Source organism: Oncorhynchus clarkii, chromosome 24 (assembly GCF_045791955.1).
Source record: "Oncorhynchus clarkii lewisi isolate Uvic-CL-2024 chromosome 24, UVic_Ocla_1.0, whole genome shotgun sequence".
In the NCBI taxonomy this organism is placed as follows: domain Eukaryota; kingdom Metazoa; phylum Chordata; class Actinopteri; order Salmoniformes; family Salmonidae; genus Oncorhynchus; species Oncorhynchus clarkii.
The window spans coordinates 2,513,639-2,657,817 of record NC_092170.1 but is presented as its reverse complement, the minus strand read 5'-3'; the positions used below and the strand labels follow the sequence as shown (position 1 = coordinate 2,657,817).

The following is a 144,179-nucleotide window of genomic DNA, read 5'->3' as shown; positions in this document are numbered from 1 at the left end:
AAACAGAAAAGTATTTAGAGGCTGTTTCCCTGTTCATTTTGTATGTATTTTCTTTAGCTATTGGTACCTTAAGGGGCTAAGACAAACGGGCTGAAGGACGTTGGTACCCAGGCGCTAATGTGTCTCTCTCCTCGCTGAATGAATGACATCAATGGATGAAATGGTGATAGAAGCTGATAATTGTGCATATGACTTCACAATTTAATTGGAATTAGCGGAATGATGAGGGTGAAGAGCAGTTACGGCTGCTGAGGGGAGGACGGATCATAATAATGGCTGGAACAGAGCAAATTGAATGGCATCAAACATGGAAAAAATGTGGTTGATGCACTGTTTTTGATACCATTCTACAAAATCCGCTCCGGCCATTACCACAAGCCCGTCCTCCCCAATTAAGCAGCCAACAACCTCCTGTGGTGAAGAGGATGATTGAATTTAGAACAATAGTGCTGTTTGAACTGTCTGATTGTGCTGTACTTGTAACTGTCGTTATGGACTTAGATTAGTTGCAGGCCTATTTGTGTAATAGCCCTTAATAACTGAAGGGTGTTTTTAGTAGGAGTGGTCTTGCCTGTCTTTCCTGACTATTTAAGGAGCCTTACTTGGCCCCAGTCTTAGTGTGTCATCTATAGTATGGAAGGGGATCAACTCCTAGAAGAGCAGCAAATATATTTTTGGATTCAATAAGTAGCTGTTGGTATTGTCTTGCTGGGGCAATTAAATTGAAGTGCTGTCTTTTACCTAGTAGCCAAGTTAAATCATTGCTGTTTGAACTGTCTGATTGCTCAGTACTTCTGACTGTCGTTGTGGACTTGGATTAGTTTCAGGACAATTTTCTCTGTCCTGGCACCCCAATGGTGGAACAAGCTTCCCCCTAAAGTCAGGACAGGGGAGTACCTACCCATCTTTTGAAAACGTCTGAAACCCTACCTCTTTGAAGAGTAACTTAAATAACTCTCACGGCGCCCCCGACGCTGAGTACAACACACGTGTGTAGTTCAAAATGGCAATCCAAACCAAACAAATGGACGCACTGACAGCATTGAAAATGCCTGAATGCAGAATTTAGAAGAGCTGGAGTCGGATCGGATATTGAGCTTGAAATCAGTGTTGCCGATGAAGACTCTTCAATTGATTTTGATGTTGACTCCGAGCCTCCGCCTCCGGTGTCTGAGCCTCGCTGCAGAAAAATCAGAACAAGGCCAACTGAGACGGTTATCCCAACTGTCATGGTGAGACAGAAGTCTGGGAGGGATGGAACGGGGTAGAAAAGAGTGACGAGATCGTAACAGGAAGGTGGCCTTTCCAGAATATTCTCACAGAGAGCAGGCCCTATATGTCACGCAAAGAGAAACTGCCACCGCACTCTACAGTTTTCTTTGCTCATGTGACATGCAGATGTTGACGCACAGAGATTGTACTGTCGCTCATGTACACAAAAAAGTAAACAGTATGTGGGTGGGACATGTCTATGGATGAACTCAAAGCATTTATTGCACTTTTGTACTGTATGTCCCGTGGGCATATGGCAGAAAGAGCACGGATGTGGAGTCATTTTGGTCTGATAGGTATGCAACCGCTTCATAAGCCCCTGGTCCTAACATGCGTTCATTGTCCTGTCCACATTCTGATTGTCCCCACATTTTTTCACAGGTGTAGACGATTAAGACACATTTGATCTGATTGTGATTAGATCTTCATTATCACCTTCAGAGGTAGTCAGGGATGCATTGTGTCTGGATATATTACAAGTGTAGATGGTTCTGGACAGTGAAACCATATACAGTGCCTTGCGAAAGTATTCGGCCCCCTTGAACTTTGCGACCTTTTGCAACATTTCAGGCTTCAAACATAAAGATATAAAACTTTATTTTTTGGTGAAGAATCAACAACAAGTGGGACACAATCATGAAGTGGAACGACATTTATTGGATATTTCAAACTTTTTTAACAAATCAAAAACTGAAAAATTGGGCGTGCAAAATTATTCAGCCCCTTTACTTTCAGTGCAGCAAACTCTCTCCAGAAGTTCAGTGAGGATCTCTGAATGATCCAATGTTGACCTAAATGACTAATGATGATAAATACAATCCACCTGTGTGTAATCAAGTCTCCGTATAAATGCACCTGCACTGTGATAGTCTCAGAGGTCCGTTAAAAGCGCAGAGAGCATCATGAAGAACAAGGAACACACCAGGCAGGTCCGAGATACTGTTGTGAAGACGTTTAAAGCCGGATTTGGATACAAAAAGATTTCCCAAGCTTTAAACATCCCAAGGAGCACTGTGCAAGCGATAATATGGAAATGGAAGGAGTATCAGACCACTGCAAATCTACCAAGACCTGGCCGTCCCTCTAAACTTTCAGCTCATACAAGGAGAAGACTGATCAGAGATGCAGCCAAGAGGCCCATGATCACTCTGGATGAACTGCAGAGATCTACAGCTGAGGTGGGAGACTCTGTCCATAGGGCAACAATCAGTCGTATATTGCACAAATCTGGCCTTTATGGAAGAGTGGCAAGAAGAAAGCCATTTCTTAAAGATATCCATAAAAAGTGTTGTTTAAAGTTTGCCACAAGCCACCTGGGAGACACACCAAACATGTGAAGAAGGTGCTCTGGTCAGATGAAACCAAAATTGAAATTTTTGGCAACAATGCAAAACGTTATGTTTGGCATAAAGGCAACACAGCTGAACACACCATCCCCACTGTCAAACATGGTGGTGGCAGCATCATGTTTTGGGCCCTTTTTTTCTTCAGCAGGGACAGGGAAGATGGTTAAAATTGATGGGAAGATGGATGGAGCCAAATACAGGACCATTCTGGAAGAAAACCTGATGGAGTCTGCAAAAGACCTGAGACTGGGACGGAGATTTGTCTTCCAACAAGACAATGATCCAAAACATAAAGAAAAATCTACAATGGAATGGTTCAAAAATAAACATATCCAGGTGTTAGAATGGCCAAGTCAAAGTCCAGACCTGAATCCAATCGAGAATCTGTGGAAAGAACTGAAAACTGCTGTTCACAAATGCTCTCCATACAACCTCACTGAGCTCGAGCTGTTTTGCAAGGAGGAATGGGAAAAAATGTCAGTCTCTCGATGTGCAAAACTGATAGAGACATACCCCAAGCGACTTACAGCTGTAATCGCAGCAAAAGGTGGCGCTACAAAGTATTAACTTAAGGGGGCTGAATAATTTTGCACGCCCAATTTTTCAGTTTTTGATTTGTTAAAAAAGTTTGAAATATCTAATAAATGTCGTTCCACTTCATGATTGTGTCCCACTTGTTGTTGATTCTTCACAAAAAAATACAGTTTTATATCTTTATGTTTGAAGCCTGAAATGTGGCAAAAGGTCGCAAAGTTCAAGGGGGCCGAATACTTTCGCAAGGCACTGTAAATCCTAATTATCCCACCCTCCAAATGAATCATAGGTGGCACCATTGACTTATGGCACCAATATTTTTCCTAAAATAAATTCATGAATATAATTTTGAAAAACAATATCTTTCAAATTATTTGCATACAGGGAAATCTGGTCACAATGCGAACACAGTGGATGGGTAAGAGGCATTTTAATACCATGTGTAGACGCAACGGCTAATATATGGACACAAACAAAATGTGAACAAGATCAAGACAAAGGACGCATGCTAGCACCAGGTATAAACATGGCTGGAGAGATTATGCTACACCTGAGTTTCGATGACAAGGAGACAAGACCAATAAGTGTGCAGACGGACAGGTTTGCTGCACTCAAACACATCAAAAAGTTTTGTGAAGAATTGCATTGCTTGTTACAAGCCAGGAGAGAACATACTGTTAACTGTTGATGAGCAACTGTTTCCAACCAAAGCTTGTGCCGTTTTATCCAATACATGGCCAACAGACCGGACAAATGTCTATTTAAGTTAAGCCAAAACCAAGTACTTGCTCAATGGCTTTCCATATCTGGGGAAAGATTAAACGAGGCCAGTGGTTGAGCAATGGCCCCAGACTGTGGTTTTGAGACTCATGGAGCCTTACATGGGCAAAGGTAGAAATGTGACTATGGACAACTTCTTCACATCAAATTTGAGAGGATTGTCAATACAGTTGTATTGCATTGTTTCCACTGAAACTAGAAATTTAGTTGAGTAAGTACTTCATTTGTCATGTGTTTCATGTCAGTGCCTGGGAATTGAACAGGGTGGAGCTGTTGACTAATTAAAAATGTCCTTTTGCGCATGGCTTTCGACCTTCGTCTCTCCCGAGCCCGTATGGGAGTTGTAGTGATGAGACAAGATAGTAACTACTAACAATTGGATACCACGAAATTGGGAAGAAAAGGGGGTAAAAAAATAATAATAATCATAATAATCATCTTTTTTTTATGTCCTTTTTTTTATTCTGGGAGGAGTCAGTTCTCAGTATGTGGTGGTCAGCCTTTTTTTGGTAAAAAAAAAGTTTGCAGAAAGCAACTAAGCAGTTTGGGAGATTTCAAAATAGATTAAAACAGACCGGCATCCATTCCCACTGAAAAGTCACTTCCGAGCAGTGTGGCTCATCTGTCATTTCCGTGTGTTTGAAGCAAACACTTGCAGCTAGAAGTCATGCAAAATGTAATCAGCTGTTAGAATGTAACTATAATCCTTTTTTATTATATATATATATGTTTAATCTGGGCTGATTACAGTTACATCATTTTTGCAATGTAATTACCTAATCCCTGTGACAGGTTATCCGTTACTACCCAACCCTGTTGATGATACAGTCATAAGTACATTGTCATCTCCAGACAGTATTTCGGAATATGATAGATGCTATGTCTCAAATCCCTCCCTATTTCCTAATATAGTCCACTTCCTTTGACCAGGGCCCATAGGGCTCTAGTCATAGGTAGTGCACTCGGTAGGAAAAAGGTTGCTATCTGGGACGAAGGTGGAGTTTGGCAGCACCTTGAAGAACACCCATTGGAAGACAGGACTGGAGTCAAAGCTCATGTCCCCAACAGCGACTGTGACAGGAGCAGAGAGAATCCTCCCGCTGACTGCGGTCTCTGGCAAAGCACAAACAATGTTTGCTCAGTCTCCTACCAACACACGACATCAGTTAGCAGCAAACAGATGTGGCAAAGATGTTATCACAAATATCAGACACTAAACTCCAAGATTCAGAGCTGTCGTTCAATCCTAAAGGGAAATATTTTAGTGATGTTGATTAGTATGTACTCTGTGCAACATGCATACTGTTCCCCAATGCATATTTTATTCCAAATTAGAAATGTCACCTCTCTCTCATTTATTCATACAAGCACACACACAAACACTTACACACACATGCATGCACGTACACACACACGTACGCACAACAGAAATTGGGACATCATCTGAGAGAAAAAGGAATTCCGGAAGCCGTTGTATTTGTAGTTATTAGATGGAAGACTAGTTGCTATCTGGAGTGACACTGCTGGAGTCTGAGAGGAAAATTATAAGCAATTGGTGCAAAGAGCATTCACTCTGAAAAATATATAAGACTTTATAGACAGTATAGACCACATACAAATTCCTAATTAATCTCCCTTTGACTGGAAAGATGAGCTGAACAATGCTTTGAACTATGACCCATCACTAACCTCTACTATGTGGGAGAGAATGTGAGTGACTAACCAGTTTGAATAGTCCATGGTGGTAGACCAAGAACTCTCTGGGATTAAGACGATCTGGGTCAAGCAGGAGCAGATCTCCTTCACACTCCCACTGTGCATCCAGATAGCCAATAAAAGAGCTTCCTCTGCCTGAAATACAGAAACAATCCATAAAATCCAGTTGGCCATTTCTGTTTGCTGGGCTATCTACAGTGGCAAGAAAAAGTGAGGTGAACCTTTTGGAATTACCTGGATTTCTGCCTAAATTTGGTCATCAAATTTGATCTGATCTTCATCATAAGTCAGAACAATAGACAAACATAGTGTGCTTAAACTAATAACACAAAAATTATTGTATTTTTCTTGTCTATATTGAATACATCACTTAAACATTTGGGGAAAGTATGTGAACCCCTAGACTAATGACTTCTCCAAAAGGTTATTGGAGCCAGGAGTCAGCTAACCTGGAGTCCAATCAATGAGACAAGATTGGAGATGTTGGTTAGACCCGCCTTGTCCTATTAAAAAAAAACTCACAAAATTTAAGTTTGCTATTCACAAGAAGCATTGCCTGATGTGACCCATGCCTCGAACAAAAGAGATCTCAGAAGACCTAAGATGAAGAATTGTTGACTTGCATAAAGCTGGAAAAGGTTTCAAAAGTATCTCTAAAAGCCTTGATGTTCATCAGTCCACGGTAAGACAAGTTGTCTATAAATGGAGAAAGTTCAGCACTGTTGCTTGAATATTCAATGAGGTTAAGAAGAATCCTAGAGTGTCAGCTAAAGACTTACAGAAATCTCTGGAACGTGCAAACATCTCCGTTGACGAGTCTACGATACGTAAAACCCTAAACAAGAATGGTGTTCATGGTGTTCATGGAAGTTTACAAAAGTGCAATTGGATGTTCCACAGCGTTTCTGGCAAAATATTATGTGGACAGATGAAACTAAAGTTGAGTGGTCCGGTTTGGCCTTTTGGTTGCATTTTTGTTGTGTAATTTCGTCATTCACTTCATAGTCCGCCTGAAAAAAATCCTATTATTTTGGTTCTATGTATTTTTTATGGTTGTCTCACCTTGTCTCACCTAGCTACCTTAAGATGAATGCACCAACTGTAAGTCGCTCTGGAAAAGGTTGTCTGCTAAATGATTTAAATGTAAATGTAAAATGTAAGCAACGACCGCCAAAGGGAGGGGAATAATGTCTCACGGTGTTGAGAAACCTCGAAGGATAAGAAGCATCTGTGGCGTTATGTCGCTATGTCAGACACTTTCGCTGCTTTTTTCCCGTGGTGGTGGGGTGATTTGATTATGATGGATGGTCAGTGTTGAGGAAGCTACTCTGAAAATATAGTTTACCAAGCTACCAATTACTTCACACTGGAAGAAGTTAGGCTGCACTAATGCTACCCTTAAGAAAAATATAGTTTACTTAACTAAAGTTACTTCGAAAAAAGTAGTTCACTTCATAAACTACTTAGTGAACAATTATCATATGTAAATCGAAAATGTCACTACAAATTGCAAGAACAGATCACTTTGGGGTCATATGGTAAAACACTGTAATGTGTCATTTAGCCTATTAAACATAAAAACAATGATAATAAGTGAGAATTATGCAGTCCTGATGCCGAAAAATACAAAAAAGACATGAACTACTAAAAACACTACCTATATTTGAATTCAGTTCAACTGAATTCAGTTCAAATTCAGTTCAACTACTACCAAGATACTGCAAAATGTCATCACTAGTTGTACTGTATTTCACTACTTCCCAACACTGTGGATGGTAATCCTTATCTAAGAATTTGTTTGTTTCAAAGTGCTTCACACAAAAACTACATCTAATCTCACCTCAACTTGATTAATAAAGCTTCTTGCCCATCCTGTCATCAGTCCCATGATGAAGCTTCCCATCTGTCTACCCTCCTGTCCCAGTTTTCTGTTTAGACTTTTACTGTTTCTGAAATAGTCTTCTTCTTATTGAACGCCGGAGTTGGCCTCAAATATGAACTGCTACCGTGTCAAATTACATTTGTGTTGCACAAGGACTGACTGAAAGTGTCCCTCACAAAGTTTAATGAGGTGGTACAGTATGTTTTGTTTGTTATTGTTCATTGTTTGGTTATTATATGTTGTGGTATGTGGTGGAGCAATCGCGTGTGTGTGTGTGTGCGGGTCCTCTTTCATTTCTACAATTCTTCGGCCCAAACACATCACAGGACGTCAGTGATGTGCGTTTGATTATACAAACTATTGTGTAACCCACTTTTGAGGTCCCCCCCCCCCCAGAAGTCCTGCATCTCGCGCCAGGCCACTCAGCTTCCTCTCCACACCCTTTCACCCAGGTGAAAGAGTTGGGAAAGCTCCAGCAGTTTATCCCACTCCTCCTCTGTATGGGAAACATCACAGACACATGCAGTACACACATAGCAGGTCACACAAACATTTACATGCCATTAATGAGACACTCATAACTTATCTCAGGGCTACATTTACAACAAGTCATCCTTGTGATCTTGTCGGGGAACTTCTGGTGTTCAAATACTATATGCAGTTAATGTGTTCCCCACAAGGTAGAGACAAAGTCAAAGCACTTGTGTAGAATTGAATTTCTAGTGGATGCAAAATACTGTTCATAATAAATCTTTAGTTTGTAATAAACAGCACATTTCAATGTTGTTCTTTACCTGACAGTGTGGGGACACAGACATGTGACGGCTGAACAGATTATTTCATAGGCTCGCCCTCTGTGAAGGAATGGGACATCATTAGGACTCTTCATAAATATGATCAGCAGAGCCTCTGATGGAGTAAAAGTAATTCATGAATCAATTAATCTTACCATGTGAGTGTATGTCAGAGATTGTAGTGTTTCTGTGAGATGTCTGTGAGTGAGGAGGACTGGGCTGGGGGACACTGGGGCCCTTAGAATCCTGGTCCTGAGGCAGAGCCTTCATTGGGACTCTCAGAGACTGGGTGGAGATTCCTGCATAGATATCTCTCACTGTTAACGACATTGACTCATCAAAATAGATAAGACAAGATAAGGCAGTGTCATGAACAACGAGCAACCGCAGTTAAATGGTTCTATCACATAGAATAGTGTGATTATTTAGCAGACCCTTTTTAAGTCTATCTGTGACAACCCAAAACACCAGTACCACGCTCCAACAAACTGAGCCATCTGAACCATTAGGGCCACCGTCTATTGTGCCTACCTTTAAAAAAAAAAAAAATGTTACCCCCTTTTTCTCCCCAATTTCATAGTATCCTATTATTAGTAGTTACTATCTTGTCTCATCGCTACAACTCCCGTACGGGCTCGGGAGAGACGAAGGTCGAAAGTCATGCGTCCTGCAAAACACAACCCAACCAAGCCGCATTGCTTCTTAACACAGCGAGCATCCAACCCGGAAGCCAGCCGCACCAATGTGTCGGAGGAAACACCGTGCACCTGGCGACCTTGGTTAGCGCGCACTGCTCCCGGCCCGCCACAAGAGTCGCTGGTGCGCGATGAGACAAGGATATCCCTACCGCCCAAACCCTCCCTAACCCGGACGACGCTAGGCCAATTGTGCGTCGCCCCACGGACCTCCCAGTCGTGGCCGGCTGTGACAGAGCCTGGGCGCAAACCCAGAGCCTCTGGTGGCACAGCTAGCGCTGCGATGCAGTGCCCTAGACCACTGCGCCACCTGGGAGGCCTTACCTTTAAACACAGGCACTGACTTGGTCCATGCACGAGAATATATTTCCAATCCAAAAGTCTGTTTTGTTGACACATTTTACAAAAAAAGCTAAGGATACAATATCCTTATCATATCCCCCCCCCCAAAAAAACAGATAAATGCAACTTCACGCATGCTGAGGTACCAGAGATGCGGAGGCAGTAGGTGCTCAGAGAGAGACTTGGCTGTTTGTTCTCCTCCAGTAGCTGAATGAGTCGCTCCAGGAGAAGCATGGCTTTCTGCTGGGTCAACGACAACACCATCGAAGAGTGGATCAAACTCCTTGTACCAGGAGGAACCTGATAACACAGACTGGATAGAAAGACACGCTCAACAGCAACACTAATCAACTATATTAAAGGGATAGTTCATTCAATAACAGATATACAGTAAGCTCCAAAAGTATTGGGACAGTGACACATTTTTTGTGAAATAATACAATGACTATGAGGTTCAAGTTCATCCATATCAGGTGAACCATTTAGAAATTACAGAACACTTTTTGTACAGAGTCCCCCCATTTTAGGGGACCAAAAGTATTGGGACAAATTCCCTTATGTGTATTAACGTAGTAAAAAGTTAAGTATTTGGTCCCATATTCACAGCACACAATGAATACATCAAGCTTGTGGGTCTACAAATTGGTTGGATGCATTTGCTGTTTGTTTTGGTTGCGTTTCAGATGACTTTGTACCTGATCAGAAATGAATGGTAAATAATGCATTATTGTGACATTTTGGAGTCACTTTTATTGTAAATATGAATAGAATGTTTCTAAACACTTCTACATTAATGTGGATGCTACCATGGTTACGGATAATCCTGAATGAATCATGAATAATGATGAGTGAGAAGGTTAGACGCAGAAATATCATACCCCCAAGACATGCTAACCTCTCACCATTACAATAACAATAGATGATTGCATTTTTGGGGGTGGATGATGTTAGTGCTTCTGTAACTTTCTCACTCATCATTATTCATGATTCATTCAGGACAATCTGTTATCATGGTAGCATCCAAATGAATGTACAAATGTTTAGAAACATGTTCTATTCTTACAATAAAAGTGACTCCCAAATGACACAATGCAATATTTACCATTCATTTCTATTGGTCCCCTAAAATGGGTGGACAATGTACAAAAATACTAATTTCTAAACGGTTCACCCAATATGGATGAAAATACCATCAAATTAAAACTGACAGTCTGCATTTTAACCTCAAAGTGCTGTGGTACAGAGCCAAAAAACAACAACATATTTGTCACTGTCCCAATACTTTGAGCTCATTGTACATGACTTTCCTCTTATGATACCGTTACACTGGTATCACAAATAAACACAATTGTCTGGGTATTAGTCACAACAGCCAAGTTAAGTGTAAAATGAAGTTAGTACTTTTGCGTAAATCATCTCATTAAAGATTGTTACATTACGCAGCATTAGGTGTATTGCGTTCCTCCTGTGCTTACCTGCGCTATATCTGCATGGACCTGGCTTCTGCTTGGAACTTCTGCTTGGAGTTTAGCTGCTCCCATATTTCTCTGTCTCACTTTCCTTTCCATACAAGAGAGCCTCAAAACAACACACCCTCAGTTGTGAGCCATTCCCATGCATTAATCTGCAGAACACGATCCCACCCCCTTTAATAAATAATACAATCCATCTTCACTGTTATCATAAAGGGATAAACATTCTAGGGCCGGTTACCATAACACAGATTAAGAATAGTCCTGGACTAAAAAAAACATGCCTTTTTAAACTAAGACTAGGCTTAATCTTTGTCCGGGAAACCGGCCCCTTATGTTTACTTGAGCGACATGTTTGCGTAATCGGATTGAACTATGCTAGATCTGGCCGTGACATGGATTGATGGTGTCTGCTCTCCTCTCTGTGCTGTCCATCTGTCCTGGCCCTGCTGCAGTTTCTCCACACACACGTTCACCCTGTCCAGGCCAGCCACAAGCTCTGTCTGCCAGCAGCACTGCTGCTCCCACTCCTTATCATCACCTAAACACAGTAAAACACACACAGACACATGCAGAGTTGTAATTACACAGCATAAGCCACATTTATGATTCCCCACCGGAGACCAGGGCTCAATCCCAGCATTAATCCCTGAATTCCTTATTCTAAATTAAGTGAAAATACAATTTTTTTTAAACATATTTGGAGAAATAAAAGACACACGGAGGTAAGGTATTAATATGCAATAAGTATATTACAATGTATCTTTGAGCTATGGAAAAGCAAATCCACTCTTTAACTGGAGTTATGCCAGACTTGCTATACCTTGAGTGACGATAAGCAGAACATGAGGTGGCAGGAGCAGAGACAGGTCTGAGAGCTGGGACACTCTTCTGGGCTTCTGACTGGCCAGCCTCCTGAAGCTCTGCTGCAGCCACCCTCATCTGCCTTTCGGTGTCCGCCCTGTGGGCCTACAGTGCACACACACAAACTCACACACATACACACATGCAGGCATTCACACGCATACAGGCATGTGCACACACAAACACACAGACACACAAACACAAAGTATAGGGATCTCCATTATACAGTAATGCCACTAGGGAGATTAACATAATCAAAATGACACGTATGCATTCAAACAATTCAGCATAAGAGAAATCCTTTCCTGTTTGTTGAGGACTGTGCAGCCCCATCCATCTGCCTGCCCTGCAGCCTAGTTCAGTTTACCTGCTCAGAGTCCTCTTGGAGGAGCTCCAGATCTCCTAGCAGCACCTCCTCCTTCTGTTTCTCCTGCTTCCAGTACCTGCTCCTTAGACGCCACTCATCTTGCATGACTAGTAAAAAAGAGATACGTGCGATTTATGCTATTGCACTCAATCACCATTACCATGAAACTGAAAAACACTCAAAACACAACATGATGGGGCCACCTTGTGTGCTTAACCTGTGATTTTGGCAACATGTATATTGACCATGGCAAAGTTAAACATGTTGAAAAGAAAAGTAACCTGTGTAAGTTATCTTCCTTAACAGCACACTGTCAGGATTATCTCCCGGAGTTAGGCAGTATGAAGCAGTAACAGGCACAGCAGTCTGTCTGGACACATCCAGGAAAACCTCCACAACAGGAGCCAGCACCCCTGTCACAGGGTCCACTGTCAGGGCCCCGAAACTAACAAAAAAAATCACACGTTTTCATCCGTCACTGTCTTCCCACAGCCTAAACTTGGCCTTCCATTCTCTCTATTTCTAAACAGCTGGATTGGGTGTAAGGCCAGGATTCAATCAGATCAGCTTTAACCCGTAGTAACTGAAAAATGCATAGCTTATAATTGCTCTTGTTAAGGCAATGGCGGAGGTGTAACTGTTGGGATGCAGCATTCCACCCTGCATACCACTGCTGCCTTGTTTCTGAAGCTAAGCAGAGTTGGTCCTGGATGGGAGACCAGATGCTGCTGGAAGTGGTGTTGGAGGGCTAGTAGGAGGCACTCGTTCCACTGGTCTAAAAAAAAAAATGCCCCAGAGTTGTGATTGGGGACATTGCCCTGTGTAGGGTGCCGTCTTTCGGATGGGACGTTAGACGGGTATCCTGACTCTCTGTGGCCACTAAAGATCTCATGGCACTAATCGTAAGAGTTGGGATGTTAACCCCGGTGTCCTGGCAAAATTCTCAATCTGGCCCTCATACCATCATGGCCACGTAATCATCCCCAGCTTCTAATTGGCTCATTCATCCTTGTGACCATTCCCCAGGTTGTTGCTGTAAATGAAAATGTGTTCTCAGTCAACTTTCCCGGAAAATAAGACTGAAATAAAATAAATAAAAAATAAAAAGCTGTCACATCCGTCAGCGACTACTCTTGTGGTCATTGTCACGAAACCACAACCATCCCGACTCTTTAATTCTCACCCGCGTTAGAAGTTCAGAACGAGAAAGTGTAGGCTATATAGAAATAATGACGCTCAAATGGAAAACCAATGAACAAAATAATAAGGATTAATATCAGCCTAATTCAGGCTAAAGTTACATCACACATCCCAGTGTTCGAACTGCATGGGATTTTTACTAATGCGATGGAAATGTCTGCAATAGGCATAACGCTGGGATTAATCTTGTGGATTAATCTTGTGGATTAGAATGTTTCAACGCATTTACACCTCCGACACGCCTAAACAAAAGCAATGATAAGCTATGTGTTTGTTGGTTACCGTGGGTTAAGGCTGATCTGATTGAATCCTGGCCGAAAAGACCTGGCAATGTACACAAGCAGGTGTGAAAGCAACCTACCTTGGACGCTACCATCCTGGGCAACGCCCCAGGCCCAGTCCAGCAGGGTCTCCAGCCAGCTCAGCAGCTGCAGGTGACAGTGTAGCACTTTTCCCCAGGCCTGCTCCTTCTCCTTGGCTGCAGCCTGGATCCGTCCCAGCTCAGTCTCCTTCCTCTGGGCCTGCAAACCCTGCAAACCCATCTCCCCAGAGCCCCAGTCCTCTCTGAGCCCACGCAGAAGCTCCACCAGGCGGATACGGGCAACCAGAGTCTGGCTGTCTAGTAGAACCTGAAACCCCCCGGCTTGAGGCACCAGATTCCCAGCCCGGATGCTACCGCCGCCCACCTGGACTACCATGCCGCTCAGGAGCTCGATGAAGGACACAGGAGGAGGCCGTCTACTGGAAGCACCGCTCCTAGAGAGGGACATGACATTATGTGTAGGGCCAGGAGTTTGTCCTTGCCATTTGATCTGACCAAGAGAAACTTAAGGTCCTAGTTACAGGTTATGACTGAGTCTGGAGTTTTTCCTGGTTCAAGTCAAGTGGTCAGGGAAAACTTTTTAACTTTGCTTTAGCTAGATCTTAAAACACAAAAGGATTGGTCTAGCATTGTTTAGTATTTCAAACACCAGTACGGTGCCCATATTATGTCTGCATCAAACGTCCATGGAAGTTGGGGAGTTACCCATATAACAAAATATTAAAGTTTACTATAGAATTCTGTAGTAAACTGTAGTATACTACACTGTAGCCTACTAACCCTTGATCAGGTGTAGTACTTACTTTAGAACGTTGTAGTATGCTGTAGAATATACTAGACACTGTAGTATCCCTCGATTATGTAGTGCTTACTTTAGAATTGTGTGGTATACTGGAGAATAATATACTACACACTGTACTATCCCTTGATCATGTAGTGCTTACCAGTGTTGTAGTACTCAAGACCGAGAATTTCAGTCTCAAGACCACATTATTGAGTGTCGTGGTCTTGTCTTGGTGTAAAAAAACTCATAAATTATCAGCTTCCATTCAGTCAGCATATAAAACCGCTTGGCCAGACCGAATATATTCACTTCTTTCTTGAAACATTTGTATCTTAATAAAGGCTATTAAGATACGAATAGCCTTTATATTTATTATACACATGTTTGCGCAGTGATGAACCTATTGGCCTTCAGTTTGTGATTCTGAAAGGACAACAACAGTAATACCAGCGCACTCATGTAGGAGTGTACTTTCTGTAAAACACAAAAGGGCCAGTGGTGTAGTGGAGGGTATACATGCAGGTATAAACCGTATACCCACTTTTTTTTTACAGTGGCATTGCCTATACTCACTACTTTCACTACTTTCACTACTTTCTCACTAATTCCTACTGATGCGTATCAAGGTACTGTAGTGGAGGTATACAACTTATCAACTTATTAGGGTAGGAAAGACATTTCAACGTATGATATCTACTAGGCAACAATGGGTATACAATTTTTTTTTTTTTTAAGTTTAGTATTGGTTGGTAGGCTATTTGTGACACGCAATTGTCATCATGCATGGTTTGCATCAGGGGCATCGACATGGATAACCCTGGGTAGACAGAGGCCCATCCACTGGGGAGCCAGGCCCAGGCAGGCCCACCCAATCACATTGATGTGGTTTAAGCATTGTTGTAGACTTAGACCATCACATTTTGGTATTTTTTACTGTTTTAAAAAGTGTGATTTTGAGAGTGAAAATCAGAAAAATTGAAAGGAAAACTAATTTTTTAAGAATAGGAAAACGTGATTTTTCATACAAGGTTGCCTTTCATTCACTGGGCGGGCCAATCAGAAGAAAACAAAAGCACAACTATTAAGCATTTCCCAATCGAAATGTACAACTATTACTTCCCATTGCAAAAACACATTTTACGTTTAGCAAACAAAGTAACTGGTGACCTAAAGTTTAATGTGAAACTGACAGTTTTACCTACTTTGCAGATATGAAACAAACAGACAATCATAATATCAGTAAAAAATATAAAAATGTCCCTGTTTATGCCACAAAACCAACTTTATAAGAGGTTTTAAAAATAGATTATATTTGACTCAACATTCCATGACGTACAGTACAGTGCATTTGGAAAGTATTCAGACCCCTTGACTTTTCCACATTTTGTTACCTTTACAGCCTTGTTCTAAAATTGAGTGAATAATAGCACAGTACCCCATCATGACAAAGCAAAAACATGTTTTTTTATTTTTATTTTGCAAATGTATAAAAAAAATGGAAACATCACATTTACATAAGTATTCAGACACTTTACTTAGAACTGTTGAACCACCTTTGGCATCGATTACAGCCTAGAGTCTTCTTGGGTACGACATTGCAAGCTTGGCACACCTGTATTTGAGGAGTTTCTCCCATTCTTCTCTGCAGATCCTCTCAAGCTCTGTCAGGTTGGATGGGGAGCGTCGTTGGACAGCTATTTTCATGTCTCTCCAGAGATGTTAGATCGGTTTCAAGTCCGGGCTCTGGCTGGGCCACTCAAGGACATTCAGAGACTTGCCCTGAAGCCACTCCTGCATTGTCTTGGCTGTGCTTAGGGGTTATTGTCCTGTTGGAAGGTGAACCTTCGCCCCAGTCTGAGGTCCTGAGCGCTCTGGAGCAGGTTTTCATCAATGATCTCTCTGTACTTTGCTCTGTTCATCAATCCTGACTAATCTCGCAGTCCCTGCCACTGAAAAACACCCCCACAGCATAATCCTACCACCACCATACTTCACTGTAGGGATGGTGCCAGGTTTGCTCCAGACGTGATGCTTGGCATTCAGGCCAAAAAGTTCAATCTTGGTTTCATCAGAATTAGAGAATCTTGTTTCTCATGGTCTGAGAGCGGGCTGTCATATGCCTTTTACTGAGGAGTGGCTTCTGTCTGGCCACTCTACCATAAAGGCCTGATTGGTGGAGTGCTGCATAGATGGTTGTCCTTCTGGAAGGTTCTCCCATCTCCACATAAGACATCTGGAGCTAGATCTGAGTGAACATTGGGTTCTTGGTCGCCTCCCTGACCAAGGCTCTTTTCCCCGGATTGCTCAGTTTGGCCGGGTGGCCAGCTCTAGGACGAGTCTTGGTGACTCTAATCAAGATGTAGAAACATCTCAAGGATGGTCAATGGAAACAGGATGCTCAATTTTAAGTCTCGTAGCAAAGGGTCTGAATTGTTATGTAAATAAGTATTCCAAAAGGTTCCAAAAACCTGTTTCGCTTTGACGTTATGAGGTATTGTGTGTAGATTGAGGTGGGAAAAAATTAATTGAATCAATTTTAGAATAAGGCTGTAACATAACAAAATGTGGAAAACGTGAAGGCCTCTGAATACTAAGGCATTGTTGGCAGAATAGATGGATGCAGTTCAATGCATGATTAATATCATACAGCAATACAGTTATTGGTAGTCCAAAAAATATTGCTACCAGGTTGTAAATGGTGCATTGTTTGCTGCTATTCGGATTTTTATTTTGTATTTTATTTCACCTTTATTTAACCAGGTAAGCTAGCTGAGTACAAGTTCTCATTCACATCTGCGACCTGGCCAAGATAAAGCAAAGCAGTGCGACACAAACAACTCAGAGTTACACATGGAATAAACAAGCGTACAGTCAATAACGCAATAGAAAATAAAATGCACTGTTTCAGTTCAAATGACTCGATATTCTGAACATAAGCGGATGAATGTAACTAAGGCTGGGAATGCCAATGATCACAATTCAGTCATAAATGTGTCTTATAGGCTAGCGTATCTATTTATGTAGCAAGCTAAAAACATGGAGCCTAACATTAGATAGCTATCTAGCTAGCTGCTAGGAGGATGTAATGTCATGCCATTGGAGGAGTGGGTGAGTGACTGACTTTTTCCCCTTATATTGTTTTTCAGTGGCTATACATAGCAAGAGATGCAGGTGCCATTTGGTTAGCTAGCAAGAACTTGAATAACTGTTATACAGTTAATATATCTATTGCGTTAGCAAATTCACTCTGGATATCTACTTCGATTTCAGAGCACAGAACAACTGATGCATTTTCGAACGTGCAACAACTGCTGGATATGACCGGTGTCAGTAAATGTAGGCAAAAAAATGTCATAGCTAGTCAAAAACGCTCTAGATAACATGTAAACAACCTAACCAGCTCTGCTACCAGCTCTGCTACGGTGAGGAAAGTTCTCTCATTTGTGTCTGGAAGTAGCTTGCTAGCAAGCTAGCCAACTTTAGCCAGTTAGCTTGGGTGATTGATTGGGACAAGCATGCATTGGCAGGCAAGCTGCAGAAGGACGAGGAGGCTACAATTCCCAAAAGTTTATCAGTGCCATTTTTCAGGCCTACCTAGCTGAAAAAGTTTGAGAGGATTTATCTAATGTTCCTTGTTAGATTCTATCTCACCTTGCTCTGGCTAGCATTAGTTGTTGATCTTGTTGTTGTTGATGTGCATACAGTAATTGAGGGAAATAGAGGCTACCTTTTCATGGTTGTTTGATAAATAGGACTGTAAAGTTCCCAAATGTAAGAGGACTCCCGTGGTGTTTACATATTTGCAGAAATCCATTCAGGTGTATTTTGTTGCTGTTGGTGAATGTGTTCTAATGATCTAAATTCACGTTGTTGCAACTGCCTGTAAACACACAATCCAGTTCAAAGTGAATGATGGTAGGCCCGTGTGGCAAATGGCTTGTTCGTATATAGGTCTACTCTAGCTCTGATTAGCTATAGCTCACCGGTCTGTGTAGACTCCAGTTTTTATTTGGTTTTATTTACTGCAGTGTCTATTAATTGTCCAAACGCACGGCCGCTTTCCCCACTCTATATTGCTATAGAATTTCCAAAATAATTGATGAAAATGATCATATCTAAGTGGTCGCTTGTCAGATGTATTTTTTCTTTTTTTAAGCGTCATATTCTTCCTGGGGATATATATGAACAGATTTTAATCAGATTTCATGTTGCTACAATTCTGTCAGTTCCACGTTAAACGCAACAATGTTTCACACACAAGTTATCTTCAAAGAGATGGCTAACAGTAAAAAACACAGATCCACTCACCAGACGATGAAAATATGAAACTTAACTTCTTGTTGAAAGTTATTCTTGAAAATGGAGTAGCTAACAAATTAACAACAACATCCTCTTTGATAGCACCTGCTGCAACCGCTGCAAACTAGCCGCCAACAAAAGCTAGAAACTACTGCTCGCTAGTGGCCTTCAAGAAGCCAGAAGTTTTCATACATTTTTGTACAAATTCATTGTTCCTAGTACAGTTGAATGGCAGTTCCTTTCATCTAGCTTCTGATGGCCTAGTCAATGGCTGACTAGAAGTGGCTAGCTAGATGTTTTTTTCTCTTCGGTTTTAACCCTTCCCTTTCCAACAAAAAATGAGAGATTAAATCAGAACATCATTGAAAATAATAATATAATGATCATTATTTGTATATTATTATAATCATTATTTTGTAAATCCTTAGCCCTTATCTCAGGCCTGGGCAATTATTTTCCATTTAGGGCTACATTAGAATATATTTTTGCCATTTCGGGCAAGAATGCTATTACAGGATTATACATCAAGTGTATGACTGTGTTGACAGTTATGGCTACTGTAAATCACGTCCAGATATGCTACTTAAACTTTTTTAACATGCACAGAAATAAACCACATCCATGTTCTCCTTTTGGTAGGTATTTTCATTATTAAACATGCAATGAACTACATGAAGGGAAAAGTACACTGTGCATTCAGCACCACGGACTGAACTCTTGTTAACTGGGATGGACAAAAACACAAGAAAGAGAGAGAGCTCAGCATTACATTTAAACTAGTCAATCAATGTGAGGAGTGAAGTCTCTGATGGGCATTGTCTAGAGCAGTGAAGTCTCTGATGGGCATTGTCTAGAGCAGTGAACTCTCTGATGGGCATTTTCTAGAGCAGTGAAGTCTGATGGGCATTGTCTAGAGCAGTGAAGTCTCTGATGGGCATTGTCTAGAGCAGTGAACTCTCTGATGGGCATTGTCTAGAGCAGTGAAGTCTCTGATGGGCATTGTCTAGAGCAGTGAAGTCTCTGATGGGCATTGTCTAGAGCAGTGAAGTCAGGTGTAGTTTCTGACGTCGCTATGTGCAGAATTGCTGAGAGGTGAAAGTCAGTAAGAGATGTGTCTTGACTTGTTATATTTCATAACAAATAGTACAAACTTCTTCTGAGCATGACTCCTAATGGTTGGAAAGTTGAGTTCATCGAGAGATGCATAGAACCTTGTCAGTGACATTGTTTTGAATAGTTCTCCAATCACTGCGTCAGACTGAAGATCGATAAGCACAAGTTGCAGGTCAGTGGGAACATTATCCACATTGAAGGTGAAAGCAGAGGAAACCAACAGCATGTCATTTTCCAACACTTTGATATCCTCAAAAGGACGACAATACTCACCTTTCAAAGCACGCAGCAGCGATGTATACTTCTCCCGCTGGTCATCTGATAGGGAACAGACTAGTAGTGTCGGAAGGTGGGTGAGATTGTTGGCTTCTACTTGGTGGGGCAGGAGGAGTAATTTTCCCTTGAAGGCTTTGACAAGGCTGTACATCTGATCTGCAAAAAGGCCCTTCCCTTTTAGTTTGGAATTCAGTTTATGCATGAGGGCCATGACATCCACGGTGAACGCAAAATCAGCCAACCATTCTTGCAGTTGAGGGAAATCCACAAATTTTCCTTTCATTTGCAAAAACTCAGCCATCTCATACTTCAGGTCCCACACCCTTTTAAGCACCTTCTCCAAACTCAGCCATCTCACGTTTGTGTGGTAGGGGAGATCTGCATGACCCGTTTTTCTGGACTCTGTCTTGACTCGGTCTCGAACCAGTCTTCTCCCTATTTTTGTTCATGTGTGTAATGTGTTCACCCAGGCAGTACTGACCTGTTATTAGATCTAGATTGACTCCGGCAGTCAGCACCACATTTCCCATCATGGGGTCCAACATCTGAGAGTCCACCTGGATGGGCTGGGGAAGACGGGTCGGGGGAACACATGCACCCCTCCCAGGGGTTACACCAGCCCAGTCTGAGGGTGGATGGTCACAGCTAAAGTGGGCACCAGGAGACCTGTGTCCAGGTCACACAAGTGTCCCCCTAGCAGCAGTCTTTGTCTGGGGCGGAGGACCCTTAGTCGGGTGGTCACGGGCTGGGCTGAATGGCGAGAGAGGCAGCAGGGGAAACTCCCACTTTCTCATATCCCCTGATAACAAGAAGCAAGACATTTTAAGCATCTACATCCTTATCTAAATCACATATTTGGATTTAAGTGAATATACAGTGCCTTGCAAAAGTATTCGGCCCCCTTGAACTTTGCGACCTTTTGCCACATTTCAGGCTTCAAACATAAAGATATAAAACTGTATTTTTTTGTGAAGAATCAACAACATCAACAACACAATCATGAAATGGAACGACATTTATTGGATATTTCAAACTTTTTTAACAAATCAAAAACTGAAAGATTGGGCGTGCAAAATTATTCAGCCCCCTTAAGTTAATACTTTGTAGCGCCACCTTTTGCTGCGATTACAGCTGTAAGTCGCTTGGGGTATGTCTCTATCAGTTTTGCACATCGAGAGACTGACATTTTTTCCCATTCCTCCTTGCAAAACAGCTCAAGCTCAGTGAGGTTGGATGGAGAGCATTTGTGAACAGCAGTTTTCAGTTCTTTCCACAGATTCTCGATTGGATTCAGGTCTGGACTTTGACTTGGCCATTCTAACACCTGGATATGTTTATTTTTGAACCATTCCATTGTAGATTTTTCTTTATGTTTTGGATCATTGTCTTGTTGGAAGACAAATCTCCGTCCCAGTCTCAGGTCTTTTGCAGACTCCATCAGGTTTTCTTCCAGAATGGTCCTGTATTTGGCTCCATCCATCTTCCCATCAATTTTAACCATCTTCCCTGTCCCTGCTGAAGAAAAGCAGGCCCAAACCATGATGCTGCCACCACCATGTTTGACAGTGGGGATGGTGTGTTCAGGGTGATGAGCTGTGTTGCTTTTACGCCAAACATAACGTTTTGCATTGTTGCCAAAAAGTTCAATTTTGGTTTCATCTGACCAGAGCACCTTCTTCCACATGTTTGGTGTGTCTCCCAGGTGGCTTGTGGCAAACTTTAAACAACACTTTTTATGGATATCTTTAAGAAATGGCATTCTTCTTGCCACTCTTCCATAAAGGCCAGATTTGTGCAATATACGACTGATTGTTGTCCTATGGACAGAGTCTCCCACCTCAGCTGTAGATCTCTGCAGTTCATCCAGAGTGATCATGGGCCTCTTGGCTGCATCTCTGATCAGTCTTCTCCTTGTATGAGCTGAAAGTTTAGAGGGACGGCCAGGTCTTGGTAGATTTGCAGTGGTCTGATACTCCTTCCATTTCAATATTATCGCTTGCACAGTGCTCCTTGGGATGTTTAAAGCTTGGGAAATCTTTTTGTATCCAAATCCGGCTTTAAACTTATTCACAACAGTATCTCGGACCTGCCTGGTGTGTTCCTTGTTCTTCATGATGCTCTCTGCGCTTTTAACGGACCTCTGAGACTATCACAGTGCAGGTGCATTTATACGGAGACTTGATTACACACAGGTGGATTGTATTTATCATCATTAGTCATTTAGGTCAACATTGGATCATTCAGAGATCCTCACTGAACTTCTGGAGAGAGTTTGCTGCACTGAAAGTAAAGGGGCTGAATAATTTTGCACGCCCAATTTTTCAGTTTTTGATTTGTTAAAACAGTTGAAATATCCAATAAATGTCGTTCCACTTCATGATTGTGTCCCACTTGTTGTTGATTCTTCACAAAAAAATACAGTTTTATATCTTTATGTTTGAAGCCTGAAATGTGGCAAAAGGTCGCAAAGTTCAAGGGGGCCGAATACTTTCGCAAGGCACTGTAAATTATTATTTTTCCTTTCAAAAGTGAAATAGTGTAAATTTTGGGATTTGAACTTAAAGTGCAAAGTCGTAATGCATGTACTGTCGATCTCTAGTTGTGGTTACCACACAGCGCTCTTGACTCACCTGAACATGAGTCTGTTGTGAAGACTAGGGTAGAGCTGGCTGGGTCATTGCCCACTTTGCCAGCTACGGGGAGCAGTCTGCCAGTCTGAGGGTAGAAGAAGAAGACAGGGGGCACTGACATACTGTGACTGCTGGCCAGGAGCACGTGAGTGTGGGGTTTGGATAGTATGAGACTGAGTGGACCGCTCCACAGGCACGCACTGACCCGTCAGGGGCTGGAAGAAATTAAGTTAGTGAAGTATTTCATCCACCTCATAGGAAGTGATATGTCAAACTTTATAACAGTATTTCAGTAAATCTGACCTAAGTCTCTTACCCAGCCAATGTGTCTATGAAGCTAAATGTATGTGACTTGAATGTAGACTGGTTTACATTATAAATTGTCCCTTTTGACCCATTGCCAAACACAAAACATCTTTCTACCACAAGGTGGTGTCAATTCACTTGTTATAGCTTTGGAGTGAACACAACACAAAACAGGGTGACTCGTGTGAGTAACCACTGTACTATTTATTTATCTTCATTCATATAAAATGTATATTTCTCTGAACTTCTCAACTTTAGTAGGGACAGATAATATAGCCTAGAATATAACCTTTGATCTGTCTAGGGACTACTGTTGTGTGCCTGTACTGTAAGATACTGTATCCTTAGTTAATGATTAAGCCTTCGGTTTCAAGCCTGGTGCAGAATGGCAAGAGGTCTCACCTATGATGTCCTCCTTGCTAAGGACTGAGCCAGTGTTCAGAAGCTTTGCCCCCTTGCCTTCTTTCAGGGTAGCCCATGCCCCCTGCCGCTGGCACTCCCTCGACACCTGCTCTGCCATCTCAGATACCTGTGACGCCACCCTCTGGACAACACTGCATTAAAGATCATAGGGCCCAAAGTTGTTTTCTGGTCAGGTAAAATTGTCAGGAATGGAGAAAACTCAAGGTCTTAACTATGTACCACAAAGCTCTGATCACAAAGCATAGTAAGATCTATCTAACTTGGGTGCATAGCTCCCGTTTTCAGGGGCTGCTGTATTCCTAATGGTTTTCATTTCTCCATGGTTGTTAATTGATCACATAGTGTGTCTGATTGCATAGAGTCTAGACACTTGGCTTTCCAGGTTTACTGTTACTAATGTAACTTCTGTTAAAGGCAAGGATAAACAATCTCATCACCAAGCTAGGGACCCTGGGACTGAACACCTCCCTCTGCAACCGGATCCTGGACTTCCTGGTGGGCCAGTCCCAGGTAGTGAGGGTAGGCAACAACACCTCTGCCACGCTGACCCTCAACACTGGGGTCCCTTGGGTGTGTGCTTAGTACCCTCCTGTACTCCCTATTCTCCCACGACTGCGTGGCTGTGCACGACTCCAACATCATCATCAAGTTTACTGACGACACAACGGTGGTAGGCCTGATCACAGACGGCGTTAAGTCAGCCTACAGGGAGGAGGTCAGAGACTTAGCAGTGTGGTGCCAGGACAACAACCTCTCCCTCAACATCATTAAGTCCAAGAAGCTGATTGTGGACTTTCAGGAGAAAGGGGGGAGAGCATGCCCCCATCCACATTGACAGGGCTGTTGTGGAGAGGGTCGAAAGCTCACTAAGAACTTAACATGGACCAAACACCCACACAGTCATGAAGAGGGCACAGCAGCGCCTCTTACCCCTCAGAAGGCTGAAAAGATTTGGCATGGGCCCTCAGATCCTCAAAAGGTTCTACAACTGCACCATCAACAGTATCTTGACTGGCTGCATCACTGCTTGGTATGGCAATTGCACCACCCTTGACTGCAAAGCGCTACAAAGGGTGGTGCGGACAGCCCAGTACATCATTGGGACCAAGCTCCCTGCCATCCAGGACCTCTATATCAGGTGGTGTCAGAGGAAGGCCCAAAAAAGACTCCACCCACCCAAGCCATAGACTGTTCACTCTGCTACCATCCGGGAAAACCGGTACCGGAGCATCATCTCTCGGACCAACAGGCACCGAGGCAGCTTCTACCCCCAAGCCATAAGACTGCTAAATAGTCAATTAATGACACACAAACTATTTGCACTGACTCTATCTTGCACTGACCCTACGCACACTCTCTAGACTTTATATACCCAACAAACATACTTACACACACCTTTACACTCATAATTTGCTGCTGCTACTCTGTCCTTTATTTTACTCATATTATCTATCCAGATGCCTAGTCACTTTATCTTGCCTTCATGTACATATCGACCTCAAATACCTTGTACCGCTACACATTAATCTGATACTGGTACTCCCTGTGTATAGCTCAATTCTTGTGTATTTTATTTATCTTGTATTGGTTACTATTTTATGTTTTATTATTATATTTCAACTCTGGGGAAGGTCGGGGAAGGTTCATAAGTCAGCATTTCACTGTCTACAGCAGTTGTATTCAACACAGGTGATAATACAATTGGATTTGATTTGATGTGCTGCTCTCCAGGAGTCAAGCTTGACACCCATGTCCTTAACAGCCAATGAGAGGTGAGTTTGTTTTTCTTCATGAATCTGTGTTGAAACATTTACAGCAGTACAGCAGCAATGATCAAATTCTTAAATACATTTACAGAACTTCAGATCATTTTCTTCCCTTTGTACCCGACTTGCATATCTTATCTTAGGTTCACCAAATATTAACACATATTTTCATCAGAAGAGAAATGTCTTCACTGTTTCCGGCAATCTGTAAATAGTACTGCACAAAATTCTAAATCACACCATCAGTGTCATACCTTCTTCAATATAAGGAAATATCTAGGCAATGGAGACACATTTTTACAATATGCAGAGAATGATGTTGGGTTACTTCTAAGTAACTGTGTTACTCCTAAAAAAATAATATAATAATAATATATGAACAAATGCATTTTAGGCCATATACAGAACAGCTACAGTATGCATGATTTAATGAAAAGCAGCAAACAGACACAACAATGTTTCACATTCTTTAATAAAAGTCAACAGGCAATAGGATATACAGCTGGCTTAACAGTATCCCCGCCAAATAGGCCTACAAGGAAACTTGACACATCTCGACAGACGTTGAGTGTGCGAGGGAATCTGTGTGCTGTGTAGTACCTTCCACAAAAATCTCGGCCTATCTGATGCAGTCTGGTCAAAAAGAGTATGACATTGTTGCCACCATTAAATGCAAGGGAAGCCAGCAAGCATCAAGGCCTCCCTTGATAAAAGAAAGTATAAAATAATAGCCAGTCAGCTAGAGCTAAACTGAGTGAACTCAACTGTGAATTGGACTGGCACACCAAAAAATAGTGTCAAGTTTGGATTTGGCTTCACACCATTCACATCACATCAAAAGCAACACTTCAAAAGACAGAAACAACTTGAATTGTTGCATATCATTGTGTTGTTGTCCTCTGGTGGCTAAAATTGTCCCTTTCATTAATTAACCATGGATGGAGATAGGGATTTTGACTTGTGGGTTTTATTTAATTCTCCGTACTGGCCAATGATTATAACGGTGATTCTGATCCAACCATAAATTCATACTTTCTGCCCCTGGCCTGAGAGGATGGAAGTTCAATATGTAGCTAGATTTAGTAGACTAATGTTAACTAGCTGGGTCATTGTCACCCATTCATGAAAGGAAGTTAGTCTAGCAAGCAAGTATTTTAGCCAGGTAGCATATGACAACAAATACTAAAAGCGAGTCATAGACCGTTTCGTCAATATGGAAGAGAGGAGGATGGCATTGGCGTTTCTCTACATTAGGGTGAATCAACATGTTTTTTTCTACTTGCACTGATGCACCCACAGGAAAAAAAGCAGTACCATGGACAGCCAAATCATATTTAGCTTACGTTGATTCGACTAAATTGTTTTTGGTATCTTCTAGTTGTCAATGTATTAGACTAACCATAGTTGATTTGATGATGTTGAAATATTGAAGTTGAAATGGTGCTGGAATAGTGGAGGCAGCTCCTGTTTTCTTTGCAACTTGCGGTAACTCTCTGTGGTTCTAAATCAATAGTTGTTAATCAGTCCGAAAAGGTCGGAAACATTTTACTTGCTGTAAATTATTTAACTGTTTGTTATGTGCAATATGCTTTGTGGACTTCACCGGACAGAGATTGCTCAACACCTCAACATCAACTGTTCAGAGGAGACTGCGTGAATCAAATCAAATCAAATCACATGTTATTTGTCACATGCTCCGAATACGACAGGTGTAGACTTTACAGTGAAATGCTTACTTACGAGCCCTTAACCAACAATGCAGTTTTAAAAAATGTAATAAAAGTAACAAATAATTAAAGAGCAGCTGTAAAATAAAAATAGCGAGGCTATATACAGGGGGAACCGGTACAGAGTTAATGTGCGGGAGCACCGGTCAGAGAGTAGCAGCTGCGTAAAGGGGGGGGGGCAATGCAAAGAGTCTGGGTAGCCATTTGATTAGATGTTCAGGAGTCTTATGGCTTGGGTGTAGAAGCTGTTAAGAAGCCTCTTGGACCTGGACTTGGCGCTCCGGTACCGCTTGCCATGCGGTAGCAGAGAGAACAGTCTATGACTAGGGTGCGTGGAGTCTTTGACAATTTTTGTACTGGGTCGTACGCACTACCCTCTGTAGTGCTTTGCGGTCAGAAGGCGAGCAGTTGCCATACCAGGCAGTGATGCAACCACCACAGGATGCTCTCGATGATGCAGCTGTAGATCCTTTTGAGGATTTGAGGACCCATGCCAAATCTTTTCAGTCTCCTGAGGGGAATAGGTTTTGTCATGCCATCTTCATGACTGTCTTGGTGTGCTTGGACCATATTAATTTGTTGATGACGTGGACACCAAGCAACTTGAAGCTCTCAACCTGCTCCACTACAGCCCTGTCGATGAGAATGGGAGCATGCTCGGTCCACGTTTTCCTGGAGTCCACAATCATCTCCTTTGTCTTGATGACCTTGATGGAGAGGTTGATGTCCTGGCACCACACGGCCAGGTCTTTGACCTCCTCCCTATAGGCTGTCTCGTCATATTTGGTGATTAGGCCTACCACTGTTTTGTCATCTGCAAACTTAATGATGGTGTTGGAGTTGTGGCTGGCCGTGCAGTCATGAGTGAACAGCGAGTACAAGAGCGGACTGAGCACGCACCCCAGAGGGAACCCGTTTTGAGGATCAGCGTGGCGGATGTATTGCTACCTACCCTTACCACCTGGGGGCGACCCTTCAGGAAGTCCAGGATCCAGATGCAGAGGGAGGTGTTTAGTCCCAGGGTCTTTAGCTTAGTGATGAGCTTTGAGGGCACTATGGTGTTGAACACTGAGCTGTAGACAATGAATAGCATTCTCACATAGGTGTCCCTTTTGTCCAGGTGGGAAAGGGCAGTGTTGAGTGCAATAGAGATTGCATCATCTGTGGATCTGTTAGGGTGGTATGCAAATTAGAGTGGGTCTAGGGTTTCTGTGATAATGGTGTTGATGTGAGCCATGACCAGCCTTTCAAAGCACTTCATGGCTACAGACGTGAGTGTTACGGGTCGGTAGTCATTTAGGCAGGTTTTCTTTGTGTTCTTGGGCACAGGGACTATGGTGGTCTGCTTGAAACATGTTGGTATTACAGACTCAGACAGGGAGAGGTTAAAAATGCCAGTGAAGACACTTGCCAGGTGGTCAGCACATGCTAGGAGTACACGTCCTGGTAATCCGTCTGGTCCTGCGGCCTTGTGAATGATGACCTGTTTAAAGGTCACACGGTCATCCGGAACAGCTGATGCTCTCATGCATGTTTCAGTGTTACTTGCCTCGAAGCAAGCATAGAAGTAATTTAGCTCGTGTCACTGGGAAGCTCTTGGCTGTGCTTCCCTTTGTAGTCTGTAATAGTTTGCAAGCCTTGCCACATCCGATGAGTGTAGTACGATTTGATCTTAGTCCTGTACTGACACTTTGCCTATTTGATGGTTTGTTGGAGGGCATAGCGAGATTTCTTATAAGCTTCCGGGTTAGAGTCCTGCTCCTAGAAAGCAGCAGCGCTACCCTTTAGCTCAGTGCGGATGTTGCCTGTAATCCATGGCTTCTGTGGTTGGGGTATTACATGCAGTCACTGTGGGGACGACGTCATCGATGCACTTATTGATGAAGCCAGTGACTGGACTTCATGGTTGAATTGAAACCACTACTAAAGGACACCAATTAGAAGAAGATACTTGCTTGGGCCAACAAGAAACACGTGCATTAGACTGGTGAAAATCTGTCCTTTGGTTTGAGTCCAAATTTGAGATTTTTGGTTCCAACCGCCGTGCATGTGTGATTCCCACCATGAAGCATGGAGGAGGAGGTGTGATGGTGTGAGGGTGCTTTGCTGGTGACACTTTCAGTGATTTATTTAGAATTCAAGGCACACAACATGCATGGCTACCACAGCATTCTGCAGCGATACGCCATCGCATCTGGTTTGCGCTTAGTGGGACTATCATTTGTTTTTCAACAGGACAATGACCCAAAGCACACCTCCAGGCTTTGGAGGGCTATTTGACCAAGAAGGAGAGTGATGGAGTGCTGCATCGGATGACCTGTCCTCCACAATCACGCAACCGCAACCCAATTGAGATGGTTTGGGATGAGTACCTCATGAAGCTGATTGAGAGAATGCCAAGAGTGTGCAAAGCTGTCATCAAGGCAAAGGGTGGCTACTTTGAATAATCTAAAATCTAAAATATATTTTGATTTGTTGAACACCTTTTTGGTTACTACATGATTCCATGTGTGTTATTTAGTAGTTTTGATGTCTTCACTATTATTCTACAATGTAGAAAATAGTAAAAAATAAAGAAAACCCCTTGAATGAGGAGGTGTGTCCACTCTTTTGACTGGTACTTTAGGTTGTAATATGGCTTTTTCTCTGGCTTCCCCAGTGATTTTACCCACGCACTGCTACTGATATTACTGTAATATAGATTGTGAACCAATGAAATTATAGACAGATTTCCCTGTCTATAATATCATTGGTTCACAATCTATATTATATTCCATTCTATATTATGCTGAATCAGCTACTGAGCACATTTTTCTGTATACTGATCTTATTCTTCCACCACTGCAGTGACTTCATTCTAATGTACATTTGTAAAAATATAAATTTGCAAAATATAAATATAACAGATATAAGCGTATTTGGGCTGATTGTCCAACTTGATCAAGACCGTTTCAGTTGTAGTATTTGTGATTATTTGAATGGTGGAATTTTGCAACCACCACACCAGTGTGATTGGTTGTGGCTTTGGGATGCCTAAGGGTCACGTTCACTGTTATGTGAACAGGGTTGGGTAAGGTAGTAAGTAAAGGGTGCAGGTGTGAGCTGCTATACTATGGTCCGAATGTTGTATAATAGCTTGTTTGCCTATGGGCTACGGTGGGTGAAGAGTGAGTGGGAGTAAGGAGGATATATTCTACTCTACTGGGCTGTACAGAGGCCTCTGTCATCCTGGCTTGGAGGTTTCTGTGGTGCTTATTTAATGTCATCACCCTGGAACCCATGGGGTACTGGAGCTGGAGCGTACAGTACTGGCAATTTTCTCTGGCCAGCCATACTCTCGGAACAAGATCCACACGAGGGAATACAAATCTGCCTGACTTCAAATCAAATCAAATGTATTTATATAGCCCTTCGTACATCAGCTGATATCTCAAAGTACTGTACAGAAACCCAGCCTAAAACCCCAAACAGCAAGCAATGCAGGTGTAGAAGCACGGTGGCTAGGAAAAACTCCCTAGAAAGGCCCAAACCTAGGAAGAAACCTAGAGAGGAACCAGGCTATGTGGGGTGGCCAGTCCTCTTCTGGCTGTGCCGGGTGGAGATTATAACAGAACATGGCCAAGATGTTCAAATGTTCATAAATGACCAGCATGGTCAAATAATAATAAGGCAGAACAGTTTAAACTGGAGCAGCAGCACAGTCAGGTGGACTGGGGACAGCAAGGAGTCATCATGTCAGGTATTCCTGGGGCATGGTCCTAGGGCTCAGGTCCTCCGAGAGAGAGAAAGAAAGAGAGAATTAGAGAGAGCATATGTGGGATGGCCAGTCCTCTTTTGGCTGTGCCGGGTGGAGATTATAACAGAACATGGCCAAGATGTTCAAATGTTCATAAATGACCAGCATGGTTGAATAATAATAAGGCAGAACAGTTGAAACTGGAGCAGCAGCACGGCCAGGTGGACTGGGGACAGCAAGGAGTCATCATGTCAGGTAGTCCTGGGGCATGGTCCTAGGGCTCAGGTCCTCCGAGAGAGAGAAAGAAAGAGAGAAGGAGAGAATTAGAGAACGCACACTTAGATTCACACAGGACACCGAATAGGACAGGAGAAGTACTCCAGATATAACAAACTGACCCTAGCCCCCCGACACATAAACTACTGCAGCATAAATACTGTAGGCTGAGACAGGATGGGTCAGGAGACTTGTGTGTAAAAACATAATTGTGTGTACAATGTGTGTGACCTTTGCTCCACAAGAAGCTAAAAGTTAGTCAACAGCAGACAGAGGAAGTCGAAACAAAAAAGGCAGTGATTGTCAGCTGCTACAGAATCACAGTGTTCACAGAATGTCATCAATACAATAGAATAGTGAATAATCAGTGTGTCCCAGGTCCTTGTACCTCCATTCTGGTGGTAATCAACAGATATGACAATAGTCCAAAACATTCAGTATTCAGGTCTGGTGACCATCAACCTGCACCTTGAGTGTCACAAATAGAACACTTCTGTATTACAGAAAGGAAAAATACAGTGGTGGGAAAAATGCCCAATTGTCATACTTGAGTAAAAGTAAAGATACCTTAATAGAAAATGATTGAGAAACGGTGCCCACAAACTGTTAGGGCCTACATAAAGCTTTCCCATCAGCAGTCCCAACATCTAATACTGCTACGGGCTCCCGAGTGGCGCAGCATCTCAGTGCTAGAGGCATCACGACAGACCCTGGTTCGATTCCAGGCTGTATCACAACCGGCCGTAATTGGGAGTCCTATAGAGCAGCGCACAATTGACCCAGTGTTGTCCGGGTTTTGCCAGGGTAGGCCGATATTGTAAATAAGAATTTGTTCTTAACTGACTTGCCTAGTTAAATAAAAGTTAAATAAAAAATGAACCTGGCTATCAGCAGAGCCTTGTCTGGCAGCGAAACAGTTCATTCAGCCTCATTTACTGCCTTTAAAAAAAACAGCTGCTTAAACAAATGTGGTTTCTAATGACAATTGAGATGTACAGACTATGGCATAAGGGGACGACAAGCGCATAAGAGGCAATCCGTCATTTTGATTAAGACATTAATGAGAGAGCTAGAAAGGACATAGTCAATATAACTATTTGTTTAGCTCTTTTGAAATGTACAGCGACAGAATTCAGAATATGGGCGGTTCTTACAGTGTTCTCCCTGGATACCAAGTCAGAACCATAGGATAGATAAAGGGGGCATATAAGCAGACAATGAAAGCTCTTACAATATTCGATGATTACATTTCTCTAAAACAGGTTATAAGCTACATGTGCACCACCAAGTCAGAACAGTAGGCACAATGAAGAGGGGTAAATAGTACAAATTAGTAGCCCATGTGCCTCACCCTAATAACATCTTACTACACAACACACGTAGTATTACTTTCTTAGCTACAGTTTACATACAGTTGAAGTTGGAAGTTTACATACACTTAGGTTGGAGTCATTAAACTCGTTTATCAACCACTCCACACATTTCTTGTTAACAAACTAGAGTTTTGGCAAGTCGGTTAGGACATCTACTTTGTGCATGACACAAGTAATTTTTCCAACAATTGTTTACAGACTTACTTATAAGTTACTGTATCACAATTCCAGTGGGTCAGAAGTTTACATAATTGACTGTGCCTTCAAACAGCTTAGAAAATTCCAGAAAATTCAATTCAAAATCATGGCTTTAGAAACTTCTATTTGGAGCAATTTCCAAATGCCTGAAGGTACCATGTTCATCTGTACAAACAATAGTACGCAAGCATAAACACCATGGTGTCACGTTCTGACCTCTATTTCCTTTGTTTTGCATTTATTTAGTATGGTCAGGGCGTGAGTTGGGTGGGCAGTCTATGTTTGTTTTTCTATGTTTTGGGGCAGTTCTATGTTTTCGGCCTAGTATGGTTCTCAATCAGAGGCAGGTGTCATTAGTTGTCTCTGATTGAGAATCATACTTAGGTAGCCTGGGTTTCACTGTTTGTTTGTGGGTGATTGTTCCTGTCTTTGTGTTTGCACCAGATAGGGCTGTTTTGAGTTCTCACGTTTCTTGTTTTCGTTAGTTTGTTCATGTATAGTGTCTTCATTAAAATACAATGAACAACCACCACGCTGCGTTTTGGTCCGCCTCTACTTCACAACAAGAGAACCGTTACAGAATCACCCACCACAACAGGACCAAGCGGTGTGGTAATGGGCAACGGAAAAAGCAGCAGCAGGAGCAGCGCGAGGAGGTATGGACATGGGAGGACGAATTAGACGGAAGAGGACCCTGGGCTCAGCCAGGAGAATATCGCCATCCCAAAGAAGAACTGGAGGCGGCGAAAGCGGAGAGGCGCTGGTATGAGGAGGCAGCGCGGCGTTGTGGATGGAAGCCCGGGAGTCAGCCCCAAAAATTTCTTGGGGGGGGGCTAACAGGGAGTATGGCTACGCCAGGTAGGAGACCTGAGCCAACTTCCTGTGGTTACCGGGGGGCTAGAGAGACCGGGCAGGCACCGTGTTATGCTGTGGAGCGCACGGTGTCCCCAGTGCGGGTGCACAGCCCGGTGCGGTACATTCCAGCTCCGCGTATCGGCCGGGCTAGAGTGGGCATCGAGCCAAGTGCCATGAAGCCGGCTCTACGCATCTGGTCTCCAGTGCGTCTCCTTGGGCCGGCTTACATGGCACCAGCCTTGCGCACGGTGTCCCCGGTTCGCCTGCATAGCCCAGTGCGGGCTATTCCACCTCGCCGCACTGGCAGGGCGACCGGGACCATTCAACCGGGTAAGGTTGGGCAGGCTCGGTGCTCAAGAGCTCCAGTGCGCCTATCCGTCACCACCTCCACACCCCAGCCCTCCGGTGGCAGCTCCCCGTACCAGGCTGTCTCTCCGGTCCATCCGTCCAGAGCCTTCCTCCTCTCCAGCGCTGCCGGAGTCTCCCGCCTGTCCGGCGCCTCTGCCGGAGCCTCCCGCCTGTCCGGAGCCTCCCGCCTGTCCGGCGCCTCTGCCGGAGCCTCCCGCCTCTCCGGCGCTACCAGAGCCTTCCTCCTCTCCAGCGCTGCTGGAGTCTCCCGCCTGTTCGGCGCTAGGAGAGCTACTCTGCCCAGCGCCAGCGCCGCCCGTCTGCCCAACGCCGCCAGCGCCGCCCGTCTGCCCAGCGCCGCCAGTGCCGCCCGTCAGCCAGGGGCCGCCAGTGCCGCCCGTCAGCCAGGGGCCGCCAGTGCCGCCAGTCAGCCAGGGGCCGCCAGTGCCGCCAGTCAACCAGGGGCCGCCAGTGCCGCCAGTCAGCCAGGGGCCGCCAGTCAGCCACGGGCCGCCAGTGCCGCCAGTCAGCCAGGGGCCGCTAGAGCCCCTCCACCCGGAGCAGCTGCCCCTCTGTCCCGAGCAGCTGTCCCTCTGTCCCGAGCAGCTGTCCCTCTGTCCCGAGCAGCTGTCCCTCTGTCCCGAGCAGCTGTCCCTCTGTCCCGAGCAGCTGTCCCTCTGTCCCGAGCAGCTGTCCCTCTGTCCCGAGCAGCTGCTTCACCTCTGTCCCGAGCTGCCCCTCTGTCCCAAGCAGCCCCTCTGTCCAGTGGGGTCATTGACAGGGGTGGGCATGGTGAGTAAGCCACGGAGGCGGACAATAAGGCGGACTAAGACAATGGCGAAGTGGGGTCCGCGTCCCGCGCCAGAGCCGCCACCGCGGACAGACGCCCACCCAGACCCTCCCCTATAGGTCAAGGTTTTGCGGCCGGAGTCTGCACCTTTGGGGGGGGGTACTGTCACGTTCTGACCTCTATTTCCTTTGTTTTGCATTTATTTAGTATGGTCAGGGCGTGAGTTGGGTGGGCAGTCTATGTTTGTTTTTCTATGTTTTGGGGCAGTTCTATGTTTTCGGCCTAGTATGGTTCTCAATCAGAGGCAGGTGTCATTAGTTGTCTCTGATTGAGAATCATACTTAGGTAGCCTGGGTTTCACTGTGTGTTTTGTGGGTGATTGTTCCTGTCTTTGTGTTTGCACCAGATAGGGCTGTTTTGAGTTCTCACGTTTCTTGTTTTCGTTAGTTTGTTCATGTATAGTGTCTTAATTAAAATACAATGAACAACCACCACGCTGCGTTTTGGTCCGCCTCTACTTCACAACAAGAGAATCGTTACACATGGGACTGCACAGCCTTCATACCGCTCAGGAAGGAGACGCGTTCTGTCTCCTAGAGATTAACGCACTTTGGTGCGAAAAGTGCAAATCAATCCCAGAACAACAGCAAAGGACCTTGTAAGTATGCTGGAGGAAACAGGTGCAAAAGTATCTATATCCACAGTAAAACGAGTCCAATATCGACATAACCTGAAAGGCCTCACAGCAAGAAAGAAGCCACTGCTCCAAATCCGCCACAAAAAAGCCAGACTGCAGTTTGCAACTGCACAGGGGAACAAACATTTTACTTTTTGGAGAAATGTCCTCTGGTCTGATGAAACAAAAATAGAACTGTTTGACCATAATGACCATCGTTATGTTTGGAGGAAAAAAAGGGAGATTTGCAAGCTGAAGAACACCATCCCAACCATGAAGCACGGGGTTAGCAGCATCATGTTGTGGGGGTGCTTTGCTGCAGGAGGAACTGGTGCACTTCACAAAATAGATGACATGAGGTAGGAAAATTATGTGGATATATTGAAGCAACATCTCAAGACATCAGGTCTTCCAAATGGACAATGACCCCAAGCATACTTACAAAGTTGTGGCAAAATGGCTTCAGGACAACAAAGTCAAGGTATTGGAGTGGCCATCAAAGTCCTGACCTCAATCTTATAGAAAATGTGTGGGCAGAACTGAAAAAGCGTGTGTGAGCAAGGAGGCCGACAAACCTGACTTAGTTATACCAGCTCTGTCAGGAGGAATGGGCTATAATTCACCCAATTTATTGTGTGAAGCTTGTGGAAGGCTACCCGAAACGTTTGACCCAAGTTAAACAATTTAAAGGCAATGCTACCAAATATTAATTGAGTGTATGTCAATTTCTGACCCACTGGGAATGTGATGAAAGAAATAAAAGCTGAAATAAATAATTCTCTCTACTATTATTCTGACATTTCACATTCTTAAAATAAAGTGGTGATCCTAACTGACCTAAGACAGGAATTTTTACTACGATTAAATGTCAGGAGTTGTGAAAAACTGAGTTTAAATGTATTTGCCTAAGGTGTACGTATATAAACGTCCGACTTCACCTGAATCTCCCTGGCATATTGCATCATTTATGCAGCAGCATACAATATATTTTTGGACTCACCTTGGTGTGCTGCGCTCACTTGAACAGGAAGGTGATGCGGCGGTCCTTCGTGGGCAAATTTTGTCATCAAAGTCTGGCATTCTCTAGATTTATGGTGGTTTCAAAACAACTGGGAACTCGGAAAAAAACAGGTCGACTCATGATGATCATGATCTTTGATCTTCAGGTCGTAGCTCTAGAAAGAGGCTGGATTTACAAATCCGAGTTGGCTGACCGTTCGAAGCGTATTTTCCCAGTCGGACCTCGTTTATTCCCGACTTCCCTGTTGTCTTGAACTCACTGATGTCAAGATTTCTGAGTTCCGGTTGTTTTGAGCTCAACACAAATCATGCTTCATTGACAGCATGGCCAATGTTGAATGTTAATCATTTTAAACTTGGATAAGAGCCCCTTAATCCCAGATTTGGGACCACACAGCCACTCCACTGAATAGCAGGCTAGTGATTGCTTTGCAATGCTTGCAGTTTGCCACTGTCACTGATTCCATCCAAACCACTCAGTTGAATTTGCTATTTCCAACTTGTTGTGTAATGTTTATGTCCAATGGCCGAGGAACACCGATTCATTTTATCTATAATTTCTCTAAATTATTTATCTTCATGTGACAAGGATTAAAAAGGATTTGCCAGTAGATTGTCGACTTAATTCATGATGACTGCTAGCTAAGATTTTGAAAGTATGATGTTGACATGATCAGTCCAATCAAAGCTACTGTACATGTAACGTGATTTGACGTAATTTTATCTGGGGCCAATGACCTTTAGCCTTCTTGAATGTAACTCTGTCAGCCCCCAAGGGGCTAGATTTTTCTAGCTCTACCCTTAGACTTGGTTGTGACGTACTGTAGTGTCCCCATGAGTGACAGAACACTGAGCCAATCACGGCGCAACGCTCCGTATTTTCTGATGGCTTGCCCCACCACCACAGAAAGCACTGAGCTAGGCTGAAGCACCTGCATTTTGGAGTTGCCTTACTCAAGAAAACAAAAGAGAACATGCTTGTATTAACTCAATTATATATAGATATTTTTTACATTGTTTGCAAACTAATATGTGACATGTATTAATGCCAAAATAACAAAACAGGCAACCCTTCTCCCCAAATAAAATAAACAAAAGAATTTGCTGCTGAAAATGTGAGGCTCAAAACAGGCTTTGTCCCACCTGCCCTGAATGACGGGTCGCCACTGCTCCTGTCACCAACCAGTAGGAGTCTCTTGTCGATGCCCATCCTTGTCACATGACAGGGGACAGTGGGGAAGAACAGTTCAGCCTCATAGCACTTTCCACCTGCTGGCATTACCCTCACATACTGTAGGAGGAGCACGTGAGCATATGTGCTTTAGATATTGGGAAGGCTTATGGATTTCACTTTTATCTGTTTAAAGTTACTCCATGACGCAATAAAGGAAATCAATAAAGAAGAGCGGGGCATTACTATGCAACGATTGCACCGTTCACCCATTTTGTTCATTACATAAGAACATCTAAGGCCCTGTTCAAGCAGGGTAACTGGGTTACAGGGCTCAGCCAAAATCAAAGAGAAAATCGTTATATTGATTTGCACTTCCAGTAAGTAGATTATGAACAGACTTCAGTTAGAAATGGCTGTAATACCATGTGTTCATATTGATGCCCACTGAGTTTGAAGGCACACAACCCAGGTTGAGTGAAGACCATGGAAAAGAGTGTTGGGGAGTCCTGGCCAGTGTCAGGTCCTCAGTAAGCAGCCTCAGAGGACCCCAGTCAAAGTCACGGTTGGTATTGTACAGGTTCTCTCTGGACAACAAGACAGGAAGCTTGAAACTCAGTAGCAAAAACAGGATAAATAAAATACAGATCATAGACAGATACACACACAAAAAGGCCGAAATAATTGTTGCAAATAGGGGTTTTTCCATACTGTACTATCAGAAGTGCATTTGATTACGCTTGGACTCCCAGGGGATCTTGCAGTGTGCCGGTCGCCACAATGTCTCCCTTCCTGTGTACACAGTGCAGACAAGTGGTGAGCTCCTCGGATACAGAGTGGGCCCAGTAACAGTAGGCCCTTAACCCATAGTTGGACCAATAATAACAATGACTGTCTTTGTGTGTCTGCTTTTTTAAAGATGCAGGGTTCCTTGGTCTCTTCAATGAGATTCAGAAGTTATTTCCAGAGCAAAGCAACTCAACAGATGACCTATTGTCAGATAATGATACAAAACCTACATGTTATTATAATTTTACTGTCCACACACGTTTACTGATAAAACATTATCTCTGAGATGAATGAATGAATTAAATTAATCCATCCATTCCTCCATTTGTTTCTTTGTTGGTTTGTTCATTTGTTCATTCATATTCATCCATCCATCCCTCCCATTGCTATTTGCTACCAGGTGACTCTGGTATCAGAGAGGAAGGAGGGGCTGGTTTGAGTCTGATTGGTCCAGCAGAGACACCATCTGGGGAGGAACTATCAACCCCAGCTCTGTGGGGATTCTGAACCCTACGGCGTGTCCCACAAGCTTTTGAACACTGTCTTCAGCATCACACTCCCTTAAACGTTCACCTGTTAGAGAAAACACCAGGCCGTATACTGATAAAAATGCCAAGGTGTTACTCTACGTGGCTGTCTACGATATCCAAGTATATGATATCCCAAGTTTTTCATTGCATCTTCTGTACATTGTGTGTGACTGTATAAGCTAAGTTGTAACTCAAGCTAGTCGTACTGTATACTTTATCATTAAAATGGTCCTATGGATGTTGGTTGGAGTTAAGGGAACAGGATCAAGTGTTTGTAATTGAAGAGTTTCATTCCAAAATGCTATATATCCATTTTGTTGTTCAATGACAGACATCTTTCACTTGCTGTTTTCATTTCAGAGACACAAATAATCGTGTGTGTGTTTGCATAGTGCCTTGTGTGCATAATGTGTTCGCCATACAACTCTTTCCTAAAGTTATCATGGCTTACCTGGCCTTCAGAGTTGCTATAGACCAGCTGCAAGCTGCCAGTCTACAGCAGCACACACTAAATGCAGTGCCAGCTGGGCCTGCTCCTACACCAGCCCCCACATACTGCTCTCTCTAGGGGTTCCCTGCACAGACACAGGCCCAGAGATCCATCAAAGCCCTGGTAGTCCCCTGAATGAGACACGCCTGGGAGATTAAGAGAGGAACATTTGGGATCTGTTGACCCACAGACTAAAGGAAAGGGCTGGGAATGAGCGGCAGCCAGTCAAGGTAAAAAGGTTTCACATTAAGTTGTACTCGTTGATGTATATAAACCCTGGATTGCTGATGCTATGTATTGGCCAGTGACAGAATAAAATAATAAATGTGGCAAAAACAAATGCAGACATTAATAAATGCATTTCGATAGCTTCCAAAATATTTTTTACAATGGTGGGGGACTGCCCAGATGGAGACGTGGTGCCTTCAAAACAGCGCCCCCCTGTCAGTAATTTAGTGCAGGAGTTCCCAAACGTTTTCACTCAGACCCCCCTTCCAGCATTGGGGAACAATCCTTCACCCCCACTGCGCATGTACGCCATGGACACAAGCGCTGTTCATGACCCAGGCTGTTCACACCCCTCTTGTTGGCGGAGAGAACATTTTGCAGGTTTTAAACAGTTCTATAAATGTTGCGATGTCTATAGGTCTACTCATGTGATATTTGAGTGACTCGAACAAAATCTATGGGCTTAAAAACCGAGCTAAAAACCATTAGCTGACATGGGCTTGTTGATCTGGATATTTCTGACAAGTTATAAGTCGATCTCTAAGGTATGCAATGAATGACATAAGAGGAAAACAGATGATGCACTACAACATTTCAAAAGTGCACCTTGTGCATTCTACTATTACAACTTTCAGGTTTTAAGTAAAAAGCCGGATTGCTTTCCTTGGAAGAAAAAAAAGCCCCCTCGCGACTTATCTAGTGTATATATAAATTATTGGTTGGACAAGTACAGAGTCCATGTTTCATGTTTCTACAGTTCCATCTGTACATTGTCTGTGATTGTACACATAATAGAATCGATCAATGGAAACAGTTCCCATGGTTTTTGTACGCATGTCATGGTAAAGCAAATTGATTTATCAAAAAAATATTAACACACCTGTACTGCACACAGGTAGAGTTTGTGTGTGTGTGTGTGTGTCCATCGCTGGCACTGCCCATTGACGTCCTACATTGGCGCAAGCCCACACGCACAAACACACAATCACCAACACTCTCATACACCCACACATAAACACACACACCAACATACACATACATGCACACATATAGACATTCAATATTTTGCTCTTTTGCTCTTTAGCTCTTTTGACTAAGCACACACCCTGGACTCTCCCCCACACTCACAAACTAACACTGACACTCTCCAACACTCCAACTCCAGCACACACGCACACACAAAACATATACACGCACACAGGCATACTGTCACCACACACACACACTTACACACTCACATATGTTGCATCTACTGTTTATTATCTGTCCTGTTGCCTAGTCACTTTACCTCTACCATATACAGTACCAGTCAAAAGTTTGGACACACCTACTAATATAAGGGTTTTGTAGAATAATAGTGAAGACATCAAAACTATGAAATAACACGTATGGAATCATGTAGTAAGCGTTAAACAAATTTAAATTTATTTTATATTTGAGATTCTTCAAAAAAGCCACCCTTTGCCCTGATGGCTTTTCACACTCTTGACATCCTCTCAACCAGCTTCATGAGGTAGTCATCTGGAATGCATTTCAATTACAGTTTTTTTTCAATTGCTAACATGCATTGGTCAAAACTGAAGTCACACTGTCAAAACTCTTCACACAGTCAGCAAAACAGAAGTGTATGTGGACCAAACTGAATCATTTTTCACTGTTTTCACACAAAATGCATTCAATGACCGTATTCTCCAAAATCCATTAACTCTTCTCATTCATACTCCACCACCTGCAAAACTATATATTTGCAGCACGTTTTCGAATACTAACACACTGTTTCCAAAACTGTTAAAAACACATTCAAAACAGAACGATGGCAGATGTTGTGGATTTATGCAGGAATCAGATAGAAACATATAGAACATCTCAGCAGAATATTTAATCATTCCAAACACAGCTGATTGTAATTTCAGCTGAAAGCCTACCCAAGTGTCCTGTTTCCAGTCTCGTTACCAAACAGACAAAAGAGGACGGCTTCGGAATTATTTAGTTTGGAAACATGGATAAAGGAAGACAGGTTGGTGGGGAAAGAAGAGTGGCAGGGAGAGGGAGAATGCATGGAGGACAAAGGAGAGGAACACCATGAGGAACACCATGGTCTCTGATGAGATAAGGGACACAATTATTGACCATGGTGTAAACAATGGTCTCTTTTGAGAGAGGCCGGTTTAAGGGTGCAACCAAATCTGCAACGTTGCATCAATAGTACAAATTTTCTTGAAAAACAACAGGTGAGATGTGCATTCTTCAATGATAATTGAACTACATATTACAGTACAATACAGTATGTTCACATTTTTACATGTACTGACATTTTGAAATATATTGATTGTTTTGTGTTTTTCAGTAGGATCCAAAGGTTGCCTCCCACAGCAGGGAGAGGCAGAATATTATCAGATGCTCAGGAAATTGCCATTGTTGACATGGTAATTGGCAAAAATGCAATAAAACTGCTGGAAATTCGGGACAGAGTCCTGGCAGATAATATCACTTTTGGAAATGTGAATACGGTCAGCACAACAACAATTGCCAGAGTCCTAGAGAAACATGAAAGAAGGATGAAGCAGTTGTACACTGTACCCTTTGAGAGAAACGGTGAACGTGTGAAAGGTCTCCGGTGTAACGATATTCTTTGTCCTCCTCTGACGAGGAGTATGAAATGTCGGACCAATGCGCAGCGTGGTATGTGTTCATGATGATTTATTATACTGAACACTGAAAATACAAAATAACAATGTGAAAATAAACAAAAACCGAAGCAGTCCTGTAAGTTGCGTAAAACACTAAAACAGAAAACATTTCACCCACAAACACAGGTGGGAAAGGGCTACCTAAGTATGATTCTCAATCAGAGACAACGAACGACACCTGCCTCTGATTGAGAACCATACCAGGCCAAGCACATAAACACAACATAGAAAAAAGAACATAGACTACCCACCCCAACTCACGCCCTGACCAAACTAAAACAAAGACATAACAAAGGAACTAAGGTCAGAACGTGACATCCGGTATCAATATCTCCAGGTAAGATGTCTGTTCAATAACCAAACAGGGTACATACACAGCTATGTACAATGTAAAGTACTGGAAAACTGCACATACATTCATCTTTGTGGATGAAGCTGGATTCAACCTGGCAAAAACATGCCGCAGGGGAAAAATTGTGATTAGACAGAGAGCAACCGTGGATGTCCCAGGCCAGAGAGGAGCTAACATCACAATGTGTGCAGCACTGTCCAATGATGGTTTGCTGTTACACAAACCACTCATTGGCCCCTACAATATAGAGGCTCATTTATTTTCTGGATGACCTGCATAATCGACTTGTGCCAGCAGAGGAGAGAGGGGCATGAAACTCCCCTACCTTCGTTGTTGTGTGGGATAATGTGGCATTTCACCACTCTGCTGCAGTCACCGACTGGTTTGCTGCACATCCCAGGATGTCAGTACTATTCCTGCCTCCGTACTCCCCCTTCCTAAACCCCATAGAGGAGGTTTTCTCTGCATGGAGGTGGAAGGTTTATGACCACCATCCACATGACCAGATGTCCTTACTGGATGCCATGAATGTGGGGTGTGGAGACACTTCTCCTGAAGACTGCCAGGGTGTGGAGACACTTCTCCTGAAGACTGCCAGGGTTGGATTAGACATTCCAGGAGATACTTTCCAAGATGCATCGCCAGAGAAGACATAAGATGTGATGTTGATGAGAACTTGTGGCCAAATGCAGAAGAGAGGGAGAACTAGAACCCTCACAGTACTGTACATATAAGTAAATTACCATATGCAAAATATAGAAAAATAAAGGCTATTGAAGCAAATTGCTGCATTTCTGATTCATTCTTGTTACATATACTTTAGTACAGTTAATAAAGGGAAAAGGTGTTATTCTTATTCTACAATGAAATACAGATTTTTGTGAAAATCCTTCAAACTTCAAAGAGAAGTTCAGTTATGTAATGCTCCCTGTTAGTGTTTTTTAGGTCACTGTGTTAAGAGTGACAATGTGTGCTTTCTGAGTGAAAATTGTTGCCAGTGTTATGGTCGAACGTGCTTATTTTGAGACATGTATGAAGTGATTTGAGTGAGTTTTGGGGGAGAGACTAACTGTTTGGCCAAGATGCATGTTGGTAACGCAGACTGTGAATAGTTTTGAAAAGGTGGCTTTAGTATTGACCGATGCTTGCTAGTAATTGAAAAAAAATGTAACAGGTGTGCCCTGTTAAAAGTAAACATTTTGAATTTCTTTCCTTAATTTGAGCCAATCAGATGTGTTGTGACAAGAAAGGGGTGGGATACAGAAGATAGCCCTATTTGGTAAAAGACCAAGTCCATATTATGGCAAGAACAGCTCAAATATGCAAAGAGAAATGACAGTCCATCATTACTTTAAGACATTAAGGTCAGTCAATGCGGAACATTTCAAGAACTTTGGAAGTTTCTTCAAGTGCAGTTGCAAAGCACTATGATGAAACTGGCTCTCATGAGGACCACCACAGTAAAGGAAGACCCAGACTTACCTCTGCTGCAGAGGATAAGTTCATTAGAGGTAACTGCACCTCAGATTGCAGCCCAAATAACTGCTTCACAGAGTTCAAGTAACAGTCTCATCTCAACATCAACTGTTCAGAGGAAACTGCGTCAGGCCTTCATGGTCGAATTGCTGCAAATAAACCACTACGAAATGACACCAATGATAAGAGACTTGCTTGGGCCAAGAAACACGAGCAATGACAGACTGTTGGAAATCTGTCCATTGGTCTGATGAGTCCAAATTTGAGATTTTTGGTTCCAACCGGAGTGTCTTTGTGTGAACGGATGATCTCTGCATGTCCCCACAGTGAAGCATGGAGTGGGGTGGTGTGGGGGTGCTTTGCTGGTGACACTGTCAGTGATTTATTTAGAATCCAAGGCACACTTAACCAGCATGGCTAACACACCTTTCTGCAGCGATACGCCATCCATCTGGTTTGCGCTTAGTGGGACTATAATTTGTTTTTCAACAAGACAATGACCCAACACACCTCCAGGCTGTGTAAGGGCTATTTGACCAAGAAGGAACGTGATGGAGTCCTGCATCAGATGACCTGGCCACCACAATCACCCGACCTCAACCCAATTGAGATGGTTTGGGATGAGTTGGACCGCAGAGTAAAAGAAAATCAGCCAACAAGTGCCCAGCATATGTGGGAACTCCTTGAAGACTGTTGGATAAGCATTCCAGGTGAAGTTGGTTAAGAGAATGCCAAGTGTGTGAAAAGCTGTCATCAAGGCAAAGGGTGGCTACTTTGATGAACAATCTCAAATATAAAATATATTTTGATTTGTTTAACACTTTTTTGGTTACTACATGATTCCATATGTGTTATTTCATAGTTTGGATGTCTTCACTATTATTCTGTATTATGTAGAAAATAGTCAAAAATTAATTTTTAAAAAACATTGAATGAGTTGTGTCCAAACTTTTGACTGGTACTGTGTATAGTTATGTTAGGAACGACGGTGGAGAAGAGAAGCAGGCACGAGGAGTTTACATTTCATTTGGAATGGACATGCAACAGGACAGGAACGGCATCAGAACTGGGTAACAGAAAGACTGACAACAATCAATGCTGAAGCGGGGAAAGGAGCTGGGGAACAGACAGATATAGGGGAGATAAAAAAAAACAGGTAATTGTGTCCAGGAGAGTCCAATGAATCGCTGATGCGTGTGACGAGGGAAGGCAGGTGTGCGTAATGATGGTGGCAGGAGTGCGTAATGCAGGGCAGCCTGGCGCCCTTGAGTGCCACCGGGGGGAAGAGCGAGAGCAGGAGTGACAATTTACATGTTTACCTCAATTATCTCGTACCCCTGCACATCGTCTCGGTACTGGTACCCCGTGTGTATATAGCCAAGTTATTGTTACTCATTGTGTTTTTATTCCTATTATTTTTCTATTATTTTCCTATGTTTCTTTCTGCATTGTTGGGAAAGTCCAGTTAGTAAGCATTCCACTGTTAGTAAACACCTGTTGTTTACAAAGCATGTGACAAATACAATTGGATTTGTTTTGATTTGACGTCAACAAAATGCTTAGATCGACACTCAATCTCCAATAACTGGAAGTCCTTCAGAGTACCTACAGTCATTTCCCTTTTGAACATCAACTGCTGAGTGGAAGGCTCCTGACTGACATGGATGGGTGACTGACACGGATGGAAATTAGACTCCGGCTATGTTGATTGTACCCATGAATCAAGTGGATACAGCATATTGTGTTAACTGTTCATGCATGAAACCTGTGTGCCTGGTACTACGAAAGACTGATAGGACAGAGTCATTGATACACGATACGAAACATAAATACATCTGTCCTGGCCAGGTAGGGGCTACTGTGCCCAGGCTCCACAGGGCAGGCTGGAGTGCAGAGCAGACCACGGGGCAGTAGTGGTTGGTTGGGCAGCTGAGACAGCTGTCTATGGATCTAGCACCAACCGTCGGCCCAAACGTACCCTTCAGACATTGCACTGGTGTGGGACTTCCCACTGGACAATAGTATCCTGATTGAATAAATAGAGTTTTACCACATGAGATGGTAGTGGTAGTGTACCACCAAGGGTATTGATATATTGTCACAAGGTGGCATAGTCAGCTTTTGTCTCTCATGCCACACACAGTTAAAACACAATAGCCTAACAATGAGATCATAATTATTCTCAATATCCAGGTCTATCTAAGCATGCAGAGACACACAGACAGCCTACCTTGTTCACATGGCTTTTCCATCTCCCTGGATTTCTCCGTTCTGTTGTGGTCATAGACAGTGTGCTCCTTCACACAGACATACAGGCCACCAAAGCAGCAGGGTGGGCCACCTGCAGAACCCTGGCCCTGACTTCCTTAGCATCATCCCAGTCCTGGACAGTCCTGCTACTGCTGTCCCAGACTCAGTGAGAGTCAGTGGGGTACAGGAGACCAGCACTTTCCCTGGCCTACTGAATCATTGATGGGGCCTGAGAGGTAAGGTAACATGGGGGACTGGTGGGTTGAAAGCGGTAACCCAATATATCCAGTTCAGATTACAGGATTTCTTCATATCAATCCTACCATGGTACTGATATTGGACTGATAGGTATTTAGCTCTCGTCACATCATCATCAACTTCGCTTTACGGTTCACTGCAATTCTCCCCAAATTCTAGGAATGTGCTATTTATTTGCATTGGATGTTCAGAATTAGCAGACTGTTCTTAAGCCGGTTTCTGTTTGCCGTTTTGCCAGGTCAAAGAGTGGCTGTGAGAAATGAGTACTATGTTTCGCTGCTTATCCAGTTGCGTCACACTTTGTGCTGTGTACTGAAATGCTGCCAGCTTGTTTTCAAAATCCAAGGTTAATCTTCACCCTTGCTTCCTCATTAAATTAAGCGATAACGGGCGTGTCCTTGCCTTTATCCAGTGGAACACATACGCATACACATACGCATGCCCCAAATCCATACCACTTACCAAATTTAATATCAATGAAAACCAGTAGCATTTTCAATATAGGCTAACCGCCTAGAAACCACAAATACAGAATGGAAGTGTATAATGCAAGTGTGTGTGCGCGTTTGTGTCTGTGTGTGTTTGTATACACTAGTCATGTGCATGGGTATGTGCGTGTGTGTATGTGCGCTTGAGTGTGCAAACGCTTGAGTGTGAATGCACTTGTGTGTGTGCCTGGGATGTGTAATAACCTGCAGTATGTTCAGAAGTCAACCGCCTGCACAAGCAGAAGCAGGTGGCCTTAATCTAGAACTGGATGTCTCCCTTGTCTCTTAATTTGATGCTTCCTCATCAAATTAAGAGATAACAGGACTCTCCCGGCCTTTATCTAGTGGTACACATACCCATACACTAAATCAATGTCACCAACCAAATCAGCATCAATGAAAACAAGGCGCAATACGAACATAGGCTAACTGCCTAGAAACCACAAATATAGAACTAAAGTGTACAATGCTTTAGATGAACATGTCAAAAGTGATGGCATTTTCTTTTTTTTGAATGACAAGAAATTTGCTTTAAAAACTCTAATAAATCTTCTCAACCTCATAGCAAAATGTGAACAATAGCATTAGATTAAAACTGCCCATTTTTTCTCTCTGCTCCATGTCAATGTGAGTAGAATTGCACGAAATGAGCTTTAAAACAGTTAAATGTTTTCATTTCCCCATGGCAAAATGTGTAGAATTGTAGGAAGTTAGCTGTTTCCTTCCTTGCTCAGACCTTGCGGTACGCCACTGTTATCCACTTTCGAGGACGTTCCCTGTAATATATTCTTCCACTTTTTTTGGCTACCTGGAATAGCCTACATAATTCACCACAGAAGCTCTGTCAATGACAACTAGCTAGTTACCTAAGAGAGTTGTGGTGACCTTTCACACACATTCAAGCCGGATGAGATTAGTGAAGGATGTGTCCTGGCTGCAGTCAATGGTTAAACCGTCTGTGTTGGCATGACGACTGCAGATCAATGACATTATGGCTATTTATACTAATTCACATATAAATATGACTCGTATAGAGATATTGGAACAGATGAGCTCATATGAGGTGAGAGTAATATCGATGGGTGGGCTGTTAACCAACAAAACCGATACATGCGCAACTTTGAGGCAAAACAGACAGGGTTGGCTCACAGTCAAAGCAGTACTGACAACATGTAAACTATATTTAGTCTTATAGCACTAGTCTGTGAATGTAGTCGAGTGCCTCCATGGTCCTGAGTATTCCATGAGGTATTCCAGAACTGATTAGAGAACTCTAGTCAGATGGAAACATTCAACCAAGTGCAGCCAGACCCTGATAATATATACTACCATTGTTTTCAGAGGAGGTCTTTAACAGAGGCCTACTTTCCATGTCTGTGTACTCTTCGTTTTAAGCACAGTAGGCATAGTCTCTGCCCCAGACTGAGGGGATTCAGAAGGAACTTGAGTTTTTCCAGGCTCACCCAGTTGTTGACTCATGACAGGGACTGGTGGGAAGCAACCATTGAGCTTTATCCTAGTTGGCTTCAGTGTTCTATATCTGATAGTGCCATTAATTGCCTGTCACATGTTGCCATCCCTTGTTTTTTCCCCCAATTGGAAACCAGCCCTTTTTGTGTATATTTTATATTTATTTAGAGTTTCCAGTGACCTTTATCATAATTTGTGTGCTTTACTCTATGTTACATGATTTTCAATAGTGTGCTGTGCCTCTCCCTCCTTTTCTGTTTTCTGATTTATTTATTGCAGATTCCTCCCCCTTGGCTGGTCTACTTGGAGAGTGAGTTGGCCCAGGTCTGCCACACCTGGGCATGATTGAAATAACGTTCCAGGTCGGAGACTATCCTGCAAAAGGGATTTTACAGACATGCTGGGAACATGAGCGAGGACAGAACACAAGCTTTGGGTGGGGTAATAACCAGACGAGGGAGAAGGGAGTTTAGCCTTAATGTAGCTATTCCTGTGAACCCACTATGGCTACTTCCACCTCCAGTTGTTGATCTAGACGTGTTAGAGAGACTCGGGGAAAGATAGGGAGGGGGTTGATCCATCTAATCTGTTTAATAGATGTCTGTATAATAGATGTCTGTATATCAGGATTCTGTGCCCATATTCACAAATGGTTCAAAACACCCAAGGAGAGGACATACTGGGTCAGCATTTGTAGTGCAGGAATGTGGGGTGGCAGTCAGGAAACGTATTACAGATCACCTGGCTGTTTACACAGTGGAGCTGATGTCCGTACTGTTGGCCTTGCAGTGGGTGGAGGAAATCAAGCCAGACAGAATAGTTATTTGCTCTGACTTATGTGCAGTGTTGATGAGTCTGAAGTTCTTTCGCTCACGTAGCAGACAAGACTTGCCCATGTGGGGGTGGAGGGGAATGAGCCAGCTGATGTACTGGGTAAACAGGCCCTTAGTAGTGGGGAATTGGATGTTGAAGTTTCAATGAGCAAGGCAGAGGAAAAAGGTCTGATATGGACAGTTGTGGTGCAGAGATGGCAGGATCTGTGGAACAGAGCTACTAAGGGCAGGCATTTATTCCAAGTACAGAGGAAAATCGGGGGGGGGGGGGGAGGATACTATTTTTACAAGATTAAGGGTGGGATGCAGCTGGTTGAATAACACATTGAATGTGATAGGAAAGCATCCAACAGGAAAGTGTGATTATTGCCAGGAAACAGCGACAGTGGAACACTATACTGATACAGTGTGGACAGTACGAGAGGGAAAGAGAGGTTGAGATCCAGTATGAGGGAGAAGGAGACACAGAAAATGTGTTTAAAGAGCTTATTAAGTAGACCATCATTGGACATTTTTTAAGAGAAAGTGGGCTGGTAGGATTTAGCTTCTCACTGTCTCTGGCCCACACTCTAGTACATGCACGATAAACCCCACCAAAGAAGAGTTTGGGGACTGCAGCTGGATGGCGAACACACCAAAGCCGGATACTGCTGGAACAGGATTCGGCACCTCTCCATTTTATGGACCGTTTGGTTCCGGAACCCATTTGCCAGGATCCAGGACACATTTTCTTCACTGTTTGCAATGTAAAAATTCTAATAAAAGCAGAGTTAATTCAAGTTGCCTTCTCTGTAGTTCTCATGCCCCCTAAAAAATGTAATGTGAAATGTGGCTAATATTCTAAGAATGGATTCATGTTGGGTTGGCCCGTGCAACATTGCAACATTGTAGCCTATGAAAAACGCGTTGCCACTAATTTCCAGCATTGCACTTAATCTCGCAGCCTAAAAAAGCCTAGCTGTGGATTGTGTGCAGCCCAATCACATGGCATGCCTACAGTTGGGAACACGTGACAAATGTGTCAGTGAAAAGAGAATACTAATCTGTCTGTAGGCTACCAAATATGTTGTCAACTTCCAAATAGGCCTCCTGAGAAAACAGCATTGTTTTACACAAAGTAAAACGAGAGAGATAGTCTTTAGGCAGCGCACATCTGCCATCGATGGCGAGCGAGCATTGGGTGAGTCAGTGAAACTCGAAAGCTGTTTTAGGACTATAATTTCCTCATGTTGTACAATGTGTCTCCACACAAGTAGGCCCAGGCTATTGATGGATTCAAGACAAGGTTGTTTTTATTGATCTCAGATTCTGTTTGTCAGTGTCAAAGTAGCCTGTCATTTTGATCATTTGTGAAGTATTAAAAACGATTCTGCTAAGGTCTCCAATAATCTAAAACTTGCATGAATTGCATGAAATACATTCATAAAAGGCCACATTTTTCCCATATCCCAGGCTTCAATTTCGGGTTCTCCTATGTGTGCAACTTTTGCAAGCGGCTCTACTCTACTGCTCTATGCCAGCACACAAAAGCAATGATGATGCCATGCTTTATTATAAAGGTTATCTTTCTTTCATGCTTTCTCAGGTACCTCATAGCCCCCCATCTTGGCTCACATTTTGTTCCCGCACCTCCCAATTTACAAATGAAGCACTGGCCGAACTGCTGCTGCTTCCACGACCACGACCACCAGTAGTCACCACGTCACATCCAGCCTGCAGCCAGAGGGGGACCTCAGTCGACAACGCTCTATTCTGCAGATAAGGGACGGTCAACCCCATAACATGTGAGTGTGGTCAAATACTTCTGTTCAGAACGGCTCCTATTCATGCATGTCTTCCTCTCCCCCTCTATCGCCAGTGTGGAACAGACCATGGGCTCCGTGCCGCAGACGCCTGATGATAACGGGCGAAGAGGAACAACTGGCAACCAACAACCGATGGACAAATGCTGGACGAGTGACCGACGGTGGTGGCGGAGGCTATCTTGAGGACCTCCAGCAGCGTGGACTGTGTTTTGGGACTGTGTGTGTGAATGGTGTGAACCCTGCTGATGCTTTTGAAATAACGTTTTAAAAACTTGACATACTGTACTTTAAGCCATGTAGTGTATCTAAGCGGATGAATTTAATAGTGCATTTAAATTATAATTCAACGTGGTGTTTTTTTAGGAACACGTGTCCCCATGGTAGTTGCATTGAATCAACTTTGCATGTCCTCTTTTATTGACCTGCAAACTCTTCCTGATATTGACCCAGTCGCCCCACATGACTCATTTTAAGACCACAACGCTTTTACAATCTTGCCCCTTAATACAGGATGACATCATTTGAAATTCTTTAAACCGATGTCGCAAGGAATGTTGGAGCTTGTGCAGTCTGTGACAGGGAGAGTTACTGTGCGTTGTGTTGGGTGCTATTCCTTATCAACATGACCCTCCACGTGTTGTGTGTTGACACAGGCAGAGTTAAGGGCAGCCAATGAAAAGAAGGACCCATCCCTTTATAAGCACGGTCTTGATGAAGAGTCATTCTGCCAATCCTAGTATACAGGTAAGGACAGGCCACTCTCTCACTTATTGATCTTCAGCTACTTCTATTGTTGTTTGGTCTATTTAGTCTGAAGATTCCTGTGAAAAATCAAAAAAATAATTTTCCAATTTTTCTTCAGTGAAAAAAAACCATGCATCTCAAAGTAGTGATCTTCGCCTTGTCATTTTTGACAACCACAGGTTTGTGCTTTCTTCCCTTTCCTTTTCATTAGAAACATAATTGCATCTGCTATCAAATAGTGTTTGTCATAATATAGAGCAGATGTAATGGTGTTTTAAAGAGAATAATAGAATTTAAAAGGAGTTCATGTATCAATGGTGTTAACTTCTCCTATCTTCTACTGTAGCATACCCACTCCACCGTACCAGCAGAGAAACATCCCAGGCACTACGGGACATGATGACAAATCAGGCTCATGAGAAGACAGACCTCAACAAGGATGTCAAGTATGTCCTCATACAATATATGACATAAACAATTGAATCATGAATCAGAAATGCATGTATACAGGTGAGCCTTCTAACAATCCTACACATCCTTATTACAGCCGTATAACAGTCCCATAACAGACTTATAACAGCCTTATAACAGTCATATAATGGTACTATAGCAGTATTTTAACAGCCCTGTACCAGTCCTCCAACAACCCCTTAACAGCCCCATAACAGCGTTATAACAGTGTTTTAACTGATCCTGTATGTGAACAGCGGGCTGTGGAAGAGCCATGTGGAGAACAGCAACCTGTATTTCCAGGACAGCGCCAACCCCATGGTGAGCGAGATCAGGCACAAGCTTACCCTGGAGTCCGAGAGGCTGCGCGCCCGCCTTCGCCAGGAGCTCACTAAGCTGAGGGAGATGCTTGCCCCGTACCCTGCCCACCCCCAGTCCAGCGAGTCCACCCTGGCCAGCATGAGAGATCGCCTAGGCCCCCTGATCAAGCAGCTCCAGAGCGCCTTGGACGGCAACAGCCAGGAGCTGTGTAGCCACCTCAGGCTCTACTTTCAGGGATTGGAGGCCGCAGAACGCCAGGCGGTGGCCGGACCCATCCTATACCTGGAGGCTGTGCAGTGGATCAGCCAGACCTTGGACGACAGCAGTGCCGAAATGACCTTCCTCATCCAGGACTTCAAAACCAAGACGTCCAGCATGATCAGGGAGCTCAATGGTACCATTCAGGGGGACTTCTGGCAGGAGGTGAATGTCCGGCTGGGACAGGAGGTGCAGGCGTTGAGTCTGGAGGTCCAGGGCAGGGTGGGGGTGCTGAAAGCAAAGCTGGCCCATCTCCTGCTGGCTCCACAGCCCCTCAAAGCAGTGGTGTCCACCAGTATGGAGCAGTTCTGCCAGAGTGTCGCCTTACAGGACCAGTTGTTCCATGCCCGAATTGAGAAGCACCTTCTGGGGCAGGAGTCAAAGGCTCAGACCCCCAGCGAGCCGCTCTCTCTACAACCTCTGGGCTTATTGGAGGAGGACTTCTCTGCGAAACTAAGTGCTCTCCTCCAGGATATTCTTCACAATGTCCAGTAAAAGCAGAACAGAACTTTCCTCATAGCAGAATGAGAGAGAGAGAGAGAGAGAGAGAGAGAGAGAGAGAGAGAGAGAGAGAGAGAGAGAGAGAGAGAGAGAGACATTGTGTCCCATTATAGGGAACATTTAAACTATATAATTGTTTCTGCTCCTCGTGCTTATATATATCAACTCCTCTACCATTGTATATAGAGTACAGTAAGTAATCCATGTATATTTATGATTTCATTGTTGTGTTTATTTCATGTGGATGATTATTGTAAAGACATTTTGTCAACTGTAAATAAAGCTTGTGTGAAGTTTACACTGTGTAAATAGTATGTATTGTTACGGCTAGTTCATAAGCAGTACTTTTACTATATTCTCATAAAAACAGACATCATTACAGATACAATTGAATTTGTATTTAACAGAATGTAGTCTTTTTCAGATAATATACAGTACAGAGCAGCAGTAGCAGTAGCAGGTCTGAAATTGGAGCATGATTGACACGAAAACCAGCCATCTTAGGTTAGAAGTCAGCTGTATTGAGTACAGTATATCAAAATAAAATCCCCAAAACCCAATTTCATTTCAGAACATTGTGGATGACTCAGTGCATATATCTATGGAGTCATAGTAGTCGGATAAATGTCATAGGTAAAAAAAGAAGTTTTGATGCTGCCTCATGTTATCTTGTACAGTATTGCTCAAGTGTTTTAACATACACTACATGGCCAAAAGTATTTGTGGACACCCCTTCAAATTAGTGTATTCAGCTATTTCAGCCACACCCATTACTGACAGGTGTATAAAATCGAGCACACAGCCATGCAATCTCCACAGACACACATTGGTAGTTGAATGGCCAGTACTGAAGAGCTCAGTGACTTTCTACGTTGCACCGTCATAGGATGCCATCTTTCCATCAAGTCAGTTCATCAAATTTCTGCCCTGCTATAGAGCTGCCTCGGTCAACTGTAAGTGCTGTTATTGTGAAATGGAAAAGTCTAGGAACAACAACGGCTCAGCCGTGAAGTGTTAGGCCACACAAGCTCACAGAACGGTACCACGGAGTGCTGAAGCGCGTAGGGTGTAAAAATCGCCTGTCCTCTGTTACTACACTCACTACCGAGTTCCAAACTGCCTCTGGAAACAACTTCAGCACAAGAACCGTTCATAGAGAGCTTCATGAAATCGGTCTCTGTGGCCGAACCGCCGCATTTTGAAGGGAAATCATAATGCTACAGCATAAAATTACATTCTAGAAAATTCTGTGCTTCCAACTTTGTGGCAACAGTTTGAGGATGGCCCTTTCCTGTTTCAGCATGAGAGTGCCCACGTGCACAAAGCGAGGTCCATACAGAAAAGGTTTGTTGAGATCGGTGTGGAAGAAATTGATTGGCCTGCACAAAGCCCTGACCTCAACCCCATCGAACACCTTTGGGATGAATTGGAACGCCGACTGTGAGACAGGCCTAATCACACAACATCAGTGCCTGACCTCACTAATGCTCTTGTGGCTGAATGGTCCCCGCAGCAATGTTCCAACATCTACTGGAAAGCTTTCCCAGAAGAAAGTGCCAGAGTGGAGGCTACACCTTGACGAGGTCGCTGTGGTCCTATTAGCCAACTTATAATCAATCAATCAATCGATAAACAAATAGACGAACTACGAGCATGTATATCCTACCAACGGGACATTAAAAACTGTAATAGCTTATGTTTTATAGTCATGGCTGAACGACGACATGATTAGCATACAGCTGGCAGGTCTTAAGATTTTTTGGCATGATAGAACAGCAGCCTCTGGTAAGACAAGTGGAAGAGGCCTATGCATATTTGAAAACAACAGCTGGTATACGAAATTTAAGGAAGTCTCAAGGTTTTGCTCACCTGAGGTAGAGTATCTCATGATAAGCTGTAGACCATACTATTTACCTAGAGAGTTTACATCTATATTTTTTGTAGCTGTCTATACACCACCGCAGACCGATGCTGGCACTAAGACCGCACTCAATGAGCTGTATACAGCCATAGGCAAACAGGAAAACGCTCATCCAGAGGCGGCGCTCCTAGTGGCCGGGGACTTTAATGCAGAGGAACTCAAATCAGTTTTACCTCATTTCTATCAGCATGTTAAATGTGCAACCAGAGGGAAAAAAAACTCTAGACCACCTTTACTCCACACACAGAGACGCATACAAAGCTCTCCCTTACCCTCCATTTGGCAAATCGGACTATAATTGTATCCTCATGATTCCTGCTTACAAGCAAAAACTAAAGTGGGAAGCACCAGTGACTCGGTCAATAAGAAAGTGGTCAGATGAAGCAGATGCTAAGCTACAGGACTGTTTTGCTAAAAAAGACTGGAATGTGTTCCAGGATTCTTCCGAGGGTATTGAGGAGTACACCACATCAGTCACAGACTTCATCAATAACTGCTTCGATGACGTTGTCCCCACAGTGACTGTACGTACATACCACAACCAGAAGCCATGGATTACAGGCAACATCCGCACTGAGCTAAAGGGTAGAGCTGCTGCTTTCTAGGAGCGAGACTCTAACCCGTACGCTTATAAGAAATCCTGCTATGCCCTCCGACGAACCATCAAACAGGCAAAGTGTCAATACAAGACAAAGATTGAAGCGTACTACACCGGCTCCGATGCTCATCGGATGTGGCAGCGCTTGCAAACTATTACAGACTACAAAGGGAAGCACAGCCACAAGCTGCCCAGTGACACAAACCTAATCAAGTTTGCCGATGACACAATGGTGGTAGGCCTGATCACCGACAACAATGAGACAGCCCATAGGGAGGAGGTCAGTGACCTGGTCGTGTGGTGCCATGTCAACAACCTCTCCCTCAACGTGATCAAGACTTTGGAGATGATTGTGGACTACAGGAAAAGGAGGACCGAGCACACCCCCATTCTCATCGACGGGGCTGTAGTGGTAAAGGTTGAGTTGGTGTCCACATCACCAACAAACTATCACGGTCCAACAACACTAAGACAGTCGTGAAGAGTGCACGACAAATACTATTCCCCGCAGGAGACTGAAAAGATTTGGCATGGGTCCTCAAGTCCTCAAAAGGATCTACAGCTGCACCATCGAGAGCATCCTGGCTGGTTGCATCACTGCCTGATATGGCAACTGCTCGGCCTCCGACCGCAAGGCATTACAGAGGGTAGTGCATACAGCCCACCACATCACTGGGGCCAAGCTTCCTGCCATCCAGGACCTCTATTTCAGGCAGTGTCAGAGGAAGATCCTAAACATTGTCAATGACTCCAGACACCCTAGTCATAGACTGTTCTCTCTGCTACTGCACGGCAAGCGGTGCCGGAGCGCCAAGTCGCGATCCAAAAATCCTGAACAGCTAATCAAAGCGCTACCCAGACCACTCTTTTACTCTGTTTATAATCTATGCATAGTCATTTTAACGCAACCTACATGTGCTTCATATTACCTCCATTACCTGAACTAACCGGTGTCTCCACACATTGACGCTGTACCGGTAGCCCCTGTATATAGTCTCGCTTGTTATTTCACTGCTTCTGTTTAATTATTGGTTACTTTTATTTTATACATTTTTTTTATTTTTTTTACTTATCTATTTTTTACTTGACACTTAAAAATAAAAGTTTTATTCTTGTTAACCTACTGTGGCGAGAGGGGATGAGAGACATACTCAGAGGACACTCACATGATCAGAGTGCAGAGGAGATGATAATGCAGAGATGGTTGGGAGATTTGTTATCCCACGTAGGAAATGCACATTTAAATGTACCCACTAAAGAAAATCTGTAACATTTCTAAAATGATAAACTTCCCCCAAAAATGATTCCTTAGACTAAGTAAGTTTGATTGGACCTTTCAAAACTAAAGCAAGGAGAGCTGAGTCTCAAGTCATCCCATCCTACCTGTGAGGTTCCTGAGGAGGTGTTTGTGTGAGCAGGTGGTGGTGGGGTGTGTCTCATATACTGCAGGTGTTAGACCTCCCTGACATCTAATATCAAAAGGGGAGTGAAACACACATCCCTCCCATCAACACACACACACACACACACACATAAGCTTTTTTTTTAAAGCGAAACCATCAAAACCACTGAGAGGACTGTCAGTGGGATTTGACATAGATCTCAAAGGTTAAGCTGCATGAGATATTTCATATTTCTTGGAAACAAATAAGGGATATCTTGAAAATGATTGAGCGTTGTTGCTTTACAGAGACAGATTATACACTGCATTCATGTCTGTTTCAAATATCATGTTAGATTCATTCAATGAAGCATCATGATTTTTTTTGAACATTATAATGAACCCACTTGAATGCAATATTCTTCAGTGATTTGCTAAAAAGTGATTTGGAAAAAATGTATTACAAATATAAACAGTTGAAGTTGGAAGTTTACATACACTTAGGCTGGAGTCATTTAAACTTGTTTTTCAACCACCCCACAAATTTCTTGTTAACAAACTATAGTTTGGGCAAGTTGGTTAGGACATCTACTTTGTGCATGTCATTAGAATTTTTTTCAACAATTGTTTACAGACAGATTATTTCACTTATAATTCACTGTATCACAATTACAGTGGGTCGGAAGTGTACATAGTTGACTGTGCCTTTAAACAGCTTGGACAATTCCAGAAAAGTATGTCATGGCTTTAGAAGCTTCTATAGGCTAATTTACATAATTTGACTCAATTGGAGGTGTACCTGTGAATGTATTTCAAGGCCTACCTTCAAACTCAGTGCCTCTTTGCTAAACATCATGGGAAAAACAAAAGAAATGAGCCAAGACCTAAGAAAAAAAATTGTAGACCTCCACAAGTCTTGTTCATCCTTGGGAGCAATTTCCAAACGCCTGAAGGTACCATGTCCATCTATACAACAATAGTATGCAAGTATAAACACCATGGGACCACGCAGCCGTCATACCGCTCAGGAAGGAGACGCGTTCTGTCTCCTAGAGATTAATGTACTTTGGTGCGAAAAGTGCAAATCAATCCCAGAACAACAGCAAAGGACCTTGTGAAGATGCTGGAGGAAACAGGTACAAAAGTATCTATATCCACAGTAAAACGAGTCCTATATCGACATAACCTGAAAGGCCTCACAGCAAGAAAGAAGCCATTGCTCCAAAACTGCCATAAAAAAGCCAGACTACGGTTTGCAATTGCACAAGATCTTACTTTTTGGAGAAATGTCCTCTGGTCTGATGCAACAAAAATAGAACTGTTTGGCCATAATGACCATCGTTATGTTTGGAGGAAAAAGGGAGAGGCTTGCAAGCCGAAGAACACCATCCCAACCATGAAGCACGGGGGTGGCAGCATCATGTTGTGGGGGTGCTTTGCTGCAGGAGGGACTGGTGCCCTTAACAAAATAGATGGCTTCATGAGGTAGGCAAATTATGTGGTTATATTGAAGCAACATCTCAAGACATCAGTTGCAAATTGGTCTTCCAAATGGACAATGATCCCAAGCATATTTCCAAAGTTGTGGCAAAATGGCTTCAGGACAACAAAGTGGAGTGGCCATCACAAAGCCCTGACCTCAATCCTATAGAAAATTTGTGGAAAGAACTGAATGAGCAAGGAGGCCTACAAACCTGACTCAGTTACACCAGCTCTGTCAGGAGGAATGGACCAAAATTCATTGTGGGAAGCTTGATGAAGGCTACCCGAAACATTTGACCCAAGTTAAACAATTTAAAGGCAATGCTACCAAATTCTAATTGAGTGTATGTACATTTCTGACCCACTGGGAATGTGATGAAATAAAGAAAATCTGAAACAAATAATTCTCTCTTCTATTATTCTGACATTTCACATTCTTAAAATAGAGTGGTGATCCTAACTGACCTAAGACAGGGAATTAAAGGTGTATGTAAACCTTTTTAATCGTTTTTTTTGTTGATAGGTTGAGATAATGTGTAGAATATCCGATAATATAAATTCTGAGCCAATGACATGATACAACAACTCTATACTGAATACTATAGAATGATTCTCCATTGAGCATGGGTTTTAGCCCAGGCTTAACCTCTGTCTAGGATACAGGCCCTTAGAGCTTCACAGGTTTGGCATCCCTGGGGTTCCTTTTGCGTTTCTTATCAAACTTCCATCTAAAAGTGAGATTTTAAATATCCAATAGAGACAAAGCTGTCTTTGGTATGTCCTATGTAGAAGAGTGGATTCATGTCTTAGGAATGAAACACTATGAATTTTGGAAATCGGATAACCCACACCACAAGGTAAGAAACACACAAAACCAAAAATAGGCCTCTATTCCAGTATAGAGGCTCCTTGCAAGTAGCCTTCACTATAGGCTACAACTGCTACTGGTCAAGGCCTATTGTTCAGTGTGAAATATTGAATGAAAAAGACCAGATATGTTTTTGCCAAAATCCGCCTGGTGAGAGAAGAGATTTATTATACTATACGGATGCGTCACTCGGTGATAGTCCCTTCCCTTTTTGTCTCTGCCCAAGATCTCTCCAATGACAACAGTTTAGTGTTCAATAGGGGATGCAATGAGCATTCTTACGCGGGCGAATCATATTATCAGATTCCAATCATCCTAATGGCTGCAGGATTCACTCAATGGGAGAGTTCCAGATTACGCAAAACTCTAGACCCATGCCAGACTAAGATAGCATAGTTTGAAGCTAAGCTGTTTACTATTATTTAAATCAATAGATAATCAAGGTTTATTGATTCTGAAAATGAATGAAAGGGCAGTACGCTACATCTGGAAATACCACAGTAATCAAATGCATGTTGCTTGCCTTACATGTTTTTCTGTTGTTGTTTTTTGACGTTTATTTTTATCAGGGAGTCATACTGAGACCAAGGTCTATTTTACAGATGAGTCCTGAATGACATAAATCACAGGAAATGCACACATCAAAATATAAATACAAAACGCAAGCAGAAAGAAAATTGACGGTCATGAATTGCACTAGAGGCACTGGAACATGGCATTTCAGAACATTTTGAAGATTGTTCCACAAATAAGGTGCCAGAAAACTAAAAGCTGATTTACCCTAACTCGGTAGAGACCAAAGGAATTTCCAGAGTTAGCCATCCCTGAGACCGGGTGTGGTAAAAGAGCTTTATAAATGAAAACAAAGCAATGCATCAACTTACGTGACATCAAAGAGGGCCAAACAACGTTCTGGTAGAGAGTACAAAAACTGCAGCTCGTAAAAAAGACCATTGCTCTTTGATAGGGCGGCAGGGTAGCCTAGTCGTTACAGCGTTGGATTAGTAACCATAAAGGTTGCAAGATCAAATCCCTGAGCTGACAAGGTGCACATCTGTAATTCTGCTCCTGAACAAGGCAGTTTACCCACTGTTCCTAGGCTGTCATTGAAAATAAGAATTTGTTCTTAACTGACTTGCCTAGTTAAATAAATAAACTGCATCTAACAGCTTTAATTAAGTGGTAGCTGTGTTCATATAGATGATGTCGCCATAGTCTAGGACCGATAGGAGTGTTGACTGAATAATCTGTTTTCTACTATTTAGCGAGGGACAGGACCTATTGATATAGAATAGGTCCATTTTAATTCTCAGCTTCTTAACTAACTCATCAATATGTTTTTTACCAGATAGCTTTTCATCTATCCAGATACCCAGATATTTGTAAGCATGACACGATCAGTTTGGAGACCATCCAAAGTACATACGGTATGCTTAAATCATCAGACTTATTTTTATGCGCTCTAGAGAACAACATACAGTGCCTTCAGAATGTAGTTACATCTCTTGACTTTTTCCACATTTTGATAAGTTACAGCCTTATTCTTTGATTAAATAGTTTATTTTCCTCATCAATCTACACACAATTAGATTGACAATGCAAAACAGGATTTTAGACCTTTTTGCTAATTTATTAAAAAATAAACTGATGAAATATCACATTTACAAAAGGATTAAGACCGTTTACTCTGTACTTTGCTGAAGCACATTTGGAGGTGATTGCAGCCTCGAGTCTTCTTGGCTATGACGCTACAAGCTTGGCACAGCTATATCTGTGGAGTTTCTCCAATTATTTTCTGCAGATCCTCTCAAACTCTATCAGGTTGGATGGGGAGCTTTGCTGCATAGCTATTTTCAGGTCTCTCCAGAGATGTTCGATTGGGTTAAAGTCAGGCTCGATCGGGTTACCATCCAGAAGGCGAGGTCAGTAAAGGTGCATCAAAGCTGAGACTGGGAGACTGAAAAACAGCTTCTATCTTAAGGCCATCAGACTGTTAAACAGCCATCACTAACACAGAGAGGCTGCTTCCTACATACAGACTCGAAATCATTGGACTTTAATAAATGGATCACTAGTCACTTTAATAATTCCACTTTAATAATGTTTACATATTTTGCATTACTCATCTCATATGTACAGTATATACTGTATTTTATACCACCTATTGGATCTTGCCTATGCCACTCGGTCATCGCTCATCCATATATTTATATGTACATTTTCTTATTCCATCCCTTTTGATTTGTGTGTATTAGGTAGTTGTTGTGGAATTGTTTGATGACTTGTTAGATATTACTGCTCTGTCGGAACTAGAAGCACAAGCATTTCGCTAAACTCACATTAACATCTGCTAACCATGTGTATGTGACCAATAAAATTTTATTTTCTTTTCTTTTAGTCAGTTTTCCTTGCTTTGGCCTAGGCCTGATTTCTCCTCTGAATTAGCTCAGATAATTCTGCAGAAAACAAAGTGTTCAATCTATCTTTGACTCTAAATTGTTTAAAAGGGGCATGTTTATCTGCCAGATTAATAAATAGGGAGGATACATTTGGAGAGCCAACTCAGGGTCAGGGATACATGAGACAGTGGCTAAATCAGAGGAGAGCAGGTCATGTAAAAACCCTTGATCAGAAAACTTTTTTAAATGCATCTTCTTAATTAAACAAGGATTAGTATTTAGCTGTTTCTCTGTAATACATACTATGGGACAATGATCACTGAAATCACATGCAAATACTCCACTAAACAAATATTTATGTGGGTTATTTATGTGGGCTATCAATCAATGAAGAATTAACAGGGTTTTTCACCTTTAGACATTTGGGTTTTTAGATCATTTGAGTCAGATAAAAATCAATGCATATTCTCTTAAATTGATCTGAGGCCGGAGATAGCCAATCCAGAATCAAATTCCCTAAAATGACCAACTCTGAGGACAGAAAAGGTGTTAAACACTCAGATATAGCACCAATAGCATCCACCATGGCAGCAGGGGGGTGGTAAATCCCAGCAACAAATAAATGTGTATTCTGGTTTATGGACACATCTACAACCAGGAGCTCAAACGTCTTGGGAACAAAAATATTTAAAGATTGGCACGTCATGAAATATGATTTTACATATATGGCCACTCCTCACCCTTTCTGTAATCTGTCACATCTAAATACATTTGAATCACTTACTTTGTCTTTGTCAGAGACAGAACCATTTAACCGTGTTTCTGAGATAACCAGAATGTCAGGACATGATTCCTGTACCCAAATGTCAATAATGTCATTATTTTCACATTTAAGTGCATTAGCCTAAGCCCTCTACAAGATTTAAAGTCAGAGGGGGTATTAAGTTCATTCTCAAAAGAGCTAAGAGGCATAGGGTCATCTGCAGTTACAGTACCAGTAGACACCCTTTGCCTTGATGTCAGCTTTGCACACTCTTGGCATTCTCTCAACCAGCTTCACCTGGAATGATTTTCCAACAGTCTATAAGGAGTTACCATATATGTTGAGCCGTTGTTGGCTACTTTTCCTTCGCTCTGCGGTCCAACTCATCCCACACCATCTCAATTGGGTTGAGTTCAGGTCATCTGATGCAGCACTCCATCACTCTCCTTCTTGGTCAAATAGCCCTTACACATTCTGGAGGTGTGTTGGGTAATTGTCCTGTTGAAAAACAAATGATAGTCGCACTAAACGCAAATCAGAGGGGATGGCGTATCGCTGCAGAATGCTGTTTAAGTGGGCCTTGAATTCTAAATAAATCACTGACCAGCAAAGCACCCCCACACCATCACACCTCCTCCTCCGTGCTTCATGGTGGGAATCACACATGCAGAGATTATCCGTTCACCTACTTAGCGTCTCACAAAGACACGGCGGTTGGAACTGAAAATCGCAAATTTGGACTCATCAGACCAAAGGACAGATTTCCACCGGTCTAATGTTCATTGCTCGTGTTTCTTGGCCCAAGCAAGTCTCTTCTTCTTTTTGGTGTCCTTTAGTAGTGGTTTCTTTGCAGCAATTCTACCATGAAGGCCTGATTCACACAGTCTCCTCTGAATAGTTGATGTTGAGATGTGTCTGTTACTTGAACTCTGTGATGCATTTATTTGGGCTGCAATTTCTGAGGCAGGTAACTCTAATGAACTCTGGGTCTTCCTTTCCTGTGGCGGCCCTCATGAGAGCCAGTTTCATCATAGCACTTGATTGTTTTTGCGACTGCACCTCAAGAAACTTTCAAAGTTCTTGACATTTTCCAGATTGACTGACCTTCATGTATTAAAGTAATGATGGACTGTCCTTTCTCTTTGGTTATTTGAGCTTTTCTTGCCATAATATGGACCATAATTCTTGCCATATGGACTTGGTCTTTTTTCCAAATAGGGTTATCTTCTGTATTCCACCGATACCTTTTTCACAACACAACTGATTGGCTCAAACGCATTAAGAAGGAAAGAAATTCCACAAATCAAATTTTAACAAGACACACCTGTTAGTTGAAGCATTCCAGGTGACTACCTCATGAAGCTGGTTGAGAGAATGCCAAGAGTGTGCTAAGCTGTCATCAAGGCAAAGGGTGGCTACTTTGAAGATTCTCCCTCAAGTAGCTGGATGCAGGGGCGTGAACTGGAAGAGCAGTGTTGGCAGAGCTCAGTCCACCCAGTTGAAGCTCCCGCCAAAGGAGTGGAGCTGCTGCATGGGACCAGAGTCACTGCCACTGCTCAATTCTGGGTGAGCACAGGATGTCTTGGTTTGGCTCCTGTTGCAGGGTTGGGGATGCCATGGGGGGCAGGAGTGTCCCAGGCCTGTCCTTGGGATGGAAGTAGGGAGGGTAACCAAAACCAGCCTGGGAGGTAGGCTGTGGGGGGAATTAAGGATGGTGGTGTGGAGGGCAGTGTGGTTGGCGAAGCTCCAAACTCTCAGCATAATGTAGGCTGAAAATGTGAATGATACAAGGTGTGGACTGCATCATGTGGTGCACTCCCCTCAACAGTGTTTTGGCAGACTCTTTGTTAGCTAAACAATTAAGCATATCTATTTTGTTATATTATTTCTGGTTTGAGAGGGGGACACAAAGGATTTTAGAACAATTAACTCATATGTAAGATGAATGGGTTAATAATAGCTGTTAAATGTGGAATCGTTCTCCATTCAGTCTTTCTAATAAAGGTTTTCATTCATTCAGTCACCAATGCAGGAACCCTCAAATTTCACAAAGTTAAATCCTGCATGAACTGTGAACTTCACCACTGAAAATGAGCCATAAAACAACATGACAAGTGTAATAACGTCAAGACATGTCAGCCAGGATTATGCCGTAGTGACAACATATTGCAACACAGTAATCGCCATTGTGCTTTTTACCGTCTTCATTCTCAGGACTCAACAATGGTGGCAGAAATTCGATCACAGTCATAGCAATAACCAAGGGCAATTAGATTTGATTTGGGAAAGAAGAGATGCTGGGAATGGGTAAGAGAATGATACTGTACACTTTGGAAGGGTATAGTGGATAGATCAAGGAGTCATAATACTACCTGTGTGTCTCCGTGGACAGCTCCTGCATCACACAACTAGCTTATCTCTCCTTTCTCATCATGTCAGCTTGCAAGGTGGAAATAATGTAGAATACCACAGTATGAGTCATAATACCCATAAAACCTAGAGGTGAAACAGGGAAATAGTTCCAATCGTTTTTCCACCATTCATTTTTCCCATGTGTGATTTTAGAATCACTTACAATATGTAGGTTTACTCTGGTGTGACGTTTTCATAACCGTATAAATCTATTTTAAGAGGATCAATATATCAATATATTCACCTGTATTTACAACCCAAAAATGAAACGCTAATTAGCTGCAAATGTGGCTATCATAAACAACTACAAATGCCATGATGATCTGGACGAGACTGCCGAATCGAGGCAAAGGTAAGAATCTAATGTTAGATAAATGTAGTAATGAATAAATTGACTACAGATAGACTACTATCTGTCTTGTGCACGTTTTATCTGTTATAAAAGGTATCTGCTAGAGATGCAGAAGCTTGCAGGGATTTGTAGTTTTACATGATGTGTCTTTCATGTTAATTAGCATTTTCAAATCTGAGAGTAAATAGAACTGAATATATCACCTTGTCCGAGAGAGATTAGCATGGTTATCAAAACATCACACCAGGGTAAACCTAGACAAAACATAGCCCTTATTTTAAGTGTTTCTAAAATCCGCTATGGGAAAAATGAATGGTGGAAAAACAATTAGAACCATTTCCCTGTTTGACCATTTCCCTGTTCTGTGGCCATACAAGGGCCATTGTATGGCTTCATGGTGTGTCCTTGAGATGGCTCTTGTGTGTTAGAAATGTTGGAGTAGAACTAGTGTGAAAGTAGAAATAGTGTGATTATTGGTCACTGCCATTGCTTGGATAAGACAATGCAATGACGGTCAACATATAAGTTAAAAAAAGATTGTTGTGAGAGAAGTAGTCTTTTGCTGTCATCTGCTGGCCAAGTTTGGGTGGTTATCAGTGATTGTGGACTAAAGTATACAAAATATTAGGACCACCTGCTCTTTCCATGACATAGACTTGACCAGGTGAATCCATTTGAAAGCTATGATCCCTTATTCATGTTAAATCCATTTCAATCACTGTAGATGAAGGGGATGAGACAGGTTAAATTAGGATTTTTAAGCCTTGAGACAATTGACATTTGGATTGTGTATGTGTGCCATTCAGACGGTGAATGGACAAGATAAAAGACTGAAGTGCCTTTGAACGGGGTATGTCAGTAGGTGTCAGGTGCAAGAACTGCAACGCAGCTGGGTTTTTCATACTCAACAGTTTCCCTTGTGTATCAAGAATGGTCCACCACCCGAAGGACATCCACCCAACTTGACACCCAACTGTGGGAAGCATTGGAGTCAACATGGGCCAGCATCCCTGTGGAATGCTTTTGACACCTTGTAGAGTCCATGCCCCAATGAATTGAGGTTGGTCTGTGTGCAAACGGGGTGCAACTCAATATTAGGAAGGTGTTCCTAATGTTTTGTGCACTCAGTGGATGTTCCTCTTATTATTTGGAAATACCCAAAAATTCAAATCTGATCATAAAAAAGAAACAAAATGCCTGTTCCAAATCATAGACTTTTGTTACCTTTCAGTAAGACCCTATTTAGTATTTTAAACTGGGTCTTCCGAGCCCTGAATGCTGATTGGCTGACAGCCGTGGTATATCAGACTGTATACCAGAGGTATGACAAAACAAGTATTTTTACTGCTCTAATTACATTGGCTACAGATAGACAGTTTATAATAGCAATAAGGCACCTCTGGGGTTTGTGGTATATGACCAATATACCAAGGCTAAGGACTGTGTCCAGGCATTCCGTGATGCGTTGTGCCTAAGAACAGCCCTTAGCCGTGGTATATTGGTCATATACCACACCCCACCATGTCTTATTGCTTAATTATATAACATACTATATAACCTACTGATGGCTTGAAATCAAAAGGGCCTAGTCCATTCCTGATTTACAGCAGATGGGGAGCCCCTCACAGAGAGACAGTGCATGACACTGCATGACTTGAGTAACACTACCCTGGTCTCACTCAGGTTACGACCCTCTCATGGGGCCAAGACATGTGTCACTAATAAAGGGACATGATAGAGCGTTACATTCCAGGAAGAAGAGTAGTGAACCTCTGGCCCAGAGCCAATCAGACAGCACAAAAGTGCCTCACATAAAATGCCTGTGTTGTGGAACACAGCCCAGCTTGTCTGAGCTCTTCATTTGCTCCCAGAAAACATGTGTTGCAGGGTTACCATCTGCTGATGACTGATAGAAGAGAGGCCAATGAGTCTCGGTCTTGTGGCTGATTTACTTGTGGCTGACTACTACTGTGTGTGCTGGGCCAAATAGGCTAGTCTTTTCTGTTTTCATGCTGTCTGCTTCCTGGAACAATCTTGTATCCATTTTTTTTGCTAATTTATATGTAGATGAAAATATATAGATATTTTTGGGGAGTCTAGGTCATTCAAAAATCTTACATGGAAATATATCTGAACATCAATTGTATTTATTTTTTTAATGAAAAATAAATAGGTTTTTCCAGGACACCGACAATGCTGTTTATGGTAATGAGAAAGCAAGTTCTACCTCTTCGTTCATAGAAGATTGTTGTCGTCCTTTCCTGATTCTGCTTGGGCATGATCGCTCTTTGACAATATTGCATAAAATTAAGTTCCGACTACTTTATGTGTAACTAATATTATTAGTTGAGAGATGAGGGTTCTATTTGCTGCATGTCATGTGTATAATACTGTTATTGATTACTCTGTTTTAAGCCTTTTTAAGCCTCTACATTTTTCTTCATATTCTTCATAATTCATTATTCATAATTTCGTCAAATAATTTCTACAATCCTTTTCACCATAAAACATGTGAAATATACTTATTTACATTTTTCTAGAGAGTAGGGAAAATGAGTGGAAGTGCCTGAAAAACAAACGAGAAGGAACTGGGACAGGAAATATAGTGTTGAAATAACAGCTGTTCCCTTTCCTCCTTTCTGGCTTCCTGTTAGGGGCCAATGCTTTGCACACTCCTCTGAGCCCATGAACTCACCGTGATCAACTCTCCTCAATAGCAATTAAATCTGAGCCTTTTTGAGCCTACTCTAAAACACTTTATGAACGCAGGCCCTGGACTTTTCCGTTTCTGATAGTGGAAGTCAAAACACTAACTGAAAACGGTTCACTATAGGGGTAATTTGGGTTTCCAGTTTTAACATACCTGGCAACCCATTGCTGTTTGTTGCCAAGTTAGGTCACCCCTTCCCATGTAGCTTAGGCCACAGCATACAACCAAATGTGTTATTATGGTAGAGTCTGAGGTGACTGATGTTGGCTCTCTGATGTTGGCTCTCTGAGCATCAGCACTCAATTATATCTCAGATCTGCTCTGGCATAAAACAGGCTTTTTTACTGACTGACCATGTGTAAATTATGTGGATACAGATTTCAGGGCCGTTGTTATCTGGTTATATTTGTCATCACATAGTAACCTCACAACAACAACAAAAAATGCTCACCACCTTTTTGCATTGTCTGGAGTTTGCTGCCTAGAACACTTGAACATTTCCCAAAGTCTCGCCAAAGTTTTCCATGGCTCTGCAACCACTAGAGCAAACGGTAAAGTGAGCAAAAAATATATAGTAGCTACAGTACAATGGATCTTTGCAGAGCAGTCCACAAAGAAAAGTGACTGCAAAGTCCTTGCTAAATACGCACCCGCCACCCGGCTCTAGAATTTCATAATTTCCTCATGTGGATGAACACAATCCTGAGATTACAGTTTTTAACAATCACTTTGGCACTAATTTCAGAACCTTGTGGTCATTTTTCAAAAATCTAGACACAAAACTCAAAACGGTCATCACTTGTAACACAGGCTGTCCAATGCTCAAAACATTGCATTGTGCATTCATATCGTTAAAGAAACTTTGCACTTGCAGAATCATTGGTTCAAATAACTTATTTATCATGGAACATTCATTTAGATCACCCACACACAAGATACCGATAGTTTCACTGTGTAGTTGTTCGTACAATCATTAAATATTGTAGTACAAAATATGTGATACATGTTTCATTATGCTGCTACACGTAAATACATCACTGTAAAAGGACTATCTAGTATCCAGTACTAGATAGGTGTACGTAATAAAGTGGCTGGTGAGGGTACAGTAATGTCAAATCTGAAAACATGGTCTGGAAAAGTGGTACATGGGACCATAGAAACAGTGTTTGATAAAGAATGATGATGAAATATTACATCCATAGATAATGTAGTCCAATTGGTTCATGTTCCACGGTAATTGGTGTCAATGGATCTCGTTATCCTGAAACTTTCATGATCTAAACATGGAATATTGTTTGTCAGTTTCCATGAAACTATGCATTAAGAGTAATGCAACAGTTACTTATCATTTTGATCAGTTGTATCAATTGATAGTTAGATCATTGTAATGAAATGAATAGACAGTCATCTCAGATGTAATGTGTGAATTGTATTTTGAAATGGTAATACTTTGATGTTAAGTTGTGACATTTTGAACAGGTGATTTTAGTTCAATGAACAAATTATCTTAACTTTATGTGTATTGTATCCAAGCAATTGGAAAAAGTGTTAGAGTTTTGAAAAATGTGCATTTTGATCATTGGTTGTGAGTTTTGTGTCGAGAGTTTTGAAAAATGACATCAAGGTTCTGATATTAGTGCCAAAGTGATTGTAAAAAACTGTAATGCTTCACATTTTTTAATGACACATTTTTCTATCAACTATTTCTTATTTCCCACCCCGGTTGTCAGATCTTTCCTCTAGCACACAGTAGATCTAGGCTATAATAACAGGAACATTTGCATATGAATGATTGATATTCAATTTAAGTTGTGTGTGTGTGTGTGTGTGTGTGTGTGTGTGTGTGTGTGTGTGTGTGTGTGTGTGTGTGTGTGTGTGTGTGTGTGTGTGTGTGTGTTTGCATATGTGTGTTTGCGTGTGCACGTGCGTGGGCGCGTGTGTATGAATGTGAAATTGAAAATGTTTACTATACACTTGTTCAAACCTATGTATGTTTCTCTCACTCAGTATAACATACCATACAAAGACATCCATTCATTCTAGTCTCTCTCCCATTCGTATCAAATATATGTGACTTTGATTATTGTGTGGGTACAGCATGGAGTAGCTTAATGTTATTTATTATGCCTTTATATGAGCTCAAAAAAACATAGCAAGATATGAGAAGCATTGCTCCTTTAAACTTTTATCTTGGATGGACTTACACAAAATCAAAGGCCATCCGCCGTAAGAGGGGTTTAAAAACCGGATCCTACAAAAACTCTTCGACCTAATTCTGATGTGACCATATCCGATTGTTTCCCTCTCTCGGGCTTTGACGAGCAGCCACGGATTTGCTCGAATTCACGCGAACGCTTTAGTGAAGATGAAGAAATGGATTTTATTAAACTGCTCGGGATTGTTTTCGCTGTTTTCTGCCAACCAGGATTCACCCAATTTGAACTCAATGGTGAGTGTTTACAGGGAAAAAAATGTCAAACTTGTCAAAGCCCGTTGTCAAAAAAGTAACGGTATGATTAACCAAAGTTATTTAATGCATGAAAATATTGCGCCCTGTTGATTGTGCGGGAAAAACATGTTTCTTTAGTGCCTAACGAAAGAAAGATTTTGGACGACTAAAATGTTTAAATAGAAACTTCGCTCAAAGTCGGGTGCTTTAGTAGGCTACATGGAAAAACAGTAACTGCGAAATTTCACTTCAATAGGCCTTTACATTACCCAGGGCAGGCTTTTTGTTTTGGTTTGTGTGTCGGAAAAAATATGATTCGTTTTGAGATGGGGTATTGTGCTCCCAAGTAGGCTACAGATTTACAAGACCAATGTGGTATTCAATGGCCTAAAGGAGGTGCAAAAATCAACGCGCAAAATCAAGGTGGGCCATATTACTTGAAAGCTTAATCACTGTGGTTCGCAACATTATTAATAAAGGCCCTAATAATAAAGAAAATAAGAGAGTAATAATCAATAAATAATAACATGCAGCCTATTCATAGTGTTACATGCCAGCGCTTATGAAAAACAGTAAAGCATTTCTTAAGCTTATGGCAATAGGCCAACATATAATCAAGAGATCTTGCACATAGGCCTATTATCATGTAATTCATGTAGGCTAATATGTGTGCCATATGTCCTCACATCTTGCATAACAACTTGCAATATTATTCCAATTAATATATATTAATTCATTACCATTCTGATTTGCCAATCTTGATTAGCCATGCTTAGATTTGCAATTTTGCAATTGAATTAGCAATTTGATTTGCATTCTTGATTTGCAATTTCTTATTTTCCAATGCGATGCACTGTAGGCCAGAGGATCTGTCGACGTGGCACAGAGCGACCCTGCTACAGGATCAACTACTTCCAGGACCCACGGCGGAGGGTGACCTTCAATGATGCCAGCCAGGCCTGCAGAACGGATGGGGGGGAGATCCTCAGTATCGAGACTGACAATGAGCAGCACCTGGTAGAGAGGTTCATCCAGCAGTTGCAGGCCACTGATGGGGACTTCTGGATCGGGCTGCACAGAAGCCCACGCCACCGGGTGACTACCATAGGCTGCCCTTCGCAGTACTCCTGGCTGGATGGCAGCAAGGCCAGATTCAGGTGTCCTTGTGTTTTACTTTGGTTTCAAGTCTAGGAGATCCCTGTAGCAAAAAGTCTAGGATATCCCTGCAGCTGTTGCCATGCACACCACAGGAAAATACAGGGCCATAGCGATACCTCACATGACTCACAATAGTCTGAGAGTCATCAAAGAGCATTGTGGATTAACATATGTTGGTGTCTTCATGCTTTGAGGGTCATTGCTATTTTATCTGTAAAATGTTAATAACCATGAATGTTGTGGTATCGGCAGTGTTGAAGGAGCTATTCTGAAAATATAGTTTACCAAGGTACTAATTACTTCACACTGGCAGAAATTAAGCTACACTAAAGCTATCCTTAAAAAAACATAGTTTACTTTGAAAAAGTAGTTCACTACATCCAAACTACTTCGTGAAAAATGATCATATGTAAATCCGAAGTGTCACAAGATGTCAAATTGCAATAACAGATCACTGTAGTCAGATTTGAACAGAATGTGTAATTTCTCCTGTTAATCACAAATTAAATCTTTCAAGTGAGAATTAGGCAGGCCTGAGGCCAAAAAAGAAAGGAAATGATTGCCGATTTCACCCATATATTATTTTATTTAGCAAAAAATAATAGTCTATTGTTCCAGTAGTTAGCTACACCACTACATGGCAAAAAAAAGTAATTAACTACTGAAAACTCTACTTTGATTTGAATTTAGTTCAAATGCCACCATACTACTGCAAAATGTAGTTAAATTACTAGCAGAACTACATGTAGTTCACTACTCCCCAAAACCGGGTATCAGTAGGATGAGCGTCCATTTTTAGAAGCATGATGGTGACTATCAGAGAATTTCTGATAGAGTTGTTGACCTATGGAAAACACGCTTGTTGCAGAAACTGGCATTGGGACGAGCCATCGTGTGGAAAAGAGATGTGTGTGGTGCTGTACCACCAGCCCTCTGCCCCCCCTGACGAAGGCGGGCACTTCATGTTCCAGTGGAACGATGAAAACTGCAACACCAAGAACAATTTCGTCTGCAAGTACTCTGAAGGTGAACTGTACCCTGGACACGTTCTGAGTAGGCAAACGCTGTGGAACATTGCAGATAGAAATGTCATGAATAGAGCTGACATGATTCATTATTCTACATGTCAGAAAGTTATGTTTGTTCTACATCATGTTTTTCTATCTGAACATTCCACAACATTGTGCCCTTCTGAACATGGCCCCGGTGTCCTTGATTGTGTCCATATTTAGACATGAACAGATTAAACCAGGGTTGTATTCAATAGACAGAAAACGGAAGGAAATGTACCGAAAAAGGGAGGGACTACCTGAATTTGTCCAATAATAATCTCTTGTTTCCATTGACAAAATGTTTTGTTACGGTTTGCAACAGTGTGCACTAATGAATATGACCCATGTTACATTACATTTATCCAATCTCAATCCTGTAGTTTATCTCTGCTGAAGGAGATCATATTGTATGGTATGATTTTGATTGAATACCAGCTTATCAACAAGGAACCAGAGAAAAAGATAATTCAGAATCAATATAGTCCATATTAATTTGCAGCTGATGATTGTCTCTTTCTTTCTCTTACAGAAAAGTTGCCTGTGTTTACTGTGGCGTGGAATTCAATATACACAGGTAAACCCACTCCTGCAGCAAACAAAACATTATGACTCTGATATTTTAGAGTCCACTGGACCACAAAACAGATGGTTGGTGCATATGTTACAGTAAATGTGTCAAAAAAAATGTGTCACATTTTTTTTCACACATTTAGCCTACCAGTGTGACGGTCTGATTTGACACATTTACGGTAACACATAGACCAGTGATTGAGTCCATTCAATGTCCATCAATTTAGTGAATTACCTTCTTTAATGTTCAGCAATTAGGCCTGGCTGTGTCCTACAGTATGTGATGATTTCACTAAGTTACGCTTACATAAAAGTGCTATTTATAAACATTGTTTTGACATTTTTAACAGAAACATTTAGATTTTGTTAAGGTCAAATATGTGAATCCTTGGGATGAGTCATTTGTTGATACTGAGATCAACAGCTCGAACATGATTATGACATCAGCAGTCTCAATCACCGAAGTGTCTATGTATAGGATGACATCTAGTGGTCAAGATTTATGAATCACAATATAATAGAATAGAAGAGGGTAAAATAGAAAGACTTTATCAGAGTCCCGTTCAATTCATCCTCTTCCCAGATAATAGAGGCAATGCATTAGGCTACAGTACAGTACTATAGCCTACAGTAGGCTATAGTACAATTATAGATGACCAGTGATGCTGCTTGAAACCGTAGGAGTTTATTTCTAGTATGCTGCTAATTTGCATATTAGTCATACTATACTAGTCTACCCATTTCTGCATCACACATGCTCATTCTTTCATCTCAGATGAAGACAAAAGTTGCTTATTTTTAGTCTACATATTTATTTGGGCTATATGACGTTTTTGGATATCATACGAACTTACAGTGTCTGTCTATTTACACGTTTTGTTCATGATCTGTTTTCCAGTTGCCCCAATTAAATCTCTAATGCCAAACCTCCCGTCAGCTACAGTGAGTGATGAGAAAACAAAAATAGGAATGTCTGAATCATCAGGTAAAAAATCTGCACTCTTCAGGTCTATCGAGTTTGATCCTTGTACATTGTGTCCCAAATGCAATAAGTAATCTCCTCATTTATTTTCCAACGTTTTTTCCAAAAGTGTTCATAGTTGAGGTGCCAACTTACTGCCATTAGCCTGGTCCCAGATCTGTTTGTGCTATCATGTCAGCTCCTTGTCATTGGCAATGAGTGACAAGGAGTTGGCATGATAGCACAAACAGATCTGGGACCAGGCTAGAATACCATTATCTTACCTCTGGTGTTCTTTTTCTCCCTGCAGTAACTCTTTCGGATAATGCCTTATATGTCTCCTACATTCTATTTGCCACTATCCCCGTTCTACTGCTGCTGCTTGTGGCTACAGGAGTCTTCTGCTATAAACGGGCAGCCAAAAGGTAATACTTGTTTGCTTCATTAAATAATAACATGCAATAATACATTTTGTACGATAGGCACCTTTCAAGGGCACCTAACATTATTTTAATGTGTGTAAAACATCTCTAATTTCAAAAAATGACATAAGAGTGGCAAAACGGCCTCCCGGGTGGCGCAGTGGTTAAGGGCGCTGTACTGCAGCGCCAGCTGTGCCATCAGAGTCCCTGGGTTCGCACCCAGGCTCTGTCGTAACCGGCCGCGACCGGGAGGTCCGTGGGGTGACGCACAATTGGCCTAGCGTCGTCCGGGTTAGGGAGGGCTTGGTCGGTAGGGATGTCCTTGTCTCATCGCGCACCAGTGACTCCTGTGGCGGGCCGGGCGCAGTGCGCGCTAACCAAGGTTGCCAGGTGCACGGTGTAGCCTCCGACACATTGGTGCGGCTGGCTTCCGGGTTGGATGCGCGCTGTGTTAAGAAGCAGTGCGGCTGGTTGGGTTGTGTATCGGAGGACGCATGACTTTCAACCTTGGTCTCTCCCGAGCCCGTACGGGAGTTGTAGCGATGAGACAAGATAGTAGCTACTACAACAATTGGATACCACGAAATTGGGGAGAAAAAGGGGTAAAAATAAAAAAAATTCAAAAAAAGAGTGGCAAAACAGAGGAAGCTCACAAGAGGGCTTGCGAAACATATTTAACGTCAGACATCACCGAGCATAAGATGGCTTTAAGATATGTTTTGTTTTGAGGTGGTTTTGAATGCTGTGTTTGAAGTAGGCAATGCTGGACGTGTGTGTGGCTCACTACATGCCTCTGTAAATGATAGTGTGACTGTCTTTACGCAGGAGAAAGTCTCAAACAGACAGCTACCCTAAGCAAGAGCAATGGGGTACAATGTCCACAGCGGCCTGCAACATCCAAGGACCCTATGCCTACCAGGACATCACTAAGCTTCAACCAGCCGATCTGGAGAGCATGGCACCTGAATCAATCAAGAAGATGTCCTTCTGTGACTCCTCTCTTCATACCCAGTGTGATGATTACGAGAATGTTTTAAACAAGGAGACAGTGACAGAGAGTGGCTTTGTGACTAATGGCATCTATGAGGCCTGCCAAGACCAGGGTCGGCACTATCTCAACGAGACTGGATGGGTGGAGAATGAGATCTATGAATAATGTTGCTGTCCTGCAGTGCCTCTCTCTTTACCACATGTCCATTGAGCCATCTGGGCATTTGACTGTTGGTGTCTCCATTCATCTTTCATATATCCTGCTGGTGGGTTGTATGGCATCATGTGACGCGAGACAGGACGGACAGATCCTGTGTGGTATTATAAAGTGTTTGCTTTAGGGTATGCCCATTAACCATACAAAGAAGACCCATTTGAGGCTTCCTGTGTGGAGGCTGATGTCAGTGAAAAGGACAATATCTTCGGAAACTCGGATGACAGAAGTCTGACCCCACGATACCGCTGAGCAATGGTCTGCGAGAGATGACCCTCCCAATGATGTTTACCAAAGCCTCCACTGTTATGACACCAGTTTGAGCTGGCTGGATACAGTCTTTAATGTGCCTTTTCATGGCTACACCAAAGTCCAGGTTGAATAACAGTGTGTAGCATTCGTTTATTTGCCTATTCCTGTGTCTTCATCTTATAAACTTGTATTTATCACAATGTTGTGAAGAAAATCAAGAAAATATATGTTTTGCGTACATTGTATATTCAAGTGGGGCTGACTAGAGTGTTGTGAAAAAGTAGTCTAACTAGCTAAAGCTGAGTGTTCTTGAAGGATGTCTGACAGGAAATTCCGAAAGCACATCTGGAACTCGCACATCCAGGAAATCTAGCAGTGACAGCAGAGGCTTTTGGCTTGCTGCTCTCAACAGTTTTCCATGTAGGCTGTCACGATAGGTTAATTAACAAAACATCCACTTGCTGGACATGTAGGCCTATCAAATATCACACACACTGCTCTGGCTACAAATAAAGCCTATGAATGACCAGCATAAGTGTTTTTATTTTGTTAGTTTTACTTGAATGTGACTTTGTTGTGTTTTTGTGTACAAGAAGACAGAAAAATAGACCATTTCTAAGTCATAAAACCTTTGGTAAAATAGAGCTTACTTCACTGTACTATTGCAAACTTATGACTTCCATATTGTTTGTTTAACCAGAAGGTGGTACTGTTTCATGTCATTTTTTAACTGTCTTTCCATTGGTCTCGAACTCCAGCACCTTAACTCAAATTCTATGTTGATCGTTAGATGTGCAACGGGTATGTTAAAAAAAGGATAATGATTTGCTCATATTCTGTTATATTATTTTATTAGTCTCAAACCAATTGATTCGGTATAATAACCTGTATCCAAAATGTACAAACCTGAATTGCAAAATACACACCATCCAGCATAATCCAAGTGAATGTTTGCCGTTTTATGCATAGCTGGGAAACCTGGCAAGCATCTTTGTTTAACCTTTATTTAACTAGGCAAGTCAGTTTAGAACAAATTCTTATTTACAATGACGGCCTACCCCGGCCAAACCCTAACCCGGACGCTGGACCAATTGTGCGCGGCCCTATGGGACTCCCAATCAATGGTTGTGATACAGCCTGGAATCGAACCAGTGTCTGTGGCGACGCCTCTGGTACTGAGATGTATTTGTGGTTGCATCACTTGCATGCATAATTTGCTTTGTGCATAAACATGCATATGTTTCATAGTAAGAGCCTAGCTGCACACACAACTTTACATAACAACTTGCATGCATAGAGTAATTTGCTAGTATAAATGTACATAAATAATGCCCACAGTCCAGTCCCTGCACTTTGACCATGAGTAACAAAATCTTTATGTGGGCACCTGCAGGCCAAACTTCAAAGTCAACTATCCACTCAGGGCGGCGAGCTAACAGATTTCAGAATAGCAATGTAACCGGTTGACGTTAGAGGTGGGTCCGGTTGCCTTGGAAACGAATTGGCACTGAAGCGTGGAACAGCTTCAGAGGCCCGCCCCCTGTACAAATACCCCCATAGTTCTGACGTCAATGTACGTCAACGAGAGAATATGATGCCTCCTGCAAGTCAACTCGTGTACTTTAGTTAATAGAGGTAGCTAGCTGAAATATTCTAGCCGTGTTGTGTTGGAGAACGTGGCGTGGCAGCCTGTGGCACTCGTACATGTCACCTGTCGTCTCGTTGGTCTGAAGGGTCGTTCACGTTCAAACTGGCAGGGCGACCGAGAATTGTACTTTTTTGTCTATTTTGAATAGACACATTTCAGCGGGCGGTTTGTTTTCCCTTCCTCGATATATTGTAGGCGAAAGTTGCGAGCCCTTACCTCCTCACCCCCCAAAACCACATTTAATACAGCATGGTCATGGCTGACAATCACCAAAAACCGATGTTCCGGGGTCCTGTCCGAGTGGGCTTCTACGATATCGAACGTACTCTGGGAAAGGGTAATTTCGCCGTTGTAAAGCTGGCTAGACATCGTATTACCAAGACCGAGGTGAGTACTGAGCAAACTAGCTAGCTGGCTAGCATGTTAGGTAACCGTGAACTACAGTAAGCCTACTGTAGCCTACTGTACTGTATTCTCTTGTAAAGGATACTAACCTTGCCTTTGAACTAACAAGCTAACGTTAGTTACTTACCCCCTGTTTTGCAGCGATAAATTAGCTTGCTATCTAAAGTTGTATTTGCACATTCTGTAGTTAACTCATTCTGTTCACATTTGACATTGACATGTTTCGACTATTTCACACCTAGGTAACGTTAACGTTAGCTTGCTTTGTTGCAAACACGGTAGTTTTTTTGCAAAGCTTTTGACCCACACATGAAGAAAGCAATAGAGTAGTACCAACTGTTATATAACTTGTTAATCAAAACTGTCCGACTATGGTTAACTAGTAGAATTGGGTGTCACCCAGTTTTAGATGTAGCTAACGTTAGCCTAACCGTGAAGCAGATTCATGAGACACATCATTATCCCATCTCTTTGCAACCTCAATGTTGTGCAATACACTGCCTTTATTTGACCATGGATCATTACATTGCTTCGTTACTCTAAGTAACAATTGTGTGACGTTTGGATAATGTGCTCAACAAGCCACCCCATAGACCAGGGTTTCTCAAACTCGGTCCTGGAGCCCACCTTGAGTGCGCGTTGGTTTTTGCCCTAGTACTAAAAAAATGGATTCAAATGACCAACTCATCATCGAGCTTTGATTATTGGAATTAGACTGGTGTAAACAACCACATAAATGTCTAGGGCATTCAGCATGGCATTAGTGCATTGCATTAGTTACATAACCCAATAATAATGTGATTTTGTTGCCTCTTCTTGGGACAATCACTGTGGAGCTGCTGTGTACATACTCCATTCACAGACGCTAATAGCCCTTGATCATGACTTTCAGTTCCATTACACATAAGAGTCATTGGACGAAGGCGTCTTCCTTACAGGGTGAGTTTTGTTGAGCCACGACGCTTGCTATTAACATGCATCGCTTGCGGTATGGTTTTGGAAACATAAGAATGTATCTTTCATATCAGCAAGAAATAATTTACAAGAAACAAAAGGTTAAACTACTACACACCTTTTTATAGGGTTAGGGTTCCCACACGGCTGTATTTCCATGTTACAGCGCTTGTTTACAGAAACAGATGGAAGACTGGATGGACTAGGGATAGGCTATACGGACACGCCTGGTGCCCAAATTGTAGATGTATGTTGCGCAGTTGTGTCAAGTGGAGATGAATGGATTCGGTTCAGTCAGTCACCCTGATGAGCCCTTCCCAGCTAGTTAGTTTATACTGGCTAGCTGGCAACAATAGCAGCATGGCACTAGTTAAAACTTGTAAAAGAAAGTGATTGTTTCGATGGGTGAAGGAAAAATAATTTGTAGCTAGGGCTGGCACAATTATTGTGTAACCGACAATAACAGTGAACATAATCGTCTTACTACTCTTTTCAGGAGAAGGAGTGATTCAACGTTATATTTAGTATATCTACACTGCTCAAAAAAATAAAGGGAACACTAAAATAACACATCCTACATCTGAATGAATGAAATATTCTTATTAAATACTTTTTTCTTTACATAGTTGAATGTGCTGACGACAAAATCACACACAAATTATCAATAGAAATCTAATTTATCAACCCATGGAGGTCTGGATTTGGAGTCACACTCAAAATTAAAGTGGAAAACCACACTACAGCCTGATCCAACTTTGATGTAATGTCCTTAAAACAAGTCAAAATGTGGCTCAGTAGTGTGTGTGGCCTCCACGTGCCTGTATGACCTCCCTACAACGCCTGGGCATGCTCCTGATGAGGTGGGGGATGGTCTCCTGAGGGATCTCCTCCCAGACCTGGACTAAAGCATCCGCCAACTCCTGGACAGTCTGTGGTGCAACGTGGCGTTGGTGGATGGAGCAAGACATGATGTCCCAGATGTGCTCAATTGGATTCAGGTCTGGGGAACGGGCGGGCCAGTCCATAGCATCAATGCCTTCCTCTTGCAGGAACTGCTGACACACTCGAGCCACATGTGGTCTAGCATTGTCTTGCATTAGGAGGAACCCATGGCCAACCGCACCAGCATATGGTCTCACAAGGGGTCTGAGGATCTCATCTCGGTACCTAATGGCAGTCAGGCTACCTCTGGCGAGCACATGGAGGGCTATGCGGCCCCCCAAAGAAATGCCACCCCACACCATGACTGACCCACCGCCAAACCGGTCATGCTGGAGGATGTTGCAGGCAGCAGAACTTTCTCCACGGCGTCTCCAGACTCTGTCACGTCTGTCACATGTGCTCAGTGTGAACCTGCTTTCATCTGTGAAGAGCACAGGGCGCCAGTGGCGAATTAGCCAATCTTGGTGTTCTCTGGCAAATGCCAAACGTCCTGCACGGTGTTGGGCTGTAAGCACAACCCCCACCTGTGGACGTCGGGCCCTCATACCACCCTCATGGAGTCTGTTTCTGACCGTTTGAGCAGACACATGCACATTTGTGGCCTGCTGGAGGTCATTTTGCAGGGCTCTGGCAGTGCTCCTCCTGCTTCTCCTTGCACAAAGGCGGAGGTAGCGGTCCTGCTGCTAGGTTGTTGCCCTCCTACGGCCTCCTCCACATCTCCTGATGTACTGGCCTGTCTCCTGGTAGCGCCTCTATGCTCTGGACACTACGCTGACAGACACAGCAAACCTTCTTGCCACAGCTCGCATTGATGTGCCATCCTGGATGAGCTGCACTACCTGAGCCACTTGTGTGGGTTGTAGACTCCGTCTCATGCTACCACGAATGAAAGCACAGCCAGCATTCAAAAGTGACCAAAACATCAGCCAGGAAGCATAGGAACTGAGAAGTGGTCTGTGGTCACCACCTGCAGAACCACTCCTTTATTGGGGGTGTCTTGCTAATTGCCTATAATTTCCACCTGTTGTCTATTCCATTTGCACAACAGCATGTGAAATTTATTGTCAATCAGTGTTGCTTCCTAAGTGGACAGTTTGATTTCACAGAAGTGTGATTGACTTGGAGTTACATTGTGTTGTTTAAGTGTTCCCTTTATTTTTTTGAGCAGTGTAGTTTACCCAATAACACTTACTCATTTTTACAAGAAGTGCATAAAGTTGTTAATCATTTTACGAGCAGAATGGCACGGTTGGGAGGAGAAGCATCATTTCGTAATGTTCCAATCGGTCAAAATCATTTGTTTTGGAAACAGCGGTGTCACCAAAGCTGTTATTTATTCATGATATATGTCATAGCAACTTTTCTAAGATGCATTCAAAGCTTAAACACATTTCTCTACTAACATGACAGATATGACAATAACCGTTGCCATTTGCATGACAATTGGGCCTAATCGTTATCCAAAATTTCATAATCGTCACAGCCCTACTTATAGTATTGGTTTCCATCTGGATGTCACCGGGATATGCCAATTGGCTAACGTATCGAGGTGCCTCCCATTGTTTTGCTTCCCCAGGCAGCTGTATCGCATATCGCTTGAGGTAGCTAACGTGACCAACTTGTTCCATCCCACTTGATTATATTTTGAGTAAGATAGCAGCCTACACTAGAAATAACTTGTAATATTGGTAGTCACCTTGATAGTCTACTGCTCAATGGGAGAGTTTGCCCTGCAAGCTGACTTTTTTTCGGACTTTTTCTGTTTTCTTTGAGGATGTGTATGGAGCTGAGTAGAGCTACATAAACATAAATCATAAGATCTTATAGTTTCGTTAAAATTGCATTTGAAGGACATGTTTGGATTGAATCACCTGACTGGCAACATCCTCAATGTCCGGAACACCATGAGCTTTCTATTCTACTGCGATTACACAGGGGGACTAGTAACCATTGTGACTGTGCTTGTTTTTAACACGGACACAGATGGGTCATCTTTCTTCATTAGCTTTGAGCTCACAGAGCTCTCGAAGGTGCAAAATTAAACAATTTCGGAACTGAACCTTGGAGTCCTGTCCTGTGCTATTCCTCTGAATATAGCATATGTATCTATTTAGCTAGTCAGTGGCAATGCTTCTCAGCTAAACAAGCGAGTCACATTGGTCAGTTCAAAGACCAACATAAGCCTGGCTACGTGTTGAAACAAGCGAGGAATAACATACAATGTGACACCCTCTTCCACAGATGAATACAAATTGATGACCATTACGGAATGTAACGTGAGTCATAAGCATGCAGAGACCAGTACAGTACTTAGAATGACCCTCACTGTATTTTATGTTGTGAGGCAGCTGAAGCCACTGAACATGGGTCTACTCTGCTGCTCTCCCTCTGACCATGTTGTCCAGACTCTCCATATCCAGGATGTGTCCCAAATGTCACCCTATTCCCTATGTAGTGCACTACTTTTGGCTAGGGCCCATAGTGTGATACTTTTGAGCAGCGCCCTACTTTGTAAATGGTGTGCCATTTGGGATGAAATCCTAGCCTATCCATGTTGCGTTAAAACAGTCAGTCAGTAGGACAACGATGGGAGAACTAGGGTGTATGAACAAAACGGAAGCCAACAGAAGCAAATGGCAAGGGACCTACATGAATTTGTCCATCATCAACTCTTGTTTTCATTGCAAAACATGTTCTGTTACAAAACGTTTTGCGACTGTTTGCTATGGTGCACAATAATCATTACACCACTATCCATCTCCTGTTGTTCCCTTTTTTCATTGGTCTCTTTCATTTATGATCTTGTGATCAGTCAGACCTCAGTTCACGAATGCCCCCAACCTTACTTGACCTCATTGGATATATTGGGCGTATGCATCAAATTGTGTGTGGATGGCTTGACAGAAATGTTTGCAGAAGGTAAATGTTGAACTTTTGTTGCACAAATATCCAGATGATGCTGCATATCATTTTGCGCTATGACGCGGTAGGTGTGATCGAGGCGTCAATGTATTCTGTTTATAACGAAGAACGAGAGGAGCGTTAGTGTAGTGCTATGTATCTAATCAAGCGTTGTGTTGGGTAAGATTAGAGTGGAATGATTAAAGGCCTCCCCTCGCTTTTGTTTACTCCCTGAGCTTGGCTCGCAGACATTTGGATCTCTTCAAGTCCTGGTGATGAAATGCTGTTTATGAGAGAGAGACTTGGGATATTGCATGTTATCATGACGTGGACACACTGTTAATCAACTCTCGCAAGGATGAAGAAATGGCCTGTTTTCCAGCAGCTTCTGCTAATGTTTGCCGCTCTTGCCTCTCACCCAGTGTGGGTGACGGAATATAAAAGCTGTTTAGGATTACCTCCAGCAAACAGTTTTTTGTACATAGGAGAGCATTTGAGATTTTTTTTGTTTTTGTCTGTGCTTGCCTTGCAAGAACTGAGAGTGCTGTGGAATTATATTATGGAGAGAGAGGCTTACTGCTTACCACTTTTTCCCCCTTTTGTCTTTAGAATTTTCTGCCTCAGTCTAAGCGACACTTAAAAATGTAGGCCTACAAAAAAGTGTTATTTTATTTTCCTACATACAAAGACCTCAAGGGAATCCTTTGAATGTTTTGTCCAGGGACTCATCACTGTGTTCCACAGGTTGCCATTAAAATAATAGACAAGAGCCAACTAGATGCTGTGAACCTGGAGAAGATCTACCGGGAGGTACAGATCATGAAAATGTTGGACCACCCGCACATCATCAAGTTGTACCAGGTAAATCGCTCCTCTTAAAAAAACAGTATACAACATTACATTCCCTTTTTATTTGGTCCTCTGGGTTTTTGTCAGTGGTGGAATTCTGTTCTCATACTTGAGTGAAAGTAAAGATACCTTAATAGAAAATGACTCAAGTAAAAGGGAAAGTCACCCTGTAAAGTACTACTTGAGTGAAATTCTAAATATACTTAAGTATCAAAAGTAAGTGTAGTTGCTAAAATATAGGTAAGTATTAAAAGTAGGAATAATAATTAACCAAACCGTAATTTTAATTTTTTTAAATTATTATTATTTTTTTTTTACAGATAGCCAGGGTCACACTCCAACACTCAGACAACATTTAAAAACAAAGCATTTGTGTTTAGTGAGGACGCCAGGTCAGAGGCAATATGGATGACCAGGGATGTTCTCTTGATAAGTGTGCGAATTGGACCATTTTCTCTCCTGCTAAGCATTAAAAATGTAACAAGTACTTTTGTCAAGGAAAATGTATGGAGTAAAAAGTACCTAATTTTCTTTAGGAATAGAGTGAAGTAAAACTTGTCTAGAAATAGTAAAGTACAGATACCCCAAAAAATGACTTAAAGTATTTTTTCTGAAGTACTTTACACCACTGTTTTTTGTATAAATTTGCACCGCCTACGGTCATTCAGGATATTTTCTAATAGGTGAGCAAACATCTCCAATCTACCTGGCCTTCACAGTCCTAGACCTTCATAGATATCAGAGCTGACGTCTGACGGAGTTAATGACTAAACAACCAACCCTCTGCATCTTCAAGCAACGTGTCAAGGTGCTTGACAGAATTTCACCCAAACTGCACTGTAGGTTTCAGCCTCTCGTGTTAATAGCAGAAGGGGAAAGAAATGTTCAGCTGCCAAGCTCTATCATCAGAGGAGGTCCTACTAGTCAACCTGAAAAGCCCACCCCAGACTTCACTTTATTACATAAGACTTTAGGTCACTTTGGTCATTGGCAATGTGAATAGCAGTTTGTTATTACACAACCAAATGGCTCGGGTCCAGACACTGATGTGTAATCATTGTGTATCATTATTTCCAACAGCTCTTCCATTCAAACGGCTTGGGTCAATTAGTAATTTCCTTTCAGGCCTCATGAACAGAGGGCAGCAGGCTCGGCATCGGCTCTCTTCTCGCTCTCTCATCCCCAAACAACCAACCCCCCCCCCCCCCCCGGGGTCTTTGCTTCACAGGATGCCCCCTCAGTGGACTCAGAGACCCAAGTTTTACACACACACACACACACACAGCTCTTGCTTCGGCCACTTCACTGTTTCAAATAAACTCCTCATCCCCAACTTCATCAATATATTGCCTATTTGTCCCCATCAAGCATTCACAACAACACAGAGAAGTTGTAGGCTATAATGTTGTCCTTTACATGGGACAACAATCCATGTCATTCCCCCATTTGTATCATTGACAGAGTACTCTGGCAGAATTTGGATGATTAGTGCCATGTGGTCGACATGTTATGGAAGGCACTGGGGAAAGTCACATTGGTTATCCCTACAGCGTCTTTGATAAAGTCATGGAGGCAGTGGCATATTGGTCAGAAAGGGTGCAGAGCAACGGGTTAGTGTGCCCAGATGGGAATTTACATGAAAGAACCACTTTGGGGGATGTGAATGTATCTGATTCATTAATGCATCTATTTTCCTCTCTCTCAATTTAGCTCTCTTCATCCCGTTGTTTTCTTTGGCTAATTCTGTACTGATAGTGCCAGCGGTGTGTGTGGGAGGACACCAGGGTATGCGCCCCAAAATGGCACCCTATTCGCTATGTAGTGCACTACTTTCCATAGGGCCCTGGTCAAAAGAAGTGCGCTTCTTAGGGAATAGGGTGCCATTTGGGATGTAGACCCTGGTGTCCTCCCACACACACACCGCTGGCTCTCTACAGGGAATAGAGGAACCGTTCAACCATGGAACAGAACATCGTTCCTGTTCTCTCATATTTGTGTCATTTTTGTAATTCCGAAAAAAATAATGACTTTTTTGTTATTGTTGTGTGCAGCCAGTATAAGCTGTTTACTCTGCTGATCAGTGCAAGTTTGCATTCATTCATTTGTTCTTTATGATCCTTTCATCAAGACTGTTCTGCGGTTCTCAGTAGGCCCACGTCAGCCAGCCTAATACTATTCCAGGAATCCATGCACAAGGATTATCAGATGAATTTACATCTTAACAGCACCGAGGTCATTGCTGAAGTTGGTCTTAATCTGTTTTGCTGTGTGCTTATTGCTTACTCATTGTTTCCTTCCCTCTTTCATAGGTAATGGAGACCAAGAACATGCTCTACTTGGTGACGGAGTATGCCAAGAACGGGGAGATTTTCGGTAAGTGACGCAGACGTACCAAGCAAATTTTTACCCGACAACAATGTCGAACAATTTTTGCATAAATCTCTATATCGCAATCAGTGTAGATGAAGGGGAGGATACAGGTTAAAGAAGCATTTTTCAGCCTTTTAAGCCAATTGAAATATGGATCGTATGTGTGCCATTGAGGGTGAATTGGCAAGACAACATCTTTAAGTGCCTTTGAACGGGGTATGATAGTGGATCCCAAACTGTGGGGCGTGCCTGTGGGGGTGTTTTTAATTTTTTTTAAGGAACTTACAAATTTACAAATTAGGTAGTGCATCATCAGTTCCTCTTGTCATGTTAGTCATGGCATACATTAGAGAGCTATTTATAACTTCTAGATAATGTCCAGATCAACTAGCCCATGTCGGCTAGGTTTTTTTAGCCAATAGATTTTGTAGTAATGTTTTATAACTCAAATATCACATAAATACACATTAGACATGGCAAAATGTATAGAATTGCAAGAACACTTGCTTTAAAACTGCAAAATGTTCTCTGCAGCCAATGACAAAATGTGCTTTAAACCAGCAACATTTTCTCTCTGCCAACAAGAGGGGGGTGAACAGTTTGTGTCATGAACAGTGCTTGTGCCCATATAAATAAATGTGGCGCGCATGAAGGAGGGGTGCGGGATGTTCCCCAATGCTGAATGTGGGGCCTGAGTGAAAAGGTTTGGGAACCCCTGTGGTAGTGGGTGCCAGGCGCATGGGTTTGTGTCAAGAGCTGCAACGCTTCTGGGTTTTTCACGCTCAACAGTTTCCTGTGTGTATCAAGAGTGGTCCATCACCCAAAGGACATCCAACCAACTTGACACAACTATGGGAAGCATTGGAATCAACATGGGCCAGCATTCCTGTGGAATGCTTTTGACACCTTGTAGAGTTCATGCCCCAACAAATTGAGGCTGTTCTGAGGGCCAAAGGGGGTGCAACTCAATATTAGGAAGGTGTTCATAATGTTTAGTGTACTCACTGTATGTTCCTGATAGGCTTTTGCTTAATCAAAAAGGAAGGCTTCTTTCATTGTCTGTCTAAGGACAGGTAGTAGGACAAAGGAATGCCTCCACCTGTTGAGAGACAATGAGATGATTTGATTAAATCTTCCCTTGAGCTCCTCAACATTTGCATATCTTGCCCCTAATCCTACTTTCAGTGAAGATTGATTGTCATAGGTGAGAAGCATTGCGTTAAATCCATAGAATTAGAATTCTGTCATATATGATTATGAACCACGTAGATAGTGAATTTAGAGAGGATTTCCTGGTCTTGTGTTTTGACTAAACAGGGCTGGTAGTTTGTCCAAATACCCTTGTTTATGTTGTTGTGCCACTTGGATGGCACCCACTGGGGGAGGGAGAGGGCAAGGAGGAGGAGTCACAGGTTAATAGAGCTTGTCTAACCTTTCAGTTCAGGGGTCAGTCAAAACAGCCTTTCCTCAAATACCCTTCTGTATCTGTACAGAGTTGTTACAGGCTTACCTGTCTTCTATATACCCACCAAATAAGACCGAATCTAAACCTAAGAGAATATCATATGATGTAGGTAAAGATGCGAAATGTGAATGCTATTTTACCCAAAAGCACATTTCGTTTTTTGTACAGTACATGAACCTCACAGACAGGCCTTCTTCCCAAGGCAAGCCATTTCCCAATGGTTATGTAAAGTGATTTTTGTATTGATGAGTTGTGTTGCATGATGTTTGACACATCATTGTACTGTAGGCAATGCAGAGCTGGGTACAGTGACTCTCCTGTTCTGTGTGCTCGAAGGTGTGCACAAGGTGAGTGGGTTGGTTAACCTTTGCCCCTTAAAAAGTGGAAGACAAACAATTGGTGGGATTCTACTACTGGACTGGAGCGGTTATTGATATGAAAATGCTAGATAGCCTAGCCGTGAAGAATGAATAAGAGTCTGGTCATGAAAGGAGGGCAAAACCAGAAGCCCTAGAAGTAACCTATTAGGACTTATAGAACCAATCTTGACCATCTTGATGTACCATTTGAGGTATGAGGCGTATGAGGCGCATGTTCTATCGCTAACAGACACGCCATGCTCTCTGGTCTGCTCCAATGAAAACCAGCACTGCTGCCACCAGCCATCTTGGTTATACAAGCAGCGTTTTCTGGTTCTCTCATTTATTTATTTGTTTGTATAGAGGGAGGAAAGGGAGTGCTTGCTTGACACATGAAGGATGACAGTTTTTTTTACACGTGGAACAAAGTGAAGTGATGCAGGGCACTCAGCAAAGTTGTCTGCCTTATCCGTGCCAATGTTTATCCTTCTGGAAGGTTCTCCCATCTCCACAGAGGAACTCTGGTGCTCTGTCACCTCCCTGACCAAGGCCCTTCTCCCCAGATTGCTCAGTTTGGGCAGCCAACTCTAGGAGTCTTGGTGTTTCCAAACTTCTTCCATTTAAGAATGATGGAGGCCACTGTGTTCTTGGGGACCTTCAATGCTGCAGATTTTTTTTGGTGCCCTTCCCCAGATCTGTGCCTCGACACAATCCTGTCTCGGAGCTCTACGGACAATTTCTTCGACCTGGCTTGGTCAACTGTGGGACCTTATAGACAGGTGTGTGCCTTTCCAAATCATGTCCAGTCAATTGAATTTACCACAGGTGGACTCCAAGTTGTAGAAACAGCTCAAGAATGATCAATGAAAACAGGATTCACCTGAAATCAATTTCGAGTTTCATAGCAAAGGGTCTGAATGCTTATAAAAACAAGATATTTCAGTTTGATTTTCCGCTTTCTCATTATGGGGTATTGTGTTTAGATTGAGGAAAAACATAAATTTTAATCAATTTTAGAATAAGGCTGTAACGTAACACATTTTGGAAAAAGGGAAGGGGTCTGAACACTTTCCGAATGCACCGTTTCTTGATTACATAAATATTCTACCCCCCGTGGCGGGCCGGGTGCATGCACGCTGACACGGTCGCCAGTTGTACGGTGTTTCCTCCGACACATTGATGCGGCTGGCTTCCGGGTTAAGCGAGCAGTGTGTCAAGAAGCAGGGTCTTATTTCGGAAGACGTTTGGCTCTCGACCTTCGCCTCTCCTGAGTCTGTACGGAAGTTGCAACGATGGGACAAGACTGTAACTAGTGCCAATTGGATATCATGAAATTGGGGACAAAAAGGTGTAAAAAATAAATAAAAATCCATCTAATTTCAATCCATTTGAAATTCATGCGGTAACACAACAAAATGTGGGAAAAGTACATTGGTGTGAATACTTTTTGAAGGCACTGTATGTGACAGGTCTTTTTTGTTCTTACACACTCAGTTCTTAGGTAGTGTGTTTGTGTGATTTTTGCCTAGTCAGAGTAATGCATGTTTACAGAGGGTCGGAGTAGGGAAATGTGGCAATGATTCTCAAGTGATTGATGCCTTATTTTGGATGGTCATCACGTGTTTGTGTGTGTGTGTGCAAAGCAGCGATACTGCACTAAATAAACAAACTGTGTTTGACACTCTTCTTCTCCCTGTGTCTGGGTTATGCCAGGGTCAAGCTCAGACCTGACACTGGTGTTGATTCTAACAACAGCCATCTTGTTTTCACCACGACTGATAAAGAAGGGTGCAGAGTAGTGGCGAGTGAATGGAACAAAGTCGACTGAATTGAGACCGGGTCCACATCCCAAATGACACCTTATTCCCCTTTAGTGCACTTCTTTTGACCAGGGCCCATAGGGAAGTCCATAGGGCTCAGGACTCTTTCTGGGGCTGTATTGACTTATGTGGCGCCTGGAGGACATGTCTTGCAATCAGCCCACGACAAGCCCATTATGATAGAAATAGACTGGGCTTGATAGTTAATCAGCGCAGCACTCCAACTGAAGGGCGGACAGTACATTTGGGTAACCTAATTTCAGAGAATTCTTAGATTGCTCCACTGATCATGTCTAGGTATTACAGAACCATTTGGCCCCACTTATTGTTCTTATTGCACAATGTAAAATGGTTATATAATGCATATTTATATGCTTTTCGCCATCAACATCATCACTGAGATTTTCAGACGCCAGCAAGCAGCACAATAGCTGACGTAGGTAAACAGGATTATGACGTTCTGTTTTCTTCCACTATAAACAGACATTCCTTCCACTTAACATCAATCTAAAGATTCACTAAACCCACCAAGCTACATTTGTGCTACTTGACTTAGTAGCTGGCTGTCAAGTAGTGTCTGTTAGTGGCTTTGTGAAGCCACAGTTCTTTATCCAATCACCAGAAAGCACTTCACCCACCTATCTGTTATCAATGCTTAGAAGTCCTTTTTGTAAGCCTGCTGCTCTCGGTCCGTATCCATCCAGCTTTGTCCCAGACTGTGTCAACTAGCTAGCTGTCTGGGAGGAGATCTAGTCTGTCTGTCCATGTCCAACCCATAGAATTGGAATTACTAAGACGGACGTTCCTATACAAGTCAATGACTTACAGTTCCAGTAGGTCTATTTCTACAATCCATCCATCCCAGCCCTATGGACTTTGAGTCTGGCAGGGTGGTGGGCCAGACACAGTGAAAGCAGCCATGCCAACCTGTCTGCTGGCTTGTCAGCCTCACCCACCCACCAAGCTGCAGGAGTGGATCAAACCTGGAGAAATTGGGTCAACTACAAATAATGAGGAGGAACAGAAACGCCAAGCGGAGGGGGGGCATCAATTTGAATTTGAAAAGGGGGTAAAAAAAAAAACATTTAGGCCATGCATATTAAGAAGAAAACACTACAGGAGAGTAGCTGGGTTTAATTGACTAGGCCTAAACACATCTGTCTTCCTGAGAGTGTGCCACGGTGAGATTCATTTTGGCTGTCAACTTCTATTGTCCGCTGCAGTAGTTGGGTCTATAATTTTTTTAAATTCTGTTACTCAGTAGGTATCGGGTGTTTTTTTGTCTGAGCTGAAAAGGCTTGGCTACACTGTTGACTCACCTAGCTGACACTTAGTAGCATCGTTTTGATGGCTGATTGACCTGGGGCATGCTAGGCAGTGTTGAATTGTACGCATACGCTACACGTCTTTACTTCCGTACTAAATTTCAGGAAAATCAGTTTGGAGCTGAGACATTGCAGGATTGATCGGGAGAGAGTCATTATTTCCCTTGTTCAGTGGGCAGGCTCCCCCTGGCTTTGCTGTCTGGATGCCGGCCAGCTGAGAAATGTACGGACGCCAGGTCCTGCTTTCGCTCGGCTTTCCAATCTCTTCAAAACCTGAGCAGCTGTTAAGAGATTACACATCTACCCAACAGAACTGGAACACGGTGCTCTTCTGAGATTTTCCCTCGTTGTTTTTAACACCCTGTCCTGGACCTGTGATTCATCATTCATCCCCCCCGTCTCTCCCACTTTCTCCCAGAATGCAGCACTTCTTTGACTGAGTACACCTGACTGTGCTGCCATGTTGGTCCTCCTCCTTGCCCCTTCTGACGTTGAAGCAGTGCATTACTCATTCATCCACTGGTGTGATGGTAGCTGCTGTGACAAGCTTGCTTTTTTTGTGTCATTAGCCCTTAGCGAAAGCACTCTGGAGCGCACCAGACTCTGTTGCTCGCGTGTGAATGGAACAGCTTAGCACTGTCAAGGTGTTGGGGATCAAGGCTCTAGAGAGCAATTTAAGTCATGCCATAGATTTTGAAGTAGATTTAAGTCAACTGTAACTTGGCCACTCAGGAACATTCACTGTCTTCTTGGTAAGCCACTCCAGTGTAGATTTGTCTTTTTGTTGTAGGTTATTATTCTGCTGAAAGGTGAATTCCTCTCCCAGTGTCTGGTGTAAAGCGGCTCCGTTCGGAAGGACGACTGTATCTTTGTGTCTGGGTGGTTTAATACATCATCCACAGCATAATTATTAACTTGACCATGCTTAAAGAGATATTCAATGTCTGATTTGTTATTGTTACCCATCGTCCAATCACTGCCCTTCTTTGAGGCTTTCGACAAGCTCTCTGGTCTTTTTTGTTGAATCTGTGCTTGAAATTCAATACTTGACTGATGGACCTTAAAGAGATTGTATCTATGGGGGACAGAGGAAGGCGTGGTCATTCAAAAATCATCTCAACCCCTATATTGTATTTCTCATGTCTATTTCAGTGCAATAAAAATAGTATCTAGCACAGTGAACAACACTTCTATTGTCCAATGTAAGTGTCAGCTAATTCCAGCCAAATGGGTATCCAGGATCCAAAGTCCAGACTTTCTCTTGCGAGGGATTGGTTAGCTACTATAGGGCAAGAGGCCGCTGTAGGCTTACTACTCAGTATATGCAGAGAGGTTTATCACATAGCTGTGTTGTGTAGCTGCAGTAGCCCACCCACCCAATCTCTGTATTCAGAGCACCTCGCCACATTCCCATGCCAAGTGAGTTTTTATTTATTTTTTATTAGCGACACGCGACAATGTGAAGCCTCAGTCAAGAGGGGAAACAATATGGAATATGGCACCCTCTCTAATCAGTGTTATGTTTTTCTAATTCCCTCTGAAGTTAGTACTTCTGATGAATGGTTGTCTGGCCATAATGTCACAGTTTCCTGAAACCTTAGCTGTATGCATTCTCATTTGCATAATGAACTGGATATGAGGGAATTATAATTCAGATTGATGGAGTTAATGCTTGATATTTCCCTTAGGAATAGCCTAACTTTGCAGTTGCTCCATTTTTCATTTTTTTCACCCTCTCGTGTGAGCACAGGGTGGTTGACGCTGTTGAGATGACTCAGACTCTTTAAAACTCGAACTCTGGTTGGTCTCCTGAAATGTTTTGTATTGTTGAAATGTCTTGAACGTAATTTTGCCCTTGTACTGTAGAGGGAAATGAGTTCCCATTCCTCTCTGTCGTTCTCCCTCCATGCTATGTGAGGGTGTGAAATACAGAGCTGCATGCATGCCTGCTGGTTGCAGGTGTGAAGATGCCATCATGACACGAGTTCCCCAGAGGCTGTTGATGAGAGTGATTAGTTCTCTCTCCCATTATATCTGTTCATGGTTGTAATTGACGGGAGGAAGTCGTAACGAGTTTTATTTGATTTTGAATTTGCGGATCGTAACAATTCAAATTTTACGTTATAATATTTAGCTAAATACACTCATACCATCATGGCCGTCTAGTCATCCCCAGCTTCCAGTTGGCTCATTCATCCCCCTCTCTCTCCTGTAACTATTCCCCAGGTCATTGTTATGAATGACAATGTGTTCTCCGTCAACTTAACTGGTCAAATAAATGTTAAAGGAAAAATGGTATCACAATAAAATAGAAACAATGAGGCTATACACAAGAGGTACTGGGTCAATGGGCAATGCTTACGGGTCAGTCAAGGTCATTGAGGTAATTATGTATATTTGGAAAGTAGTCAGACCCCTTGACTTTTTCCACATTTTATTATGTTACAGCCTTATTCTAAAATGAATTCATATGTTATTTTTCTCATCAATCTACACACAATACCTCATATTGACATAGCAAAAACAGGTTTTTAGACATGTTTGCAAATGTCTTTCAAATTAAACTGATCACATTTCCATAACTATTCAGACCCTTGACTCAGTACTTTATTGAAGCACCATTAGCAGCGATTACAGCCTCGAGTCTTCTTGGCTATGACTCTACAAGCTTGGCACACCTGTATTTAGGGAGTTTCTCCCATTCTTCTCTGCAGATCCTCTCAAGCTCTGTCAGGTTGGATGGGGAGCGTTGCTGCACAGCTATTTTCAGGTCTCCAGAGATGTTCGATTGGGTTCAAGTCCAGGCTCTGGTTGGGCCACTCGAGGACATTCAGATATTTGTCCCGAATCCACTCCTGAGTTGTCTTGGCTGTGTGCTTAGAGTCGTTGTCCTGTTGGAAGGTGAACCTTCGCCCCAGTCTGAGGTCCTGGGCGCTCTAGAGCAGGTTTTCATCAAGGATCTCTCTGTACTTTGCTCCGTTCATCTTTCTCTAGATCCTGACTAGTCTCCCAGTCCCTGCTGCTGAAAAACATCCCCACAGCATGATGCTGCCACCACCATGCTTCACCGTAGACATGGTACCAGGTTTCCTCCAGACGTGAGGCTTGGCATTCAGGTCAAAGAGTTCAATCTTGGTTTCATTAGACCAGAGAATCTTGTTTCTCATGGTCAGTCATTTTTAGGTGCCTCTTGGCAAACTCCAAGTGGGCTGTCATGTGACTTTTACTGAGGTGGGACTCTACCATAAAGGCCTGATTTGTTGGAGTGCTGCAGAGATGGTTGTCCTTCTGGAAGGTTCTCCACAGGGGAACTCTAGAGCTCTGTCAGGCCTTTATGACCAAGGCCCTTCTTCTCAGTTTGGCCAGGCAGCCAGCTCTAGGAAGAGTATTGGTGTTTCCAAACTTCTGTGTTCTTGGGGACCTTCAAAGCTGCAGCCATTTTTTGGTACCCTTCCCCGGATCTGTGCCTTGACACAATCCTGTCTCGGAGCTCTACTTACAATTCCTTTGACCTCATTGCTTGGTTTTTGCTCTGACATGCACTGTCAACTGTGGGATCTTTATATAGACAGGTGTGTGCCTTTCGAAATCATGTCCAATCAATTTAATTTACCAAAGGTGGACTCCAATGAAGTTGTAGAAATATCTCAAGGATGATCAATGGAAACAGGATGCACCTGCGCTCCATTTTTAGTCTGTCTGAATTCTTATGTAAATAAGGTTTTTCTGTTTTTTATAACTTTCTAAAAACCTGTTTTTGCTTTGTCATTATGGTGTGTGTGTGTGTAGATTGAGATTATTTATTTAATCCATTTTAGAATAAAGCTGTAACAAAATGTGGAGAAGTTAAGGGGTCTGAATACTTTCCGAATGCACTGGAGCTAGGGGTAAAGTGACTATGCATAGATAATAAACAAAGTAGTAGCAGTAGTGTGTGTGTGTGTAGTTAGAGTCCAGTGAATGTACATCAAGCAAGTTGTAGAATTTCTTAAAAAAAATAAAAAAAATTAAACTGCGTCAATGCAAATAGTCTGGGTAGCCATTTGAGTAACTGTTCAGCAGTCTTGTGGCTTTGGGGTAAAAGCTGTTAAGGAGCCTTTTAGTCCCAGTGATGTTGTGAGAGTTTGGGCGAAGTGTTTGCTGTTGGATAATTTTTGGACTTGTCAGCATTGCTGAATACTAATTCAAGAAATATCAACAGAATCGAGACATGATGGGTCCATGATCTTTGGAGATGGATGGGGAGGTTTCTTTAACATGTACACTATTCAAACAAGCCAAGACCCCAACATTTTAAACATTTTTTTCATTTAACCTTCCATTTAATAACTAGGCAAGTCTGTTAAGAACAAATTCTTATTTACAATGACGGCCTACGCCTTATGCGACTCCCGATCACGGCCGGTTGTGATACAGCCCGGGATCGAACCAGGGTCTCTAGTGAGGGCAGTGCCTTAGACCGCTGCATCACTCTGGAGCCCCAAAATAGATTGGAAGTGTTTGCATTTGTCTCAGGAAAATGGTCCGTGGCCAAAATTTGTTTCCACCCGTTTGTCCCTTAGAGAGGCAGCGTAGGGGTCAGAACAGAAGAGCGTCATGCAGCTCTTTGCACGACACTGCAGCACCCAGGGACATTGGAGTTAGGTTATCTTGGCTCTTTCTCACTCCCTCCCCCTCTTATGTGCTAATGCACAAACAGCAGGGCAGTTCTGAGTAACCCTCCTTCTATCCCCTCCTTGAGTTAGCTGATGAGGACATTTTCAATGTTTTCTGTGTATTACAGTAAGCTTAGGCTAATGTGTTTGTCACTGCCCAGCCCTGCCAGCTCACCTCAGCCCTCCAGCTGTAAGCTGAGCGGAGCTAGCCAGGCTGGGCTAGAATATGTTAGTCGAGCACTGTATGCGTTAGTTGGGCCTGTATGGTCTGAGGGCTTGGCTGGCTGAGGTCTGAGGGCCTGACCCAGCACTCTTGGGTGTGGTGACTGACCACATGATTACGTCCGTGGAGGGGGGGGTGTTTACTCTGCTGCCTCGACCTGACCACAGAATCACAGGCCAGGCTCCTTATTGTGGCTCATCGCTGTCCTTTCCTTTGTAGGCTGGCCGGAGGAGGGGTGGTTACTGTAAGAATAGTTGAGAGAGCTGAGGTGTTCCATGCCACTATGTGATTGTACTCTACAACCATGGCGTATGGCAAACCAAACCCAAATGGAATTGTACTAGCCTATTACTGTTCAGGCATGAGCAGAGTGTGGATTCTGTTAGGCACACAGATGGATTTGGTCTAATGTGTAGTCTAGCAAGCCTTAGCTAGGAAGAAGACATGGAGCACACACAGGCCTACAGTACATGTTTGAGGGCTACGCATCCTAGCCACCCTTGATTTGAATGTATGCCAGCTGATGAACATATATATGACTCTATCCCTCTCCCCTCTCTAGACTACCTGGCCAAACACGGGCGACTGAGCGAGCTAGAAGCGCGGCGCAAGTTCTGGCAGATCCTATCAGCGGTGGAGTACTGCCACAATCGTAACATAGTCCACCGAGACCTGAAGGCTGAGAACCTGCTGCTGGACGGACACATGAACATCAAGATAGCAGGTAGGTGGTCAGTGCAGTGAAGCCAGACATTTTTTGTTTTTTCCTGACTCCATAACCTGTCATGAGAGACCAGACATTTTTTCTGGTCAAGTCACTTGGTCAAGAAAAACTCCTGTACTTTCTCATCGCTAGGGTTCCAAAATTCCCCTTGTTTTCCAGAAATCCTGGTTGGAGTCCTGGCAATTTTTGGAAAGTGAGCTGAATTTTGCAACCCTACTCTTAGTGTTTCAGGGGAACCTAAGAGTAATCTAAATTGTTAGGTTAGATTACTCGTTGGTTATTACTGCATTGTCGGAACTAGAAGCACAAGCATTTCGCTACACTCGCATTAACATCTGCTAACCATGTGTATGTGACAAATAAAATTTGATTTGATTTGGAAAGACCAGTGGGATGGACTGTATGAAAATACCTTGTGTAGAGAGAGTTTCATGTTCTCAGTTGTGAAGATCCTGTAAATCGACAAAGGCCTAGAAATTGTGAACCAAGTCTTTTATATATAGTGCGAACAACTTCACAACTTGTTTTGATCAGAACATTGCTGTTGGATTACATGGCCAGGAGCAATGACCTCAGCGATGGTTCAGTTCTGAAATGTCTAACGACCAGAGCAGGCCATTTGCACTGTGTTGAGGTGACCAAAGCCCCCTAGCTAGATCAGGGAAGCAGGAGCTGAAAGCTAGACCGTATTGCACAGAGCCTCGGGCTGTTGCATTATCAGGAAGATGGCATTTTGAGCGGGCTGGTGAAAATGTCATCGAGCATCTGCGAGAGGGCTGGGTGAGAAGGACTGTTCTGAGATGTTTGTCAAACACGGTGACGCGCTGTGTGCATGCCCACAGAGTCCTTGCGTTCCTGCTCCAGTGGTGTGAGATCTAGGCTAGTCCGGACTGTGACTGACAGAGAGAGAGACTTAAAGAAGCCTGTCTTCCCGTGTTCATTAGGGCACGCAAAGGAAAACGTTTCCAAACGTTTTTCAACTAAAAATGAAAATGAGTCCCTGTAGTCCCTCCTCGGTTTTAGTCTGTTTTGTTCCGTTTGATATCTAATCAACACGACCCAGTTTGTCTCTCTGTGGATGTAAGAGAAGATGATCGGTTGTGGTGGCAGGTAGTGGTTGTTATTACCAAAGGCAAAATCGCCACCACAATGACGCCGATCCAATTGTTGGGAAAGGTACACTTTTTGGGGGAAATGGACCAGTGAAGACATTAACCTAGGATTACAAATACATCAGGCAGGCACACAAGGACATTGGGACATCCTGTGCTTTGCTTGTCTTAGATGAGGACAATGGTTTTTTGTCATTTTGTTCTAGTCTCTCTGGACTAAAAAGAGACTCACTGCACAGAGAAACAGATAAATGTTCCCCCAGTGATATCTCACCCCTTGTTTTACCTCACCGAAGGACATTGTGTGGTTCATGTTTTATCCTCAAAGAAGAGGATGCACTGCCACACTAGTCTCCCTTTTTTAAAGGTCTCCTTTTGTATACCCAGAACTGCCCGGGCGGTCAGTCTCTCAGACGCTCCATAGTGCTGTCGTGGTTGATGGTCAGTCAGGGAAAGGTCACCCAAGTGCCAGGCAGCAGGGGGTGTTGCTTTTATGTTTCTACTTCAAAGAGCTTGTGTGTGTGTGTGTGTGTGTGTGTGTGTGTGTGTTAGATCATGCACTAATCAGGAAGCCTCTTAATCACACTTGGGGTTGAGGCTGGCATCAAATTAACTGCTTTGAAAACACTTGCCATATCATATGTGACCAGTGATTGGGTCAAATAACATTTGATCACAGTGGTACACCCCCTTCACCCATACTATTACACTATGTCTTGCTTTATTGTTCATGGACCAAGCTGAAAGGTGACCCATTACACAGAATCACATGTTCAAGGTGCAGGTGTGATATAATCATTAAGCCACCCTCTCATTCACCCCCCCATGCCTCTGTACCTCAGACAGAGTGATACTCAACCACACACACTGTCCACCAGCTGTATAAATCACCATTGTAAGCTGAGCTCTCTATGCACTTGTGTCAACTTGAACAAGGACACATCGCATTGTCCCTCATTTATAAAGGAACAGCCACTGTTGGGATCCATTTGGGACACAGACAGAGTGACTGGTGCTGGGCGCGGCGTTGCGCAGCCCACCCTCCCCACATAGCGAGCCCCTGGGCTGTTGGGAGCATTGACGTCAGCCAGCCACGCTGCTCAGTATGCAGCCCGCAAAGTGGGTCAGCTCCTCTGATAAGCCCTCACTCCTTCTTTACTCTGCCTTAATGTGCCTTGCCAGGGCCCTCACCGACATAGACTAGCCGAGATATAATTATCTACAGCTCCCTTTGTCTCGGGGTAATACACACCTTTAGATCCCCCGTCTTAGATATGGGCATAAAGGTATATGATTGACCGCTTCTTTTGTCTCTAGTTCAAATGTAGCCTAAAGACTAGGCTAAATCTAGACGTACGTATACCGTGCCTTCACTTCTTTTAACATTTCACATTTTGACCTTGTGGCAAGCATCACTCTGACCTTGATGCATTGCATTGTCAGAGCTAGACAGTTTTTCAGGTGAGTTATTAAAAAGGGGGGGGGGAAACATTTCAGATTACTTTCATTCAGTAAACCCAGATTCACAGTATTACCAGAATAGAATCCAGATTTGCATGGGATTGGATTACTGTTAATTTTAGGTGATGGTTATGAAACCTTGTTTTTAGCTAGACAAGTCAATGGCAATGCTGCACTGCTGTTGTTAAGTGTGTGTTGTGCAGTCTGTGGTACTCGTCACACAGGGTTTCCGTTAGCCAAAAGTTGCTGGCTTTTGTCCACCCCCCAAAAATGAAAAAACTGTAAATAAATCTGTTGCAGTTGCATCTGTTACCATAATCAAATGACCGAGAGGGAAAAAAATCCCATTGCAAAATGATGCTGTTTATTAATTTATGGAGATACAAGTCAATGTAAATACATTTGACGATCATGCTTACAGTGCCTTGCCAAAGTATTCATCCTCCTAGGCGTTTTTCCTATTACAACCTGTAATTTAAATAGATTTTTATTCAGATTTCATGTGATGGACATACGCAAAATCTGTGAAGTGAAATGAAAAAAATAACTTGTTTTAAAAATGTCAAATTAAAACACTGAAAAGTGGTGCGTGCATGTGTATTCACCCCCTTTGCTTTGAAGCCCCTAAATAAGCTCTGATGCAACCAATTACCTTCAGAAGTCACATAATTAGATTGCACACAGGCAAAACACTGTTTTAATCAATTGTTTGGTGATGTGAATATATTTAGTGTAGTTTTATCGAAAATATATATTTTTTTAATGTTTCACTTTTTATTTGTATGAGATTCACTGTGGAGGATGATCCTCCTCTGAGGAGCCTCCACTGCTTCACACATTTTACTTATGCTTTTCACTGACAACTGCAACTCAATAATCAGCTAGGCCTATTGCCATGCGCACTGCCCAAATAGGCATAATCCCAGATAGGCATACGCCTATGAGCTTATGATTTTGAAACAATCCACAGCTATTTTTTTTTTAAGAAGCTAGTGGTCCTTGATTCCTCTGTGGCTAAGTCATGCTTTCTGGTGAAGTATTTTGAATGATTTTATTTCTTCCTGTATAAACGGGAGTAATATATATAATTTTGGCAAATTTAGTTCAATTTACTTCCCTATTGGAGTCTTTAGACCTCCCCCTTCTTTCTAAGTTTATAACAGAGATTTTCATCTCTGTCACATATGGAACTGCTGTCAAGTGCGCTGTTTATAGTGTGTTTTCCCGCGAATTGCTTTTTGGCAACTGTTTGAAAATAAGGTTTTATTGGCTGCTTCATTCCATGAGTTAGTTCCATGTTTTGTTAAGATGCATTACCATAATCTAAATGTGATTTCTGTCATTTTGAGCACTGTGGGTAGAAATTCTCATGGTTAAAATGTTTCAAATGGCCGTCAAATTAAAATCTCCCCAGTCACGTTGTCCAGCGCCACATTTTCCTAACGGAAACCCTGACATCACACTAGTGGCAGAGAGAGAGAGTGAGCCCCAAGTAGCACCCTATTCCCCATATAGTGCACTACTTTCAACCATTCAGTCGCACTTTGCGTCCCTTTTACATGGCTGTGCGAGTGAATTTTTTAAATTGGTAGCATCAGTGCGAGCAGCACATTCTACATGTTCACCTTACTCAAAACACCCTATTTTCTTCAGGAGGCTAAAGCCCATGATTTGGTCAAGCAGTAAAGTACATTTATCCTCATCACTCCTGTAATTAAAGTGTCTGCCTGCCCCTGTACCTGTTTAGCTGGGAACTGCTGCTGCTGTGTTGAGCGAGCCACTCGCTCTGCTTTCCTGGATAAATGTATAGCATTTTAAAATCCTATTGCGGGGAAAACACAGCTATCCTGTTACATTTAAAATGAAAGTATATTTGTCACATGGTTTGTAAACAACATGTGTAGACTAACAGTGAAGTGTTTACTTACGGGCCCTTCCCAACAATAACACGAGGAATAAATACACAATGAGTAACGATAACTTAGCTATATACACTGGGCACTAGTACAGAGTGGATGTGCAGGGGTACGAGGTAATTGAGTTAGATATGTACATATCGGTAGGGATAAAATGACAAGGCAGCAGGATAAATATAGCAGCAGCGTACGTGATGAGTCAAGAGTTAGTGCAAAGAGGGTCAATGCACATAGTTAAATAGTTAACGCTACCCAGACTAACTATTTAGCAGTCTCTTGGCATTGGGGTAGAAGCTATTCAAGGTCCTGTTGGTTCCAGACTTGGTGCATCAGTACTGCTTACCGTGCGGTCTTTGATAATTGGTGGCTGGAGTCTTTGACAATCTTAAGGACTTTCCTCTGACACCGCCTGTTAGAGGTCCTGGATGGCTGGGAGCTCGTCCCCAGTGACATACTGGGCCATACTCACTTCCCTCTGTGTAGTGCCTTGTGGTCGGATGCCAAGCAGTTGCCATAGCAAGAGGTGACGCAGCCAGTCAAGATGCTCTCAATGGTGCAGCTGTAGAACATTTTGAGGATATTTTCAGCCTCCTGAGGCGGAAGAGGCGTTGTCGTGCCTTATTCACGACTGTGTTAGTGTGTGTGTGTGTGTGTGTGTGTGTGTGTGTGTGTGTGTGTGTGTGTGGACCATGATAATTCCTTAGTGATGTGGACACCGAGGAACTTGACGCTCTCGACCCATTTCCACTACAGCCCCGTTAATGTGGATGAGAGCGTGTTGGACCCGCCATTTCCTGTAGTTTGCAATCAGCTCTTTTGTCTTGCTAAAGTTGAGGGAGAGGTTGTTGTCCTGGCACTGACCACTGTCGTGTCATCAGCTAACTTAATGATGGTGTTGGGAGTCGTGCGTGGCTACGCAGCTGTCGTTTTCTGCAAACATTAAAGCAGTGACTCGCTCCTGCAGGTTAATTCTCTACAACATCCGTGGAGTATGACCTTACCTCACACAGGAAGTGGCGCAGGTCCTAATCCAGGCACTTGTCCTCGCCCATCTGGACTACTGCAACTCACTGTTGTTTCTCCGCTTGTGCCATCAAACCTCTGCAACTTTTCCGGAATGCTGCAGCCCGCCTGGTTTTCAAGTTTCCCAAGTTCTCCCATGTCACCCCGCTCCTATGCACCCTCCACTAGCTTCCAGTCAAAGCTCGCATCCACTACAAGACCATGGTGCTTGCCTATGGAGCAGCAAGAGGAATTGCCCTTCCCTACCTTCAGGCAATGCTCAAACCCTACACCCGAGCACTCCGTTCTGTCACCTCTGGTCTCTTGGTGTTCCCTCTCAGCCCAGTCCAAGCACCTGAAACCCTACCTCTTCAAAGAGTATCTTAAATAATCCCTCTCCTCACTACTTTGATGAAAAGTGTACTTACTATGCCTGTGATATGTGGTTTTCCCACCTAGCTATCTTAAGATGAATGCACTAAAATGTCAAATGACTGGCCCGTGTTGAGGGTGTGTTCTTACTACCCTCACCACCTGGGGACGGCCTGTCAGGAAGTCCAGGATCCAGTTGCAAAAGGTGTTCAGTCCCAGGATCCTGAGCTTGGAGGATACTATGGTGTTGAACGCTAAGCTATAGTCAATAAACAGCATTCTTACGTAGGTGTTCCTCTTGTCTAGGTGGGAGAGGGCAGTGTGGAGTGCAATATAGATGCAATACATCTATGGATCTGTTGGGACGGTATGCGAATTGAAGTGGGCCCAGGGTGTCTGGAATGGTGGTATTGATGTGAGCCATGACCAGCCTTTTCAAAGCATTTCATGGCTACAGATGTGAGTGCTACGGGGTGATATTCATTTAGCCAGGCTACCTTGACGTTCTTGGGCACAGGGACTATGGTGGTTTGTTTGCAACATGTAGGTATAACCGACGGGGTCAGGGAGAGGTTGAAAATGTCAGTCAAGACACTTGCCAACTGGTCAGAGCAATTCTCCTAGTACGCATCCTGGTAATCCATCTGGCTATGTGGCCATGTGAATTTTAACCTGTTTTAAAGGGCTTACTCACATCTGCTACGGAGTGCGAGATCACAATTGTCCGGAACAGCTGATGCTCTCATGCATGGTTCAGTGTTGGTTGCCTCGAAGCGAGCATGGAACGAATTTTGCTTGTCTGGTATGCTCACATCACTGAACAGCTCGGGCCTGAGTTTCCCTTTGTACTCTGATGGTTTGCAAGCCCTGCCACATCCAACGAGCGTCAATGCCGGCATAGTAGGATTCAATCTTAGTCCTGTATTGAAATTTTTACTGTTTGATGGATTGTCAGGGGTTGTAGCGGTATTTCTTATAAGCGTCCTTAACTGTTATCTGATGAATCTTGGACCATATTCCAGTCTGTACTAAACAGTACTGTAGCTTAGCATCCGTTTCATATGAAAACTTCCATATTGAGCGCGTCACTGGTACTTCCTGTTCGAGTTAATCAAATGTTAGTCTGGAGTCCTGCCTATGGGCTTCCTAATGGGCCCTGGTCAAAAGTAGTGCACTAAAAAGGGAATAGGGTGCCATTTGTGTTGCAGTCCAGGACACTGCTGCAGCTTTATACGGGTTCATCTTGGACATTGGCCTCTCATGGGAGGGGGGGTGAGCGCATTTGGCCAGAGCACTGAAGAGACTAAATCAATTTGCTGAGCTACTGAACACTGCTTTGTGCCACACAGTCCAACACAACCTGCCCCCATTACGTAAGGCAGCGTATTATTATTTGTTTTTTTCGCAACGCATCTTCTTCCCTCGGCTTTATATAACGGGCATGATAAAAAATAAATAAAAAGAGAGCGGAGAATACAAAATACTTTTTATTCATTTGATAAAGTTGTTACAACAGGGTCCCTTAACACTGTCGGGCTCCACAGATAACGATCTCTCCGTTCTCACACTCGAGGGCAACGACACTGAAGTTTATTCTAATGGGAATCTTAAACATAAGGAACAGACACGTGAGGGAGTGAGACAGAAAGGGAGCGGGAACAGAGGGGGTGGGGAGGAGGTAGTGATTTGCGTAAGAGAAAAAGCTAGCAGCTTCATTCTGGTAAAAGATTTGGCCACACGCTGTTGGAAGTTTAATTTTAATGAAAGGCAGAGAGCTTTTTTTCTTTCCGAGTTATGATTTAGATCAAGTGTAAGTTTGGAGCTCACTGACGCGCGCTCTCTCTCTCTCTCTCCCTTGGAACAATCAGAACACACAGTCACTCTATGAGCTCATGTCAGTCTCCTGGGAGATGACCTCATGAAGGCCCAGCTAGCCGACCAATGGCCTCAACACACAAATATGTGCATTACATATCACATTGGCTAAAAAAAACCTGCAGGTTGTTCTACTCTGCGTCCTAAATAACACCCTACTCTCTATACCAGAGGCCCTGGTCAAAAGTAGTGCACTACAGTGAATATGGTGCCATTTGGGACACAGTTCCCTAGAAAGGAATAGTTTTTCAAACATAGCCACTAGACTTGACTACTATACTGTTACATAGTTATTTATTAGTATTGCTACCTACCTGTATTGTTATTTTTGATTTGTGGTGCATTTGTGTGATACTTTGTAGTCTGTCCTTATGTTGCACTTCTCCTAATACTCATGGTTTGTTAGATGGAAGCAGAGTTACAAACTATAGATAATTTGCTTCCAGGGATAGTAGATGGTCACGTTCCAAAGATAAGACTGAATCCGTTCATTATGCTTTTTACACAGTTCCGGCCTTTCTCCTGTTATTTCATATACACTAACACTTTAGTCAATTAGTAGGCTAACTTTTGTAAAAAAATAAATACAGTGTGTGTGTATGTATATGTGTATATATATATATGTATGTGTGTGTGTGTGTGTATGTATATATATGTGTGTGTGTGTGTGTGTGTATATATGTGAATATGTGTGTGTATATGTATGTATGTATGTATGTATGTATGTATGTATGTATGTATGTATGTATGTATGTATGTATGTATGTATGTATGTATGTATGTATGTATGTATGTATGTATGTATGTATGTATGTATGTATGTATGTATGTATGTATGTATGTATGTATGTATGTATGTATGTATGTATGTATGTATGTATGTATGTATGTATGTATGTATGTATGTATGTATGTATGTATGTATGTATGTATGTATGTATGTATGTATGTATGTATGTATGTATGTATATTAGTGCCTTCAAAAAGTAATGTTATGTTAGACTGAATTTAAAATTAGATTTAGTGTCACTGGCATGCACACACTATAATGTCGAAGGGGAATTATGTTTAGAATAAATGTTTACAAATTAATAAAACATGAAAAGCTGAAATACATTGAGTCTTCAACCCCTTTGGTATTGCAAGCCTGAAAGTTCAGGAGTAAAAATGTGCCTAACAAGACAAGTTGCATGGACTCACTCTGATTTTTGAATGACTACCTCCTCTCCGTACCCCCGTAATTCCCTCATTCAATCAGTGAATTTAAAACCTCCACCACAAAGACCAGGGAGGTTTTCCAAGAAGGGCACGATTCACGCAGTCTCCTCTGAACAGGTGATGTTGAGATGTCTGTTACTTTAAATTTGTGAAGCATTTATTTGGGCTGCAATTTCTGAGGCTGGTAACTCTAATGAAATTATCCTCTGCAGCAGAGATAACAGGGTCTTCCTTTCCTGTGGCAGGCCTCATCATGAGAGCCAGTTTCATCATTGCGCTTGGTTTTTGCGAATGCACTTGAAGGAACTTTCCAAGTTCTTGACATTTCACGTATTGACTGACCTTCATGTCTTTAAAGTAATGATGGACTGCTGTCTCTCTTTGCTTATTTGAGCTGTTCTTGTCATAATATGGACTTGGTCTTTTACCAAATAGGGTTATCTTCTGTATACCCCCCTTGTCACAACACAACTGATTGGCTCAAACGCATTAAGAAGGAAAGAAATTCAAGAAATTAACTTTTAACAAGGCACGCCTGTTAATTTAAATGCATTCCAGGTGACTATCTCATGAAGCTGGTTGAGAGAATGCCAAGACTGTGCAAAGCTGTCAAGGCAAAGGGTGGCTTCTTTGAAGAATATCAAATATATTTTGATGTAACTTTTTATAAAAATAAATAAATAAAATAAATAAATAGACAAACCCTGTAATGAGTAGGTGTGTCCACATTTTTGACTGGTACTGTATGATATGTATTTTATTTTCAATAAATGTGCAGAAAATATATTTTAACAAGTTTTCACTTTGCCATTATGGGGTATTGTGTGTAGATGGGTGAGAAAGCAAATTAATTGAATCCGTTTTGAATTCCGTCTAACAACTAAATTTGGAATATGTCAAGGCATATGAATACTGTCTGAACACAATGCATCTCACCTTCCTATTTAAACAAGTTAAAGCCATTTTAATCCTTGATGAAAAAGCGATAGGTCGAATAGTGTTCTTTGCCGGACAAAAACAATTAAATCCTTATTCCTGCTTGGAACATCTCAATTTCTTCTGTCTGCTGGAACATCTCAATTTCTTCTGTCTGCTGGAACAGAATCATAGGGTGCCTAAAATTGCTGTTTTAATGTTGGAAAATGATTAGCATGTACAGGTGCTGCTGTGCAAGGAATATTTTTCTGCCTCTTTAGCAACCACCCCCACTCTTTGCGCGCACACACACAGTCACATTTTCTAATCTGGAGCTATTGTTTAAAGCCCCCCCCCTATGCCACAGGCTACAGGTAGTCAATCTGTCTTGACTTCCTGTGAGTCAGCCACCTTCTGATCCTTTGACCCGTCTGCTCTCTCTCGTGCGCTCTCGCTCAGTACTCAGTGTTCTGAGTACTGACGCGCTCCCATCTGTTCCGATCCGTTCCCTTCCATCCTTCCCTCACCTCTTACCACCCATCACTCACTTAGTCAGTCAGCCAGCTAAATGTGCCCAGGCAGAACCATCCATACCGTCTATGGGCAGAAGAACTCAACCCAGTTTATGTTTGTTTGAGTCAAGGTGAAGGTGCGTAATAAGTTAACTGCGTCATTCTCCCCTTTTTGTTAGATTTTGGCTTTGGGAACTTCTTCCAGCCCGGGGAGCCCCTGGCCACATGGTGCGGCAGCCCCCCTTACGCCGCTCCGGAGGTGTTTGAGGGACAACAGTACGAGGGCCCCCAGCTGGACATCTGGGTAAGACGATGCTCTTGTCTGCATCCTAAATGGCATTCCTTCCAATAGTGCCCTATTGGCTCTTGTCCAAAGTAGTGCACTATACAAGGAATAGGGTGCCGTTTTCACACACCTGCTCTGCAATGAGTCACATACTGCCAACTAGTCCCTCGGTGATACACACGGAGTTTCCCAGAACTGACTGTATATTGTCTTTGACATTGGATCGAGTGTAATCATGGACATTAGAAGCAATAATGAGGCCAACCAGATTAAACAAAGACAAAGCCGGGGAAAAGTTTTGTCCCAAATGGCACCTTACTCCGCACAGTGCACTACTTTTGACCAGAGCCCTATCAAAAGCAGTGCACTATTTAGGGAATAAGTTGCCATTTGGGATGCAGTCAAGGTGCTCCACTGCGAGAAGGTGGGATAAAAAATATACTGCTTTTGGTGATTGCGTCGGGGATCTGATTGTGAATCATCAACCCTAGTCAGCTGATCAAATGTTTGCTTTCCCCCTTGCAGTGATAAGTGTATGAGAATGACATCTTGTTAAAAAAACAAATAGCCCTACTTACACTCTTTCAAAGGTGACCTGAAGACGACATGTGAAATCACAAGATTTTCCAACCTCTCTTTATAGCCCTCCCTGTATTACGAGATAGTGAACTCGCCCTCGCATACGAGATGGTGAACTCGCCCTCGCATACATCTGGGTGCCTTTCTACCCTGATTGATCTAGTTATGTGAGTGTAATTGTTCACACTGCAGCCCCTGACCTAGTCTGTCCGTCCGTCTGTCTGTCCGTCCGTCTGTCTGTGCTTGTGTGCGCGTGTGTTTTTGTGTCTCAATGTAGAGTATGGGGGTGGTGCTGTACGTGCTGGTGTGTGGTGCCCTGCCCTTCGATGGCCCCACCCTGCCCGTGCTCCGACAGCGCGTCTTGGAGGGTCGCTTCCGCATCCCCTACTTCATGACAGAAGGTGAGACTCAATAACCTACTGCTTTACACCCCAGAAAAGACTGAAGTGACACCACTTCTCCTATGGAAAAACAGTGTGTGGTTGTTGGAATGGGTTTTGTTTACTTGTGATGCCAGCAGAGGACATTAAAGGGGCAACCCAAGATACAACAAAGTGGTTACCCCACCACTTGTTTTAGTAAATGGCTGAGATATAAAGCTGTAGAAATACAACCTCCTCGAATCAATGGCTATATATTGTTCATTTAAAAGTTCCCAAAAATGTATAGTGAATAAAAAAATTAAAAAACAACATGCAACAATTTCACTTTTTTTACTGAGTTACAATTCAGTAGGCCCTAATCTAAGGATTTCACATGACTGGGCAGGGGTGCACTTGTGTGCCAGGCCCACCCACTGGGGGGTCAGGCCCAGCCAATCAGAATGAGTTTTTCCCCACAAAAGGGCTTTATTATAGACTGAAATACTCCTCAGTTTCATCAGCTGTCCGGGTGGCTGGTCTCAGACGATCCTGCAGGTGAAGAAGCCGGATGTGAAGGTTCTGGGCTGACGTGGTTACACGCCGCCAGCAGTTAAGGCCGGTTGGACGTACTGCCAAATTCTCTAAAACGACATTGGAGGCGGCTTATGGTAGAGAAATGGACATTAAATTCTCTGGCAACAGCTCTGGTGGACATACCTGCAATCAGCATGCCAATTGCTTGTTCCCTCAACTTGAGACATCTGTGGCATTGTGTTGTGTGATGAAACTGCACATTTTAGAGTGGCCTTTGACTGTCCCCAGCACAAAGTGCACCTGTTTAATGACCATGCTGTTTAATCAGCTTCTTGATATGCCACACCTGTCAGGTGGATCGATTATCTTGGCAAAGGAGAAATGCTCACTAATGGGGATTGAAAACAAATTTGTGCACAAAATGTAAGATAAATAATATTTTTGTGCCTATGGGAAATTTCAGCTCATGAAATATGGGACCAACACTTTTACATGTTGCGTTTTATATTTTTGTTCAGTATATGCACCAATACTGTGTAACCCATTTAACAGTCTGCTTGGAGCTCTTCAGAATCCCCCTTCTTGTGTCTCACCACTGCATAGGGGTCTAGCATGCAGGGAAAGCATAGACTGTTTTGAAGTGAGGCTCAACTGCCCGGCATGGCATAAATACCTGTTCAAAACACCTGTCCAAAATGGAACCCATTTACTACTAGGGCAGGGAATTGCCAAGGACCTCACGATACGACATTATCATACTTAGGTGCCAATACGATATGTATTGCGATTCGATACTGTGATTTTATTACAATTCAATATTCCTAACATATTGTTCACCATACATCTGCTGCAGAGGGACAAGAGCGAGCCATTCATAAAACATCTGAGTAGGAGTGCTGATCTATGATCAGGTGTCCTCTGTCCATATACTGTGCATCTTATCCATTCTGCTCTAAAAGGCTAAACTGACCCTAGATCAGCACTACTACTCTGATACGCTTTATGAATATGGGCACTGTTCCTAGGAGATCCTAACAGTGCTCCTTTTGGTGGTGCTCCAAATCTAGAGAAGTCAGCATGTCAGGTTTGAGCTAACGCTATACGCCAACCTGGTGCGATTAACTCTAATCAGAAAGAGCCAGAGTCATTGTGTACATAACCTTGGGAAGAGCCAGTGAAGTTCAGTTCTGCCAGCCTCCCCTATAGGGGTGGACTATTTAGTCCATGTTGAATGCAGCCTCACGGACCGCTCCGGTCCTGTTCCCTCCTTCCGCTTCATACGAGAAGAACAGAGTGTCGTTTCCTCCCCACATGTTCAGTCTCTGCTACACACACACTGGCACACATACACACACTGTACGGTACAGTACACGGCCTCTATATAAACATTTGGCAGAGCTGTACTGGTAGTACACTACTTTATTATTACCTTCAGTACTGTACATCCCAGGACCGTACATTATTTGACCGCCGTAACGAAGCGGCCCCAGGAGATTTGGTGTAACAGAAATCCGAGATAACATCTCCCCCCCCACTCTGCTTTCTTTAACTGTCGAAAGGAGGTGTTAACTGTCCAGCCCTGAATATTTCCATGATGTACTGGGCTCCTGAGTGGCGCAGCAATCTAAGACACTGCATCTCATTGCAAGAGGCATCACTACAGACACCCTGGTTTGAATCCAAACTGTATCACAACCAGCCATGATTGGGAGTCCCATAGGGCGGCGCACAATTGGCCCAGTGTCGTCCGGGTTTGGCCGGTGTAGGCCGTCATTGTAAATAAGAATTTGTTCTTAACTGACTTGCCTAGTTAAATGAATAAAAATGTATTTTAAATGTACTCAATAGAAAAGAAGAGGGTCAATGTGGATTGCATAGTTTCTCTCTCATATCCCCCTCTCTTGCTGGATTTCTCGGCCAGAGAAGTGCTCATTCGTTAACAGGGAAGTCATCATACAGCGCGTTCGGAGAATATTCAGACCCCTTCCCTTTTTCCACATTTTGTTATGTTACAGCTTTATTTTAAAATGGAGTAAATTAAATGTTCCTCTTCAATCTACACACTGTACCCATAGTGACAAAGTAAAGACAGGTTTTTAAAAAACAGAAATGGCTTATTTACATAAGTATTCACCCTTTGCTATGAGACTCGAAATTGAGCTCAGGTGAATCCTGTTTCCATTGATCATCCTTGATGTTTCTACAATTTTGAGTCCACCTGTTCAATTGGTTGGACATGATTTGTAAAGGCACCCACCTGTCTATATAAGGTCCCACAGTTGACAGTGCATGTCAGAGCAAAAACCAAGCCATGAGGTCGAAGGAATTGTCCGTAGAGCTCCGAGACAAGATTGTGTCGAGGGACATCTGGGGAAGGCTACCAAAAAATTTCTGCAGAATTGAAGGTCCCCAAGAACACAGTGGCCTACATCATTCTTAAATGGAAGAAGTTTGGAACCACCAAGACTTCCTAGAGCTGGCTGCCCGGCCAAACTGAGCAATCGGGGGAGATTGACCTTGGTCAGGGAGGTAACCAAGAACCAGATGGTCACTCTGACAGAGCTTCAGAGTTCCTCTGTGGAGATGGGAGAACCTTCCAGAAGGACAACCATCTCTGCAGCACTCCACCAATCAGGTCTTTATGGTAGAGTGAACAGACGCCACTCCTCAGTAGAAGGCACATGATAGCCAGCTTGGAGTTTCTCTGGTCTTAAGAAACCAAGATTGAATTCTTTGGTCTGAATGCCAAGCATCACGTCTGGAGTAAACCTGGCACCATCCCTACGGAGACGCGTGGTGGCAGCATCATGCGGCGGGGATGTTTTTAAGCTGCTGGGACTTGGATACTGGAGACTGTCCTTGCTTGAGTGGCTCAGCCAGAACCCGAACTTAAACCCGATCTAACATATTTGTAGAGACCAGAAAATAGCTGTGCAGCGACGCTCCCAATCCAACCTGAAAGGGCTTGAGAGGATTTGCAGAGAGAAACTCCAAAACTGTGCCGAGCTTGTAACGTCATACCCAAGAAGACTCGAGGCTCTAATCGCTGCCAAAGGTGCTTCAACAAAGTACTGAGTAAAGGGTATGAATACTTACAGTTGAAGTCGGAAGTTTACATACACCTTAGCCAAATACTTTTAAACTCAGTTTTTCAAAACTCCTGACATTTAAATTCCCTGTCTTAGGTCAGTTAGGATCACCACTTTAAGAATGTGAATTGTCAGAATAATAGTAGAGAGAATGATTTATTTCAGCTTTTATTTATAACATCACATTCCCAGTGGGTGAGAAGTTTACATGCTACTAAATTCTAATTGAGTGTATTGCCTTTAAATTGTTTAACTTGGGTCAAACATTTCGGGTAGCCTTCCCCAAGCTTCCCACAGTAAGTTGGGTGAATTTTGGCCCATTCCTCCTGACAGAGCTGGTGTAACTGAGTCAGGTTTGTAGGCCTCCTTGCTCGCACACGCATTTTCAGTTCTGCCCACACATTTTCTATGGTATTGAGGTCAGGGCTTTGTGATGGCCACTCCAATACCTTGACTTTGTTGTCCTTTTGCCATTTTGCCACAACTTTGGAAGTATGCTTAGGGTCATTGTCCATTTGGAAGACCCATTTGCGACCAAGCTTTAAACTTCCTGACTGATGTCTTGAGATTTTGTTTCAATATATCCACATAATTGTCCTGCCTCATAATGCCATCTATTTTGTGAAGTGCACCAGTCCCTCCTGCAGCAAAGCACCCCCACAACATGATGCTTTCTCCCCCGTGCTTCATGGTCGGGATGATGTTCTTCAGCCTGCAAGCCTCCCCCTTTTCCTCCAAACATAAAGATGGTCATTACGGTCAAACAGTTCTATTTTTGTTTCATCAGACCAGAGGACATTTCTCCATGTGCAGTTGCAAACCGTAGTCTGGCTTTTTTATGCCGGTTTTGGAGCAGTGGCTTCTTCCTTGTTGAGCGTCCTTTCAGGTTATGTTGATATGACTTGTTTTACTGTGGACATAGATACTTGTACTGGTTTCCTCCAGCATCTTTATAAGGTCCTTTGCTGCTGTTCTGGGATTGATTTGCACTTTTTGCACCAAAGTACGTTAATCTCTAGGAGACAGAAAACGTTGTCTTCCTGAGCGATATGATGGCTGCGTGGTCCCATGGTGTTTATACTTACATATTATTGTTTGTAGAGATGAACGTGGTGCGTTTGGAAATTGCTCCCATGGATGAACCAGACTTTATAGGTATACCATTTTTTTTCTGAGCTCTTGGCTGATTTCCTTTTGATTTTCCCATGTCAAGCAAAGAGCAACTGAGTTTAAGGTAAGCCTGAAATACATCCAACAGGTACACCTCCAATTGACTGAAATTATGTCAATTAGCCTAGAATCTTCCAAGCTGTTTAAAGGCACATTCAACTTAGTGTATGTAAACTTCTGACCTACTGGAATTGTGATACAGTGAATTAAGTGAAATGATCTGGCTGTATCAAGTGTTGGAAAAACTTGCCAAAACTATAGTTTGTTAACAAGAAATTTGTGGAGTGGGTGAAAAACAAGTTTTAATGACTCCAACTTAAGTGTATGTAAACTTCCAACTTCAACTGTATGTCAATGTGATGTATTTTTTTAATACATTTATTTTATTTTATAAATGTACAAAAATGCCTATAAACATTTTTATACTTTTTCATAATGTGATATTGTGTGTAGATTAAGGGGGGGGGGACAATTTAATACATTTTAGATTAAGGCTGTAAGAAAGTGTGGAAGAAGTCGAGGGGTCTGAATACTTTAGGCACTGTAAATAAGACCGCAGAAGGCAAGATAAGTACGTTGCTCGTGCCGAAGAGGTGAGAAGAGCAGAGATGCATGCAGGCAGACCGATGTGCGCACACACACAAATGCAAACAAACACACAAACACACGCGCAGAAAACAGAACCTCAGCCCAGTGGGCAATAATCCTATTAAGACCCAGAGGTTGGTGACGTCAAGCTCATTTAGCCCCTAACTGAAGGATAAGAGGTCTCTCCATCCTCCTCCTCCGTGAGATGGGGAATGAGAGAGGGATGGAGTAAAGAAAGCAGAGAGGGATAGGGATAGAAAGAGAACAGGAGAGAGGGGGTTAGAGAAAAAAGAGGGAGAAAGCCTGCTGTGCATTCCTGCCTGAGCTCATCTGTTTTTCTTAGCGTGAGTAGTGTAGGCACTCCTTCCCTGTGGCCGGCCCTGCTTTAATAGAACCTCTTTGTTCCCCCAACGTTTTAGCCGGAGCGCTCTCTTCACTCAAATGGGGGTATTCTTCCTTCTGTACTCTCGGTACATGGTACAGTCCGTACACACAGTACCACTGTCCCGAGCTGCGTGTTAGTGTGTATGGTCTGATGTGTCGGGGCAATTGTGGAAAGTCAGACGTGACAGGAGAACACACTCCTCTCTGTCATCAGATGATGTCTCAAGTGATATTGGAAGAACTGTTATGGTTCTGAGTACCAGGGATTGTACATTGATTTTGTTCCCCTCTCTCTGTCTCCATCTTTATTCATTTTCCCCTCCCCTTCTCAGACTGCGAGCACCTGATCCGGCGGATGCTGGTGCTGGACCCGTCCAAGCGTCTGTCGGTGGCTCAGATCAAGGAGCACAAGTGGATGGCACTGGATGTGCCGGTGCAGAGGCCCATGCTGTACCAACAGGAGGGGGACCTGAGCGTGGGCGAGTACAGCGAGCAGGTTCTGCGACTCATGCAAAGCCTGGGCATCGACCAACACAAGACCATTGAGGTGAGAGGTGGCCGAGAGAGGGTGCTTTGTTCCTTATATAGTTCCCTACTTTTGACCAAAGGGCCCTGGTCAAAAGTAGTACACTGTAAAGGGAATGGGGGTGCCATTTGGGACACAGACAATATCTACGCCAGCAGGGCCGGCTCTAACCTTTTTGGTGGCCCTAAGCAAGATTTGGTTGGACGGCCCCCCCCACCTCGTCGCAAAACAACACAATTTTGTGTACTTGCATACTATATGCCAGTGTACACTAGCATTAACTAGCATACTAAAGAGAATGAAGCAATGTGTTGTGCAAGTGTGAATATACTGTATCTCTAATGACACCCTATTATGAGTGTTGATGTTAGCACAGGTGTGGTCCTCTGTAGCTCAGTTGGTAGTTCATGGCTTTTGCAAAGCCAGGATAGTGGGTTCGATTCCCAGGGCCACCTATACCTAAAAAATGTGTGTACGCATAAATGTAAGTCGCTTTGGGTGACAAATTCCCTCATAGATACTCTAGGCATCACTCTGGACCCAGAACTATTCATATTTTATTTTATTTTTTACTTGAATGATTGCCCCTATTACTTCGGTTTATTAGCTAGCGGTGGCTAAAGTTAGCTAATAATAAAAATGTTATAATTTGGTGGGTGTGGTGGTCATGAAATTTCATCAGCCAGTGATTGTCAAGCAAATAACTGTCACGGTAATTGACCATTAATTAACAAACACATTTATCATCTCTTGGCTTCCGCGCATAGCCTACAAACCACTGGTGCAGACCTTTGGAACATCTATATTTAAAAAGTCTAATAAATACATGTAATATAGCCTAAACCTTCGCAATAAATCCATTATTTATTTTGGACAGGTCTCAAGAAATGTGATTATAACGAAAATGTAGACATTTTCATGGGAACAGAATAGCATATTCTGAGTTGGGCTATATGTTTTTAGATATTTTAATAGATTGTAAGGCTGCATTATGCGACTAATGATGATTTGAAAAAGTTGCTTGAAAGACATGAGACTTGCTTTGTTTTTTGCGTAGGCTGGACACACTTCATCAGTCTCTCATTCACAATTTGACAAGCACTTGATAATGCTTCTAAATTTCCCAGCGGCATCCCTTTTGTGGGGCCATAATGCACTCTTAAAAAATGCACCTTTCACTCCTGATCTGATCTTTCTCACACATTGCGGACACAACTGCGCTCGTCCTTTCCGAGGTGCATATTGAAGATATTGGAAGAACTGTCCGCATTTACTTTCTAGCCTCTGTCAATCTACTATCCCTCATAGTACAAAAGTTGACCTGTGCGAGATATAAATATTCCAAACATAGTCTAGGACATTTATGGGATGCAATTTTCACATTATACGCGTAGAAAATCGTATAGCAGGAAAACACCATTATCAAAAGGGACCACATGATATTATGCACGTAATGCTTTAATTATAAAGGTGCATTTTTATGGTGAACATTTTCTTCCCCAAACTTGAAACTCACGCGCTACTTATGTATGCCAGTTAGGCTCTATAACCCTTGTAAAGCAGATTTAATATGCTATTTGACTACTTTAATGGTTTCTTACCTTAAACTGGTAGTGATAATATATCATTGACAAGTAATAAGCTAATATTTTCACCCATCAGACTCTTCTTGTCTTTACATATACTAAATAATGTGTGAAATTCTTTTTGAATTTCGAATGGACCATTATTTCGAATAGACCATCATCATGCACTTGTCTCGAAACGGGCAGCGGGGAAAAATACATGTCCACTCCGCACTTAAATATCGAATGGAGGACACTTTTCCCGTGGTTCATTTTCATGCCAGCCAGGTAGGCTATACTCCTGTTTTTAAAGATAAGCAACGTGCTTAATATTTGCTTATAGTAGGCCTAGCCTATAGAAAGCTGATAGGATCCGCCTATTTTTAATAGAGGCCATCACTTTGTTTTATCGCACAATTGCATAGCCTTTAGAAATGTTGCACAACATGAGCTCTTGGGCTCTCATGAAGTGTTTGATTATATTTTCGATCACATTTGCATTGATGTCAGAGTGATTTAGAGGGACAATAGAGTGCTGAGTCCCAAGCAGTTAGCAAGTTTGGTAGGCTACTAATGACCAGCAGCATCATCATACTTTGGAGAAGCCTAATTACCGTGACTAAACAGTTACGTGGAATTTGACAACCTTCATGACTCGTGACCGCCCGATGTGGCGGTAATATGGTCACCGCAACAGCCCTAGTGGGTGCTTTATGTTTGTTCTATGATTCTTCTCAAGTAACCCCCTTTGGATAGAACAAGTACCACCAGGGGTCCTAGTACCCCTGTTTGGGAACCACTGATCTATACCGCTGTAAAATAAATATATTTTCCATGACACAAAAATATAATATTTTCAGCTGTTTTGAAGCTGGTGTACAAAACCCAAAAGTAAAAGACGCAAAAATGAAACTTAAGAACGGAAAGCATATAAATGGTGCACATAGAACAGATCTACCGCTTCTTAGATTTGCTTTCTATTTCTATGTGAATTTGGTAGGGTCGCCCAAAAAGTTACATATTGCAGCTTTAACATTCCTGTGTCCAGTCGCTCCAGAACAAGAGTTACAACCACTTTGCTGCTATCTACTACCTGCTGGTGGAGCGTCTCAATGCCCACCGCTGCAGTTTCCCTGTGGAGCAGCGGCTTGACGTACGCCAGCGCCGGCCCAGCACCATCGCCGAGCAGACTGTCGTCAAGGTAACCCTCTCTGTCTTCGTTGCCGTTTTTTTGGCGCCACAAGACAGGTCTGTGTGGTGCATTAGTATGGCTGTCTGTGGTTGTAATGATCAAGGACATTTACATTCACACACCTGGCTGTTCATAAAACATATTTTCTCTTCCTTTCACTGCCCTCTTTTTTTTTCTTTCTCATTCTTATCCATTCAACTTCCTTTCTTTTCTTTTTCGCTCTCTTTTTCACCTTTTCGCCCTCTTTCTTTGATTCTCTTTCTATCCAACTTTTTTCCTCATCTCTTTCTCTCGTCTCCTTATCTTCCTCCCTCATTCTCTCTTGTGCTCTCTGTACCCCTCCATCTATATCCCCTACAGCCGAGCGAGCCAAGCGGTTGCTCCCCCCAGGTGGGTCTCCTGCCCCATGGGGTGCGGGGTCTACTACGCTCCCCAGCGCTGTCCCAAGCCTCTGTTGATGCCTTTAACTTCCCACAGTCGCCGCTTCTGCCCGAGCACAGCTTCATGGTCGAGGATGTGGCCACTCCTAAAGTAAGTCACAACTCCAAACAAGTCGCCCCATGTCATCTAAGGTTACAAGCTATTCTGAACCGAAGCACCCCGGCCTGTAGACACCCACTATGTGGAGTGCTATCCAGTTTTCCAGCTGGATAACACTGTTGAGTTAGTGGAATTAAGCATTTTGTTATATTAAATATAATATATTAAACTACACTGCTCAAAAAAATAAAGGGAACACTAAAATAACACATCCTAGATCTGAATGAATGAAATATTCTCATTAAATACTTTTTTCTTTACATAGTTGAATGTGCTGACAACAAAATCACACAACAATTATCAATGGAAATCAAATTTATCAACCCATGGAGGTCTGGATTTGGAGTCACACTCAAAATTAAAGTGGAAAACCACACTACAGGCTGATCCAACTTTGATGTAATGTCCTTAAAACAAGTCAAAATGAGGCTCAGTAGTGTGTGTGGCCTCCATGTGCCTGTATGACCTCCCTACAATGCCTGGGCATGCTCCTGATGAGGTGGCGGATTGTCTCCTGAGGGATCTCCTCCCAGACCTGGACTAAAGCATCCGCCAACTCCTGGACAGTCTGTGGTGCAACGTGGCGTTGGTGGATGGAGCGAGACATGATGTCCCAGATGTGCTCATTTGGATTCAGGTCTGGGGAACGGGCGGGCCAGTCCATAGCATCAATGCCTTCCTCTTGCAGGAACTGCTGACGCACTCCACCCACATGAGGTCTAGCATTGTCTTGCGCTTAGGAGGAACCAATGGCCAACCGCACCAGCATATGGTCTCACAAGGGGTCTGAGGATCTCATCTCGTTACCTAATGGCAGTCAGGCTACCTCTGGCGAGCACATGGAGGGCTGTGCGGCCCCCCAAAGAAATGCCACCCCACACCATGACTGACCCATCGCCAAACCGGTCATGCTGGAGGATGTTGCAGGCAGCAGAACGTTCTCCACGGCGTCTCCAGACTCTGTCACGTCTGTCACATGTGCTCAGTGTGAACCTGCTTTCATTTGTGAAGAGCACAGGGCGCCAGTGAAGAATTTGCCCATCTTAGTGTTCTCCGGCAAATGCCAAACGTCCTGCACGGTGTTGGGCTGTAAGCACAACCCCCACCTGTGGACGTCAGGCTCTCATTACCACCCTTTGTGGCCTGCTGGAGGTCATTTTGCAGGGCTCTGGTAGTGCTCCTGCTCCTCCTTGCACAAAGGCGGCGGTAGCGGTCCTGCTGCTGGGTTGTTGCCCTCCTACGGCCTCCTCTACGTCTCCTGATGTACTGGCCTGTCTCCTGGTAGCGCCTCCATGCTCTGGACACTACGCTGACAGACACGGCAAACCTTCTTGCCACAGCTCGCATTGATGTGCCATCCTGGAAGAGCTGCACTACCTGAGCCACTTGTGTGGGTTGTAGACTCCGTCTCATGCTACCACTAGAGTGAAAGCACCGCCAGCATTCAAAAGTGACCAAAACATCAGCCAGGAAGCATAGGAACTGAGAAGTGGTCTGTGGTCACCACCTGCAGAACCACTCCTTTATGTGTCTTGCTAATTGCCTATCATTTCCACCTGTTGTCTATTCCATTTGCACAACAGCATGGGAAATGTATTGTCAGTGTTGCTTCCTAAGTGGACAGTTTGATTTCACAGAAGTGTGATTGACTTGGAGTTACATTGTGTTGTTTAAGTGTTCCCTTTTATTATTTTGAGCAGTGTATATGCACATTTGGGAAGTTCGAAGAAAACCATAAAGGAGAGTGTCATCAAATGGATTGGTATTTTAGACTCATGCTTCAATTCTAATATAAACATTATGTTTGCACAGAAATACACACAGTCAGTGTCATGTGGGAGTTGTGCTCATTAGGGCACATCGTACCAAAACTAATTGCAACATGAACATCGATTTTTTTTTTTCTTTTTTTTTTTTTTTTTCGCATTGAACACACTCAGGGAGTACCTCTGTTTGAAAAGATTTCAGAACATTTTCTCCTAACTGAACACAACCCCATGGAGCACTGATTGCAACAGGACCGATCCTCCCCCAAGGCCACCCCACTGCTGTTGAGTTATCCAAGAGGGGACTCTTGTCTGTCTGTTTTGTTTGCTTTAGCCCACTCATCCTTTCTCCCTCCCTCCCCAGGGAGCTCTTTGTTCAAGACTGTCCCCAACTCCCCATAGCCAGGCAGTGAGAGAAGGGAGCATTTCCAGTTTGGCACTCAATAGAACAACAACACAAAATCAGCAGAGGAGTGACATAGTCCAGCCCCAGTCCCCTCTTACCCCCTTTTATACCTTGTGTGGGAGTTTCTAGCTAGTTCCGACTGAGGTTGCATCCTACTCACTATTTAGTAGTGCACTGCTTTTGACCTGGGCCCTGGTCAAAAGTGCCGCACTATAAAGGGAATATGGTGCCGTTATAGTGCACTGCCTTTGAGGCTCTGAGTGATGGATGGTGGTGTTTACGTCACAGTTTTGTTATGAAAGAGCTCTGACTCACATTTCACTGAGAACGGGGCTCCACGGTAGAGTACATAAACTGGAAACATGTCTGGGTGTTAACCTCGTTCAAATCCCCTGGCCTCTCCTGTCCTATTCTGACCCCTCCTGACCGGCACCTGCTGCTAGTGCTACTTGGATGGCCCCCTTTTCCTCTGGTGTGTCCCAAATGGCGCACTATTCCCTTTTATAGTGCACTACTTTTGATTAGGGCTCATAGAATGCCTGTGCACTATATAAGGAGCAAAGTGCTATTTGGGACACACTCTGTCTGTGCACCGTTCCACAGCCTGGTTGTCAGAGGGGGAAAGGAGGGATGTGTTCTACCATGTGAGCAGCTCCCCAGAGCCCTTAAGGCTGAGGCACTGGGCTGGCTGGTTCTAACAGTAACCGCACAGCAGGCAAGGCACAGCTGTCCCTCGCCAGCTTACGTAAGCCACTCCACTCAGCCCCGTCCGTCCCCTCTGTCTGTCTCACTCGCCACACATCTGACGTGACAGCTGCCCAATTCTCTACAGCTCAGGCACAGTTAGAGACCTCTTTCTCTCACACACACACACACACACACACACTATGACCACATGCACACTTAGCATTGGCCCATGTGACATCCGCTGTACTCTTGCCCCTGCAGGTCTGGACCCAGACTCTCTCTCCCTACTCCCTCTCTGCTAAGTTTCTGTCTTTATCTGTGCCAGACTGTGACCTTTTCTTCCAGCCTGGCCAGGCTTTAGCATTCGACTTCACTCCTGACGTCAGCACTCTGCGTTGAAGAACCTACCATTCCCCTGCTTGCTGCTGGGTTTTGAAAAACTGCCTTACACACAGACCCTATGCTATTTTTATTTTGACCACTTCGTTATTTATCACTTTTACTACAACAAAAATTGGCCTTTTTATTTTTATATTAACCCTTGTAAAAAAAATGACTTGCTAGGGATTAAATCAAAGCACCGCTCAAGTGTTATCTTGGTGAGTGAACACGGCGGGCCCACTCAAGAACAAGGAACTAGCATAATCTCAGCAGCAGGAGCACCAGCAGGACACATGTCCAGGATGCTGTCTGTTGAGGCTGTTCCCTCTGCCCTCCCTCACTCCTGATGAGCCCCTGCTTGCTCTAGGCACTGTAGGTACCAGGAATGAGTCCCAAATGGCACTCTGTTACCTATTTCGTGCTCTACTTTTGGTCAAACCAGTGTACTAAATAGGGTATAGTGTGCCGTAATAGCCTGGTGTGGCCTGGGTTTGAGCAGCCAGCCCCTCTCCCTCCCCAGTGTGTTGAGTAACAGGCAGCATTCCTGGCCCAGCACGCTTCAGGAAACTGGGATCAGGAATTGTACAAAGCAGCTCTGACTGGAGGAGCCCAGGGTTCTGGTTTCCCCGGCAACTCATTCAGTTGATCCGTGTCAGCGTGGGGTGTGTGTGAGAGAGACAGACAGACAGAGCGTGTGAGTGCGAGAGAGAGACGCTGTGTGAGCAAGAGACATTGTGTGTGTGTTTGATGAGCGAGTGTGATTGTGTCTCAGTGTGCCTGTGTCTGTGGGAGAGTCTCTCGCTGTGCTTTCGGCCAAAGCACACTTCCTGTGCATGCATTCCAGACTCCCACCCCTCTCCCCCTCTCACAGTGTCTGAGCAACGGGGGGAAAGGGAGGGTGGGATAGAAATGGCAGACACATTTTGTTTACCCATCCATTCCCCAATCCTTGCAGTATATTGTGTTTCTGTAGCTCCAGAGCTGTCCACTCCAATAACACAAGAAAAGAGCACCCTATGGGATGTGTACATTAGGGGGAAGCTGTCTGGTCATGTAACCGAGAGAGGAGCCATGTCCTGATGAATGGTTTCACCCTCTTAGGCCGTGCGTGACAGAGAAGGAGGTCCCATTCACGTCAGAGTGAAGCGTAACAGAGGCGTTAAGGAGAGACCCTCTCGCATGATGAGTAACCTTGCTGGGAACTCGTATTAGCTCCCTAGAGATAATGCCCTGAGAGTCTGGGTTAGAAACCCAGTTCGATCCCCAACTCTAGCGAGTATGGATGAAAATTTGCTCTTTTGCTGACACTTGAGCATCAATGTGGAAAGGGAAATGATGATTACTGTGCACTGTCTTTGAAATACATTTCATAAACACATTTAGTAAAATGGATTAAGCTAATGAATTGCTACAGCAAGTAACTCCCCATGCCTCCCCCTGTCTTCGCCTTTAGGTGAACGGCTGTATGCTGGACCCCCTGCCCCCCACAGTGCTGCGCAAGTCCAGCGTGTCGTCACCCAGTAACATGATGGAGACGTCCATCGACGAGGGCATAGAGACGGAGGAGCCCGACGCCGAGGACGACCCCGCCCACTTCTTCTCCGCCTTCCAGACGGCCCGCTTCGGCCAGCGCCGACACACCCTGTCCGAGGTTACTAATGAGCTGGGCCCCGTCATCAACCAAGGTAAGATCTGAATCAAGGTTCTGGGACATTAGAGAATCTTATACGCCATTGGCTAGATAGGGGACATAGGGCTGTGTTCATATGATGGGTTGTTGATCTGCTGAGCCAGCAAGTATTGCGTTTGTGAATGGTGAAAATGTGCGCTTCCAGTGGAAATTGTTATTTTAAAGGCACCACATTTTTTGATATGTGGATGGCTGGTTTTATTTATTTATTAGCTAAGGCCAGAGGGGTACACTACAAAGCAGGATCAACGCGGTAACTTTGATAAACAACCAGAAATTACAATAGATTTTCTGGTTCATTTAAGAAAGCTAAACTTAGTGTATTATGGTTGTTGAGGCAATTAGACCATGCCCATTTCATGCTTATCTTCTTAAAAATGTTTTATTTATTTCAGAATATTCTGGAAAGTTAACTGGCTAAGTCATTGATCTTGCTTTGTAGTATACCCCTCTGGAATCTTTCCTGACCGGCAACCTTACCCGGAAAACGGGCTGTGACAACTATGGAGTTTTGGGTAACGATTAGTTGTCATGCAAATGGCTACGGTTATATTCAAAATTATAATTTTGTTGAAAATGTTGAGCTCGTAATGCATCTGAATGCATCTTTTAAAATTTGCTATCACATACCTAATGAATACAACACGGCTTTAGTGACACCCTCTCATAGTCTCAATAACTATTGCTTTGAACTTTTGGAAATGAAGCGTCTCCTCCCGACCATGCCGTTCTGCTCGTAAAATGGTTGTTAACTTTACCTACTTCCTGCCTACTTAAAAACTCCTATTGGGTAAACTATATCTAATTAAATATAAAGTTGATTCCCTTATCATAACATGAATGTATGAAAACAACGGTTAATTGTCCATAGTTAACGGTTACACGTTTATATGATAATTGTGCCAACCCTACCCTGAAAAACCTGTGACCCAATTAGAGCAATATCCAATCCATCAGTAGTACTGTCAATGAACCCTTGCTTTCCTGTATTTCTGTGAACCAACAGATAAACTGTTCACCATGGGCCACAACCCGTCCCTGGGCAGTGTGGACTCTGACATGGGCTACGACATGGGCTCCTTGCACAGTGACCTGGGTCTGCTGGAGGACGCCCCCTCTCTCAGCGAGGTGGTCCTGGCCAACACCCACAGCTCGGGGTCCCACGTGACCCAGGGCCCCTTCATGAGCCAGCGGCCCCCCAACCCCACTATGCAGGCCCTGAGCTCACAGAAGAGGGAGGCCCACAACCGCTCTCCCATCAGCTTCAGGGAGGGCCGCCGCGCCTCCGACACCTCCCTCACACAAGGTGAGATCCACTGGTTGTCTCTTTACCCATCTCATTCTTCGTGTATCTTTCTCTCCTTCTTTCCAGCTTCATTCTCACTGCACATTTTCAAGCTGAAAATTGTCTCTCGTTCTCTTATTTTCTTCTCTCTCTGATGATTCATTTTGTGAATCAGACTGTGCTTTGAAGGTTTGGCCTACATAGCTCTGTTGAATTTTTCATCCCGTTGCAGAAGCACCGTGTAAAGTAACTCAATTAATAGAGACTGTAAAATGTATTGGTAGATGTGTTGTTTTCCCCCCCCCCCAGCTGCCTCTTCAGTCTGCACACACAGACACACCCAGCAGGAGCTTAGAGTCACCAGAGCCCCAGTTCTTTCTAATGGCTGTTTGAAACGTCAGTGAATCAGCGGCTGGGTTCTGCGTGCCGCTGCAGGGGGAGACGTGGAGGAGCGTCTCAAATCTTTATATAGCCTTATCATTAGGATGAGTCAGGTCCCATGGTTCACGCCGTCAGGAACAGTCACCCAGCCTTTTAGGAGCCAGAGATAAACACCACCAATACACACACACACACACTCATGACGTACATACTCTCTCCCTGCAGGCGGTAGAGGAAGTAGGCTAGAAGTGATAGCTCTGTAATTTCAGTCGGATAAATACAAGGGAACCGGGTTATAACGATTAGTTTGGATGCTAAAATCCCCTGACTCCTAACTATGTTGTCAGGTCTGGTTGCGTTCCGGCAGCATCTCCAGAACCTGGCACGGACCAAAGGCATCCTGGAGCTGAACAAACAGATGTACGAGCAGATGGGCTCCGGGGAGGAGGGGCTCCATGCAAACCTGCAGAACCTGCTGGACCCCACGCTGCAGGTCAGTACTGTCTCCAAAGTGTCAGAAGAGGATGGAACAGACAGCGAGATCGTTAGCAACAATAACAAAAAGTAAAAAATTGGGGATTCCACTCGTTGTCTTGATTTAATTTTTAAAAATTTTATTGAACCTTTATTTAACTAGGCAAGTCATTTAAGAACAAATTCTAATTTACAATGACGGCCTACCACAAGGCAAAAGGCCTCTTGCGGGGAAGGGGGCTGGGATTAGAATGGCTGACGTTGTACATGCTCCTAACCAACTGTTATTTGGTTAGTTTCTTAATTTTTTACTTATTTTTTAAATAATGTTGCTGCTACTGTTTCTTATGGCTGAAAATAACTTATAGATATCAGAACAGCGATTACTCACAGCGAACTGGTAGAAGCTTTTTCCTTTAATGAGTCTGACGTGAAAGATATACTGCTTTCCTGCGAACAGGCCCAAATCTCTGTCATTTGCGCGAAGAGAAGACCCAGATCTCTGTCATTTGCGTGAAGAGAAGACGGAGAAAAAGGGGGCGGAGGTCGGGCTTCCTTCTGAGAATTTGTAGGCGGGCGAGGAAACCCCCGCTGCCATCCGTTCTATTGGCAAACATGCAGTCATTGGAAAATAAAATCGATGACATACGAGCAAACTACCAACGGGACATTAAAAACTGTAATAGCTTATGTTTCACTGAGTCGTGGTTGAACGACGACATGAACAACATACTGCTAGCGGGTTTTACACTGTATCGGCAGGATAGAACAGACTTGTCTCTGGTAAGACAAGGGGTGGCGGTCTATGTATATTTTTAAACCGCTGGTTCACAATATCTAAGGAACTCAAGGTAGAGTATCTCATGATAAGCAGTAGACCACACTATCTGTATATTTCATAGCTGTCCACATACCACCACAGACCGATGCTGGCACTAAGACCACACTCAATGAGCTGTATACCGCCATAAGCAAACAGGAAAATGCTCATCCAGAGGTGGCACACCTAGTGGCCCGGGAACTTTAATGCAGGGAAACTTATATCCGTTTTACCAAATTTCCACCAGCATGTTAAATGTGCAACTAAAGGGGGGAAAAACTATAAACCACCTTTACGCCACACCCAGAGATGCGTACAAAGCTTGCCCTCCATTTGGCAAATATGACCATAATTCTATCCTCCTTATTCCTGCTTACAAGCAAAACTGAAAGCAGGAAGCACAAGTGACATAGTCAATAAAAGAAGTGGTCAGATAAAGCAGATGCTAAGCTACAGGACTGTTTTACTAGCACAGACTGGAATATGTTCCTGAATTCTTCTGAAGGCATTGAGGAGTACACCATATCAGTTCCTGGCTTCGTCAAGTGCATTGATGATGATGTCCCCACAGTACATACCCAACCTGAAGCCATGGATTACATGCAACATCCGCACTGAGCTAAAGGGTAGAGCTGCCGCTTTCAAGGAGCAGGACTCTAACCCGGAAGTTTGTAAGAAATGCCCTCCGGCTATAACCATCAATACAGGACTAAGATTCAATCGTACTACACCGGCTCCAATGCTCGTCGGATGTGGCAGGGCTTGCCAACTATTAGACTACAAAGGGAAGCACAGCCGAGAGCTGCCCAGTGACACAAGCCTACCAGACGAGCTAAATTACTTCTATGCTCGCTTCGAGGCCAGTAACACTGAAACATGCATGAGAGCTGAGCTGTTCTGGACAACTGTGTGACCATGCTCTCTGCAGCCGATGTAAGACCTTTAAACAGGTCAACATTCACAAGGCCGCAAGGCCAGATGGATTATCAGGACGTGTACTCTGAGTATGCGCTGACCAACTGGCAAGTGTCTTCACTGACATTTTCAACCTCTCCCTGTCTGAGTCTGTAATACCAACATATTTCAAGCAGACCACCATAGTCCCTGTGCCCAAGAACACCTGCCTAAATGACTACCGACCCGTAGCACTCACGTCTGTAGTCATGAAGTGCTTCGAAAGGCTGGTCATGACTCATATCAACACCATTATCCCTGAAATCCTAGACCCACTCAATTTGCATACCGCCCTAACAGATCCACAGATGCAATCTCTATTGCACTCCACACGGCTCTTTCCCACCTGGACACAAGGAACACCTATGTGAGAATGCTATTCATTGACTACAGCTCAGTGGTCAACACCATAGTGCCCTCAAAGCTCATCACTAAGCTAAGGACCCTGGGACTCAACGTTTTCCTCTGCAACTGGATCCTGGACTTCCTGACGGGCCACCCCCAGGTGGTCAGGGTAGGTAACAACACATCCGCCACGCTGATCCTCAACACGGGAGCCCCTCAGGGGTGCGTGCTCAGTCCCTTCCTGTACTCCCTGTTTACTCATAACTGCACGGCCAGGCACGACTCCAACACCGTTATTAAGTTTGCCGATTACACAACAGACAGCTTTAGGGAAGTCAGAGACCTTGCCATGTTGTTGCGCTGGCACCACCTCTCTCTCAACGTGATCAAGTCAAAGTAGATTGTGGACTACAGGAAAAAGGAGGACCGAGCACACCCCCATTCCCATCGAGGCTGTAGTGAAGCAGGTTGAGAGCTTCAAGTTCCTTGTCCACATTACCGACAAACTAAAATGGTCCAAACACACCGAGACCGTTGTGAAGAGGGCACGGCCACCTTTTCCCCCTCAGACTGAAAAGATTTGTCATGAGTCCTCAGATCCTCAAAAGGTTCTACAGCTGCACCATCGAGAGCATGGTTGCATCTCTGCCTGATATGGTAACTGCTTGGCCTCCGACTGCAAGGCACTACAGAGGGTAGTACGTACGGCCCAGTACGTTACTGGGGCCAAGCTTCCTGCCATCCAGGACCTCTATACCAAGCAGTGTCAGAGGACGGCCCTAAGAATTGTCAGACTCCAGCCACCCTAGTCATAGACTCTGCTACCGCATGGCAAGCCGTACCGGAGTGCCAAGACTAGGTCCAAGAGGCTTCTAAACAGCTTCTACCCCCAAGCCATAAGACTTCTGAACATCTAATCAAATGGCTACCCAGGCTATTTATTGCCCCCCCCCCCTCCCCCCACATGTACATATTACCGCAATTACCTCGACTAACTGGTGCCCCCACACATTGACTCTGTACCGGTACCCCCTGTATATAGCCCGCTGTTGTTATTTTACTGCTGCTCTTTAATTCTGTTACTTTTTTTGTGTTTTTAATTATTTATTTTTTAACCGCATTGTTGGTTAGGGCTTGTAAGTAAGCATTTCACTTTTCACCTGTTGTATTCGGCGCATGTGACTAATATTTTATAAAAAATATGACAAAACACATCACGACGAGAGACAACACTACATGAAGAGAGAACTAAGACATGAACATAGCATGGCAGCAACACATGGCAACACAGCATGGCAGCAACACAACATGGTATCAGCACAAAACATGGTACAAACATTACTTGATACCATGTCTTGTTTTGACCCCACCCAGCAGCACCTCTCCTGACTCACCAGTGATCTGTTAGCCAGCCAGCCGGTGAATCACAGACGAGGCTGGTTATATAATGTTCCGTCCGGACGAAGAGGTAGCCAATTGTCCCCTTGTTGACAGTCAGTCAACCCCTGGTGCTGCACATAGTGAATGCAGCCATTGTTGTTGAGGTAATATGAGAAAGAGGGAGAGTGACTGAACTGATTCACCGTTGGCTGCTGCTTGTAAACAGGCAACAACGAGTCAATTCAATGGCCCCTACAGAGAGAGCGTGATCAATCTGTGAATCAGTGCATCCATTTCCCTGTCCTCTAGAACAGTGTAAACACAAGGCCTGTGTGGTTGGTTGGTTGGTTGACCAGAGCTCTGGGCAAAAATAGTGCACTCTACAGGGATTGGGAATAGGGTCCCATTTGAGACACAGCACTGGTGGTCCAAGGGCTGATTGGCAGCATGTCTTGTCTACAAGGTCCCTATAGTTGCTTACCACACAATTACTATACACAGTCAGCATCAATACATTGCCCTGTATACAAGAGTGGCAATAACTTTACTCAGTGGAGCTTTGTGTGTGTGCGTGCGCCTCCGCTTCAGTGTTTCCTTACCGGGAAGATTTTAATTTACCGGCCATCAGTGATTTATCGGACCCATATGCATAGGGTGCATAACCCATTAAGGCGTCCACCCACGGTGCTCAGAATGACCGTAATCATATTTAGATTATGGTAAGTCTTCTTAACGTAACATGCAACTGCTGTAATGAAGCCAATAAAACGTCATTTTAAACATTTGTCAAAATGCAATTTGTGGGATCACACCATTCTAAACAGCGCACCTGATGTGAGCGGTTCCATATGTGACTATATAACCAGGTTTTACATCCAACCTTTGTGTAAAGTACGTGTAGGATAAAAGCGTGCAGATGGCGCTGTTAGCTAGAGTGCACGTGCCAGTACCAGAGTGGGCATACTCGCTATATATAATGTAAACTTTTTTGTGAGAAAACCATCAGGAAAGTTAAATTCGATGGAAACTTATTTTTTTATTTGATACATGGGAATTTAACCGCAAAAGGGATCACGTAAAGCGTTTTATTTGCAACAAGTCAATTTGATGGAAACATCGTGAGAAAATGCGCGTATTGTCTGTCGCCATTTGGATGGAAGACGTGCTAATGATAAATCTCTAAACTTAGAGTTGGGGAATCTAAAGTTGCAACAACTAGGATGGGGTACTATATGACTAGGATTGTGCTTTTGGACAATGAAAGTTTTAATGGCAGTCTTTATAAAAAAATTATATGGTCAGAATTTGCCTATGCTACTTTGAAGCAAGGTAAGACTCAAAATTTGATGTAAAACATTCAAAATGCAAACTGCCTCCAGCTCACATTGCAAAGTGATGGGTGATGCACTGACAGCCTGCCTGCCGTTGCCTATGCACTTCAATGGCGAATGGAAGGCATGCTTCAATTACCATTTGAGAAATAAAAATAGTAGCTCTTGGCCTCCCGAGTGGCTCAGCAGTCTAAGGCACATTGACCCGTCGTTGGCCAGGGTTAGGGGATAGTTTGGCCGGGGGGGCTTTACTTGGCTTCTCGCTCTCTAGCGACTCCTTGTGGCAGGCCGGGCGCCTGCAGGCTGACTTCGGTTGTCAGTTGAACAGTGTTTCCTCCGACACATTGGTGGGCTGGCTTCCGGGTTAAGCGAGCAGATGTTAAAAAGCGCGGTTTGGCGGGTCGAGTTTCGGAGGACGCATGACTCTACCTTCGCCTCTGAGCCTGTTGGGGAGTTGCAGCGATGAGACAAGATCGTAATCAGAAAATTGGGAAGGAAAACGGGTAAAAAAATAAACAATCTAATTGTGGTGATAAACTGTTTAATATGCGATTGCATTTAGAATTGTTGCGAATTGACTGGAATTGCACGTTTCACTCCAGCAGCAACAAGCTGAGGAGCAACAGCAGCTCTAGCACTGTCTGACATGTGATATTTAGCTGAAAATAGGCCCTGTATGCTGTGCTCGTGTGATAAATAAGACCTGACAACTAACAACAATACACATGCCCAAATTTAATTCTACAAAATTAGGCAAATTAACCTACAGGCCGATAAGTATGACTGTCAAATTACCATCAATTAATAACAAGGGTTTTTCATTGGGATTGTTTTTTTCTCCCGGTCAATTTGGCCACCGACAATTTTATTTAACTGCTTTACGTATTTATTTTGCCAAAAGCTGGCAATTACTGGCAAATGAAAACCCTGCTCTGTGTTTGTGTGTGCGTAGGCGGTCTGTAACCCAGTGTGATTGTGAGTGTAACCTCTGAACTCTGTGTGTTTTCAGGGTGAGGCATCTAAGCACGAGGATAACTTAGCTTTATACCATGGTGGTGCCCAGCCTCTACTGTCCCGAAGACAGAGCCTGGAGACACAATATCTCGCACACAGACTACAGGTACCAAAACACGGCTCAAATCTAGCTTGTATTTATCAAAATATTTATTAGGGGAGTAATCAATTACAATAGCAAATGGCTAATAATTTGTTAGTTTGTATGCATTACTGTATGATTTTATATACATTTCATTGTAATTTTATATTTGTCAATGTTTATGGATGGCACATTTGAGACTGGTCACCCTCATTGCAACCACAGATAAAATTATTGAATCCCTCATATTTCCCACTCTGTCCCTTACAGAAAGCTAGTGTTATGGCTAATGTGAGTCCTGCTAGCTGCCAGCTCTTCTGTAAGGAGAATCCTCGGAGTCTAGAGCAACAGCTGCAGGAGCATAGGTACATTATTAGACTATTCATACTTATCAAAACAGATCCCTCCGCCATCTTATTTTCCTGGTTGTCGCTGTAACCTATATCACTATATCTTCAGGTTGCACCAGAAGAGGATGTACCTCCAGAAGCAGACCCACCTCCAAGCCTACTTCAACCAGATGCAGATAGTGGAAGGTTCCTATCCAGGGGACCCAGGGGCAATACACAATCCACAGCAGCAGGGGGCCATGGCTGGGGCCCACCAGCAGCAGGGCAGCTCCCAGGCCTCCCCTCCCTACACCCAGGCCCTCAGCCCCTTCATTGAGCCCAGTGCCAACCTGGTCTATGACCACTACCTGGCCCAGCACTACCCCCACCCTCACTCCCACCTCAGCCCAGTTTTAATGCCCCCTGCCCTGGCCGGCCAGCTGCAGAACCAGCACCCCGAGGCCCTGGGATACAGCTACCAGCTGTGTGACCAGCAGGGCCAATTCCACACTCCGCAAGAGGCACTTTATCCAGAGCAATACGAGTTCCACCTGGACCCCGGGCAGCCGCACCGGCCTGGCCCAGGAGAGGCCCCTGTTGCCGGGTATGAGGGGCTGGCGTTACCCACCGAGCTCCAGGACTCCTTTCTGGACAGCGAGATGATGGAGACTGTAGACTCGCAGCATGGCTTCCTACTGGTGAACTGAAGCCGGTAGAACTGTGGGGAGAAAGCAGTATTACCGACAGTTGAAAATCTACACAGCATCATGTCGTAGATGTCATGGAGTGGAGTTGGGGGTCAAGGTACAGGGGAAGTGTTGTTGTTTTTTTTGTATCAATGAATACTATTTTTTTTAGTTGTGGTGAACCAACCTCAGAACCTTTCTACCAAAATCCTCCCGATCTCCCTTCCCACTTCTCTGTTCCCATCAGCCCTATGCAAGGACCCAGGCCTGGAGGCTGCCTGGGTGATGGGTGTGCCAGCATGGATGGCTGGCTGGGTATGTGTGGATGGATGTTGCCATGATGGGGGGTGTCACGTGTGAAGTGATATCGCTCCACAGGAATACAACTGCCTCAAAGCTGACTGCAGCCACAGCGGCCCCGTCGAGAACAAGTGCTGGACGATGCAAGAAAACTTAGCACAGTTTGGTCGTTTTTGGAAGACGTGCACAACGGAACTTGGCTTACCGAAAGCACAAACCAAACGACAAAGATGCTATTTTGTATTGAAGTAGGCCAAGAACTCTCAAAAACACATTGGGTGTTTTTGAAGTAGTAAAAATAATAAACGAACAAGAGACAAAGTAATGAATTAATGCGCACTTGATAAGTGCAGTGTTAGTCAATATTTTATTGTAGCAATATTGAAGCAACAGGCTTTTTCCTCACCAGAAAGTCGTACTTTAATGTGTGATGTTTTTGGGGAGAATTCCAGTATGATGACTCACAGCCAACATATCCACAGTGACCGCTCATCACTGCGTAGACCGTGATGAAAAATCAGGAGATGATCCCCCCACTAACACCATCGCAGCAGATAAAAAAAAATATTGTATAAATCGGCTAGATATTTCCAACAAACTACACAAATCAGTTTGAAGCCCTTTGCTTCACTAGGAGCTAAAAGGAATGCAGTGCCTTGCAAAAGTATTCATCCCCCTTGGCGTTTTTCCTATTTTGTTGCATTACAACCTGTAATTTAAATGGATTTTTATTTGGTTTTCATGTAATGGATATACACAAAATAGTCCAAATTGGTGAAGTGAAAAAAATTACTTTCATAAAAAATAAAATGTCAAATCTGAAGTGGTGCGTGCGTATGTATTCACCCCCTTTGCTATGAAGCTCCTAAATAAGAGCTGGTGCAACCAATTACCTTCAGAAGTCACATAAAGTCCACCTGTGTGCAATCTGACTAATTAAGTGTCACATGATCTCAGTGTATATATACACCTGTTCTGAAAGGCCCCAGAGTCTGCAACACCACTAAGCAAGGGGCATCACCAAGCAAGCAGCACCATGAAGACCAAGGAGCTCTCCAAACAGGTCAGGGACAAAGTTGTGGAGAAGTACCGGTCAGGGTTAGGTTATAAAAAAATAATCTGAAACTTAACATCCCACGGAGCACCATTAAATCCGTTATTTTAAAAAAATGGCAAAGAATATGGCACCACAACAAACCTGCCAAGCGAGGGCCGCCCACCAAAACTCAGACCAGGCAAGGAGGGCATTAATCAGAGAGGCAACAAAGAGACCAAAGATAACCCTGAAGGAGCTGCGAAGCGCCACAGCAGAGATTGGAATATCTGTCCATAGAACCACTTTAAGCCATACACTCCAGAGCTGGGCTTTACGAAAAAGTGTCCAGAAAAAAAGCGATTGCTTAATGAAAATAATAAGCAAACACATTTGGTGTTTGCCATTAGGCATGTGGGAGACTCCCCAAACATATGGATGAAGGTACTCTGGTCAGATGAGACTAAAATTGAGCTTTTTGGCCATCAAGGAAAATGCTATGTCTGGCGCAAACCCAACACCTCCCATCACCCCGAGAACACCATCCCCACAGTGAAGCATGGTGGTGGCAGCATCATGCTGGGGGATGTTTTTCATCGACGGGGACTAGGAAACTGGTCTGAATTGAAGGAATGATGGATGATGCTAAATACAGGGAAATTATTGAGGGGAAACCTGTTTTGTTTCAGTCTTCAAGAGATATGAGACTGGGACGGAGGTTCACCTTCCAGCAGGACAATGACCCTAAGCATACTGCTAAAGCAACACTCGAGTGGTTTAAGGGGAAACATTTAAATGTCTTGGAATGGCCTAGTCAAAGCCCAGACCTCAATCCAATTGAGAATCTGTGGTAAAGTATTTCTGTACACCCACGGAACCCATCCAACTTGAAGGAGCTGGAGCAGTTTTGCCTTGAAGAATGGGCAAAAATCCCAGTGGCTAGATGTGCCAAACTTATAGAGACATACCCCAAGAGACTTGTAGCTGCAAACGGTGACTTTACAAAGTATTGACTTTGGGGGGGTGAAATGTCATGCACGCCCAAGTTTTGTCTTTCTTGCTTATTTCACAAAAAATATTTTGCATCTTCAAAGTGGTAAGCATGTTGTGTAAATCAAATGATACAACCCCCCCAAAAAATCTATTTTAATTCCAGGTTGTGTAAGGCAACAAAATAGGAAAAATGCCAAGGAGGGTGAATACTTTTGCATGCCACTGTAAGTCAAGTCAAGTCAGTTTGCTGCGCTATTGTTGTTAGGTGAGTTATCTCCAGATTGTGACCTTATACCTCCTGCTGTATGCAGCTGATGTGGGTCTAACAGTGGGTTTACTGGGTTTCTGAAGTAATGTTTCTCTAACCTAAAGGTTGCTGTAAAAAATAAGGGGGAAAAAGACATTAGTAACCCGACACTGGATTAATTTTGACAAGTTTCACCATGGCTCTCTTACAACAAGCTTCGAATGAACACAACTTTTGAATCTACTTGAAGCATACAGATTTCTGATGATGACATAACTCTACTTTTCATTAAATGGGATGAAAAACCGAAGTGTTCGAGGTCAGAGACAAAATCTGCATCTCAAATGGCACCCTATTCCCTCCATAGTACAATGCTTTTGAACTGAGCCCTATTGGCTCTGGTCAAATTAGTGCACTATATAGGTAATAGGGTGCCATTTTGGACGTAGCCATAGACTGCAGGATTGTCTGTGGAAGTTGAATTACTGGAGCACTTTTACGAGGCGATAAAGGAAATGTAGCTAGAGTGAGAGATGTGGTGACGGTGGTAGTCAGAATGGTGTTTAGCCTAGTCTGCTGCTTCCCCGGGATACTAAAACAAAAGTGAGGGACCCATTCGCTGTCTTATCTCAATAAGTGGACACAAAACATTTGGTTCTTACAAAGAAAGACCAGCGAGAATAGCAATATAGGTTGTTCATTGTGCTTTGTACAAATTAGGGGTTTAGAGACTTTCGTGCTCTCAAGATGAAAAAAATATTGTGTTGAGCGTGAGTAGTGTTCAGTGTGCCTTTTTTTTTTTTTACTTTGTTTTGAATTAAGATAAGAATATTTGCGCTTTTCTGGTTTTAATTCCGTTCTGTTTTTATTTTGGGGTATCCTTTCCAGAAATGAGTAGTCCCAGGTTTTACAAAGGTACAAAACCAAAGTCCCCTCAGAAGTTTCCCTGTACAACCCCACCATGTGGAGTTAGGAGCTTCTTGGTTTTAGCTTCTTGACAGTGCTTTTTTTGGTCAATCAGTATATGCCATTTAAAAAGTATTATAGCAATATTTAAGTAATAGTTGAAAATAATGAAGATTAGTAGTGGATGTGTTTCAGTATCATAATTGCACCTCCTGCTGACAAACACCTGTTAGAAAATCCAATTTATTATTTACCTTCATTGATGTTGACCACACATAAGCTAACTTGCTGTTGAGATTAAAAAGGTGTATCGAGCAAATTGTGAGTATCTTGATCTACTTTATTGTTTTTTTTTCAAATCTGACTACGTACTCTTGGGTTGAATCCAATGATGAATACATTTACGTCCATGGTTGAGTTATAGGCACTGTCATTCTCCAAAACATAGCGCACTATTTGAGATTCCATTACAACAGCCCAAATAGGGACATCAACGGATCCTCAATTGTACCAGTATGACACGTAGCCCTTTATCATAAACAGTTGAGTCACAGTACATGAGCCTGAATTCATTTCAGGAACTAAATCCAAGGTCTCACAAAGGCGGCCATCCATTATCAGTTATCAGCACTTTATTACCTGTTCAACATCCAAATTGATTGGTAATGTGGCATGTGTTTTGTAAAAACTCTCAAATAGATGGGTATGTGGCATCATTACTGTGTTGATAAATATGTTCAGGGTTCTTATTAACACCATTGACTCAGTCCTAGTTATGTGAGTAATCAATGGCATAGTTGGACCAGAGTTAATGGTCTAAACTTTATGGATTGAAATGTCTGCCCTCACAAGCACAGCACATTTGTCATCTAGATGTGGTGTAAATCGGGGCCTGTATTCATAAAGCTGCTGATCTAGGATCATGTCCCCCGTCCATATAATATTCACATGATCTTAAAGGCCAAACTGATCCTGGATCAGCACTCCTACTCAGACATTATGAATATGGCCCAGGAATGGGTATGAATAGATGGAGCATCTCAGACAGTGAAATGTTCTACTTTTCCTAAAGGCCTCTACATAACTATAGCCTATATCCCTCTTGGTTCTCTTGTCTGGAATTCAATCAGGATCCCCTACAGGAGTTCTACTCATAACTGAACTAGTTCCCATTCCCATTGGTGTCGGTCTAGGTTGCTAACTGGATTGTTGTCAACACAAACACGGCCCAAGCGTCATTGCTTTGGAGGTTATTTGATTAGTTCAAGCATTGCTCCCATTTCTCGGCAGATGCCCTTGCTATAAGTTATCTGGGTATGGATCAGCAAATGATGCTCCCCGGGAGCTGAAATTAGTGAACCAAGAGATGTCATGTCCTCCCATTAGTGCACTCAACTCTACTGTATCCTATTCATACCAGTGCATTAGAGTGAGTCCGCCGAACTATGACTGAGGACCTCCCCATAAGTGGATGATGAGATCACTTAGTCTTCAACCTAGCGGCCTCCTTATTCCCAGCACAGATTGAGCTAATGTCCCTGTCAAAGCTTTGTCCTTAGAACTTGAGCAGGAATACAGTTAATCAAATCAGGCCTGTAATCCCATTCAGACAAGTTACAGCTTCAGGTAACACCAACATAGTGTCTTAATAGGGCGTTGGGCCAGCACAGCTTCAATGCACATTGGCATAGATTCTACAAGTGTTTGGAACTCTATTGGAGGGATGCAACAAAAATGTTACATGTTGAGATTGATGGAGAATGCGGTCTCGGGCACCGCTCCAGGATCTCCCATAAGTGTTCAGTTGGGTTGATCTGGTAACTGAGACAGCCATGGCATATGGTTTACACAGTTTGTCAAACCATTCAGTGACCACTCGTGCCCTGTGGATGGGGGCATCGTTATCCTATGAGGGCATAGCCATGGTAGCCAAAATAATGGCCCGCCCAGCATTTTTATACATGATCCTAAGCATGATGGGATGTTAATTGCCTAATTAACTCAGGAACCACACCTGTGTGGAAGCACCTGCTTTCAATATACATACAAAATTATGTGGACACTCCTTGAAGTTAATGGATTCTGTTTTTTCAGCCACACCCATTGCTGACAGGTGTATAAAATTGAGCAGACAGCCATGCAATCTCCATAGACAAACATTGGCAGTAGAATGGTCTTACTGAGGAGCTAAGTGACTTTCAATGTGGCACCGCCATAGGATGCCACCTTTCCAACAAGTCAGTTTGTCAAATTTCTGCCCTGATAGAGCTGTTCCGTGTCAACTGTAAGGGTTGTTATTGTGAAGTGGAAATGTCTAGGAGCAACAACGGCTCAACCGCGAAGTGGTAGCCTACCCAGAAAGGGACTGCTGAGTGCTGAAGTGCGTAGCGAGTAAAAATTGTCTGTCCTCTGCAACACTCACTCAAGAACTGTTCGTCGGTAGCTTCATGAAATGGGTTTCCATGGCCGAACATTCAAGCCTAAGATCACCCTGTGCAATGTCAAGCGTCGGCTGGAGTGGTGTAAAGCTTGCCGTCATTGGACTCTGGAGCAGTGGAAACCAGGTTCTCTGGATTGTTGAATCACTCTTCAACATCTAGTAGTCCGATTGACGAATCTGGGTTTGGCTGATGCCAGGAGAACGCTACCTGCCTGAATGCACAGTGCCAACTGTAAAGTTTGGTGGAAGAAGAATAATGGCCTGGGGCTGTTTTTCATGGTTTGGGCTAGGCCCCTTAGTTACAGTGAAGGGAAATCTTAACGTTACAGCATACAATGACATTCTAAACAAATCTGTGCTTCCAACTTTGTAGCAACAGTTTGGAGAAGGCCTTTTCCTGTTTCAGCATGACAATGCCCCTGTGCACAAAGTGAGGTCCATACAGAAATGGTTTGGAAGAACTTGACTGGCCTGCACAGAGCCCTGACCTCAAACCCATTGGACACCTTTGGGATGAATTAGAACGCCGACAGCGAGCCAGGCCTCATCGCCTAACATCAGTGCACAACCACACTGATGCTCTTGTGGCTGAGTGGAAGCAAGCCTTCCTAGAAAAGTGTATTTCCACTTGTTTATACCGGTCTAAAAATGTGGGAACAATCAGAATGGCAAGAAGATAACACAGGACACATGTTAGCACCAGATATAAAATGGGGATTTTCAATATTATTTTCAATATGCTACCCTCTGTTTTTGCTGGTAAAACGCAAATCAATGGTTGCCATGGTGATGTGTGAATGACAACAGCGTACTTCTGCTCTCCAGCTGAGGTCAGAGTACTCATCAGTTTAACCCTCTGGGGTCAGTTGAAGCTACACTGAACAAAGGCAGCTAGTCCTGGGCCATATCCATTAGGCACCAAACAAAGCAAAGACTGAAACGGAAAGACTAACTGGACATTTTAGTTTTCCGTTGCAAAACATACCATTTTCTGCCACACGCCATAATGAACACAACCCTGATGGAGGACGGACAGGGCTGACAATGAAAACGAGGCAAACCACATGAAGGTACCGGTCTAGCCTGACACATCCCTTTAGCCTGACCTACTCATGTGTGTTATAGTGACAGACGTGACTATGCAAGGTTGTTATTTCTAGGTCCTGTGCAGGCCGGGATTAGGGTCTCTGACCGTCTGGTGATCAGATAAAGTAGAACAACACTAAGACAGACGGAGACCTACACTGACTGCTGCCCATCAGTTACGCAAGATCCTTAGCAAGAAAGCTAAGGTAACTGAGCTAAACGACTACCGCCCCGTAGCACTCACATCCGTCATCATGAAGTGCTTTGAGAGACTAGTCAAGGACCATATCACCTCCACCCTACCTGACACCCTAGACCCACTCCAATTTGCTTACCGCCCAAATAGGTCCACAGACGATGCAATCTCAACCACACTGCACACTGCCCTAACCCATCTGGACAAGAGGAATACCTATGTGAGAATGCTGTTCATAGACTACAGCTCGGCATTCAACACCATAGTACCCTCCAAGCTCGTCATCAAGCTCGAGACCCTGGGTCTCGACCCCGCCCTGTGCAACTGGGTACTGGACTTCCTGACGGGCCGCCCCCAGGTGGTGAGGGTAGGCAACAACATCTCGTCCCCGCTGATCCTCAACACTGGGGCCCCACAAGGGTGCGTTCTGAGCCCTCTCCTGTACTCCCTGTTCACCCACGACTGCGTGGCCACGCACGCCTCCAACTCAATCATCAAGTTTGCGGACGACAACAGTGGTAGGCTTGATTACCAACAACGACGAGACGGCCTACAGGGAGGAGGTGAGGGCCCTCGGAGTGTGGTGTCAGGAAAATAACCTCACACTCAACGTCAACAAAACTAAGGAGATGGTTGTGGACTTCAGGAAACAGCAGAGGGAACACCCCCCTATCCACATCGATGGAACAGTAGTGGAGAGGGTAGCAAGTTTTAAGTTCCTCGGCATACACATCACAGATAAACTGAATTGGTCCACTCACACAGACAGCATTGTGAAGAAGGCGCAGCAGCGCCTCTTCAACCTCAGGAGGCTGAAGAAATTTGGCTTGTCACCAAAAGCACTCACAAACTTCTACAGATGCACAATCGAGAGCATCCTGGCGGGCTGTATCACCGCCTGGTACGGCAACTGCTCCGCCCTCAACCGTAAGGCTCTCCAGAGGGTAGTGAGGTCTGCACAACGCATCACCGGGGGCAAACTACCTGCCCTCCAGGACATCTACACCACCCGATGTCACAGGAAGGCCATAAAGATCATCAAGGACATCATCAACCACCCGAGCCACTGCCTGTTCACCCCGCTATCATCCAGAAGGCGAGGTCAGTACAGGTGCATCAAAGCTGGGACCGAGAGACTGAAAAACAGCTTCTATCTCAAGGCCATCAGACTGTTAAACAGCCACCACTAACACTGAGTGGCTGCTGCCAACACACTGACACTGACTCAACTCCAGCCACTTTAATAATGGGAATTGATGGGAAATGATGTAAATATATCACTAGCCACTTTAAACAATGCTACCTTATATAATGTTACTTACCCTACATTATTCATCTCATATGCATACGTATATACTGTACTCTATATCATCGACTGTATCCTTATGTAATACATTTATCACTAGCCACTTTAAACTATGCCTCTTTGTTTACATACTCATCTCATTTGTACATACTGTACTCGATACCATCTACTGTATCTTGCCTATGCTGCTCTGTACCATCACTCATTCATATATCCTTATGTACATATTCTTTATCCCCTTACACTGTGTACAAGACAGTAGTTTTGGAATTGTTAGTTAGATTACTTGTTATTACTGCATTGTCGGAACTAGAAGCACAAGCATTTCGCTACACTCGCATTAACATCTGCTAACCATGTGTATGTGACAAATAAAATTTGATTTGATTTGATTTCTTACATGGAATGAGAGCATATGCTTGGCCATGACTTATGTAATAAAACTACATGATAAGAAAACACGTCATGCCTATTGATCAGGGTGCCCTTAATTTGATACAATTGTAGGATTAAACATATTACGCAGTCAATATTGTATGGTTTATTCACACCGTTAACTATAAGATATTGAATTTGTCCATCGGTGCCCTCACAGAAACAGAGGCAAGTCACTTTTACTTGTGATGGTCGAGTGGGCGGGAATAGACAGACTAACCTACTCAAAATAGTGTGTGAGAGAGAAAGGACATATTGAGGGCAAGTTGACTCTAGGAAAATGAAAAAAAAGCTTGTTTCCCTGCGTCTTCTATGTTTCGTATTTTGTCACTGTGAGAGAAACCAACCGGAGGGCATCTCTTCCCCCACTGAGCTGAATCCTGTCATGAATGACTTTATCTAGTTTCAGAAGAGACAGCTGCATTGTTTTAGTTTCATCAAAGTTTGCAGCAGTTCTGTTTGACGGCTTCAAATATTATTATCCAAGAGATAATAGAATCCATAACTCCTCAATTCAGAAGCTCTAGTCTTCCTACAAGAATTATGGCTAATAATATTAAATCAAACATACTTTTAAAAAGGTTCTGTTTAACTGTTACTTAGGCTACAATCACTGTAAATCCTGACATAAATCAACTTTTGGCAATCCAATGCAGAGGATTATTCCATCAACCTCCAAATTGAACAACGTCCAGATGTGACATCTTCGCTCCAGGCTGCCTATCATGCCATTAAACCACCAACACTCTGTCCTCGCGTACCGTACTGTTATGCTAGCATGTGACGTAAAGACTAACCTTTGCATAACGTAACAGCGATGAGCTATAAATCGGGGGTGGCCCGCGGCTTGGGTTGGTTATGTATGCTGATTGGCGATGGAGAGATTTAAAAAGCGCTCCCATTCTAACGGACGCTCTCTCATGCGATAGCTCTGTTTAGTGTTTGAATGCCTGAGTGCTCTTTGTGGAACAGAAAGGGTGTTTGTGATGTGCTGCCAAGGTCTTCCCTTGTGTAGCCCTTCAGTGTGACAACCAAGTGAAAGTGGTAAAAAAAGAACAATCTACCTGAAAAATGAATCTGCCCTCTAACTGCTGCATATGAAGGACAACTTGAAACATCATTCATTCACTATGCTGCTGCAGAGGGCCAAGTCAAAAAATAAATAAAAAAATCCCAGTCCTCAATAGCATTTGTACAACACCTATGTCCACTCCTTTCATCCAGGCCATGCTGTTGCACAAATGTGAAAGTCCTCTATCTGCAATGGATTGAATTCCAGAATCATCATATCATTCACCTTTTCTCATTTGACGTCATCTAAGTGAAGTTGTAATAATAAATAAACCCCCTTTCCTCCCTAAATTGACATTGAGGTGCTCTTCATTACAACCATTTTGCAACAGATTCTTTCTTATTGGACAAGTTCAGGTATTGTACAGTTTGCTTCCTAATGAGGGCCAGTTCAGCATCAGCAAAGAACATTCCGACAGATGTATGATCCACCCAGAACAAATATGATTCTGTCATCATGTAGAATACAAAACGTGTCACTTTTATTTATTATATTTCTAGCTGCAACATATTATTTAGTTTACTCGGCAAGTCAGTTAAGAACAAATTCTTATTTACAATGACGTCCTACTCTGCCAATGCTGGGCCAATTGTGCACCGCCCAATCACAGCTGGAAGTGATGCAGCCTGGATTCGAACTAGGTACTAGCAGTGACGCCTCTTGCACTGCCTTAGACCACTGCGCCGCTAGGGAGCCCCAATATTCTGGGGCACTTTTCCCAGACAAAGATTAAAAAGCTAGTTTTGGTCTATGAAGCACTTTCAAAGGAGAACCACTATTTATCATGCGTTTTAGGGCAATGGGCTCAAAGGGATAGTTTAACCAAATTACAAAATGACATTGGTTTCCTTATCTTGGGCTGGACTCAATCCATAGCGCTGAAGAGATGCACACAGGGCGATAGAAATTTAAAGGGAATGTCCCCGCATTAGCAGAGACTCGATTCACGGTAAACGCTGCATATGTCGGCTCAATTGGAAATTACCTTTAAATTTTAATCATGCTAGAGCGCTGAACTTCAGCAGTAAGGTTGGAATCCATCCCCTTGTAAGTGGTCCATCGACAAAACCAATGTGTAATTTTGTAACGTGGATGAACTTTAATTTGTGTCCAGGAAACCAAAACCAGCCCCTGAACGATTCACCTGTGAACAGGGCCTACACACTGGACAGACGTCGTTTCAACATCTAGTTTTGATTTACATTTGGTTGAGATGTTAAGTTGCCAACTAATGTGAAATCAACAAAAACATTCACCATGTCATTGGATTTACTTAAAAAGTTGGGTGAAAAAGATACCAAATTGCCTTAAATTGATGACTTTTTGCCAATCCAATCAGTTTTCCACATTGATTCAACATCAATGTATTTTTTTTGGTTGAAATAACGTAGAAACAACGTTGATGTAGGCTGGGCAAAAACTGTCTGCATCACAGATTTTCCCACTTACCTCTCTGATCAGCAGCAGAGACAGGGATGACATGAGGTGTAAGTAACGTTAGGCTATAGCTCTGGTATAGCTGCGTGGTGCCAGTTATATTTCATCTTCAGAGCAGCTGCCATTCCATAATGCTCAAACATGAGCAAGAACATCTGAAAACAATTGAACATAATGGGTCTCCGTGAATGGGCTGAAGATAGCTGGGCTGATCACTGAGAGAGCTGTGCAAACACACTTTGAAGCACTGACACATGTGGATAGATAGGCCACCAGGTCTCCACATGGCCCAGGCATGGATGGACATCTGGGGAGAGAAGGGAAGCAGCTGGCTTGACCGTTACTGCTGTTAAGAGGGCCAGCAGCCCATCTGGTCATCCATCTTAACCAATAGACCAGAGGGTGATTCAATTCCAGGCCTGATGGTTTTCATTATTTCCTTCTAATCAGGGACTGATTCAGACCTGGTGGTGAGTGAACTACCTGGCCAATCAATTACATGATTTCATTAATTGATACATTCATTAACCATTAGCCCTTGAGGCCCATAACTGAATAGCTCTGCATTGAATGTCAGATTAGAACTTGTTATTAAATTGGTTACTTTGTTATTGAACGTTAGATTTGAACTTGTTGTTG

The 144,179-nt window shown here is 43.3% G+C and overlaps 3 protein-coding genes across 4 annotated transcripts; all 3 read left to right on the top strand.

Moving 5' to 3' along the window:
- The first annotated feature begins 50,911 nt into the window (after nt 1–50,911).
- On the top strand, nt 50,912–53,584 carry LOC139382479 (apolipoprotein A-IV-like). 2 transcript variants are annotated; one of them, XM_071126554.1, is made up of 5 exons: nt 50,912–50,991; nt 51,666–51,756; nt 51,875–51,935; nt 52,103–52,202; nt 52,464–53,584. In XM_071126554.1, the coding sequence occupies exons 3-5, from the start codon at nt 51,887–51,889 to the stop codon at nt 53,278–53,280; spliced, it is 966 nt and encodes a 321-aa protein (XP_070982655.1). In that variant the 5' UTR covers nt 50,912–50,991; nt 51,666–51,756; nt 51,875–51,886; the 3' UTR covers nt 53,281–53,584. The 2 variants fall into 2 exon arrangements, with proteins under 2 accessions (XP_070982655.1, XP_070982656.1); XM_071126555.1 differs by lacking the exon at nt 50,912–50,991 and having other exon boundaries at nt 51,739–51,935.
- A 16,675-nt stretch (nt 53,585–70,259) lies between these two features.
- LOC139382477 (layilin-like) lies at nt 70,260–77,185 on the top strand. The gene is made up of 7 exons (XM_071126553.1): nt 70,260–70,621; nt 71,481–71,778; nt 72,648–72,805; nt 73,361–73,405; nt 74,300–74,386; nt 74,673–74,787; nt 75,610–77,185. Exons 1-7 carry the CDS (start codon nt 70,546–70,548, stop codon nt 75,938–75,940), a joined length of 1,110 nt encoding a protein of 369 aa, XP_070982654.1. The 5' UTR covers nt 70,260–70,545; the 3' UTR covers nt 75,941–77,185.
- A 630-nt stretch (nt 77,186–77,815) lies between these two features.
- Nucleotides 77,816–135,887, top strand: LOC139382263 (serine/threonine-protein kinase SIK2-like). Its single transcript, XM_071126128.1, has 15 exons — nt 77,816–78,275; nt 83,835–83,951; nt 86,249–86,312; nt 96,719–96,880; nt 107,443–107,567; nt 108,406–108,529; nt 114,588–114,802; nt 117,395–117,547; nt 117,899–118,069; nt 122,772–123,003; nt 124,015–124,314; nt 125,022–125,167; nt 130,988–131,098; nt 131,345–131,439; nt 131,534–135,887. The coding sequence occupies exons 1-15, from the start codon at nt 78,138–78,140 to the stop codon at nt 132,108–132,110; spliced, it is 2,730 nt and encodes a 909-aa protein (XP_070982229.1). The 5' UTR covers nt 77,816–78,137; the 3' UTR covers nt 132,111–135,887.
- Nucleotides 135,888–144,179: the final 8,292 nt, after the last annotated feature.

Bases quoted from the DNA above. Each gene is read 5' to 3' on its own strand.
- LOC139382479 (XM_071126554.1), top strand. From the start codon at position 51,887: ATGCATCTCAAAGTAGTGATCTTCGCCTTGTCATTTTTGACAACCACA. The intron at 51,936-52,102 runs GTTTGTGCTTTC...CTTCTACTGTAG, and splicing joins GTCATTTTTGACAACCACAG to CATACCCACTCCACCGTACC. The intron at 52,203-52,463 runs GTATGTCCTCAT...GTATGTGAACAG, and splicing joins GACCTCAACAAGGATGTCAA to CGGGCTGTGGAAGAGCCATG.
- LOC139382477 (XM_071126553.1), top strand. From the start codon at position 70,546: ATGGATTTTATTAAACTGCTCGGGATTGTTTTCGCTGTTTTCTGCCAA. The intron at 72,806-73,360 runs GTGAACTGTACC...TTTCTCTTACAG, and splicing joins CGTCTGCAAGTACTCTGAAG to AAAAGTTGCCTGTGTTTACT. The intron at 73,406-74,299 runs GTAAACCCACTC...TCTGTTTTCCAG, and splicing joins GTGGAATTCAATATACACAG to TTGCCCCAATTAAATCTCTA.
- LOC139382263 (XM_071126128.1), top strand. From the start codon at position 78,138: ATGGTCATGGCTGACAATCACCAAAAACCGATGTTCCGGGGTCCTGTC. The intron at 83,952-86,248 runs GTAAATCGCTCC...CCTCTTTCATAG, and splicing joins ACATCATCAAGTTGTACCAG to GTAATGGAGACCAAGAACAT. The intron at 123,004-124,014 runs GTAAGATCTGAA...GTGAACCAACAG, and splicing joins GGGCCCCGTCATCAACCAAG to ATAAACTGTTCACCATGGGC.